At 39.8% G+C, this 103,936-nt stretch overlaps 5 protein-coding genes across 11 annotated transcripts; 4 read left to right on the top strand and 1 right to left on the bottom strand.

Annotated features, from left to right (window-relative positions):
* Positions 1–25,834: 25,834 nt before the first annotated feature.
* ctbp1 (C-terminal binding protein 1) lies at positions 25,835–57,632 on the bottom strand. 3 transcript variants are annotated; one of them, XM_028588866.1, is made up of 12 exons: positions 57,474–57,632; positions 55,970–56,003; positions 37,951–38,105; positions 35,911–36,055; positions 33,215–33,318; positions 32,700–32,802; positions 30,776–30,900; positions 29,468–29,557; positions 28,707–28,837; positions 28,253–28,380; positions 27,676–27,790; positions 25,835–26,452 (listed from the first exon to the last, which is right to left on the bottom strand). In XM_028588866.1, exons 3-12 carry the CDS (start codon positions 38,086–38,088, stop codon positions 26,257–26,259), a joined length of 1,275 nt encoding a protein of 424 aa, XP_028444667.1. In that variant the 5' UTR covers positions 38,089–38,105; positions 55,970–56,003; positions 57,474–57,632; the 3' UTR covers positions 25,835–26,256. The 3 variants fall into 3 exon arrangements, with proteins under 3 accessions (XP_028444667.1, XP_028444666.1, XP_028444668.1); XM_028588865.1 differs by lacking the exons at positions 55,970–56,003; positions 57,474–57,632 and adding an exon at positions 47,309–47,771; XM_028588867.1 differs by lacking the exons at positions 55,970–56,003; positions 57,474–57,632 and adding an exon at positions 47,309–47,771 and having other exon boundaries at positions 26,367–26,452; positions 27,643–27,790.
* On the top strand, positions 56,677–75,458 carry maea (macrophage erythroblast attacher, E3 ubiquitin ligase). 2 transcript variants are annotated; one of them, XM_028588863.1, is made up of 9 exons: positions 56,677–56,946; positions 64,970–65,152; positions 69,475–69,678; positions 69,976–70,098; positions 70,981–71,057; positions 71,169–71,277; positions 74,063–74,196; positions 74,580–74,775; positions 74,941–75,458. In XM_028588863.1, exons 1-9 carry the CDS (start codon positions 56,734–56,736, stop codon positions 75,034–75,036), a joined length of 1,335 nt encoding a protein of 444 aa, XP_028444664.1. In that variant the 5' UTR covers positions 56,677–56,733; the 3' UTR covers positions 75,037–75,458. The 2 variants fall into 2 exon arrangements, with proteins under 2 accessions (XP_028444664.1, XP_028444665.1); XM_028588864.1 differs by lacking the exon at positions 56,677–56,946 and adding an exon at positions 57,558–57,779 and having other exon boundaries at positions 74,941–75,036.
* Positions 75,459–78,406: 2,948 nt separating this feature from the next.
* On the top strand, positions 78,407–82,267 carry LOC114562301 (heterogeneous nuclear ribonucleoprotein A0). 2 transcript variants are annotated; one of them, XM_028588628.1, is made up of 3 exons: positions 78,407–79,549; positions 80,963–81,065; positions 82,167–82,267. In XM_028588628.1, the coding sequence occupies exon 1, from the start codon at positions 78,474–78,476 to the stop codon at positions 79,380–79,382; it is 909 nt and encodes a 302-aa protein (XP_028444429.1). In that variant the 5' UTR covers positions 78,407–78,473; the 3' UTR covers positions 79,383–79,549; positions 80,963–81,065; positions 82,167–82,267. The 2 variants fall into 2 exon arrangements, with proteins under 2 accessions (XP_028444429.1, XP_028444428.1); XM_028588627.1 differs by having other exon boundaries at positions 80,963–82,265.
* A 2,335-nt stretch (positions 82,268–84,602) lies between these two features.
* Positions 84,603–86,270, top strand: LOC114562303 (heterogeneous nuclear ribonucleoprotein A0). The gene has a single exon (XM_028588629.1). It carries the CDS (start codon positions 84,704–84,706, stop codon positions 85,607–85,609), a length of 906 nt encoding a protein of 301 aa, XP_028444430.1. The 5' UTR covers positions 84,603–84,703; the 3' UTR covers positions 85,610–86,270.
* Positions 86,271–88,920: 2,650 nt separating this feature from the next.
* klhl3 (kelch-like family member 3) lies at positions 88,921–103,465 on the top strand. Of its 3 annotated transcripts, none has more exons than XM_028589902.1 (15): positions 88,921–89,016; positions 90,773–90,907; positions 91,930–92,036; positions 92,175–92,296; positions 94,357–94,519; positions 94,788–94,897; positions 96,602–96,718; positions 96,884–97,033; positions 97,188–97,305; positions 98,660–98,857; positions 99,834–99,935; positions 100,085–100,213; positions 100,781–100,921; positions 101,551–101,694; positions 101,806–103,465. In XM_028589902.1, exons 1-15 carry the CDS (start codon positions 88,997–88,999, stop codon positions 101,832–101,834), a joined length of 1,785 nt encoding a protein of 594 aa, XP_028445703.1. In that variant the 5' UTR covers positions 88,921–88,996; the 3' UTR covers positions 101,835–103,465. The 3 variants fall into 3 exon arrangements, with proteins under 3 accessions (XP_028445703.1, XP_028445702.1, XP_028445704.1); XM_028589901.1 differs by having other exon boundaries at positions 88,922–89,016; positions 90,749–90,907; XM_028589903.1 differs by lacking the exons at positions 88,921–89,016; positions 90,773–90,907 and having other exon boundaries at positions 91,936–92,036; positions 92,159–92,296.
* Positions 103,466–103,936: the final 471 nt, after the last annotated feature.

Below are 103,936 nucleotides of genomic sequence, written 5' to 3'. Positions count from 1 at the left end.
GCCTATAAGAAATAAAAAGAAATGCAGAATACATATTGGCTTCATTATCCCGACACAATGACCAGTTATCTTGGACAAATCAAGGGGAAATAGTTGTTGAAAATAAGAATGTGCCTGGAAGTCATCTGTATGATCTGCTGAAAAGTGTCACAACCCATAATAATGTTCCAGAACACTCTAGACCAAAAGGGTGGAACATATTTTTAAAAAACGTTAGCTAGCTTAAATGTGCCACTCTCCGTAATCCCAAACACGAGGGTACGCTGTTCTATTGAGGCTTTTAAAACTGTTGCATCATCTGAAACTAATACACAAACGCCTATGATTGTTCCACGAACCCTCGCACTCCTAGAGCAATAAGAATGGCCCCTGTATTTACACATGGTACACCATCTGCTTTACGAGCAACTAGTACTCCTAGAACATTTAGTATTACACCACCCATTGCTAAGACTCGCTGGTCTAGTTTTTAATCTTTTATATTTTCTATTACACTACTTTATTTTTTTTTTTTTTTAAACATATTTTTATTATTTTCTATTTTACTTTTTTAAAAACCTATTTCTATTATTACACTACTTTATATTTTACTTTTTTTAAAACCTATTTCTATTATTACACTACTTTATATTTTACTTTTTTTTAAAAACCTATTTCTATTATTACACTACTTTATATTTTACTTTTTTAAAAACCTATTTCTATTATTACACTACTTTATATTTTACTTTTTTTAAAAACCTATTTCTATTATTACACTACTTTATATTTTACTTTTTTTTTTAAAACCTATTTCTATTATTACACTACTTTATATTTTACTTTTTTAAAAACCTATTTCTATTATTACACTGCTTTATATTTTACTTTTTTTTAAAAACCTATTTCTATTATTACACTACTTTATATTTTACTTTTTTTTAAAAACCTATTTTTATTTTGTTTTTATTCTATTGAGGGGGTGTTTTCTATTTGATGTGTTTTCATTCATTTTGTTTTTGTTTTTATTCTATTGAGGGTGTGTTTTCTATTTGAGGTGTGTTTTCTTTATTCAACTATATGAAAAGTCAGTGTTGTATGTAAACATGTGACATAAAATGAATGTGTTTTACATAAATTTTCTATTCATGTATTTGGCTTTATTCGACTACGTGAAAATGCTGTGTTGTATGTAAACATGTGACATTAAATGAATGTTTTACATTAATTTTATCTGTTGAATGCATTTTTTTTTCTGTATAATTTGTTTTAAAAAAAATAAATAAATAAAAAAAAAAATTAAGGCATTATAAGAATAGTATATTCCACATTCTTTATTTTTTGAAAAGAAACATCATTACACAATTTCTACCTATAGGTGGAACATGAACATTGTACACATTTAAATTTCTGATCGTGACACACAACGGGGTGTATACTGCTAACAAAATGGCTGACCATTGTATCGTTGCATACAAGATTAGTGCCATACATGCTCAATACTTTTGTATAAGGAATCTTTTTCTGAATATGACATAAAAAGAAGACGCAGTGCTGGCCACATGTTGTAGAATAATTATTTTGCACTTGGATTGCTGAATGGTACATCTCCACACAGTTCTTTAAGAGGAAATTGCCAATTTCCTGAAAAAAAAAGGTAGGTGGATGTCCAAAGCTATCAAAGAACAAACCATGCTTGTTCTCTGTAATGTAAATACCTAGCCAGTGTTCACCCGGCATATTACTGGGCTGTGTATTTACAACGAGCATGGCGGGTAATTTACAAACAACTGTTTTTGGGAGATGATCGCATGGTATTACTCCTAAGAAATTTGTGTCTCTATTCATTCTTTTTCTGAGGGGCGCTGGTGAGTTCTATTGTATTCATCTTTAGTAGTGATCCAATAGGACTTGCCGTCTGTTAGATATTTCGATTACAGAGTCAAAAACTGAATAGCAGATAAGGGTCACAGTCCTAGGAAGTGGATTTCTGAACCGAACTTCCAAGCGAACGTTACCGTTCTTAATCAGTGAAACATTTCCTGAGCCCCCACCGTCAGGTTCCAAATTAAAACAAAATAGAGTATAACCAGCCCCAAAATCCTCTCGTGTTATGGCTAGTGACCTGTCTTTTAAATGGCGTCCTGTTGATTCAACCAGTTGATAATATTCCCGTACATATTGCCCTCTTTGAAAAAGGGGCTGAAAAGGACGGGCTGGGTGAGGCTGTCCATCGGCATAAAGGCTAATAAATTCTGTATTATAGTTTCCAAAATTAAAGGGGTTATGGGCATACGAACCTGTGTATGCTTCATTATCTACGAAAGCTATGACTACAAATTTAGGAATCTGTCCTATGAATAGGTTTTCTTGGTTGCAAACACGTGTGCCTGTAGGTATTGAGAAGGTTTTTAGAGCTACTCTGTCAATAGCATATTTTGCATTAGTATGCTGTAGGGCCCTACTATGAGCTAGTCTAACAGTTGGTGCCACTGATATTTTCTTGACAAATAGACTAGCAGACATTATTTTCACAGCGAATTGGACATTTCCAGGGGTCATTAGTGCAAAGTCATCTTTTGAACGTATGAATTTCAGAGACATGTCCACACCATTTAGCAACAATTTTTCTTGAAAAAACAAATCTGCGTGTACTGGTGCTATTAATTCAACAATACGGCTTTCGGATGTGTATTCACCCCTTTGTGTCAACCCCAAATTATCGCCTGTGATAGAGGTCTCATCCATTTTGCCCGCTGTGTCCTTACAAAATAGCCCTGTGCTAAATTGCGTAGCCAATGTGTCCTTTCCATAATTCAGAAGACATTCTATAACGGATCGATAAGGATACGTATTTGAAGACTGTGTGATCAGTCTATCACCCAACATTATATCTACTTGTGAAAAAAAGACTGCATCCAGGATAGTTTATAAAACCTACATCGGCTGCGTTAGCCAACAATGTGCCATCAGGGTTTGTAATCCTTACACGTGTATACAAGTATGAATCGTTAAGGTCGAGATAATCCTCCCGCTAGCCGAAATGAAAAATTCAATAGGACCACCGTCCGTTAGAGCTGACATTGGTGGGATTTCTACAAATGTAGATTTTTCGATAGATGTTTGTGTGTACGGTACTGTAAACAGGTCCAATTCGGTCTTCACACACTCTTCGGACTGATTATGAATAAACGCCATGATTGATTCTGTAAAATTAAAATATGTCTTTTGTCAGGGACAGAGAGCGTCGTTTGGAGCTCTGCGCCTACTGACAGATGCTTTCTTTTGAGAATTCTTCGTTTTTGGTGGTGTTTTATGCTTTTTGTTCACAGTCCGGCTCGCCCACATCCTGGCGGGCTTCTTTTTAATGCTTTGCGTCTGTACACCATGAGCCCATTGCCCTGTTGTCTGGATGCCACGGCGTTCCTGACATTAGTCACAACATCGCCAATAAAACCACTTGCTGCTGTTTTCAGATGGGGTTTGGCTATATTAAACCCCTTTTTAAAAGTGGAACAGCCATTCGAAATAAATTTCTGAATATCCCCCCTAATCCATGCCCATATTGTGTGCTGGCGCCTATGAAACCCGGCAACTCTCCACCAGCTTGATTCATGTAATAGTGCATATATCTTCCATCATCGGCTGTGTACGCTTTCCTCATCATTTTAATGATGTTTCACAGGTCTAAAATGTAGTTTGACAATTACTTTTCCGTATGAGAAAGGGATGTGTTGGTTCTGATCGTCTCGTAGTTCTATCTGAATATCAGTAATAGTCGAGCGTGACAACGAGGTGTAGTGAGGACTGTCGTAACTCAGAGTGGGCATGCGTTTGCTCTCATCAGAGATATTTATACAACGGAGCAGGGGTACATGACTATCACCGACTAGCTGGTAGTCCACAATGTCACTATAAATAAATATATTATAACGACCCCCATGGATGTCGGCCGGGTGTGGAGCTGAACATTTTAAATGGGGGCCAATGTGTATTTCGAACACAGAGTCTGGTATGAACCCAAGAATTTCGGCCAGACGTCCCCTAAACACAATATTCCATCCGTCTCCTCCCGTGAAAACAATCTTATTAGTGATAGGGTTGTGGCTCATAGTTATGTGGGCTAGGGCTGTGTTAGCAGCACATTTCATATTATATTCATTAACAATGCTGGCGATTGTATTATAAGAACCAACTGTTAGCCTTGTCTTGTTGTACATTTTCGTTTTTCGTGTCGATGAAATCAATCTTGGCATCGTTCTCGGTGAAACTATTCCAGATCCTGGGGTATTGAATTTCAATAAGACCAACTTCATACGGTGTTTGTAATATGATCGGTTTAGCCAGTTTTGTTCTGAATTGCCAAATCTTATTATTTGGATAAACTAATTGTGAGGAATTACTAGGCAGCGTAACAAAAAATCCGTTCTTATTCATAGCTCCAACACCTTTCACTAACAAACCACAATGACTAATATTACAAGACTGACCCCTCTCTTTTATCTTGCATCAACTATGTCTTTTTCAGAGATCCATGAATTGAATTTCTCAGGCCATCCTAGCCATTTCACAAGTACAAGCTTTTTACGGCCTATTTCCTTTCGAGACAGCACTTTCTCAATTTTAAACACTTGGTTTTTGTCTACAATTACAGCCTGTAACTCTGCTTCGTAAAAGGTACCTGTCACCAGCTCCCCACTATTGTCTTTCAGTATGTAAACAGGAGGAGTTCTACCTATACATTTTGATATTGTAAAAAACTCATCTGTAAAGGTCTGTTGGTAACCTTTACGAAAAATGCCTCTGTGCTTTGATATCCTAACGGTGTCCCCCATCTGAAATTTAAACAGCACCGTTCCATGTGGTTTCAGTTTGTACAGAGTGTTAAAGACAGTTTTCTCATTGTCTTTACATACGGAGGACGGAGCCATTTTTATTGACCTATGGTATGCAGAGTTGTAAGCAGCAACCATATCTTGTACTACCTCAATATATCGGCGTGAGTTAACAGCCGTTAAATATCTCCACATTCTGGTTTTGAAAGTCCTATTGAAACGTTCAACAACACTTGCTTTTATTTCATTCGATGTGGAAAAATGGTGAATTTTATACTGTGTCATCAATTTTTGAAAAACCTTATTATAAAATTCTTTTCCAGCGTCTGTTTGGAGCTTCTGGGGTATGCGTCCTTGTTCCAATATTTCCTTAAAGGCACTTGTCACAATAGGACCCGATTTGTTTTTAAGACATATTACCCAGGCATATTTAGAAAACACATCAATACATGTCAATAAATAATGCACATTATCGTTTTCCGATGAATATTCAGACATATCGACCAAATCAGCTTGGAATTGCTTGTCGATACCATTAACAATCACTCTGTTTCTTGGGAAGTGTTTCAATGCAGGAGCGTGCAGTGTATACGCATCCTGCCTCAGCAGAAACTTTTTAACCGTGGGTATAGTTGGAGACAAGCCAGTGCATTCTTTGACGGAATCACGAAGCCGCTGCACTCCTCCCAACCCTCCTGGGTGGGACGGATCATAGTATATCTTGTGCATAACCTTCTCCATGATTCATTTAAAACACAAGTGAACCCATTAGAGTTATGTCATTCTTTTTATTTATTTATTTTTTTTAAAACACTCTCACACATCCATACATAGTACAGTTATGAAGACAGTGAAACTCATTCTATCATAGACAGCATATTGGCTAATACGGATACATCGCTTTTACTGATTATGAATATATTCAGTTTTTGCAAATCCTGCAAGACATCAGTATACTGTTTTTCTTGCACATACAAACTCACTGTATCTACAAGCATTGTATACATAGTAAGTAGGTGAAAACTTTCAGCATCTTAAAATTGCGTGTAATGTTGGCTATGACGTCACAAAATGTTTCCACTATACTCTCACGTGTCATTAACATTGATAATAACATCTGCAGCAGATCCTCCCAAGGAGGGGTATTATGTTGTCTTCTTACAATCACCATCAGTTTTTCTAACCTACTCACAACTGTACGATCTACATCAGCACTCTTACATTGGTATTTTTCAACGTCGTTCACATTATTAGCAATGGCATGATCTAAAATACCAGATAAATGCGATACGTGATATCGCTCACTGATATGGTTATACATTACACCTAAACAATTCCCCATATTTTCACACTGTTAGTTTTTTTTTTTGCATATAAATCGCGCCAATAGTCCCCAATCTCTCTAATTTCGCTATTTTGACAACGTCGTCCCCTATCATAGAGTCATACATAGCACTGATTTTAGTCGTAACATCTTCAGCCGTTTTCAACTCGTACAAAACTGTTTCGGATACTCCCCTGATTCTACCCTCATCAGCTGTGAGATGTTTCAAGGACAGAAAACGTTGCACTACACCAATGAATTTATCAGTAAGGAGTCTTTTCATAAGCTGTTCAAAGTGGACAGTGTAGAAGTGTTCTGGTAGCCCCTCTAAACAGGCATGCTGATTCTGGCTTGGATGATTGATCTGACAGCCCGAACAAAGCTCTTCCAAATACTTGTAAAGAACAATGTTAAGAAGATGTAGAGACCCTGTTTTAACGCTATCTATAAACAAAGATGACACCACCCCATCCGTCTGATCAGGCGCCTCTGTGTCCGAACAATCAGCAACACCTCCCTGTTGTAATGTAGCATATGTTGAGGGGGTTGTTTGATATGCACATGTCTGAGGGGGAAGTGCCCCAAACAATAGAGATGGTGGCAGGGGAGGTGTAGGTGGGGATGGTAGGAAGTGTTCCGGCGATAGAGGTGGCGATGATGACGATGATGAAAGGGATTGAGGAGATCCGGATGCCTTTAGGGGTGCAAATAGCCCAGGGGTGTTAGGAGGCGTACCTGTGGGGGTCGAATGAAACCACTCCAGATCCTCAAAAAAAAAAAAAAATAACACATTACAATCACAGTAGCAAAAAAAAAAAAAAAAAATCATTTTAACTATTTTGGGCAAATAATTAGCACCTTAAAAATAGACCCACCATTTTGCTAGTCTTTGTGTCTGATGATTTTAGGTCTATAGAGGTTCCGTGGCAGGGGTAGAGACTGTTGGTCAGTGTTCCCAAATATCAATCTTTTTCTTATGTTCTCATAAGAACTCCTTATTTTGTCTCTTCTGATGACATAGTCGATGGTATCAAACTGTTTCTTCAAAATCTCCCAGTCACACCATTGTATAAAGAACACATTTTTAAACCATTTGTTGTATTCATCGTTAGATACAGGATACGGTTTTAACTTCCATTCTTCATGACCACGGGCAGCAACTAACTTCTCCCTTTCACTGCACAAGCTAAGGAAAATAAAATCCTCTGTAGGTCTAGTGAAACGGTCTGCTTCCACACGATAGATACTGGAGCCATTGCGACTATCCCATTGAGACACATACACCAGCTCAGGTAAGCCCGGATTGTCAAGATCCGGACAGACGACATCACGAAAAAAGCCCCAGTCTTTCACAGAGATTGTACAGGCTGTTTTGGCATTGCTAGATAGTTCCACAGCAACACTAGTGTAAACAGCTAATGTCACGTATCCAGCATTGTAGCGAATTGAATAACTGTATCCGTTGACACCAACATATTCCAGATCAGATGTACATGACTCAGTCATGCTTGTAGGAAAAGATCTCCGAACGGAATCGCTTCTTTCTGGGAGCCTGACTCAAACTGCCTGTTGTTCCAGTATTAGGCTCTTCGCATCCCCATAACTCTTCACGGTGGGCTAGGCTCAAACCAAATGTAGTGGGTCCTATTCTAGATGTCTCACCTTCTTCAACAAAAGATGATCCAGATTGTTGTCCAAATGCGTGGAAAGACATGGCTGAAAAACAATTCCTCTTTGCTTGCACCTAGAAGAATTAAAAAGTGAAACTCCAGCTGGCCTTTTGTTGTGGAAAAAAAACGTGGAAACAAGCTAGCTACCAGAACAGCTAAAAATGGTGGATAAAAAAAAGTGAGCAGTCAGCCTTGAAACAAGGGGTTTTTAAACACCACAAACCACACCCTGTAGGGCGTTTTTACAACCCACCAATAGCAAACCCTTCTTAACAGCTAACCATTGGTCTATCAGACGTTTTAACACCTTTTTACAAAATGTAAATAATGCCTCACCCCCACATAAACCATGACGCCAGCTATACCTACGTCATCACATCCGCTAGATGCGTGCGCAGTTTCGACGATTAGATGCACTACCATATTCGGCCACTAGATGGCGCCCGCGAGTACCAGCAACGATTAGATGCAATACCACATTCGGCCACTAGATGGCGCCCGCGGTGTGACGACGTTCGACCGCGACGTCATTACGTTCGCGGTATGCGCGCGCAACTTCGACGATTAGATGCACTACCATATTCGGCCACTAGATGGCGCCCGCGAGTACCAGCAACTATTAGATGCAATACCACATTCGGCCAATAGATGGCGATCGCGAGTACCAACGGGCACCCGCGACGTTACATGCACGCTCATATGACCAGATTACAGGGTGGGTTTGCGCGTGCGTGTGATGACGTCACATGCACGCGCAAACCCGCCACTCTTATACTACTGTCGCCGCAACGTGTAGTTAACATTTTGAAATGCGTGTAAAAGCCTCGGAATCTGAACTGAAAACAACGTTTACAAGCAAACACATTGACAAAAAATAATGCCCATAACAGGTTTGAATATTAAGGGCTGTCTAATATTCGTAATATAACAAAGTTCGGAGTCAAAGCCCTAACCCTGGCCCGCTGCGTCGAGGAGTAAACCTCTATATATGGGCGCCCGCTCTACCAACTGAGCTATGCGGGCACCATGCTTATATTCATGTTTTGAAATCTTTCACTGAATTTGCATGGGTCACTTGTGTGGTGGCAGGTCTATTATCTATATCTAACCCAAAGGATACCATGCCTTTCTGGATGTATGATAAGGAACTTGTAAGTGCCAGTCACTTCATTTCTTTTTATGTATCCCTACATATACTTACATATAATATCTTCGCTTTGACAACAGCAGTTAAAACTAAAAGTCAAAAAGTGTTAAATTGGTAAAATCTACATTACCAATGAAGGCGACAGATTTAAAATATAACACCTGTAACAGTCATGCAATCAAAACTGTGCAGCTCACTAAAAGGAAGTTAAAATATTGAGTACTGTGGAGCTGCACTATCGGAATGTAGGAACTGGTAACACTAAACAGCTTGTTTTCAGGATCTTTATTAAACAATCCTTCTTAGATAAAGATGAAATGAAAATCACGTGTATTTTGAAGAACTAGACATTGTTCAAGGGAACATTTGTCCCTTAATCTGTTACCACATTATAAAAGCAGATTAAATACTTGATACTGAGGAAACCTGCAGCTGAAAAACAGGCCAGTGTGAGGATGGCTGTACGTTGTGATTGTTGGTAGAGAAATGAGTTGGACAGAAGTCTGTCCAGCTTCCAGACTTCGATACAGATGAGTTACTAATAGTTTGGAAATGAAGGGGCAGGGGAGGATATTAAATTATCACTGCAGTCAAAAGAAAACCTTGAGATCTCTGAAGACGTATACTTTTCACCCCGCAAAAAACATCCATCTTAAACTATAGTCTTCCTTGACTAAAGGTGAAAATGTGTGAGATAACTGCACTGGTTCCCAATGCACTTGGAATTTTTTTTTAAAAAAGTGGTGACTTTGTGAAATCTTGATAATATCACTCCAGAGGTATCAAGATAAAATCACTTGAAAATTGCTTAAACAAGCCAGTTTGCTTTAGTTAAGATTACCTCACCCCTTTGGCAGATTGTGCCTCCCTTACTTTTGGAGAAATACGATTTGAAGACTCAACATTACACTGAATGACCTCTTGAGATGGATAGTTTTTGCAGCTCAGGAGAAAGAGAAAACCTTTTTCATTGTCTTGTTCTTTTTCACAAGCCTGATTTACAGGCTGTTGAAGCAATTGGGACAGACACACACACACACACACACACACACACACACACACACACACACACGTGTGGGCAATGCTCTCAGAGTGACACGACTGCACTTATGAATAAAGAACAGAATGAATAAAAATGCAAGAACACATACAGAAACATTCAGTGAAAATGTGGTTTGGTATTTGACCAGATGTCTGCACAAAGAAGAATTTATAGTCTTTCTGTTTTTGTTATTATGTAAAGGAAGAATTGCACTGCAGAAAAAGTGTAGGCACATTCGCACACAATCATCAAGTCTCGTAAAAATACAGACATTTCTTTATGGCATTATTGCAGGACAAGGGACTTTTAATACACACAATATACACGCACACACCAAAAGAGGCTCTCACACACACTCCCACACCTTATCGGCTTACAGTAGGTCAGCTAGGAAGATCATCTTGTGTTTCTTGTGTCCCTCTCTGTTCAGGGATTTGCCATCCCTCTCTGAGGAACTGTTAGGTAATGCTGCTCCGCTGCCCAGAAATCCTGCGATTCTTAAGAACACAGCCATACACCAAATGCAGAAAAAACTATCAGGAGCACCTGCTGTTTCCATGAGCCTGGCTGACTAGGTGAATCCAGGTGAATCCTCCGATCCCTCACTCCGCTCACCCAATAAATCGCCTTCTTCCCTCCTTGGACAGGTTGAAGAGTGATTTTTGAGCTGTGAGACAATTCATACGCATACATGGATTGTGTCAAAGCAGGTGCAATTCAATATCACAGTCCCCAAAACTGCCAGGTGCAATGATATATAAGGGGTTTAGTGTTGGTGACATTTCTTGAGAAGGGTGGCCAGTTCCCCCATAATATTAAGCCTCGAACCTCTTCTGGCTCACCTAAGGGTCTGTTCGTTATTTATTTTAGGGGCCACCGGAGGAGTTTTGGGACCTTTAGTTAAAATAGACATGACCCTCCCCTCGCCAGTAAACATTTTTCTATGACCCTCCAAATGCACACTTCCTGCATTACTGCATTACTTCAAATACTAAGTTACTCCTCTAATAAACTAGTATTCACATGAAATAAAACAATGAAACTATTCAGTAAAGGACACTGGGTAACATTCAACACACAAACTGGTTGCTATGGACTGTCACTAGGCTTCCTCCACTTCGCCGTTTAAACAAAGTGGAATAAACGTAAGTCCAAATCTACACAAAGCCCACAATCAATTAGTAAGCTGACATCAAATGTATATACATGGCATTTAGGAAACCTTTATTGCAACCTTGACACGGTAAGATGTCCAGACTAGCAACATTCATTTTTGTTTTCTACGTCCTGCTGCTCCCATCGTCAGCCAGGAAATATTTTTTTTTACTAAAGCAGTATATGAAATCAGATGTATTACCTACCACCATTTAGTTGTTTTGTGTTATTTAGCTAAGATATTTATAAAATATCTGGTCATGCCAGACGTAATTATTCCACTCATTTTTTAAACAATGCCATTATCTGTTTCAGCCACCAAGGGAGCAGTGCTCCCCGTGCCCCACAGCCAAACTCATGGCTCAGAGCCATCTGGTAGCGAAGGAGGAACGAGACTAAGAGCTACATGGAAAAATATGCACCAAACAAGCCACTTTGAAATTTTGCTGTTTCATCTGGACTAAAACTTTTGGATGACCCTCCCCCCAACAAAGAATAAAAATGACCCTCCCCTATTTTCCTCCAGTGGTCCATTCCATAAATACCAAACGGTCCCTAACTGTGGCAAATATTTTCATACATTTTTAACCCCACCTTTATCCCCAAATAGGGGATATTATTCATGTGCAGTGATAGATCAAATGTATGTTAACACAAAATGAGTATTCTTGTGTTTATTGTTATATGTGTATTGTTAGTCAAACTTATGGAGGGTTGGTGGTATGTAACACTTGTGCTTAATATATTTTGTACCCCTAAAATCGCATGTGGCTCCAGCCTGGCCCCTCCATTTGAAGTGGCTGAATCATAGACTCTGCTTTTAGTGTCTGTGACATCACTTGAAGCTTTGACCACCATTTTTCAAGCTTGTTGCTCTTTGGTTTTGGTTATTTTCAAATTCAAAATTTGGGCAAAAGGGTGATGCCTGGGTGGAGTGAAGAACAAATCTTCATGGCTCAATATTGGCACAGTCTAGGCCCAAAATATTCCTGTGAATGATCTTAAAATGCACATTAAAATATTTCATTGTTTGTATTTGTTGTAGTCATATACTGTAGTTGCAGTGTGTGTGTGTATGCAAGTATTGCTCCTATAGATAGTTTTTTTAACTTTTGATTTGAAAAAAGGTGCTTTTTCCATCTACCTTTTCATTCATAGATCAACAAGGTTAGGTGTCAAAGGTTCGATCACAGATTTGAACACATGACCTTTAGAAAAAAGTTTCCCCTCGTAACTCCATAAATGCCCGCGACAATTGAGGTCATTTACTTTCTCATTCTAGTGTTGCCAAAGTCAGTTCTGGGCAGTTTCTTTTGTAACCTTTTTATGTATTACTGAGAAGTCTTTGTGCCAAAAAAATCATTACCCCTGTTTCATGTTGACATTTTAAGAAAGTTCGAGGGAAAATGGAATACCTAATGTAAGACTTAACAACTGTACTTGGAATCAGTTATTTTCCTCTTGTATCTGTAAAAACTTAAAGTGAGATAAGAATTACTATTTTTTAATGAGATTTCTGTAACACTCTAATCCGTTTCATTCTACCCCTGGTTTCCTGTTACGTCTTGACAGAGTAATAAGGTCCACACTTTTGTTTTTATAGGTGTGAGCAGTTACTGTACAATATTCTGTGTAAATTGCCTTACCAGCCGGTGTGTCTCTCGAGTTTCTCTTATAATGAAATAATGATGACGGATGTGAGAACTAGAAATCTGACAGCTGAGGTGTGTGTGTGTGTGTGTGTGTGTGTGTGTGTGTGTGTGTGTGTGTGTGTGTGTGTGTGGCAGCATTTGCAAACTCTCATTTGAATCTTCCCCCCCTGGAGTGTTCATTATCTGTATGATAGGAGGCCATACTATTACTCCTGTCTCTCCTCTCAAAGTGCCTAATAATCTGCACATGACTAAATGCTGCAAATAACCTTGTTATATTCTTCACTGTTTCATGTTACTAGATATAACTGGCTGACTGTGACGGAATATTAACCGTTTATAGCCCAACAGCATGTCTTTACAGCAGCATGGCTAACATTAACAACGGAAGCTAAAGTTACCCACAATCCGTCAGGTGTATCTCAACTACGGAGCTGATAGTAGCCCAAAATACACAACACTTGTCAAGTAGACAAGTATGGCTGGGCGATATGGACAAAATCAAATATCACAATATTTTTGCCCAAATACCTCGATCGATACCGCAACGACATTGTGTTGGCTATTGATGCTTTAACAAAATATTTAGGCCTGCGGAGCGTCCTAGTAGTTGGAAACCGGATCATAACTCAGAGGTTGTTGGTTTAATTACGTGCAAAGTCTGCTGTTTTTTCTTACAGATTGCATCAATATATTTAACCCCTTCCTTCTCTCTGAAAGATTTTGAGTTCGAGCTTCTACTACATGTAAGAATTGAACTTTAATCCACCTGATGATAAAACCTGAAGCGGTTTGTTTCAACATTCAAAATATCTAAATGACAAGTGGTTTGATATGGATATTCTAGATCTAGTTTTCCATTAGGATTGAAATAACACATATGACATTACTGTTACAGCACCATTGTCTGGACCTTCCCTGTCACAATAATTTGAAGCCTGTGTAATTGACATTCAACAGAATCAGACGCCAACCAGTAGGAATAAAAGCAGACTACAGAGGCTGATGAAAAAAGTCCCCAGACATAACTTGACTTGACATGTGTTGCTGTAACTTGGCATTAGTGGGATGGAAATAGTTGTAGTCATGGATGTGATTTTAATCTTTAAATTTAGGACACTGCTCAAAGTCAAGAACTCACAATGATGCCTCTAAAGTTTCAGTTGACGAAACCAAACCAGTGAACCCACCCCTTTTTCTCCGATGTTATATTCATCTTCGTTTTCAACAGAAAAGAAGACAGGGCCGGATTTACTAAAAGACTTGCATTATAAATGCACTCACAATCTATGTGTATTGAGCGTCGGATTTACTAAGGAACCAGAAATGTCTTAAGAAAGGAAAGAAAAGTTTAGTTGTAACACGTAGGGATGTTACAGTTCATTGATGGTCAAGTTCAATGAAACTCCCTGTCCACGTTTTGTGTTACAGTAATCAGATATTGTCTTTAATAATAATAGCCTAATTGTTTAATATTTGTTTCTAATAATCAGTTTTAGGTATGCAATGAGGGAAGAGGCCTTGCAAACACTTGCACACAAACCAAACACAGCATGTATTTGGGCCAGAATGTGTCAAACCTGTGCCTAAACAACCGTTTTTTAAATAAATTATTATTGATGGGTTAGAACATCGGTTGAACTTTTATGCTAACATATAAAACTTTAACACTTTATTTGTTGCAGTTGATTGTTCTTGAATTGAATTATAAAATACAGCTTTACAAAAAGAGTTCAAATGTAGCACTTGGTGTTGACATAGCTCACACTTATAATGACACAGCAGCTCCTTAACCCCTTTTGTGACCCTGAAAAGGAATAAGCAGGTCAAAAATGCAACAATATGATTTTAAATTGTATTCACCCTGCATGCCTTAAAGCATCTACATAGATAATTTAGCTGTAGAGGTATTGCAGTATAGTTCTCTAGTGTCTCTCTAAAAGCTTCCTGGATCAGCGTTCGGAAAACAGGCTGTTATTAATCTATGACAGGATGAAGCACTGCCATGTGATCTGAATTTATTCTCCACTTATTCCTAGTAGAAGAACTACGCTCGATTTGTTCAAACACAATACTGGACGCTTTTGCAGATGGTTAAATGTTTTTTGGAAAAATCCTGGTTTGGATTAAGTAGAACAAAGCTGGTGTTGTTTTACTTTGAGAAGACAAAGAACGTCAATGAAAACATGCTATTGTTTTGAGGCACGGGTTAAGTTACAAGTATGTAAAATGTCATGTTGAGTTTTATTACATCCCAGTCGCTGGCAGGATGTTTGCTATTATGAGTGGATAGGCTAAAGGTCGGACTCCAGTTAACGTATCTCACAAGAACTCTGCTCTGAGTTTCAGAGCTTTAGGTTTTATTTCTGTTTGATCTACAAACAGAATTACATTGGTTTTTAGACACAACTTTGACAAAACTGTCATAATAGTAGATGTGAGAGGAACACAGGGCAGAAAACCCCTCTAGTTGAAGAGGTTTTTGCCCAGTTGCATAAATCTTACTCCAATAGTTATTTTTTTCTCTATTCTTTTTGTGTTTCTTAGCGAAAGACAAACCCCACCTAGACTTTTATAATTTCCAGCATATTAGTTCAACTAGAATTTTATGCAACCATTCAGTTACATAGTTCAGATATCCTGATGGCATCAATTTTTGTTTATAGATAGATTCCTGGACAACCCTGGTGAAAATTGGTGCGGCCTATAGAAAGTCAGTTTCAAACAAAGTGCTTGTTGGATTGCGGGATTGCTCCCCCACACCGTTCTGACATAGGATTTGGTGGGCCTCATCAGACCATTATGGTAACTTTTCAAAACCAATAATCCTACAAGTGAGCCCACTTTATGCAGCGGTTGGCCGGGTGTGCTAAGAAAGTTAACAGGAGAGTGACTGAGGACTTGAGGAGAGACTGACCAAAAGTGTGCGCTGTTCTACCTTTTTGAACGATTATTGTGTCATGCCCCTCTCTATGATGGCAGGCAGTGGAGGATCCAACCTGGAGATCGTGCCTACCACATTTGCTGCAGTACAAATTAATGTATGCAGCTTTGTATTTGAAGAAATTTGAGAAAATTAAAGCTCAGATGGGCCAATCTGGAATATTGCTCCTTATGAGGTCACCTTATGAGGTCATAAGGAGCAAAGTTACCTCCCCTTTCTCTGCTCTGCCCGCCCAGATAATTTGGCCCACCCATGAGAGACATCATGGCTTTCAAACGAGCAAAGTGGCAGTTGGTCAAGGCCACACCCCCACCCTCCACCTTGCCCCCCCTCTCTCCTCTTCAATAGCTAGAGACACAGAAATGGCACATACTAAGGAAAGATCATTGTGGGACTGGCTCTAGTGGCTGTAATTCTGCACCAAAGCTGAATTTCAGGAAAGAGACTATACTAGAGATTATTGTGTAATTATAATTATGTTGTTCCAGAGAATAGAGGGAATGTGATATTAAGATGTATTAGTGTTTCTGTCATTCCGAATGGGCAAAATTCCAGAACCAACACAAGACAAAGGACATTGCAGTACGTAGAAAAGCTAATATTAAGGGAAGTAATGTTTCTAGTATTTTGTTTACCAGCTATCAATATTGTATATGTGTCTATGTGTACATGTATGTAGTCCTACATCTGTGTTTTTCTCCATGTGTGTGTTTATGTGAACCACATGGCATCTGTCAAGTGTCAGTGTCTCCCACATTACACACATGTGGGCAGAAAACACAACAACAGAAAACTCCAGAAACCTGGATGCAGAAACTGGGTCACTACCTTCATAGACTTTTTTGGGAAACGCACAAACAAACAAAACAACACGTTGGGGAAAATGACTAGGTGATAACGTGACCAGGACTGTAAAAGGAATGATTGAAAAAAGCTAATGCTTAGGATGGGTTACATGCAGAGATTGAATTTCACTACATTGTACTCTATGCTTGTATGTGACGAATAAAGTTTCTACTTTATTTTGGTAGAGAGGCCTTTACCTCTCCGTCTTAATCATTCTCCATCTTTTTCTCATTGTCATTCTTTTCTTCCTCTTCCTCTCCTCCTGTTTGTATCTTCAGCTGTCTTTCTCATAATCTTTTTCCGCTCATTCGATTCTTTGCGGTTTCCCCAGCAGTGCGGGCCCTATCCAGCGGTCTATTTATTTTTCATATAAACCATTTCACTGCCTCTTCCAACATTGTATGGGTCTAACAAAACCCATTGAGCCAGAGATAACAATATAATCTACTTCAACAGACCCAGTTCAGGAGTTAGAGCCAGTCTTTTTTTATATATTAAAACCACAAATATTGAATGAGGCATAGAGGCATCAAATCAACAAAACCCTGCATGTTTGACGCAATGGCCGATAGCTATAGTCAAAGAGTTTAAATCTCTTGAAGGAGCTTTCTGCTGTATCCCTGTATCATCCTCTTGGTAACAGTTGCTGTAAAAACCGGCCAGTGGGCAAACTAAAAGTGTGTATCTTCAAGCTAACTCCCATCCGTTGTTGACATTTAACAATCCATTTTAATAATTTAGCTTGGCTGTAAATGTCACAACACATTTTCTACATGTGTGACAGTGATGAATGAAAAAATTGATAAATTGAGACAATATAGCAGGCAAATTGGAAGTGCACCATTTTTGCTTGTCAATAACAAAATAATGCTGACCTGCCAAAGCGGCCAATGGAGTTGGCACCTTTCAGGCAGCATTTACAAGCATGTGTCTGGTGTTTATTAACCACCAGACATTTGTCTTGGCAGGGTGGAAGAGCCCTATGAAACAGTATGTGGACCCATGGAAACTGAAACCTGCACTAAAACAAATGTCAATGGAAATCCAGCATTTGGTGGTCCACTCATCTCCACAGGGTGCCTCACCCTCTGAATGTTAGGGTGGCCACTGTGTTCCCCAACAGGGGATAATATTTCTCTGTTATGCTTTATCTGGACTGTGCCCAGTGGAGGGTAGAGCAAAGCAGAATATAAAGCGAAGAGAGAAAATGTCAGGAGAAGAAACCACAGAGAGGAAAGGTGAGAAGAGCAGAGATGAAAAGAGAGATGCAAAGAGGAAGTGTGAAAATTCACCCATTTCCTCCACGTCCATCATCGACCAGTTTATCTGTTACAGCCTGGACCCACCTCATGCAAACACACACTTTCTTTTGTCACTTCAAACAGAGAGTGCACAAATTTGACAAAGAGTTAACATGTCACAAGGGATCCAAGTGTGTGGTCTCAAAGCTAAAGCTGCTTTTTCATTGTATGACTTTGTATGAAATTCGCAGCTGCATTCAGTAGGTTTACAGGTAAATTGGTAAACTGCCATTTTCCTTTGTTGTTCCTTTTAAAAAGCAATCAAGGCATCTCCATTGTTGTCACTTGTCCTAACCTTCCAGTCAAATACATGTATTTAAAAAAACAAAAGGAAAAAGTAGGTCGTAGAAATATGTAATTGTCCAATATACACAAACACCCAATATACTGATACATAGAAAAAAATAAAGAGACATTTTAGACTATAATCTGAAAAAAAATGGAAAAATGGTTATTAAACCATCATGCTTTTGACTTTTTTGATAGTAACAAGCTCAACAATAACAGCTTTTTACATATTTGTGTCAACCAAACTTCACATACAAATAGGCCTATTGGTGCTTGCAAGCATCTAGTATTTCAAGAGCAATGAAACAAACTGGAACAATCTGTAGAAACAAAGCCAGTGTATTTAATGTTGTAAGTGGAAATTTGAAGTGACAAAAATCACAGATTTTACCATCAGCCACTTTTTCCACCATCCATCAATTCCTCACAAGTTTGGGAAAGGCCTCTTGTGCTTTTGTAGGTCCATTGGCAAGAGCTGTTTCATTAAATCTTGCAGGATTTTGTTCCTTCATGCCTCATACTGTCTTGTCCAACTGCCAAAGCTTTAACAAGGAAAAAAGTATACAAAAAAGCAATGTCCCTCTTGAACCCTGTGAAACAGGATTGTGCTATAACATTGATTCATGTAAAATGCCTTGCCTAAGGGCAGCTTGATGGTATTTCCTGAAGGTGCAGAGAGTGTTGGTCATTCACCTGTTCTTTCCCCAAATTTTACTCCGTTTCGAACATCTCTTAAAGGCACAATGAGTAGGAGTTCCCTGAAAAACAATGTATAGACAAATATAATCCCTCTCAAATATCACTTGTTACCCACTAGAAGTGTGTGGTGGTGTCTGTATCTGCATAGACCCTGCCCTTTTCCTGCTTTGTCTTGTTTTTCTGTGTTTCGGGCGTCGAATTCTATAAAATCGTAGCTACCAGGTGCCAGATCGTAAGCACTCTCATCCAAGAGGAAGCTACGAAAATGGCAGCCACAGCGCCGAAAAAACACAAATACAGCGAGGTGAAATGCTAAGCGGATAAAGCTTGTTTCAAAACAAGAGTGAATCTGGGGTTGGCTTTCACCTGCTGACGAGCACTGTTGACCCTTGTTGAATGTTGTGTTTACAGACGGCAACCAACTAATTCTACTCATTCTGCCTATAAATATTTAAGCTTAGTCGATATTCATAAAGGAAGATGTGACACTAACGATTGAATTTAAGTCTGATGGTGGTTGCCACTAACACCTCTGCTCTTGAGGTTTTAGCAGACTAGGCTTGGGCCATCGCTTATATTTCAAATCATCCAATCCAATCGTGGTTACTCGAGAAAGCCGATATGTGATCTGATCTCCAGTCTGACAGGCTGGCTACATTGAACATTGGATGTAACATATTATGCATATGCGGACCGGCTTCGACTTTAATCAATTAAAATTGCAGACTGATCTCATGAAGTGGTGTATGTATGACACGCCAATTTGTATGCCATTATTGGCGTGTTATCAAGACGCATACTCGCTTTTTAGCGTGTTTATCACCACCTTTTGGCTTCCATTGACTTCTATTACCTTGCGATTGCGTGTGAATTGACGCCGTAGTGAGTAGTATGAAAGGCTGAAAATCAGCCTAGGGAGATTGGCGAGTGGAGGATGGGTAAAACACAGGATTTTCACCCAGAAGAGCGGGGATCGTGTCCCACGTGTGACGTTTCCTTTCCATGTTTTTTCTTTTCCTAAACCCAACCCGCGTGTGACGTTTCGTAACCCAACTGTAGCCTCGCGATAACAAGTAGCCTTGCGATAACAAGCCGTGTGGCTTTAGAAAGTGGCGTGTATGTTTACTCTGTGACGTTGCAGACTGCCGTCCTCTGTATACAGCGTAGACATACACATGGATAGCTCGAAATGCGTACAGATAGCCTAACACACCACTTGGAAAAGTGTCGTGTATGTTTACGCGAAGTCATGATGTCATGTTGAAAATGGCGACACCGGCTTGGCTGTCCTGCCGCTTGCTTAGCTGACGTCCTGACGTGCAGCGGTATGCGTATTGCTAGAGCAGAGCAGACGCTCGCAAAACAATGTCTGATTATTTAAATGAAATGAGCTGGTTTGACCATGGAGATGCAAGAAATATTGACTAGTCCAGAACACAGGACCTTCATCCAGTATTTACTTTCTTGCTTCCTCTCCAGACACATCTGACCAATAAGCGGAGTGAACGTTCTTGCGTGGTTTGTAATGACGCATTTTGGTACGCTTGAATTTTTCCAGGTGTGAAACCAAACCAAACCAAGGGGAAATCGCTCCAAGTTTACAAATTCATCAACTGATTCGGACCCAAAGTAAACAAACTGTAAGTGTGAAAACGCCCTGCAGATGCTTATTTCCTCCCGTAAAGTCCCAGCAGCCTTGTAAACATTTCTCTTCCCTTTTGCATAGTGCCCTTTGGAGGTCCCCATGCTGGCTGAATAAATTGTGCCCTCTGCCAGTTTTCTTTCTTTCGTCTTTTACTGCATCTGGTTCCCATCATGCTTCCTGAGGTTTAGATTAAACCATCTTGAGTTTCCAGCTGCTGGAGAGCCTGTTCCAGTGGCTGTAACTTTGAATGGATGAACCAGAGAGGGAGAGAGGAAGTGACAAAGAGAAAAGAGAGTGTGGATGGAGAGATTTGGGGGTATGTAGGGAGCAATAGAGAGATAGATAAAGAGATGAAGCAGAGGTCTTTCCATGTCGCATGTCAGAAGTCAGCTACAGTCTGTTCAGGTCTCACATGATTGGCAGCATCCAGCTAACAACCATTTCTGTTTCTTCAATAGACAAAAACATCTGAACTTTTAACTGTTAAATAGATTCTTGAATATTTATACTGTATCTTATTTCTACAGAAAAACCTACCTACATAGATTGGATGAAAACCTGAGTTCTCGTTTGCTCAGTCCTACAATTGATTCATGCTGAGATCTTTAAATCATTTGACAGAATCAGTACAGTGCTGGAGACGTTGGTCTTCTGGATAATCCATAGCACAAACAAAAGCAGTGTTTCTGCTAATAATTCAATTCCACATCTTGTTAGTTAATAATCAATATTATTCATCAGTGTTTTGACCGAGTCATGTTTGCTCAAGTCCCAAGTATGTCTCAAGTCATTTGGTCCAAGTCTCGAATAGATTTTTGGGAGTCAAGTCAAGTCACAGGTTATGTCAAGTCAAGTTGAGTCCTTAGTTAAGGCAATGTGAACCAGTCAATTCAGTTCTGATATTTGATTACCAGGCTAACATTAGTTAGCTAACGTTAGTTGTGAGTGAACAGATTGTATCAGGCTAATGTTAGATAACATCAGACCTTGTGTTAGGCACTTACCGATCAGAATGAGTCTTCGAATGACGAACAAAGTTTGAGGTTATAGTTGGCTGTCCGAAATTTTTGATGAGCAGGTCATGCATTCAGCAGTTTGCTTTTTCCTTGCCTGAAATTTTTATATCCAAAAGTGATTACTCGTGGCACAGACGCAGCCATTGTGGCGGTCCGACTAATGAGGTTTTATCAGGGGTCTTTGATGTTATGTGTTGCCATAGCAAGGACTTTAACTCCATAAATGTCCAATCATTACAGTCACCTACAGGGGAGCTTTTTGAGTCATCAAATTATGATTTACAGTTTGCGCTGCTTATGCTACATAGCATACTTGGTAGAGAGAAACGTGACAGCATAAAATTATATTATTTTATAGGCTATATAACAGTAACATTCAAACCTATGAATACACACAAGTCATTATGCCTCAAGTCAAATCTCGAGTCATTAACTTACAAGTCCAAGTCGAGTCTCAAGTAATTTTTTTTGTCAAGTTGCAAGTCATCAAAACTCAAGTCCACTCGAGTCCAAGTCTCAAGTCCACATCTCTGTTATTAATGTAGTGCTTATTGTATTAGCTGATTAAATGACTCCATGTTTGAGCAGTCAATAACTCAGTGTAGGCTGGGAACTGTTGCGACAAGTGTTGACAACCGCTGCACTAATGTGACACAGGTGCACTGTATATACTGTTATGTCTCGAGGAACACCCAAAAATGAATATAGATTTATTGCATAATATAAATTCAACTGGAAAACAGATGCAACAGCAGAGCCATCGCAGATTCAGTTGTTACAGCTGGTTTGCATGTCTTTCCCCTTAGTATTTCAGCTGTAATAGTGACATCTGTTGGAATCAACTAGTAACTTTATATTCACTGTTGATGGAGGCAAACTTCAAACTAATTGAGTAAAAAGACCACAGTGTATTGCTTTTACAAAAGAGAAACTTATTGTCCTAGATTTTTTAAGTTTGTCTAACCAGCTGCATTTGAGTAAAATAGTAGTTAGAAATGTGCCAACTGTTTTAAGCACTTGTCATGAAGAGTGTGAAACAAGACTGTTGCTATGCCCTTTTTATACTTTTTTTTAGTTCATACTGCATTGACAAAGGTGATAAAATTAAGCATATCAATGTCAATATGCATACTAAATTGATTTACACTGTTGTCTCTCAATGCAAACCACAGGAATAACTTTTTTCCTTATTGATTAGCCTGCCGATTATTTTCTAGATTAGCTGAATAATCAGTTGGTCTAAAAAACATCAGAAAATATTGAAAACTGCCAAAAGTGACACCCTCATATGTTTTTTTTTGTCCAACCAACAGTCCAAAGCCCAAAGATATTCAATTTACCGCAGTATAGGACAAAGGAAAGCAGCAAATTCTCACATTTGAGAAGCTAGAAATATCCGTTTTTCTGCATTTTAGCTCGAAAAAGGACTTGAACAATAAATAAATGATCTTATTAGTTGCTTCATTACATGTCAACGGCCTAATCAATTAATGGCTTTAACTCAACTATTCACAGCTAAAAAGTAGTTTAACAAATTGTGTTCAGTGGTGCAAAATTCAAAGCACAAAGAATAAAATCTTTTGAAAAACCTCTTTGTCAATTTTCCAAATTTTCAATTGGCAGTCACAGTCAGATTGTCCTCATGTCTTGTATCCTTTCCAGTTTCTGGTATACTAACTACCAAAATATACACAGTGTATGCTTTAAATAATTTGCACACAGCTTTCAAACTCTCATGTTTACCTGCCGCAGCTGCAAAAGTAACTTTGAAAAGACTTAAGTGCAGCATTTGGTGATTAATTTTCTTCTTATATGATCAATATCTGCTGGTTATGCTAACAGGAAGCTGTCGGTGAAGCTGTGTTGTTAGAAACTAAACTATCAAAACAAATTGAGGTTAGAGATAAGACACAAACTTCACCTTTCCACAGTTTATTTCCTTTTAAAATAATTCATACAAATGCATACAGTCACAAACATATCTTTGTCAGGTTGTCAGTTTTGATCAAAAATAATATTTACTGTAGAATATAGAATATGTATACTGTATATTGCTACGCCTACTACTTACTACCATAAAGGGGACCATGGTAGGCAACAGTAGACTGTGTGTTACTACCAGGGATGGAATTTCAAGGAGCACCTCGAAAAGCACCTAAAAAGCTAGTCTGTTTTTCACTTATGGCACCCATCGGTTTGAATGAGGAATGCTTACAGTTTATATCAGGGAGTATAAGCAAAGAGTTTCTCCCCCACATAACAACAGGCATCTGGTGTGAAACGATTAAGAGTAAAATTCAAACAATTGCAAGCATTTTGGGGCTGAAGTCTGACAGTGGTATTTAAATGTCACCTCAGTACCTTCTGTACTAAACAACCCTTCAGATTCTGGCCAGTAAGAGCTCAGAAATACTTGCCAATGGGTCGTGAAATTTCCATCCCTGATTGCTACTTTTACTACCTTCCCATGAAGAAGACCAGGTAGGCAACAGTGAACTGTTTTTACTACTCAGCTGCTGGTAGAAGGGGATCCTAAAAGCACCATCACTTAGCTGGCCTGCTAACATCAACAACATGTGAACTGGAATAAATATTCCCGATATTTTACTGTTACGTAACATCAGCATCTTGTTTACATGGTGGGAATGTAACCAGTAAAAGCATAGATAACTGGTTGAGTTTGCTAGCTTCGATTTGTAGATATCTCTAGATTTCTAGTTCTTCTAAGCTACTGTAGTTCTTAGTTGTTGTTTTTTTTACATAACGTTTAGTTGTGTATTTAGATGGCAGTCTTTGTAATGATGCCTTGTGGAGCGTACTAGTCACCACCCCTTCTCCCAGTGCTGCTTTTTTTTTAGACACAGATACAACCAAGTCACATTGACACAGGCAGGCAGAACACCATACAGTATGTACACATAGACACAGAGGCCACTGAGGGTGGTTAAACAGTATACTCAGGAAGGACCCATCATGAAATGTTAAAGGGATACTAATCAGTACGTTCTGACATGCTATCAGAAACGCCTATAGTTTGTTGAAAGTTTATCAAACTGACGAGCCATAGAGTATTTTCAAAAGTCTTAACAGGTCGATTTGGGAGTGGATTACAAAATATGAACATTTGGTTCAATCCCTACCTTCAAGAACACAACTGTTCCTCATCACTCAGTAACCATTAACTGTCCTTTACTCAGTAACCATTAACTGTCCTTTACTCAGTAACCATTAACTGTCCTTGACTGGATGTGATATCTGTACAAGTGAGTTTAACTTCACATAGGAACCAAAAAATGTTGTTTGCAGAAAGCAGAGCAGTTGAATAATTGATATATAGAGTTTGTTGATGCAGTTTTTCACAAGTCTGTTGGCTGTTGACAGATCCATAGCATAGCATAAAGCAACACACAATGTTGTGCATTGTCTGTAAACCTTGGTGTGCTACAGTTCATGCTCCATGACTTGGAAAATGAATGTGTGTTAATAGTGGAAGTACTGGATCGTTAAAGATGAAGACAACAAAGATAATACCTTTTTATGAGACTGTTTCTAAAACTGTAAGCTGCTACAAACTCTCAGTGCATTGCCTTGTCCACAACCTGCTCCCAACCACTCTATTTAGTAAATTCAAATGGTGACTAGGGATGAAGTCGTCCCAGCCAAGCATACCATTACACCACCTCCCTACAGCCTTCTTCTCCCGCAACCCCCTCGATTTGGGTCAAACATTTACATGAAGTCCCAAAAGCAAAATCACATGCCCCTTAAACATAACAAAGAAAAGCAAACATTAGATAAACTTTAACTCTTGTTAAAGTTATTTTTATCTAATGTAGCAGGACACGAAAAGGCAAGCGGGTCGAAAAACAAAAGCACTAAGTGGCATAAAAAGTAATAAAAAAAGAAAGAAAATATATACCAACTGCGGAAACTTAATTTCCTGAGATGGTGTGCAAAAAGCTGCCTCTTTTTTTGAGGGGGTTCTTAATTTGGGGACACATAAAACAGATGTTGTATTCTCAACCAGTTTGGCTACATAGAGACCCTTTTTTTTGTTAAGACTAGAATACAAATATCAGTATCTTCTTGGCGTAAGTCTAAAAACTGTACACAGACAGGTTACATTCATTTCATAACCTACTACTTTTGCTTGTACATCAAACTAAGGAAAGGACACAGAAAAAGAGAGAAAGACATTAAACCTGCCCCTTTAACTTTGGACGCACTACAGTCTAAGACAGCAGAATTGGATTCTGTATATTTTTTCTTCCCAAATCAACAGTTATTGTAACTCTTTTTTTTATTTTTTTTATTTTTTTATTACTTCTGGCAGAAACTTGACCATACTGTAGTTGTTATGTGAAGATCAACCTGTGGATCTTTACAGTCTTTATCAGGAATTCTGGTTGGAGCAGAGGACAACTGTCTTGCTCTTTGATTAGAGCATCTGACAGCTATCCACTCCTCTTCATCATCTTATTTATCATCATCATTAAGTTCTTCTTCTTTGGAGGGTGAACTGGCTGCTGGGAACCAATTTGCCAGGGGTTGTAAATTGATTGTTATTGGGACCTCAACCTGTCCGTCGGACACTCTGTGAACCTGTCTGATAACAACTTGTCACTGGGGAACTTATCACTTGGATCCCGGTTGCTGTGTGTGTGTGTGTGTGTGTGTGTGTGTGTGTGTGTGTGTGTGTGTGTGTGTCTGTGGCTACAGTTGGTCATTTGGATGCTGCTCTCTGTCGCCCTCTGGTGGCTTGACTGTATTTTGTCCGGGGGACGGGACATGAGGAGGGTGTGTGACAGCGGGCGGAAGGGTGTGTGTGATGGGCACGGCGCTGGGCACAATGCCTTCAACGGGTGGCGGGAGGCCACCAGCTGACAAGCTCACCGCTCCTGGGGGATACCTGAAGAGGGAGAGGGAGACAAGAGAGACGCAAAACTGAGTCATCAAAGTACAACTGAAACTAAAATTACAAATATGTGACCTTGTTTTGACCTGCGTAAACACATTGCAGTAGGCCTCCATTAAAATTCAACAAGCCGATTGATTTTTAACATCTATAGCTAAAAAGCTACACTAACAGAATACTTTGACATAGTATTGTAGCCCACTTTGGTATTGCACCTACATAAAGTTTGGGGGCTCAGAACAGACACATTTTTAAAAATGATTCAAATCAAAGCAGCAGAGGATAATAAATTAAGACTTGTGTTGCTAAGTATGGATCAAGCTCCATAAAAGTCTTTTTATAGTGTTACTACTTAATAAGTGTTGACGTCTTTAAGACTTTAAGCCCTCTGTTTTGCATCAAAGGGTTTCTATTGAAAGGTTATAGTCCCTAAGCCAAAATAGAGTTGTGGTTGTATTTTGTGTAACATTGGAAAGATGTTGGAAAGAGAAGCAGTCTATTTTTGCAGGAAAGATGGGATTGGATTGGTGTACCGTCATTTCATCCCCAGCATCAACAAAATACTGAAGTTAGGACTACAAATAATGATTATTTTCATTCTCAATTGATCTGCAGATTATTTTCTCAATTGATCAATTATTAAATCTCAGTAAATGGTGAAAAATGACCGTCACAAAGTTTCAGAGCCCAAGGTGACGCTTTCAGATTTTCCATTTATTATCATATGTAATATATATAAGATATAATGGCAAATCCTAACAGTGGAGAAGATATAAACGTTGAATAAAATGACAACCGATTATCACAATAGCTGCATATTAACGATTGAATTGACTAATTATTTCAGCTGTACTGACTAATGCCTTGATCAGCCCTCCGTTTGGCCCTACAGATCAGCTGAGGACATCCCTACTGACTAACAACAATGTGTTGTTGTAGCAGCTAATCTGATGAATGCATTATAACCTGGCTGAAATGTGGCCAAACAGAAAACCTGCTAGCACTCTCTTATGCTGTGTGGGTATTATAGCAGTAACACAACAGTAACATGCACTATATATCAGTAATTACATTTAGAAAACAATCTGCAGTCATTCTACATTTCTAATCATCACATAATGTATTTTCAAGACATTTAGACACTTTACCAGGGTTTGGGGGGAAAAAAATCAAACTGCACTGACCACTACAGGTTTCTTTATCCTGATGATTATTACCTATAAGCCCCGTTGAGCTCGGGGTGGACGGTAGCTGGGTCAACTCCTGCCCAGTGGTTGTTCTGGGAGAGGAACTCCTTATTCACACAGTTCTTTAGACTGTCTGGGACACGACCTGACAAATAGAGAAACGGAGAAAAAGAAAAAGAGAAATATGAAGTGTTAAAACAGAAATCTAGAGTCTAGTGTTGTACAATTCACTCTGGGGATCTTGTTAGTGTTACTGCTTTACATTTCAAAGCAGGTGTGATTTCAAATTTCTGCAGAGACACAAACGTTAGACAAGATTTAACAGGCCAATAGAAAAAAGACAGAGCCACTGGGGAAAAAGGAGAAAATGGGAAAGAAAGAAAGAAGAAGGAAAGGAGGAAAAACAGAAAGAGGCAGACTGTGAAAGGCCTTTAAATCTTTCCGTGCTAAAAGACTAGAAAGGATGCTCGACTGCAGCAGAACACCTTAAATATCTCTTTTTAGACTTGTTTTAATTTTTCAGCTGGGGTTTCCGTGTGTGTGTGTGTGTGTGTGTGTGTGTGTGTGTGTGTGTGTGTGTGTGTGTGTGTGTGTGTGTGTGTGCTACCTGTGATAGCCCTTCGGATCTCCCTGGCTGCCTCCTCTCTCATCTCCAGCGATGCCTGTTCGCTGTACCAGGCAGCATGTGGGGTGCAGATCAGATTGGGAGCATCCTTCAGCGGACCCTGACTGAAACTGACACATGTACACAGTGCAGTCAGTTACAGCTGCAACAAGATTATTTCATTTAGTGTTGACTAATTTTTCTAGATTATTTTGTTTATGTAATTCACAAAAACACTTTATTATGTATTCCCTAAACATAATTCCATCATAGTGTATATTATATAACACAGTATTTGAGTAATAGTAGTAAATAGTAGTGGAGTAATATTCCACAATACAGTATGCGCTGCCTCTGCTGATATACAGATAGATAGATAGATAGATAGATAGATAGATATAACAGATGACAACATTACTCTTTATGTGAAAAAAACATAAAATCAGTGGGTGATTACCTAAAAGGCTCTGTCTCATGAACATCCAGAGCAGCTCCACGTATCCTCCCCTCCTTCAGGGCCTGAGCCAAGGCCTTCTCATCCACCAGACCCCCCCTGGCCGTGTTCACCAGGAACGCCCCCTGGCGCATCTTTAACACACATAAACACACATTCAGTCAGTTTGAAATACACGATAATTAATATAATATTAATTGTTCTCCCCATTAGCTGATTGTCTTTAAAATGTATGACAAAATAAATTTACACACACACACACACACACACACACACACACACACACACACACACACACACACACACACCCCACACCCACAAAAGCTTAGAAAGCTGTTCTTTACTTTTCTCTACTCTCAGTGCAAAGATTCCTAGTGAAACCTAACCATAATAATAATCATTTTCTTTTCACTTGCCGCCCTCCAGCAAGGTCAGAAATAATTAAACGTATAGCCTGTGTCTTGGGATGAAAATTGGCTTTAGGCTGAGCCCTGGAGATGAAGGACACACAGATATTTCCTGAGTGTATCAGTCATCATATGAAGTGCATGCAGTAGAGAACCTCATTTATCTGTATGTAGGTAGTGTGCTTCCCTGGGTACCCACTTCTCTTTAATATGTATGGCTATGGGATGTAGTAGATGATGTAGGGATAAATAAATCATTCAAGTGTGTATATATGCTCAGCCATAAGTGTGTGTGTGTGTGTGTGTGTGTGTGTGTGTGTGTGTGTGTGTGCGTGTGTGCGCACGCAGTTGCTCCACCTGTTTGATGGTGAAGTCGTTAATCAGGTGGTGGTTGTGTTCGTTGAGGCTGCAGTGCAGAGAGACACAGTCAGAGTGGAAGAGCAGGTCCTAAAGAGAAACACAGGAAAAGGTGAATCCCAATCTTCTATTTACACTTCATATGGTTGCTCACTATTGCAGGAGCTGTAGAGAGAGCACCAAATCATGTTTCAGATCTTCCGTAAACCAATTCTGTTTTGCATTTTTTGTAAGTCAATAACCGGTCTTACTATATATCTTTATAACAAATACAAGTGTTATCATATGTTATTGTTTTTTTGTTTTTTTTTATTACTGACATTGTCACAGTTACTGTAAATGTGCACAAGAGGGCGTCATTCCTTGGCTACGTAGAGAAGGCACAGCAGCATAACAGTAAGTGCACATTTGTCATGGTGGAGGTTTTGTCTGTAAAGAGAAAACGTGCCAATAGATTTTGTTCCCCCAGTAAAATGAATATTTAGTCTAAATTGGTTTAAATTCCATGGTAGTGCTGTGCTGCTTAAATCCTAATGGGACTCTGGTATAAATGATACTTCAGTCGGTGGCAGTCAAATCTCGCTGTCATACTGGTGTTACGTGCAGAGACACTTAATAGAAATTGAAACCAGTAATAATGATAACTTCATTTCTATAACACCTTTTAAAACAAAGTTACAAAGTGCTTTACAATTAAATTAAATACAATTCAAAATAAAACAAGCTAACATAAGTCCAACAATAACATCAGACAAAGACATGACATACAATTTAATTTAGGGGGCTTTCACACCTGCCTCATTTAGTTCTGTTGAATCGCACTAGAGTTTGTTTTCCCTTAGTGCAGTTTGTTTTCACCATTTCTAATTAAAATGGATAACCTGAATTATTTTTAGGAAATAAACAGGGGAAATAAATAATAATAATAATAAATACGTCCTTTTATGTCCCCAGCACTACATTTCTGTAAGTCAGTCAGCTGTGGCAGTAAAAATCATAGAAATGATGACTCTACAAGTCGGACTTAAAGCTGTACAGGTAAGGAAGCTACTTCTGAGTTTATTTCTAAGTAAGAGTCTAAGTTTTTTTTTATTCTGTGTTCATACAAATATAACACACAAGTACTGGAAACTATTTGAAGGTTGCTGATTTCTCAAAAACAAAATGGCCCTACTCATACTCAGGTGTGTGTGTGTGTGTGTGTGTGTGTGTGTGTGTGTGTGTGTGTGTGTGTGTGTGTGTGTGTGTGTGTGTGTGTGTGTGTGTGTGTGTGTGTGTGTGTGTGTGTGTGTGTGTGCGCGCACGCACCTGTAGTGTGGTGACCCGTTGTAGTCCCAGGGATCTTTCTACACCGTCAGCCAAATAAGGGTCATAGAAGATCACATTGAAGCCGAAGGCCTTGGCTCGCAGGGCTACAGCCTGGCCTACTCGACCTAGAAATGCATGAATACACACAGTCATGAAGGCGCACAGACATTAATACACACACAGGAGCCTTTAGACAAATTGCATACACATAAATACACATTCAAAAACAATTTTTTTTTTTTTTAGGTTTGCCTTGTACAAAATGACAATTCTCTGGCTACAATACGTGTGCTCATTATTTTTGAAAAAGCTTCCAGACTGTACAGGGAAGAGATTTGCATTCGGCTTCTAGTTAATCCGCTTATATTTTATTGGCATTAACTCCTTAGGAAGCCAATTTAGCTGAGCTAAGGACAAAAATGAAAATGGAAAAGAGAGAAAAATCCTTTAATTAAAAACTTCAGTCTGACCAACCTCTATCAGACAAAATGAACAAAATAAAAACCTTTTTGGACGTGCGACCAGTACGGCTCTATGGATGTTGTATCGTTTGGTCAGTCCACCACTGAAGTCCAGCCTGAAATATCTGATCAACTATTAAATTGATTGTCATTGTCATGTTCCCCAAGAGGATGGATCCTAATGACTTTGATGATCCCCTGAGTTTTACTCTAGCGCCACCAGCTGATTCACTTTTTTTTTATGTCTATAACTATTAAATTCAGTACAGACATCTATCATCAATGTGTAAGCAGCATTTTACTCCTGTAGCTGCTTGAGGTGGAGCTAGTTTTAACTGCTTTTAATACAGTTAGCTAGTTTAGTCCAGTGGTTCCCAAACCTAGGAGTCGGAGTTTGGTCACTTTAATAATGCATTGTATTTTATAAGCTTCTCATATGTTTTTAATGTAAAAATCTTAATTTGAAAAATAACTAGTAACTACACCTGTCGATGATGTATTAAATGTAGTAAAAAGTACAATATTTTCCTCTGAAATGTAGTGGAGTAGAAGTATCATAAAATGGAAATACTCAATTAAACTACAGGTAGTAAATGTGCTTTTGAGTTACTGTCCACCACTGGGGCTAATTAGTAAATATGGGCATGCTAACAGGCTAAACTAAACATGGTAAACATTATACCGGCTAAGCATAAGCCTGTTCCTGTTGTGAGTACATTAGCCTGTTCGCGTTACCATTTAGCTCAAAGCACCGTTGTGTCTACATACAGCATTACAGAGCCGCTAGCCTGGCTGTAGACTCTTGTCTTGTTTTTACAACAGTATGCTAAGCAGGTGTCACTGCAGAGGCAAAGCAAGGCAGCTTTGTTTGTATAGCACAGCAACAGGGCAATTCAAAGTGCTTTACATAAAACATTAAAGAGCAGTTAAAAACAATTAGAAATATAAAACCCAAGAGTAAAGGTTACAACAATTATTCAAAGACAGGCAGCATCAAAAATAAATGCCCTTAGACCTCAGAGGGTTAAATCAAGGCTGAAGAAGCCTTGAACCCTCTGAGGTCTAATATTGACCTTTTTAGGATATTTGCATATGACTGATCCCCATGTGTTTCTTAGGTTATACAGTATATGATTTAAAATAGTAAATGTCTGAAATGAAATTTTTTAAGTATCGCTTTTTGAGTGGGAGTTTTGTCAAGCATTGTTTGGATGTGCCGGCTCGTCTTTCGTCCTGAGAGGGTTAAAAGAACTGAGAGTTGCAGCGGACCTGCAGTTTTCTGGGAGTTTGTTCCAGATATGTGGCGCATAAAAACTGAACGCTGCTTCCCCCTGTTTAGTTCTGACTCTGGGGACAGAAAGCAGACTGGTCCCAGACGACTTCAGAGATCTGGGTGATTCATAATGTAGCAGCAGATCAGAAATGTATTTTGGGCATTAAGTCATATGTGTGCCGTGACTTACCAAGCCCTATAAGTCCCAGTGTCTCTCCTCTGATCCTCGCGGCTCCTGACGCCACCTCTCGGATCTGCTCCACGCTTTGAACCCGCGTGCCCTCCCGGAGAGCCTGGCATGAATAACAAATCATTATTACATGCAACTGTCACACAGACAGCAAAAACATGACAATTTAGACACAGTCTAATCCAGTCTGCAGTTAATGACCAAAGTCTAAATCCCTTTGGATATTATGATCATGGTTATAAAGTATACGTCTAAATAAGTATTACTTATAACTGATTTGAGGAACAAATCATTTTACTGTACCTCTTCTTACATCAACGTCTTTCAAATACAGCAACATTCTAAAGAAAATGAAACGTTTCAATTTTGCTGATTTGTCATTAGATAATTATGAGTAATTGTCGAAGCTAAAATTGTAACAACTGAATGTACACCTCTAGCTAACACATTTAGAGTTAGTTCATTGAAATCCAAATTAATTTCAGTCCATTTATCAGCCACACAAGGACACAAACCTGGTGCAGCCAGGTGATGCGTCGGTACAAGGTGAGGATGTGGCACAGTGTGGAGTCCGCCGTCTCCTCCACCGAGGCTGCTGGCATATTGCACACAGCTATGCCTGTTGGACCGGAAAGCAGATAAGGATTAGTAATAGCACTTTTGGGCCATTTGATGAAGTTTGGGAAAAGCTATTTTGGTGGCGAAGTGCAAACTTAAGATGTTGTGTCAGCAACTTTTTCGACAAACACAACTTTCAAATTGCAGAGCCTCTTGGTGGAGGATGATAGGGGATGTTCTGGCTGTTGCAGGACAGACATGAGTTTTAATAAAAAATATTACTGACTTGTTGAAAACATGGAAGTACATAACAGAAAAACGTTTTGGGAGATTGGGTGAATTAGCTGTTGAGCATTGGTGGAATGTAACTAAGTACATTTACTTACTGTGCTTACGTACAATTTTGAGGTAGTTGTACTATACCTGAGTATTTCCATTTTATGCTACTCCTACTCTACTACACTTATATGACATCTTAACTTACTAGCTACTTTTCAGATTATTAATACAAAATATAAATCAGTTAATAAATGATTTACTTTATTTACTACGAGTACGATTTTGAATCCAGGGGTCCGTTCCAGAAAGCAGCTTTAGTGAGTTTGTTAACCCTGACATGAGGGAAACTCTGGGTTTTCTGTTTCAGAAAGAGAGGTAACTTAACCTCAGAGTAAGTTACTATGGTAACTGAGCCTGTGAACCTAACCTGGTCGGGAGCAGGTTTTCTTCAAGAAACCTTGAGTTTCTCTCAGTCTCCTCCCTCTGACACAGCGCTCTCTCATTTCCTCATTCATTCAGTCTGTATCAGGCGCATTTTAGCGCAGTTTATCTGCATGAATTAAATAGGATTGTTTCATCAACTCAGTTAAGTAACGTTATAGACTAAAGATTTTTTCTAAAACATTGCATGTCCTTTTGTCGACGATCCCATTGATGAACAAGCTGTATTACTTTGCAGGGAGTTAAACATTCGTCGGGAGATGATATTGAGGCCCCGACTAGATGTATTTTAATTTCCAGATAACTACCTATTTGAGCGGCATTGTTTTTCTTCCCAGTCTATCAGATATGTGCATAACCTTATCCGTTCTCATATCACTAACGTCACCCATCGTGGACATGCTTTAACATCCCAGCAGATTCTTTGTGTCGCATTACGTTTTTTGCAAACGGCAGTTTTTCTTTATTGGTGTGTATATGGATCATACTGTAATAGTAAAGTCACTGTATGCAGAGCCGTCAGAAAAGTGTGACTCGCTCTGAAACGTTTTTTAAACGTTTTTTGTAGTGTTCCCTGGACACAAACCAGTGAGAGCCATTAAAAAGAAGTAAATGATTATACATTATAGTTTTGTTAATGATCATGGTGCTGCAGCCTCAGAATGGGATTAGTATAAGTTTACTTTTTCGCCCGCATGATTGCACCCAAATGAAGTTATAGGTGTAATACAATTCCAGTTTTCACCAGTAATATTGTAAGTTAACTGTGATTAAATATGAAATTAATACACTGTTAATGCTTAGCATTGACTCGAGCAGCAATTTTCTCCCACACCAATTCTCTCTGTGTTGCAGCAGCAGCTGCTGTCTTGCCGACCCGTTTGTTTGTGGTTGTTACCATGGTGAATCGTAGAATCATGGCTCCATTCATGCTGCCTTTTTATAGTAGTGGTGCACGCGCATGAACATACTCCAAGTTGATTGAACCAACTCATATCAGCTTTTCTGGAACCGGAAACTCAGAGTTTCCCATCTCAGGGTAAATCAACTCAGAGATCAGGGTTAGACTCAGAGTTTGTTAAACCTCCTTCCTGGAACGGACCCCTGGACTTTTACTTGAATGAGTAAATATAGTAGAAAACAAAACTGTCTATTTTTTATAGCTTGTTTATGCATATACATGCAGTCACAACAGTTAGAACAGCAGACATGTTGCTTGTAAGTAAAATGTGTAACTAATAACATCAACAATGGCTCTTTTCCATTTAAGTGTGCCAGTTATCTAGCCGCTCCATGGTGTTTCAAGCCCCCAACGTCGACTTCAAGGCAGCGCTGCGACCGTGGACTTCAAGGCACCTAACCCTAACCCTAGCGCCGCCTGGAAGACGACGTTGGGGGCTTAAAACACCAAACACCTATCTAGCCCAGTTTGCACTCTAAACTTGACTCTGGCTCAAATAAGAAGCCGGCAGCCTGCTGTGAAAGGTGCTATCAGTAGCTCTGGGGCTAAATGGCGAGTAATTAAAAGTAATATGTGACTAAACATGCCATTTACATGAACTATGTTAGTAAAACAAGCATTCTGGTTTGAGCTAAATATATATATACATATATATGGTTGCCCTCCTCTAAAATAGTTCCAAACTTAAACATACAATATCTACATTGTGTTAATACTGGTGACCCATATTACTAACACTGTGTAGGCTAAAGCAGTAGCTATAGGGCACCGGAAGCAAATGATCGACAGAGATACATGGATGAATGGTGGCGTTAAAGGATGATCTTTATGTACTTATCACATATTGACATTGTAACAGTTAAGTAGAACGGTGCAGCACATGGCCAGTACAGAGTCTCACTTCCTGTGTGTGTGTGTGTGTGTGTGTGTGTGTGTGCGTGTGCGTGTGCGTGTGCGTGCGTGTGTTCTCACCCAGTTCCCCGGCAGATTTGATGTCAATGTTGTCATAGCCACTACCGATGCGGACAATGATGCGCAGAGCTTTAAACTTTTCTAGGTCTTCTCTCATCAGAGTAATGGTGTGGTACATCAGAGCTCCTACAGCTTCATTCAGCACCTGCACACAGACAATTTTTGTTATTTAAATCATAGATATATAGCAATATGTGCTTGTGTGTGTATGTGAAACATCTAAGTTTGTGCAGCCTTACTTATCCTGTGTTTTTGTAGAATAATAGGATTGTGCTTTGAGTGCAGAACAGTACACATGGACAAAATATAAAGATCGAGTCATAAGCAGTTGTTTGTGTAGGTGTGAGCAGAAGTTGAGTGCAGCTTCCTGGAAATTACTTTGAGTTCACAGTCACAGTGTTTCCATAAACTCAGTATTCTTCAAATTAGGTTTTTTTTTTCACCAGGAAATGCTGTTTATATCGTTCTCACATCCTGTTCTTTTAATATCCCTGCCAGCATGGAATGACCGCTTTCCCTGAATATTACCATGGAAACTAAATTTTCGGAACCACAGGAATCGAGAGAAGGTGTCTCTGCATCTAACAAAACTGCCTCATATCAACAGGAATCTTACTCACATGGGATCCTCACTGGCTCCTAATCAGGAGGACAGTTTGTTGTTTTAATTGAAATATGAAATATAATGACTCAAAAGCAGATCAAAAATTGATCATCTCATAGAATGGGAATATGTGACGTGTGTGGAAACCAGTTAAGTCATCTTTTAATTGGTTCTCAGTTAATCTTACCATCTTTTTCTAACGTCGCCAGCCCTCCTCCTTGTGTGTGTAAGAGAGGATGAAAATGACATGGGTTTCAATTACAATAAAGAAGCCCTTTTAATTACACAATGAGGTGGCTGTTTACTAGAGAACCAGAGAGAAAGATAGTGAGGGTGAGCCATCTGTTTCTTCCACGCTGTGGCCTACTGAGCACGCTCACAGAGAGAGTGTGCCTGGCAGACACCCAGAACGAGACGTAACCCTGCCAGACATACAAAGCTACTTACAATCCATAGTGGCTGTGGCAAGATCTGAGCCTGACCCACATTTTAAGTTTGCTCTCTTCTTTCATTTTCTTTCCTTATTTTTCTTTTTCTTAGTTATGGTGTTTTTTTTCTTTTGATTTATTTTTTTTTTAAATGTGATTTGCATTTCTGCAACTAGTACTAAAGTTTTGCACATCCTTAATGCACAGCCAATATTGTTTTAATAAGGTAACTTCTTATATATGGTATAGATGGTTAAGAAATATACAAGGGAAAAGAAGGGACTGGAGCACACAGATGGATTTGCAGCCCTTAATTGTGCAAACAGATTGTTTTGGTTGGTTGATGGTTAAATATACTTAGTAAAATCATGGAGCTTAACTTAAGCTGATATACAACCGTGTGTTGTATGTTGATTTGTAAACCAAGGCACATCCCAAAATGTACCCAGAGAGGAGCACGGGAGATTTATTACACGTCCGATATTTTAATATTTATTGGATGCATTTCTAAATTTACACATGATTGAAATATATAATTATTTTTAATTTTTTTACTTTTGTTATCAAGCTTTAGCCTTTTGCAGTAGTACATCTTTTTGAGTTGGCTTCAAAATGAAGCCTGAGTGGTTGCTATTGTTACATTTTTGTCAGCCTTGGATGTTATGTTTTTTTCTTTTACTAAGTCATGATATCACGTTGATTCAACTGTGATGAGCACTGCTGCTCATGTTAAAAACCCACTTCTACCATTGTTCATTTCATGCAAATTGATGTTGCTCTCTAAAATGTACAACATACTCACTTCCTTTTCCAGAGAATTTTTAGCAGCACCAGATGTTAAATAAAAAACATCTATCTATACTATCATCTATCAATTACAGCAAAGGTAAAAGCTTTATGGAACTGCTTGCTGCTTAGAATACATCAAGTTAACAATATTCCCGGGGCAGGTTATGATCTTACTTAACGTGCATACATGTGTGTACATGATCTAGTTAAGTGTGTTACCTTCTCGTGGATCTCCTGTGTAGACTGAGCGTCACAAAAGGCCACGGTTGCTACGTCTTTCAAGATGGGCATCTCCACAGTGCAGTCTCGCCCGTCCAGCAGCGCCACCAGCGGGCGCGGATGCATGGGCCCATTCATAATGGGTGGCCTGATGCCTACACAAAAAAGAAAGAAAAAGTGTCAGATGGGCAAAACAAAAGTGGCAATGAAGAAGATGGAAAATACAAATACAAGTATTGTCAGAGGCAGTGTAGAATTACATTTTTACACCTGCACAACAGCAATCTCCCACAGAGTAATTAGAAGTCTTGTATTGGGGGGAGGTAATTTAATCTTACAGGCATACATTAATTTGCGGGCTCATAACTTCCAGCATTTCTTGTCAGTTATGAAATCTAAAACTGAAGATGATATGCTGTTTCTCCTGGGTACAGATGATGTCCTGCTTCATCTGCATCCCATAATGTCTTTTGCTCCAGGCTGATACAGTTGCTATGACAACTGTGTAACAGAAAGCATGGAGGATAAAAAATCTCCAAGAACAACTGGTCGTTTTTCACAGCTGTTTTTCTCCTTATTACTTTTAAAAGGTTTTATTGCTCCAGTTTACTTATTACAAACTTTTTGATGAAGTTTGCAAACTCTTTGAAACAGGCAGTAATTAGGAACATGGATGAGGTGGGAAAAAACATGCCCGCGAAAAGTGCCCTCAAACGTTCAGGATATCCCTGTAGAATTAAGGATAGCAAAAAACACAATCCTAATGAGAAGCATACTTTTGTATTTCATCCTGTTCACATTGTTTTAATTACAGTCATATATTCATGGAAAATGTAATTGCTCGCCTCTGCGCAACACTGAAAGGGACTCTGGGAGCCACTTACTTTAGAAAAGTCAGACTTGACCAGAACATAACTGAGCATGCAGCCTGAAGCTTTAGATTATGTCTCAATTGTCTCTTATGTATCATATCTTGTTTGAAACTGAATGTTAAATTATGACAACATGCATATACATACATGATAGGTCGGTAGATATGGGTTAGGAGGTACAGCAGTTCATGAGATGGTAAGATACAGTATGTATCATGAGAGACAGCCAGTATGTTAAATATATAACTGAAATCTGTAGATAAAAGAGTGAACCGCTTTCACGTTTTATTAAATCATCTCTTCAGATTAAACCATTACCCTGAGAGTGCTGCCAGGCCTCAAGGGAGGATAAGTGGCATTTAACAAGGCAGATATGCCTGACGGCCCCACTAGTGGGCTGTTGTTGAGGTTTAACAAGAGCAGTGGTCCATGGGAGTTGCATTTATTAGTTTTCCTCCTATTTCCTCCCACTGCAATCTGCTTGGATCTCTTGGTTTATCTCTCCTTTCAGGTAACTGAAGGGTTAATCATTCCAGATCACCGACGGACATAGGCTGACAACAAAGACATCTGAAAGACAGACAGATGTCGATTTAAAGGGAAATCTAAGGCAGTGTATGCAATTGGGTCTCCTTGATGTGCAAAGAGTTATGCCTGTTATTGCTGATGCTGTATGTACCCATCACTCATCCCTGACTTTTTCTCCTTCTGAGACATGCAGGCTGACATCTCATATCAGCAACCCCGTCTGTCATTTCACTCAAAATATTCCCCCGTAAAAAGGAAATTGCGAGATGAATACACAATTGCAGTTTGAGACGGTTTTCCAGTTGCATGGGCTAACATCATGAGAAAGTAGCCAAATCATTAAACCAGTCATTTCAAAATCAGCATTCTACGGCCTCTGCATTCTTTTGAATGCCAAATATCCCTGAAAATCAGACTTGTAGACAGAAGCTTGGCAGCTCCAAACCCCCAAATTAAAAAACCTGAATTCCAAAACCTGGGCAGGGTAACTGAGAAACACTCCGCTATCATTAAGTAGCCCCTGAGCCATATAAATTAAAGGAAAACCCCCCTTCCAGAATCATACCCTTTCTACCAGCATATATCATATAGCATATCATACATCATATAGCATATTTATTTCTGACTTACAGTGCTTTCCAGTTGTGTTTTTGTCATGAAGCTTTGTACTTTATCGGTTTTCTTGTACTTCATCTATTGTATATTTCTACTTAATTTACTGAGTTCACGCTTCCCTGAATGCCCTTTCATAGTTTTCAGAAAAGAGGTGTTAACGTGATGCATTTACAATGATAAAAATGCACAGGGATTTTCTGTTTATTAAATCCCTTTTGCAAATGCAACATGACTTGTGTTTGACTGAGAAAGAGACATTTGAATCTGTCTCCTCTGCAATCGATCGATTTCTTCTTGTATGACTTTTAAGCATTGGTGCAAAATAGTTTAGCAAGACGCCACTACTTTCTGATTTTGGAGACCTGGCATCAGTGTTTTAAATAGCAGTTTTACAGCTGATCAAATAATTGTTGTTGCATGGACATGATGTCACATCATCTACATTTAGCCAGTTAATAGTCGCTGTTATTTTTAGGCAATTTTCCTTATATCTGCTCCGGTGGTGCAGCTCAGTGACCAGAAGGTGGGGACTGTGCTGTACTGGGCACCTCCCAGGACTGAATATAGATATATAAAGTATAACTTCTGCATGAATAACATGAATAACAAGCAGGGAGGTACTGAAAAAAATAGCATGCAATAAACTTCCCAGGACAGATGTAGATGGATGATCTTCCTCTTTCTCGTCGAAAGTAAAATCTAAAAAGATTTAGTTCAGACTTGCAAATGGGGTGATTTTTTTTTTTAAAGACTCTCAGTGGTTTTCTCTGTTTTTCAGTGAGTCAGTGTCCATGCATGGGGAAAAAATGCATACGGTGCTTACTGTACATCCATGTATGGTTCACGCTCCAGTGTGCGTAGTCAGGGGTTTGGCTATAATAGAAATGTATTCAGAATCTGGTAAAAGGGTTTATGTTATATAGTTTATATTTGAAACGTCAGTATTTAGATTTGATGTACTCTTTTTGGGTGAGAATACTTTTAAAATACCTCACTGCTAATTTACAATTATGAGCTATTTTTAAACCTGCATGCACATACTTCCTGCATATATCAGGCAGCAGTAGAGCAGAGCGTGGGAGAGTATACAAAGCGCCATGTGACTGTAACCATGGAGTATTGATACATACATTTAGAATTGTGAATTTAACACTGATATTTGCACCTAAATTAGTAGTTGTAGGTGGATGGGGTGGTTGCATGTTGTTTTAGTTGCCGAAATGTACAGGTTTGACCCTCATTAGCAACTCAGAAATGTATTTATATACTTATTATAAGCACCTGTATTGTATCTTTGTTAAGGGTAACAGTGTGAGCTAAATGTCTAAAATCCTGGTTTTGCTTACAGCCTTTTGTAGTACTGACAACTTGAACCTTAGTGTATGAAGATAAAAGCAGTCCCTGTGTGCTTCCACTATTAAAACAAAACTAAAGGATAATAAAGACTATTATTGTGCAGCACTCAGATGCTGCAGAGAAGCAAAGACAGCCCACAGCTTGGCACAATCCATCGCTCAATTTCTGTATTGTCTTCTTATCCTCATCGTCAGATTACAGCATGAAACCTGATCTGATGAAGCAGCCCCCACAGCACAGTAAGACCAATAAGGTGAAACTCAAATCCTGTTCATAATGCCTTATGTGAGCTGGCAAAACATTAGCTTTCCATAACAGGATTTGCCTGGAGGCCATTGCACTGACACATCAATACAAATTGGAATTGGAATTCAACAACAGCAAAAAGTACTCTCAGGCCTTCAACACAACCGTCATTGTAACTCAGATGTAATCATAAGTAGCACACTCGCCTGTAGGCACTCTACTGTACTTTGGCCTAAAGACCTTTTCTTTTTTAAAGCTTTCATTTAAGCAGAAAATAATGGGAATAAAGCGTGATTTAGTGATGTCATGTGTAATCAAGTAGGCAATGATGTTCACTTGCACAAAATAAGGAAATATGGCCGGTCTAATGAGTTGTGAAGCAGAGTGGCGTTTTTGGAAAGTAACAGAGATTCCAGACATTTCTCCGACTCACACTCGGTCAGAGTGAGGGAGGAAATAGCTCTCATTCTAGCACCAAGCATGACCTTGGGAGGACCAGCACTACTGACTGCTGAGTACTACTATCTAATAAAACACCCATCCATTCTGTCTCTGTCTCCCCACACATACACACACGTACACAACATCAGCACAACACTGTGTGTAACAATGCACGCTCTCTATTGCTAAATCAAATCAAATGGCCATTATCTCCCGGTCTCTTTTATTTAATATATTTTCTGTCTTTCTTGCCACATTAAACACTCATTACATTCTTCATTATAAGAAATAATTGCTTAGACTTTACCCTTCTGAGTTCCTAAAATCTAAAACCCTGTATTTGGTCAATATTTTGAGGCAATATAGCAGTAGTGATTTGCAGCCACGCCAACATAAAAAATGGGATGTAAAATAATTTGGTGAAAATTGTTCACGCAAATAAATGATCATCTGCATGGTAACAGCTCTGCTTTAGCAATATGTGCTTAAGGACCCTGGGACTCTAAATGACACCCACAATATGCAAACTACGTCCCTCAGGAAATTTGTAATCGGACCAATACATGCAGCCCGGCAGCCTGCATGTATCCAGCTGTCACTGACCAGCTCACGTGAACAGCTGGATTTTTTGTCCCAGAGGAACGAGACAATGTTTTCAGACTGTCAGTCAACAGAGACAATGTCAAAGATCTGCGATTTTCATGTGTTTTAAATGTGCAGGTCACTGGGAAGTCTGCCGGCCTTAAGAGAGAGTGATCTGCCAAAACAAGCTGTGAGTCGGTGATTTTGACCGACACTAAAGAACCACAACAAAAAAAGTGTGTGAAACCACCCACTGTAATAACAAGGGGTTTCATTTCCAGAGCATCTGGGGGTCTAGTTTGGTATAACAGACATTGAACTATAAAAAAAACTGTTGAGCTGAAACAATAAGTCAATTAATCAATTAGTCAACGTATTGTTTTCTCAATAACTAGCTTGAAGTCATTTGTCAAGCAAAAATTTCCAAGATCCCCTAGTTCATGACACACAGTCCTTTTGAAATATTACGATCAAAGCTTCCTGAATCAAATCTCTTTCAGTCCCCTTTTTGAGTTAACTGAAAGTGAACCTCTGCAACATGACACATTCACATTTCAGATACAGTGTTTGTATTTTTCGCTGTGCAGAAAAGAGGAGAGTGTTTGCTGTCGGCACCTGTGATCAGTCAGCCGCCTGCAAATGTAGCCACAGCACGGCTGATTTATAATGTCACTGGCTCTTGTGCCGTGCAGCAACATGGCGTGGTGAAAAAGCCCCTGTATCCTCGTCTGTCACCCTCTCAGCGTTGATCTCGCCATCCCTTCTTCTCTTTTGTCGATTCATTTTCAGATCCCCATCTCTCATTTCAGTCTTGTTTACCCAAGGCTTTCTTTATCTCCCTTTGCCATTTCCCTTCTTTTCTCCTGTCCCATCCATCTCTCTAGTGATAAGAAAAGCCACGTTTTTATGTCATTGCTGTATTTATGTGCTTAAAAACGCCTGAATGTCCCGGTTCAAAGTGTTCAGGTAGCATGATGTTTCTGATGTCTTTTGTTCTTTCTTTTTGTCTCTCTCCACCCACACTTCAGCACACACACACACACACACACACACACACAAACACACACAATACAAGGTCTTAATTTGCAGGTACTGTATCAGCAAACCAGTTCAAGGTTTGTCAGCTTTTTGTTCTCAGCACTAAAGACACAAGCAGCAAAACAGACAAGGAGATAAACAACTCAGGGTATACCAGCAACCATTTTTGGCAGCAGCGACCAACTCAGAGTCAAAGTTTGAATATGCAGATTTTAGTTCCAGGTGTACTGTTAATTCACCTCTTTGAATATTTACTGATCTCTCAGTTTTAAAGCAGTTCTTCTTAGATTTTTTGTTAGAAAGAAGGTGAATAGAGACCAGCTATGCTTTGAAAACACACTGTTCAAATGTATATCTATGTAACTACATAGGACTAGATCAATAAAGCTATACAGTTAGCAGCCGGCCCCCACACACCCCCACACTGAATCAGATACCATGAGAGTCACAGACAACATTGCAGGCTGGATATGCTGCAGCCTTTTCATGTGGTGAGAAAACACATAATTTCCGTTAAAAATACTATCTAATTTCATTAGATTTTGTAGTGATATATATATTTTTTCAACCTCTAAGCTTCTGATGGTGATACAAACTTAGCAACCTGAAAAGAGGAAAATAGCACTTCACCACTCTACATATCAAGTGTGATGGGTGTCACCAGTAGGCACTGCTAATTTGTGAGATGTGATGAACCAAAAAGGTTGAGAAGTAGTCTTAAACAAGACTTGCCCTACATGAACTACTACATTTAAATACAGGCTTTAACTGGATTATTGAATAGCCATCTGCCTGTTATAGTGGATTAACTGTTAATATGCTGAAGAAAGTCACAATCATTTTGAAGGCTCAATTGGATTGGGGTCAGTTACTCTGGAACAAATGTGGCCCATTAATGGATTATTAAGGCTATTAGGCATCTATTGTATTATAAATTAAGGGGTCCCAAACTGGCGTCCAAGGACCCACAGGGGGTCTTTAAGTCGGTTCCCCATCAAAATGAAATGTTTTTAATTTCACATACTTGTTCCATTTATTAGTCAGTATGGCTGTTTATTACTGTGAATATGAATAACTTATAATTGAGAGGATTGGGATGCCTAGATGAGATTTATTTTATACTCTACTCACTTATCTATATGTGATCACAGCAGCTCCACAGTCAGTCAGCAGTAGCAGATGTACATACTGTACACATTTAGTCTACCACATTTATATTCTTTTCAGATCTTTGATGAAAAAACAAGGTGCTGATTTTAAACAATGAGACTGTCACTGTTTAAAATGATAGATGAATAAAATATTACAGTAAAATCATTGTAGTGCAGACCAATGGATGTAAATTTATGTCTGATGACATCAATAGCAAAGATGTGCCAGCTTGCAGGCTGCTGTCTCTAAGCGCCTGCTACATGGATAACAGCTGAGCAAGTTGTCTCTAAACAGACTCCACTGACTATGCTGACATATAAATTAATAACAACTACAAATAACTGTCATGCTCCTCAATACATTTTCCTTTTTGAATAGTGTCCAAGTGTAACTAATAGTATTGGCTAACTATCAGTGCATATGCCATGCCTTAAAATACCCAGCCTCTCAGTAGCGGCTGGTAGATATTTTACTGCTGCTTCCATCGAAGCTCAAGCTTTTTCTTTGTGTGAATTAGATAAAATAGACTAAGCCTTTCAATGGTTGTCAGTGCGCGCACTCTCTGTGCCAAGCACTTAATGCTTAATAGATTTCTCAGTGCTGTCAATTATACCTGCTTAGGTGTCTTTTTTATTTTGTATTTTAAAATAGTCAGACTTATGAGTCTCAGCTTATTTTAAATGCTCAATTCAGAATGCTCATTTGTAATGGAGGTGTAGTTAAAATTAAAATGTGAGCAATGTTATATAAAAATTCTGTATTTACCGGTGTGCAAGTGTGTGCAATAGTAGGCACACATTTATAACAAAAGAAACTCTATTTAACATTCTCACAATAGACCTGTAGTGTTTTGGATATGTAAGGCTTATGAAAAGTTTTTTCTCTTAAAGACAAGACAACAAATAATTCACTGCACCATCATGCAGGTGTGTTTCATGACGTAAATTAATAGTACTTTCACTTTAGTGTGTGTGTGTGTGTGTGTGTGTGTGTGTTTTGTGTGTGTGTGATTGTGTGGGGGGGGGGGGGGTTGTGGGTTTCTCTAAATTGGTCATGTCACAACATGAGCAGTTTGCTTCAGTTCCTCCTTTGACATAATAAAGTGTTTACAGTATATGGAACCTTCTGTTGGAAACTGCCTGGAGCTATTAAGCACAATCACATTACTTGTTACCTGTTAATCACTTTGTAAAATCATCCAATATTAAATTCATACACAAGTCAAATTATGCAAACAAGTCTCCAACTGAGCACTTGGATTACATTTTAGTATTTTTTTTTTTTTTTTGCAAATACGATTTATATAAGCGATTAGGGGAGAGTGACTGGCGAGTGTTTGTGTCAGTCATCGAGGCCTTTCTAATCAGATTAGACATGAATCAACGCACCCATCAATCACCAGGGACAACAAGCTGATTTGAAATCAGCCCTGAAAGGTTCAGCGATCTCGGCTGTGTGCCGAAACTGATCCTATGACCAGATGAGTTTCACAATTATTGACCGGCAGTGATTTGTGCATGAGCATCTTAAAAAGGGCAATCCTCCCTGAACCATAATTCTTAGTCGTTATTCCTGTGACCTTGGATTCTTCTAGCTGTTAGGGCATAGTGTGGGCGGATGTGGGGATAGCTTTCAAAGCAAGTAAGTACAAGAAAAAAAGGGAAAAGAAAAAGATCAGAGCTGCAATATATTCTTTGATGTCATCAAGATACACGGCCCGCAGCCTGTTGATGACATCACAGATTACAATCCCTACAGTTTCTTTTGGGAGAAACAACTTCACAAACCCAGATTTAGGTGACCACAGATACAATGATTCATCTTTAGGTTTGATGATCATTTATCCTTACACCCTCCTCTTCCTGCTCCACACCCAACCCCCTTATTCCTTAGCAGCCCTACCTTGATTCCATTTTTCTTCCAGCCCCTATCATAAGTACAATCAGTCACCTGCGTGTGAATCCGGTTGTGTGCATGCATGTGTATACTTGTGTGTGTGTGTGTGTGTGTGTGTGTGTGTGTGTGTGTCAAGGCAATCACTCGCCGTAGAAGAAGCACAATGAAAGGGAAATATGTGTCATGTCCTTGCTAGCCCTCGAAGGAGAGACAGATCTATTTCTGTCGCCACAAATGGAGGTGTTCAAGCAGCCTTCAATAGCAGAGATTTGCCTCTTCTCTCACTCACTCACACACACACACACACACACACACACACACACACACACACACACACACACACACACACACACACACACACACACACACACACACACACACACACACACACACACACACTGGGAGCCAGAGAAAAGGCTAACCATTCAGAGAGAGGCTGAGCGATAAAAAAGATAATAGAGTGAGCGAGAATTAAGAAGAGGGAGGAGGAGGAGGAAACGGAAAAAGGGAGAGGAAGAGAGAGAAGGGGGAGGGGAAGAGGAAGGCAGAATAATGTACACTGAGTTCATAAATATTGGCACAGACACACACACACACAGTTCCCACATAAAAGCAGAGTTCTAGTTGTTTACCTAGAGGCATGCCTTTGTTGAGGAGATGTGAGCTTCCCATGGTGTGTTCCCCAGCTGGCCAGCACACAACAGAAACCTACAGTCTTCACACAGCAGACATGAACAGGAATCCAGTCAGCATATGGCGGCTGTGGCCAGCTACCTCGCTTCCCTTAGTCCTTCTCCCAGCCCCTTAGTGACAAGCATACACATGTGCTCCCCCTCTTCTCTCTCTCTCTCTCTCGCTCTCTCTCTCCCCCTCTTCTCTCTCTCTCTCTTTTCCCTCCCTTCTGTCCCCTTTGCTCGCCCGCTCTCTCTATCTGTCTTACCCCTCCCTCCTTCTCTCCCTGGCGTCTCTAGCTACCTCCCTCCCCTCCTTTTCTCACTTTCTACTACAGCAAATCTCTCTGTCTTTCTGTCTCTGCCTCTGTCTATGTCACTAAAAAGAAACGTGCACGCATACTGAATGCAAGCACTGCTGCATTTACGGGCGGACAAGAGAGTGTAAAAGAGATGGGGGGGGGGTAAGCAGGAATGGGGAGGAGCTTACGCTGGCCAAAATTCATCTTTTGTTTCCTGAAAGACGACAGGGATAAAAAAAGAAAAGAAAAATGAGTTATGCAATTACAAGTCTGTAGCAAGAGGGGGAAACTTGTTCTATTTGACCAAAGGAAAACACTTATAAAGCTTTATTGTAACAAGTGGGAACATGTTAAGACACTTTAGTCAGTGTGTGTTTCCCCAACCAAACTTAACTACTGGTTTCTAATTTTACTTTATGAGTTTACTTCTGCAATTATACATATTCAGATCTGAGATCCAAGTGTGTTGGTGTTCTTTCAGGACATTTAAACTTGAAAATAAACTTACTAACTGTAAACTTACTAAATTCACAATACTAAATAAAACATTGTATTGGAAGATTTTCATGAATCCACAATTTCTACAGGGGTAAATGTGCTGCATTTGCACCCTATTTTCATACAAATACTTGTACCAATGTCACGCATGAATACAGGTTTATTACTTTTTTTTATTATATTCTACACTGTAAATTGTAAAATCTACTTCTGATCATATTCTAGTTCGATGTTTAAATGCAACTCTGCAATTTATAGTACTTTGTGATATAATGAAAACCATGCAAAACTCTTATTCCTTGCTACAGAACTGGACAAAACTGTTGCTGACTATACTGATTATAATTTTGTGTGACAAACAACACGTGGAGTTCTTGATAAGTTTATCTTGTAAAAGAAATTGTCAGATGGAAAAAAAAAAAACATTCTCAGCAGGTACTTAAACTTTGAGTAAGACAATAGTCTAATAATAAATTAATTTTTATGATTACATACTATTTTTTTTTTACACTCAAGCTTGATATATGGTTCTGCGGAGGCTCCACGCAGAGCTTTTGCCGAAGCCTACGTAAGTGGCCTGAAGTTTATACTATGTGCGTCGATCTCTTTAAGAGAATAGCAGGGCCGGCATGTGTGTGCATGGGGAGTGGGTGGTAGAGCGAGTGAGAGAGTGGTGGTGATTAGCTTCGGAGCGAGTACCGATTTTGGAGGTGGAGACCTGTGTTTTCTGACCACGTTGTGAAAGTTAACCCTCTCCTTGATTTCATGTTGTTTATGGAGAAGGAGAACACGGAAATGAGTAGGGGGAAAAGCAACGCTACCAAGCCACGGCCAAGTGACGTCTAGTTACATTTTTTGAAAGGTGCATGTCAGGCTACGGTGTAGGGTCCGGCGTAGGGGACATGCCTCCACGTACCTATGTACTTAGCCACGGCGTCAATTTAATGCAGAGGCATAAATCGACCTTCACTCTCACACACCATCTCATTACTTCTGTGGTTTGCAACAGGTAGCCTGTTCTCTGTTTGATCCGAGAACCAAATTCATTTCTACAGATTCTTATTTCCCATAAAAAAATTATATTAAATGTAGATCACACAGCATAGTGTTGTCAATGATGTGTCATGGGTTTTGTCTTTTCCTATTATGCAACTAAATATGGAAGACAGTGTTTTTAATCAGATACTTTTAACCTTTGTACCATTAAATCACTTTAAACTCTCCATATCAACACCCATCACCTACTCAGATTTTTTCTATTGCTGCAGCACTGATGTTATTTTCATCTACACTTGGCCATTTGATAACCACAGTGATATAAGCACCCTCAGACGCCCCCCTAACTGCCAGGGCCTAACCTAGTTTAACAGGAATGATTGTTACATCACATCCTCACTATTGGCAAATGTCACAGACAGGCAATGGGCAAACTGTTTTCATCTTCAAAAGAAAATGAGCAACATGCTGCTCCTTGTTTTTTTGCTTTATTTAGACACTGGAGCAGGGCCGTTTGTTGAAATTCTGGCTCCTTTTAAAGAGTAGATAGCTTGAAGGCCCGGCTTTTTTCTTTGATAAAATAATCCATCTGGAATCTACAGCTGTTCGGTTCGTCACCATCTCGTACCTCAGTCACAATGGCACGGAGTCAGAGAGCAGAGACATCTGACGGGAATCATAATTTAATGATGTCCACACCAGATTGGGCAGACACGGTGGAAGAGGACATGACTCAATCATTCCTCATAATGAGAAGTAAACACTGAAACTAATATAACTGTGGAGTTAAAGCCAATCATGGTGTCCAAAAAAAACCAAACAATAATATTTTTGACCAGCTGCAGGTGACACCATATTGGGAGACAGTGAATGTTAAATAGCCTTAACACTATAATAATATTAATAATACTAAAAGCTGTGCCGTTTGTTCACAATTCCACCATTTTGTGTGTAATAATATACCAAATTCAGTTGTGTGTGTAAATTACTGCTGGCCCGACCCATGACACTATCTTAAGACGTACAAGCTTGGTCCGAGCACCTTTGTTTGTTTCCCATTTACCGAGCCAGGGCTGTGTTAAGAACATCAGATTTTTTTTCAGCGCACACACAGAACACAGCTAGGGGACTGTGAGGAGATATTTGCTGAATTTGACAAAAAGTGTATTGGATTCGAATCGTAGACTCCACCTTTTAATGCCCAATTCACACAGCAACTCTGAACAGTGGCAAATGGGAAGTTCCTAATCGGTTTCTGTGGAAGCAGTGGAGTGGGGGAAGTTTTAGATCCTGCTTATGTTTTGTAATGCAAACGTAGTACTTGAAGTCACTTTTTGACATGCAGCCGACATTGGCTGCTACTTTAAATAGACCTGAAGCTGTCCCTGGGTTTCAGACTTGAAAAACATTGTGGCTTGTTCCTCTTTTTTTCACCTCAACACTATTAACAGTCTGACAGAATCTGTTTCTGATTATATTTGAGGCAAGAAAAAGCCCATGTACTGAAGTGGAAATAATGTTTTAATCACAACAGCTACTTTAATAGTTTGCTATGGGATTTAGAAGCTTTGTAAGGGGGTAATGCATCGCATTTCGCTCCATATTGCAGAAAGTATCAGCCACTTTCTGTAAAGCAAGAAGCACTTAAGCTGCTTAATGTCTCGCCTTAATAAGCATGATGTATTACTCTACACTTAACACGTTATGCTAATGTAATAGCTAAACTAATAAATTTCTTAATTGACAACTATCTTCTCTATACTTGTCATCACGCCAGTGAGGTCATTAGATAATACCAGTTGAATGTATAACAAGGAATGGGTTAAGTGTGCAGGTCCAGCTTGAGTTCTTATACCAAATTCAAACTGACAACCTGGGGTCAACAATGTGAGAAGCTACAGACACATTTATCGTGTTGACGGGGCAAATTCACTCCAACCATATCTTACATGCAAGAGACAAAATGTTCCCCGGGAGATAGAGGAAACATGAAACATATTCAGTGCTTCTAAATAAGGATGGAGAGAAGGGAAGACAGTGCAGGGAGAGAATATATGGACTCATCTAGCTACAGAGAGAAAGAGGATAGAGAGGTAGATGGGAGAAAAAAGGAACAAGTAACGATCGGCAGGATATGTAATGCTGCTCATGAGGGAGAAGGAGGAATAGAAGAGAGAAAAAGTGAGGGGGGGGGGAGGAGAAGCAGACAGATTTAGAGATTTCACCTCAGTCTTTCATGTGTGCAAACTGAGCAGATATTCACACATATATTGTGTGAGGTTGGACATTAGCAGTTACACCCTTTCCTCTCCTTATCACTCCACATCTGTTATTTCTTCCTCTTCCTCTTTTTGAAATTTGTCTTCTCCATCTTATCTACCTTTTGCTCCTCGACCTCTCTCACTTCACCTCCCTTCTGTCTGCCTTTCCACTCCCTCTCTCCTCTACATCTCTTTACCTCCTGCTCTTCCATCTGCCCATCTTGCTCTCGGTCTTCAGTCCCTCACAATTTCTTCCTCGATCTCCTTCGCTCCCCATCACCCCCCACTCCTCATTCCCGCATCTCTTTCACTGTCTTTTTCCATCCCTGCCTTGATCATGATACATCTACACACCCCGCCACCCCCCCACCCCTTCTCTCTCTCTCTCTCTCTCTGTAGTCACTGCAGCGTGTCTAATGGTTCAGCTCCCTCGCAGCAGATCCACCAAGCGGAGGCCAGGCGAGCAGCAGCCCCGACTAACGCCTCCCCACCGCTGGCCTTATCAAGACTGACAGCCAGCTCGACCCAGAGCTATCGCTAACACACAAACACACATAATTACAAAGATACAAGACACAGAGAAATAAATGTACTCTCACATGAGCAGTTGCATGCAAAATATACTAAATACTGTGGTGCAGGTTCAAACGCAGATGCAAAAAAATGCAGCTGCAACCAAGCCAAACACACACACACACACACACAGAGCTACAGATGCAAACTTACGCTGTAACTCTAAATGTAGCTTTTAAGAAACACAGAGTGGCCATTGTACTAGCTGTAAACGTGTAAATGCAAGCACACACATACACACGCAGAGACACACACAGCAAATTGGATTTATGGATACTGACAGTGAGCTGCAGAACAATGTGGACGCCTCTACATAGGAGAGAGCAGATACCTGAGAAACTAGCAATCTAATCTACTATAGGAGGAGATGGGTACAACAGGCATGAAAAATCTAACTCATGCATAGAATAAAAGAGTGAAAGGAGGTGAAATAGGTAGGAGCAGCAGGACAGAAACAAAAGAGATGAATGGAGGAACTGGTCAAGTATTTTTCAAATCAAATCTGATTATTTTCAAAAACAAATTCTAAATATTAAATGTCAGAAAATGATGAAGAATGCCCATCAAAAGTTGTCTTCAGGTGTCTTGGTTTATCTGTCCAGTCATTCCCCCTCTCTCTCCACTCATTTCCTGCCATCTCTCCACTGTCATAATAAAAAGAAATTATACAGTGGGGGAAATAAGTATTTGACCCCTTGCTGATTTTGCAGGTTTGCCCACTTACAAAGAATGCAAAAATCTACAATTTTAATCATATGTACATTCTAACAGTGAAAGACAGAATCCCAAAGAAAATTCCAGAAAATCACATCATATGAATTTATTAAAATTGATAACCATCTGATGAGGAAAAACAAGTATTTGACCCCCTGGACAAACAGCAAGTATTCTGGCTCCTACAAGCCAGTTAGTCTTTCTTAAAGACACAGCCCCAATCCGAACCAATTATCTACATCAAATACACCTGCCTCACCTCGTTACCTGTATAAAAGACACCTGTCAACACCCAAACAACCAGCATCCAACATCACCACCATGGGCAAGACCAAAGAGCTTTCTACGGACATCAGGGACAAGATTGTTGATCTGCACAAGGCTGGGATGGGCTACAAGAGAATCGGAAAGCAACTTGGAGAAAAGATCAACTGTCGGTGCAGTTATCAGGAAATGGAAGAAGCACCACACCACCCGCCCAACCTCACTCGGTCTGGGCCTCCACACAAGATCTTGCCTCGTGGGGTGTCCCTGATCATGCGAACGGTGAGGAATCATCCCAAAACCACAAGGGGGAACTGATGAATCAACTGAAGGCAGCTGGGACCACAGTTACAAAAGAAACGGTTGGTAACACACTACACCGTCATGGATTGAAATCCTGCAGCGCACGCAAAGGTCCCCCTGTTCAAGAAGAAACATGTACAGGCCCGCATGAAGTTCGCCATTCACCACCTGGACGACTCAGAAGAAGCCTGGAAGAAGGTGATGTGGTCAGATGAGACCAAAATAGAACTTTTTGCCTCAACTCAACTCGTCGTGTTTGGAGGGCAAAGAACACCGAGTACAACCCAAAGAACACCATCCCCACCGTCAAGCATGGTGGTGGCAACATCATGCTTTGGGGGTGCTTTTCAGCCAAGGGGACGGGACAACTCCATCGTATTGAGGGGAGGATGGACGGGGCCATGTATCGTGGAATTCTGGACCGACATCTCCTTCCCTCAGTGAGAGAGCTGAAGATGGGTCGAGGATGGGTGTTTCAGCACGACAACGACCCCTAAGCACACTGCCAAAGCAACAAAAGAGTGGCTGAAGAAGAAGCACATCAAGGTTCTGGAGTGGCCTAGCCAGTCTCCAGACCTGAATCCGATTGAAAATCTTTGGAGGGAGCTTAAAATTCGAGTTGCCAGGCGACAACCTCGAACCTGAATGATTTGGAGGCTGTCTGCAGGGAGGAGGGCCAACATCCCTGCCGAAATGTGCACAAACCTTGTCACCAACTATAAAAACCGTTTGACATCTGTGCTGGCCAATAATGGCTTTTCTACAAAATATTAACATGGTGTTTGTCCAGGGGGTCAAATACTTGTTTTTCCTCATCAGATGGTTATCAATTTTAATAAATTCATATGATGTGATTTTCTGGAATTTTCTTTGGGATTCTGTCTTTCACTGTTAGAATGTACATATGATTAAAATTGTAGATTTTTGCATTCTTTGTAAGTGGGCAAACCTGCAAAATCAGCAAGGGGTCAAATACTTATTTCCCCCACTGTATATATATATATATATATATATATATATATATATATATATATATATATATAGTTGCCTATAATCAATTGTTATTCTGTATTATACCATGCATTTATTCTTTAAAAGTAACATAACCTTGTTTAAAGAGAAATCCTTGTATCGTACACTTATGATACAGGAACAAAGTAATTTACTCTAAAATCACAGTGAATTTGGCTCTAAATTCCTCACATCTTTAATTGATAATGTATGAGGAAGATTACCATAAAAGGAGTGCACAGCCCACCTTGGGTTCAGAGAATACAGTATACACTTCAATGCCTGCGTACTCCAATATAAAAAGTCAGTTTTAATAAAGATGTAATTTGAAGGGAAGACCATTTTATAAATGACTGCCATGTTTTGTTGTCAGTCCTTAAAAATGAAAGACTAATAGCTTTAATACATTTAGATAGATTTAATATATTGCACTAACATTCAACAACCACTCTGTGAAATCCATCATAATAGATGCAGAAATACACGTCTCCGCCAATTTATTCATCAATAAAAAATAATCCTCATGTCACACAAACTACAAAACAAACAAAAATGAACAATCATATTCATACAGTCACACCCAATCAAGCCTTCATGCTGTAAGTGTACACATGCATCAAGTTATTTCCACCGTTATTTGGCTTGGCACAGACTTACTGTATACATCTCTAAAAAAAAGAAAAGACATGCTGAGAAAAGACATGCTGTAAGCACAGCTACTGCTATCACACACACGTTTTTACACATAGACACTGACACACATTCACACATTCACACATTCTACACACAGAAAGCACTCGATAGGGGGCCAACAATACATGACAAACATTGCATCACCTTCCTTTCTGTGTGTCCACTGTTCCACTTTGTTCCTAAACTGGGTGGGGGTGGGGTGATGCAGTAGATAATGGGCCAATTGTAAGCGATTAGAGCTTGTACCAGCCAATCAGGAAAGCCCGGCACTGGACAGCGGCCAATGGCAATATGTTCACCAAGGCTTGGGGGGTTGGTTCTCACTCACACAGGAAAATACATGTGACCATATGGAACGGGTGTAGGGTGAATTCACTGGTTGTACTTATGGACTTAAACCTGTATTTTAAAATATCCTACACTAGAAATACTACAATATATGTCCTTATTTCTATGTATTGAAAATTATAACTACTATAGAGATTGACTAGAAGATTTACCTATCATAGGTTTTACACTTTTATTTCAGGTGACTACCTTGAACTACAGTTTGGACTTCAAATGGACAAATAATTCAGGATTCCTTAAAACCAATGTCCGATCTCCTCATCCCCACTAATGTCAGTTATCAATTATCAATTCATATTTAATTAATAAATTCATGGCTATCTCAAAAATGTTTATAAAAATTCTGAAAAATCACTAATCACAATTTCTTAGAGGCCAAGGCGACATCTTCAATTGCTAAGGTCTATTTTATGTTTATTTCTCAAATGACTTAAAGCGGTTAGTATTTTTGTGATTATTAGTTATCAAATTTGTTGTTGATTCATTTTCTGTTCGCTCAACTAAAAAACTAATTTTTTCAGCATTAGCCACCTGCCCTGTCATCCACTGTGTCTGTGTTTTTGCAGCTGATCTAACATATGTGCTGTATTAGATGACAGGAATCTTGTCTTAAAGTAAAGTTCTATATAAATTGAATGGTTGATAAGGCTTAAACTCACCTCTGCTTGAGGTGTATGCTCAAACACAGCAGCCCTAAGGAATACAAGAAAACATGATTATAATGCGGACTGATTAGTTTGTTCATAATTTACTGCAGTATTTGAAGTGGTTTTAGAGAATGTAAAGTTACTAGTGCAGCAACAAGTCTGGGACAAAATCACTAATATAAAGCTTCAAACTGGAAATAAATACGGTCCGACTTCTCAACTCGGGAAATGGAACCATACGAGCAGCACGTGAATGCAGCACAGCATACAGTCGTGACGTCGCCAAATATCACAAGAAGATGCATTTGTTAGTGTTCCTGAGCTCTCATTCACATCACATGATCTTCGTGAGCACATTTTATGAGCAGTTTTCCCAATTCCTAGGAATTTCATTTTTTTTTGCTGACAACCTCAAGTATCCATTGTCCACACGGTCTCATAAGCTGAGACACATTTAGCAATTTTACTCATTTCAATCCATATTTATAATTCCTAAGGGGCTATAAAATATGCAATATACCGATATGCAATACGTGAATTAATAAACATGTTCTTATCATCAACCTGCCATATGTTACTGCATATAGTCGTGTACCAAAAATTTCGCCAACTTTCCGAGTTGTTCCTGAGGAGGGGGAAATTCCTACATCTATTCACGTACATTTTCCCCGTTGTTAACTCGTTATTTCGACACCACGTGAATGCAGCATAAATCGCGTTGAATCAAGGAATACTCTCTGTTTGAAGCCACTTCAAATAAGAAAAGCATCTTAAAAATGTTCAACAATGCAACCCACACACCCGTACACAGAGTCAGTGCTGACACCGCCTCAGCAGATGGCGGTAGTGAGCACCAAGGCCATTCTGAGTTGATAGAAGAAAAAAAACACAAACAACCACAAGAAAACCACAAAACCAAGATGGCGGTGCAAGAGACAGCACCTCAACTGTCCATGGCTCTCAAAGTCCAAGAATATCCCACCCTGAAGGTAAACAAGAGCTAAAACGTCCATATATTAATAGCCTAACGATTCTAGCATGTCCAAAATGCACGATGTGTTTGACGCTATTTGGAAAATGGGGATTATTAGTTAATTTGATGGCGAGACCAGCGAAGTTGACAGGGAGGCTAACGTTAGCTGGACTAGCTTAGCCAGGTAGCAGCGTCTACTAACTACCTGTCTTTGAAATGCGATATCAAAGATCAAATAGTTCGATAACTAACAATAGCTGGTGGCTAGTTAGCTGGCTGTCTGTTGCCTTAATTAATTCTTATTTTTGGCGTCAAGTGTACTTAACGGTTTAGCAGTATAATTCAGTGAAAGGGTGATATAAACGTTAAAATAACCATAATTACTGACAGAACCTGACACAGCGTGATTGCCCATCCATTCAACAACCAGGCATGGCGTCAAAGAAATGGCTTGCAGGCAGTCATGATTGGCCTGCTAGCCAGTTTGCTGTGGTGACACCAGCAGAAGCAACCTTTTGTCGTCGCAAAAGATGAATAGCCTACCAGATAACGTAACGTCGAGCATGTAAATTTTTGCTGGCTTGAAGATCGGTTGAAATCACCGGGGGAGAACCCGTAACGCTACGGAGAATCAGTCCTGCGTGTTTTAGCGCAGTGTCATCAGATTGCTGCTGCTTCTCTGCACTTCAAAATGGCCAGCGAGAGAAATCACAGTCTGCCGCCGCACACACGCACTGAACCTCCATTCCACATAACGTTACTGCGACGCCACCACTGCTAAAAGACGAGCTGAAACAAGCCCGGGCTGCTCCTGTGTTCAAGAAAGCATCGTTGTTTAAAAGCACGTTTGTGAGTAGTAATGTATAGATTTTGTGTGGAAACTAATGTCATGATGCATATAACGTGTTGTTGGCGATGTTAAGCCGTCTCTGTGTTCAGAAAAGCATGGCTGTGGTTCAGGGATATGTCTGGCTTTGCTTGGATGCTGCAGTAAGGATGATGGGCACCATTTTAAGACAGGAGTGATGGTTATAATTGGCATCAAATGGGAGTCTACAGCTGTGAGAGAGCAGTTTTGGTTACATTTGGAGCTATATTGAGCAGAATTAAAATATCACAATGTTGCCTGACACAGACACTGAGGAATCTGCTAATCTGCATTACCAACAAATTATTCTGGTGTTGGGTATTATGTCCTTGTGGATGCATTTGGATATTTTCAGTCAGCTCAGTGTAAGCTTTACCACAAGCCAACATATATATATATATATATATATATATATATATATATATATATATATATATATATATATATATATATACAGTGGGGGAAATAAGTATTTGACCCCTTGCTGATTTTGCAGGTTTGCCCACTTACAAAGAATGCAAAAATCTACAATTTTAATCATATGTACATTCTAACAGTGAAAGACAGAATCCCAAAGAAAATTCCAGAAAATCACATCATATGAATTTATTAAAATTGATAACCATCTGATGAGGAAAAACAAGTATTTGACCCCCTGGACAAACAGCATGTTAATATTTTGTAGAAAAGCCATTATTGGCCAGCACAGATGTCAAACGGTTTTTATAGTTGGTGACAAGGTTTGTGCACATTTCGGCAGGGATGTTGGCCCTCCTCCCTGCAGACAGCCTCCAAATCATTCAGGTTCCGAGGTTGTCGCATGGCAACTCGAATTTTAAGCTCCCTCCAAAGATTTTCAATCGTTCAGGTCTGGAGACTGGCTAGGCCACTCCAGAACCTTGATGTGCTTCTTCTTCAGCCACTCTTTTGTTGCTTTGGCGGTGTGCTTAGGGTCGTTGTCGTGCTGAAACACCCATCCTCGACCCATCTTCAGCTCTCTCACTGAGGGAAGGAGATGTCGGTCCAGAATTCCATGATACATGGCCCCGTCCATCCTCCCCTCAATACGATGGAGTTGTCCCGTCCCCTTGGCTGAAAAGCACCCCCAAAGCATGATGTTGCCACCACCATGCTTGACGGTGGGGATGGTGTTCTTTGGGTTGTACTCGGTGTTCTTTGCCCTCCAAACACGACGAGTTGAGTTGAGGCCAAAAAGTTCTATTTTGGTCTCATCTGACCACATCACCTTCTTCCAGGCCTCTTCTGAGTCGTCCAGGTGGTGAATGGCGAACTTCATGCCGGCCTGTACATGTTTCTTCTTGAGCAGGGGGACCTTGCGTGCGCTGCAGGATTTCAATCCATGACGGCGTAGTGTGTTACCAACCGTTTCTTTTGTAACTGTGGTCCCAGCTGCCTTCAGTTGATTCATCAGTTCCCCCCTTGTGGTTTTGGGATGATTCCCCACCGTTCGCATGATCAGGGACACCCCACGAGGCAAGATCTTGTGTGGAGGCCCAGACCGAGGGAGGTTGGCGGTGGTGTGGTGCTTCTTCCATTTCCTGATAACTGCACCAACAGTTGATCTTTTCTCTCCAAGTTGCTTTCCGATTCTCTTGTAGCCCATCCCAGCCTTGTGCAGATCAACAATCTTGTCACTGATTTCCGTAGAAAGCTCTTTGGTCTTGCCCATGGTGGTGATGTTGGATGCTGGTTGTTTGGGTGTTGACAGGTGTCTTTTATACAGGTAACGAGGTGAGGCAGGTGTATTTGATGTAGATAATTGGTTTGGATTGGGGCTGTGTCTTAAAGAAAGGCTAACTGGCTTGTAGGAGCCAGAATACTTGCTGTTTGTCCAGGGGGTCAAATACTTGTTTTTCCTCATCAGATGGTTATCAATTTTAATAAATTCATATGATGTGATTTTCTGGAATTTTCTTTGGGATTCTGTCTTTCACTGTTAGAATGTACATATGATTACAATTGTAGATTTTTGCATTCTTTGTAAGTGGGCAAACCTGCAAAATCAGCAAGGGGTCAAATACTTATTTCCCCCACTGTGTATATATATATATATATATATATATATATATATATATACATACATACATACATACATACATACATACATACATACATACATACATACATACTAATTTACGCTTAAATGGCTAGGGTTTGTGACGAGGGGTTTGTTAAATGCTGAAAATTCAATTTTCAGGCCCATTATAGTGAAATGACATTGTAATGCTGCATATTTAAGTCTGTATTCAAGGTAAGACAAAATCATAATCTCATTGATATGCTAAACTTACCTAAGCCATTTAATGATTATAGTTATTCTAATTATCAATAATAGGTAAAGTGCACTGCCAGGAGTGGGCTTGTCTCTTGCAATGAGCTGCCTCACAACAAATCATGACAGGCAGCCACTCACACCATATCAGCCAAGCCGTTATAATAGCTGTCTGAAACATGTCTCACTGATTAACATGTCAACTGTCAAGTAAATTAAGGTTGTATGGAAAGCAGTAATACCATATAGCCTATATACGATCTAGTAGGCAGTCATAATCAAAAAGGGAATGTTTGTTTTTCTCAAAATGTGCAGGAGGCTCATCAGAGAAACCAATTATGTCCACTTCTTTATAAGAGGGTTTTCTCTCTACATCTGCAAAAAAATCTAAAGCTAGGCTATATTGTGATGTAGTACATTTTTTTGAAATTGTTTTTGAGAAACTGTTTGTAGCCTAGATAAAATATCCACATTTAAATGCTCATCACATTCTGCACATTGATTTGCTACATTTCTTGCCTTATACAGCCATAAATATTAAGTACATAGCCATTTCGATAGAGAGCGTAACAAAAGCAGTTGACATAATCTCTATGGTCTGTAGTTCTACTACATTATGCTGCTCAACCTTGCTTGTTTGCATACACTGGGAATTCTATGCATATTTTATGAATTGATTCTCTACATCTCATCCAAGCATAATCATCACCATCTATTGTATCTGGCTGCTGAAGCCTTCATTTCATTTCAATTTCAAAATTAATGTGGCCAAGTGTGTCACTAAAATTCTTTATTTGCTGAACAAACACTGACCAGTTTAATGTGCCAGTGGCAAACCCTGATCTCTATGTAGCCCTCAGGAAAAACTGCTGACATAAAGCCAATGCTTTTTCTGTCTTTTCCCTCTCATAGTGGCCATACACATACCTGAACAGAATAAGCCCCTTGTTTCTGTCGACAGGACACTAATGAATATTTACTAGTCAATGTTTACTATTTATTGGAGCATATAAAACTGTTCTGTGGTACAATTAAATATCTGAATCATTGGGTCTCATTCTGAGCTTTAATTTGGCAAAATTAGAGTTGATGGATACTAGAGCTGTCAGTCTTCCTCTATAATACAATTCAAATTCCATTTGTTATTTTTTTAAATATTTGAATAATATTCAAATATTAAATGCATATTAAATATGTACTACACTACTCGGTAGGGGTGGGCGATATATTGTCTACAATAATATCGTCATTATTGTGTTAATGATTTGCAAATTGACATTATCGAGTATTTAAATTACTTACAAAAAAACACTTCAAAACACGCATTGGAACGCTACACATTCACTAATGTCAGCAAAGATGGTGGCGCGCGATTGTGCAGTGGCTACTAGCTCTCCTGTCGGTAGGGCTGTCACCTCTTAGTCGATTAGTTGACTAATCGGTCGTTTTGGTCTTAGTCGACTAAGATTTCTTTAGTCGATTAGTCATTTATGCTTATTCATACTTAATTACTTATTTCCAAAAAACTTCTGAGCACATTTATGGTAAACACAAGATTTAAAGTGGTGCTTTTGCAGGATTAATTGTGGAGAAACTCAGTTTTACAGACGGTTAATTAACTAAATTTATATTTTGCTTTTCTAGTCTTAACCACCTCTCAAAGCGCACAGCTCTGTCAATTAAATCAACTAATCGATTAGTCGACAAAATCGTATAAGTGTTAGTCGACTAAGAATTTCTTTAGTCGAGGACAGCCCTACCTGTCGGTGTATATTTAAAGTACAGCCACACTGAACTAATCAATATAGGACTACGATACAACACAGCCGTTACGAGAGCCTTCCAGGCGGCTCATAACATCCCGGAGGACATAGCCAGACCGGGCGCTCCGTGGATTGTTGTCGGCAGCTAGCACGCCGAGCTAGCTACCGGCAAGATTGAGACAAGAACTCCGGCAAGACCAGAGGCAGAGGACTGCATTTTTGTGCATTATGAATGGAGTACCGACTGCAGAATCGTTGCCCAGCACTGCTCACTTGACCTGGAAGCCCTGTCGGTAATATACAGGCCATTTTATTTACCACGAAAACCGCACACTGCCGTCTACATAGCCCCCGATGCTAACGTTGGCACAAGTTTGGCTCACTGCTAACCATAGTGAACAAACTGCAGCGTGGGGGGATATTGTAGCAGGGGACTTAAACAAGGCGTCCTTAAAGTCTGTACTCCCCAGCTTTTTTCCAGCATGTAGATTGTGCTACTAGAGGGAAGAACACACTAGACCATGTATACTCTAACATCAAGAAAGCATACAGAACTGCTCCTCTCCCTCACTTGGGCCAGTCACATCACATCCAACTACTCCTGATCCCAGCATAAATCCCAGTCAGAAGGACTATAAAGCCAAGTAGGAGGACTATCAAAACGTGGCCTTCCAATAAGGACATTTTGTGTGCAATATGTTACAGAACAGAGCCCTTTGTTTATTGTTATGATTTCATCTTGCTTGTATGCTGCACAATTTACATTACAGCAGAGGTGAACAACTGAATGTTTACTCAGAGTTCAATGTTCCTACAGTAGTTCAGTTAGTATTTTGTATGTTTTTGAATTGTTTTTACTTGAATACTTACATTTTAAAGAAAATAAATAAGAACCGTTTTCATTCAACATTGTGCCCATTATTATCATCATTGACTAAGTAACTCAGACTTTTAAAAAAGCATTTTTAAAGAATATCGTCTAATTATTGTTATCGTCAAAATCGCCAAAATATAGAGATATTATTTTTTGTCCATATCACCCACCCCTACTACTCAGGCTTGCATATTGTCAATGCCACTACAAGCATGTGGTGGTTCTTGCACGTTTTGTCCACTAGAGGGACTTCCAACATCAGCCTGACCTTGAAGGGGACCTACGTCATGACACATTGCATTTCTGGCACGCCGCTCTCTGTTTCCTTTATTTTCCACCACGCACACAGTGACAAAATCAACAGAGAACTCTGTAATGAAAACATGATCTAACAAGTGTATTGAAGCAGCTCCGTTGTAAAGGTTAACGTTGCTTGGTTAGCACAACATCATGTTAGAAAGCACAACCGAAACGATTTGTTATAAACTAAGTAACAATATTGTTAGCCACAATGCTAACGGCATTAATAACTAAGCCAAACTGTGCTGCCACTACTATTTTAGTGATTTAAAAGCAACCTGTTTCTTGCAGATTGTCACATTACTGAGAATACAGCTGTTAGAATATATAATAATATATATATAATATATAATCATAATATATGAAGTCAAAGCGAACTCTGACAGCTGTAGGGCAGCTAACATTACCTTTAGCTGTCTCCATGAAGCTCCCCAATAAGGTCCTATAACTCACGACGCAGTTAGGAAACCAGAACGAGCTAACTATTGATAACATAAGCATTTTTGGCTCAGTAGTTGTCTATTTTAAAGTCATGTTAAAACTATTTCCCATCCTTGTTCCGATTTCCAGCCGCTGCCTGTCACTCCCCCCTATACTAACATTACTCTGTACCTAACGTTGGCTCACAATGCCTTGTGTTTCTCACTCCCGTAACTTATTGTTCATCAGATGTGTCATGAGAAGAGGGAGATTAGCTTACGTCAGCCAACCTATTTATAAAAAAAACATCACATTTGAGTAGTAATTTCAGCATTCGAATAGTATTGAATTTTTTAAATTTTTTTCATTGGTTTTACCATCCAGTGTACAAGAGTACTGTCTGCGTTTATGTCGCAGACAGTACTCTTGTACACTGGATGGTAAAAGCCGTGGACACCCATGCACTGAGTAACTAGCTAAAAAAACTTTTTTACTTTTCACTGCTCCATCCATCTCTCGCTGTATTTCCTCTTCACTGACAAAGTACTTCTGCATCAGTTGCCAACTGCAGTGTTTCTAGCTAAATTCTTAGTCGACTAACACTCATTCAATTGTATTGACTAATCGATTAGTTGATTTAATCAACAGATCTGTAAATCTGAGTTTCTACGAAAAGAGTCATGCAAAAGCACCACTTTAATTCTTGTGTTTACCAGAGATGTGCTCGTACGTTTCTTGGAAATAAGTCATTCAGCATGAAAAAAGCATAAAACATGCCTAATCAACTAAAGAAATCTAAATTGACTAAGACCAAAACGACCGATTAGTCAACTAATCAACTAAGAGGGAGCAGCCCTAGTTTCTAGCTCCATCTTTAGTATCAGATCAGTGTGCTTGGTACCTCAACAGCGGGTAACGAAAAAACGGGACAGAATCGAGCGGTTCTATTGGTGCCATCCATCCACAACTTTTGACAATGGAAATGCAAAAATAAACATTCTAATGTGTAACGGACTCAACTGAACCAGACTGCTTGGTGGAAACAATGCTATAATAGATCATGGCCTTTAGATTTTTAGAAAAACACTTTAAACAGGAATTTGTTTAGGTAGATCATGTTGATTCAAGTTGGTACAGTACAAATAAGAGATATACTAGAGCTATAAATCCTTACTAACATAATACCGTGTGAAATTAAATGTAGCAGTGATAGAATATTCTGTAGATAGCAGTAGCCAGAAAGACAGGAGTGTTGCAGTCTGAAAAAGTAGGGACCAGTTAGACTCAGTCTGACAGAATACAGTTTTTGTTTTGTAGAGGATCCATTATAGCTTAATTATCTAACAACTTTCTACCTTTCATAAAATACAAACCATGATCAGCTAGAGGTCCTTTTTATATGCATTTGTTTACTAATGACATTTTGTAACATTGTAGTGAGTGACCTGCTTGCTCTTTGACACTGCAAAACCTGAATGCCTGATACACAGAGGTAAATAGCCAATGGCATTGTCGTTGCAGGTGCCGTACGAGACTCTGAACAAGCGTTTTAGGGCGGCTCAGAAGAACATCGACCGGGAGACAAGTCACGTGACAATGGTTGTTGCAGAGCTGGAAAAGACGCTGAGCAGCTTCCCAGTGGTCGACTCAGTGGTGTCACTGCTGGATGGTGTGGTGGAGAAACTCAGCGCCCTGAAGAGGAAGGTGAGGGATTTAGATGTGCACATACACAAATTTTCACACAGCAATGTAATCGCTGTCGACTTTTAAGAATTGTGTGTGTGTGTGTGTGTGTGTGTGTGTGTGTGTGTGTGTGTGTGTGTGTGTGTGTGTGTGTGTGTGTGTGTGTGTGTGTGTGTCGTGATTAGCTTTGGAGCGAGTAGCGACTCTAGAGGCATAGTGAGAGAAACAAAGTGTCTCCCCTGTGCTTTAGGGCTGTTGGAACGAATTCCGAAAGTCGGATATAATTTAGTAATAGGTTTTCTTTTTTGTGTGTGTGTAAATAGGTTGGCTAACGTTAGCTAATCTCCCTCTTCTCATGTTAAGTCTGAACAATAAGTTACGGGAGTGAGAAACACAAGGCATTGTGAGCCAACGTTAGATACCGAGTAACGTTAGTACAGGGGGGAGTGACAGGCTGCGGCTGGAAATCGGAACAAGGATGGGAAATAGTTTTTAACATGACTTTAAAATCAACATCCACCGAGCCAAAATGCTTATGTTATCAATAGTTAGCTCATTCTGCTTTCCTAACTGCGTCGTGAGTTATAGGAGCTTAGCGGGGAGCTTCATGGAGACAGCTAAAGGTAATGTTAGCTGCTCTACAGCTGTCAGAGTTCGCTTTAACTTCATATATTACCTTCTAACAGCTGTATTCTCAGTAATGTGACAATCTGCAAGAAACAGGTTGCTTTTAAATCACTAAAATAGTAGTGGCAGCGCCGTTTGGTTTAGTTATCAATGCCGTTAGCATCGTGGCTAACAATATTGTTACTTAGTTTATAACAAATCATTTCGGTTGTGCTTTCTAACATGTCATTGAGCTAACCGAGCATCGTTAGCCTCTACAACAGAGCCGCTTCAATACACTTGTTAGATCATGTATCTTTACAGAGTTCACTGTTGATTTGTGTTCGTCATTGTGCTCGTGGTGGAAAATAATGTAAACGGAAAGCAGTGTGCCAGAAATGCAATGCCCCATGATGTAGATCCCTTTCAAGGCCAGGCTGATGTTGGAAGTCCCTCTAGTGGACAGAATGTGTAACAACCACCACATGTTTATAGTGGCATAAGCTTGAGTAGTGTACATATTTAACAGGCTGCATTTGAGCATTAAATATTCGAATATAAAAAAAAAAAAAAAAAATGAAATTTGAATGGTGTTATAGAGGAAGACTGACAGCTGACCACTGTGGGAAATCTATAGCAGGAAAAGTTAACCCTCCTTGATTCCATCTTGTTTATGGAGAACCAGGAAATGAGTCGGATGTGTAGTTACATTTTTAGAGAGGTGCACGCCGTAGGGTTCCGGCGTAGGTCAGTGTCTCCACGTACCTATGTACGTAGCCATGGCGTAGATTTTACGCAGAAGCATAAATCACGCTTATGGCCATGTAGTTTTCCCCTTAGGATTTTTTCCAAGGGGATGGTGACTCTTCCCCAAAAAGTTGTTGAGGTTTGGGGGGGCCTTTCCATGTAGGTACATTTTATTCAAGGATTGGAATCTCAAACTTCAGGAGGGCCATCTCCGCAACCAAAGCAGAATAATTTAAAATTTTGGTGTTGAAAGTTTTGTCATCAGCTGTGTTTTTAGACCATTCTGTACAGTGTACACTGAAATGCAAAGAAAACCCCAAAACAGCAATAGCTTCCTCACCTTCCCTTTTAGTTTAATTATGGTATAATTTCTTTGGAATGAAAAACACTTTTGACTAATACAGGCAGTTACTCTCTGTGCTTTATCACAGTTATTTTGCCTGTGACTCTCTTGGCTTTTATAGCGTGTTTTGTGTTTTTATTTCTAACTTGTTAACTAATTTATAAATAGAGGTGTTACCTCCATTATTTTAGCTTTTAGTGATTACATTAACATAGCTGGAAAGTGCAGCTATGTTTGTGGAAGGTTTATTACAACAATCATGCCTGAGTGTTTACTCTGTTGATACTACACTTCAGGTTCAGGTTCACTACACAGGTTTTTCAATTGTAACCACTTTGAAGGTCATTTTCAAAATCTGGCCTTGGGTGGATGGAGATACAACATAAAAATAAAATCTATTATCCATTTAAATTTCAAATTTGTCCTACTCTTCCCTTAAAAAGTACAAGCACTGGTATTGACCCTGGTACTTACACCACCAGTAGTATCTTATCTCCCTTCAGCTAGAGCCTGTTAAAAGCCACATTACTCACCCCTGTTAGCAAAAGCACTTTATTGTGACTGTGGTTTCTTTATAATGGCATAACCGTTGCCTTGGTTGAATGTGTTTGTGAGCCACCGCTCAGAAATGCTGCCTGGCTGGTTCTTCTATCAAGCCTTTCTAAAACTACAGACAACAAGTGATCAAAACACACTTTGCGGTTCTTTTTTACCAACATGTTGTCCAGCAGGTACTTTGTGGCATAAGCCAATAAACCATAAGCCCTGAATTCATTGTATTGAAGGCTAGGTCACACTAGACACTACACTGGTGTGCTAGGGGTGTGGGAGTAATTTCCCTCCCAAATATGTTGGGCCAAATCTGGTCTGACTGGTGTAGAGAAAAGTAGTCTAAAAGTCAAGATTGTAATCTGAAAGTAAGAGTTAAGTTTGAGTCCTAAATAAAGGGAAATACCGAGAGAAGACCAAGCAATGCAATTCTATTTTGAAATCTAATCTAAAACGTTAGTGTGCATGTACCAGTGCACATAGGAATGCAATCATGTACTGGACGATGTAGTCACTGTTTACTTACTTCCATGTCACTTCAGAAAAAAAATTCTAATATGAACGTGACATGCAACAATGAAAATAAACAGTGTCCCTTGCCTTTTATGTTAATGACTTACCCAACTTACCTCTGTCACCTAAGAGTTTATCTACAGAACAGGAAGCAGCAGTTTAGTCTGGCCTGTCCTCGATGATGTGAAAAGTCTTGCAGTCTGGCATAGGACTGGGCGATAAAACGATAACGATATGTATCGCGATAGACACATAATCAATATCAATCGAAAATGCGTTCGATAAAACGTTCGATAACTTGTTTTTCTTCATCAGAAGAAACCAGAGGTTGTGAATCAAGTTTGGTTGCATGAACAAAGGCCCTCACTCTCTGGCAACCTAGCAACGTGGGGAGTGACACTCTAACAGCCAATCATGTAACAGTATCATGTTTGGTTGCGCCACATCGCTGTCTCGTGTTCTTCAATAACAAAACCGGCGTGGAGTGGAAAGTGAGTGCCGCAGCGAGCAAGGAAATTGTTGATAAAACAGGAAAAGTCAGTATGGCAGTTTTGGGGATTTTATAAGTCTGACCCTAGACAGACCAATGTCGTCACACCGTCATCCAGAAAATAAAAATAGTTCTTCTCAGGTTTCTTATATTTAGCTAACACTTTGCACTATTTTATGACACTTTATTAAGCATTTCTTACTTATTCTTTAATTTTGCACCTTAATGTTAAGAGATAATTGTTAAGTGTTCATTGTGATTTTAGACCTATGTTTACATTTTAATTATTTGAGTGTTTTCCATGGTTGTGTTGACATTTCTGCTTTTATAACTGAGGGGATTATAATCAGAGCAGGGTTAAGTTTAAAATAAAAATGTTTAAATTTAATATATTTTTCTCCTGGTCCTTATTTTAAATAGGTCATAAAAAATATCAATAATTATCGATATCGACCGATTTGAAAAACTTATATTGTGATACAATTTTCAACCATATCGCCCAGCCCTAGTCTGGCATCACTGTGATTATAATATCGGTTTGCAGTTATCAGCCGTGCAAAAGGTTTATAAGAAGTTCTGTGTTTTTTTTCCTGTTTTAAAAATCTTTATTACATATTATAATTTGATTCGGTCACTGTATCACATAAATAAGAAAATGGGGGCTCTTTCTTTTAAAGTGCTCATATTATGCTTTTTGGCTATTTCCTTTTCCTTTATTGTGTTATATATCTTTTTTGTGCACATTATAGGTTTACAAAGTGACAAGCTAGCAGTGCTTACTGCGCATGTGCGACTCCCAACAAAGATGGTACAGAAGTGTGAAAAGAGGAGCTTCAGCAATGTGCAGTACAACAAATCTATGGTGTTTTCTGAAAATTAAACCACATTAACCTATTCTGGTACAACCTCTAAATACAATTATGAACCTGAAAATGAGCATAATATGAGCACTTTAAGGAAATAATGGATATTAGCCCATCAATATGAACTTGTATTTTTGTTTTACGTGATGCATATTGAGCTTTTTGCAAATATCCTGATTAGTCTCTCTCTCTCTCTCTGTCTGTCTCTGTCTGTCTCTCTCTCTCTGTGTAGGCTGCGGAGTCCATCCAAGCAGAAGATGAGAGTGCCAAACTGTGTAAGCGTCGCATCGAGCACTTGAAGGAGCACAGCAGCGACCAGCCGGCCTCAGTCAACCTGTGGAAGAAGAAACGCATGGATCGAATGATGGTGGAGCATTTGCTGCGCTGCGGCTACTACAACACAGCTGTTAAACTGGCCAGACAGAGCGGTATAGAGGTAACTGTCTGGAGACTCAGGAGCTCTTTGAGTTCATATAGTAATTTGCAACTGAGAATATGCGATAAAACTCAGTGACCATGTTAAACTGTCAGTTTAACTTAATAGACATGTATTGTGTATGTGTGTGTTGAGACTTGTGTCATTCTGATACCTGAAACTGGGCTTTTTAATTAGTTAATCCATCAGTTGTTTTACCAGTTGTTTCTGAATCAAATCTTTTGTTGAACACTGTGCTTATCTTTTTTCCTGATGCCTTTCTTCTCTATAAATGCATCCACTCTCCTGTATTTTTAGGATCTGGTCAACATTGAGATGTTCCTCACAGCTAAGGAGGTGGAGGAGTCTCTGGAGAGGCAGGAGACGGCCACTTGCCTAGCCTGGTGCCATGACAATAAGTCCCGCCTCCGCAAGATGAAGGTAGCTCATTTAAAAGAGTCAGATTTTACTTCACAAATCCAAGTTAAGGCCTGACAAATACTTAAAAGCCACACCATGACAAACAAACACACAATAACTGCATAGGTGTAAGTCAGGCATATCAAGCAAGCAGAATTATATGGACAAATGCTAATTGGTTTTGTATGTCGCAAATTTCTGCACTTTCTAAACAAGAATCCGCAATGTAAAGCTGTTTGTGCTCAGAAACAGACCTGTTAAGATGTAATTAGTCTTCCTGAGCGTTTTGCCCTTCTGGCTGTGGCAGCAAGTTAAAGTGTTAATCCTAAAATTGTCCTATTAAACCAGAAAGTACTCCGTAGAGCGTAGACCTCAGCCAAGACATAGTAAGTTTCCGGGTTAGCTGATAGTTTATGGAGTGCAAGGTTGTCTCTCAAAGGGCAGAATATTTATATGGTTAGTCAAAGTTTGAAATGCTGACTCTACGAAAAATGTCTTTGATTTTCTTTTGAGCATTTAATAATAATAATAATAATAATAATAATACATTTTATTTAAAGCGCCTTTCATGACACCCAAGGTCACTTCACAAACAAAAAAGGTTGTTAAAATGATCATGAGTCATCTCATTTGTGAAATTTGGTCTGGTTTAGCTCCAGCTCAATGCCAAATGCAGATACATTTTAGTTCCAACTGTTATTTATAACCGCTCCCAGCCAAAGTGGTAGGATATGTGTTTTTTTTTTCTGTTCCAAAAAAACATTTTGAAAGGCATCTTGAGAATCTACCAGTGCTTCTTGTAGGAAAGGGATCAGTTTTCTCTCTGCTCTCAAGGTTCATGAGAAATTGGCAGCACTTCAGTGGTTTAAACTTACTGGAATCGTTTGTCTGTTTCTTTGGCAGAGTTGTCTTGAGTTCAGTCTGAGAATCCAGGAGTTCATTGAGCTCATTAGACAAAACAAACGCATGGATGCAGTCAGGTAACACTAACTGTTATACCTTGAAAACTTGCACCAACTTCAGCTTTTTCCTTATTTTAACCATTATTATATCACCCACTGATCTTGTTTGTGTCTCTCTGTGTATATCAGACATGCAAGGAAGCATTTTAGCCAAGCGGAGGGTGGACAGTTGGACGAGGTTCGGCAGGTGATGGGCATGCTGGCCTTCCCATCCGATACACATATCTCCCCGTACAAGGTAAAACCTAGTCTTTACTAGTAGAAATATGTACATGTATGAGATGTTGTGTGGTCAGGCACAGTATGTGCAATATTATGGTATACTCATCTGAGCTTCTACCATTTTAAAAGTAATTCACGCAAAACTTGGTGGTGATGGAGCAGTGGATATGACACATGCCTTTGGTGTGGGAGATCTGGGTTCACTTCCCATTGTGATACATCAACCAATGTGTCCCTGAGCAAACTTGCTCCAGAGGCGTGCAACCTCTGACATATATAGCAATTGTAAGTCGCTAAAGTCAGCTAAATGACATGTAATGTAAAAAACTTCACACATGGGAATGCCAATTCCATAAATCGGGGGTCATCAACTACATTTTTCCAAGGGCCGGAATTTTTCTAAGCAGACACTCCAGGGGCTGGACTTTCAAATAAAGCAAACAAAATGTATTCATACCTAATACGCCTATTCTTGTTCGATATTTTCACTTTCTAACTGAATTAATGTTTATTTTTTACATGTATTAGTGTGAGAAAACTCCTTAAAAACATGGCAACTCCATAATGATAACTGGCTCTTTAACTACAAAATGATGTCAGACTATGAGGAAGTTCACTGAGGAGTGATGGTTAAAGTATGTGATTATGTAAACGTCGTTGTAGTATACAGTGTCCTGATTGCTGGAAAATGCCTGCAGAAAGAAAGGCCTGTTGTCAGGTAAAAATGTCACTTTCAAAGAGGCTGAGGAGAAAAGTTGATGTGGAAAACCCAAGCTTTAATGATGAATGGACTGATAAGCAGGTTATGCATTTGTCATGTATGCCTCACAAAACAATACAACCAGCATCATCATCAACAATGAAGAACGCCAACATAACGATTGCGTCATTCACGTGCATGTTAAGTAGCCACATGCATCAGGTTTTTTTACCGCTACAGCGGAGAGGATGGTTTGTTCAGCAGTTAAGTTTAAAAGAATTTGTCCAAATTTCAAGATTCGTGGCAAACTAAGACAAACATTTAGTCTACAAACCAACAGCTTTTGTTTTAGCTTGTTTGTAAAACTTTGCTATTTGCAGAGTAGAGCTGTTAGTGTAAAACAGTGCGGTGGACAAGAGTGGACTGCCCAGACGGAGCAGATTGAAATATCGCTTCTTACGTGTTTATGCCTGTAGATTGTTGATAAGTATTGACTTTTTACTCGCAAAGGTTTTATTTTAGCCTACTTAGAGTAATGAGCTTAGCGTTTAGTTCATCTGCGCCAGCAGCCATTGGTAATCCTCTCTGTATCGTTCCCAGTCAGGTAGTGCGTGTTGTAACGCACACACCTCTCGGCTAAGGTGTGTGTGTGTGTGTGTGTGTGTGTGTGTGTGTGTGTGTGTGTGTGTGTGTGTGTGTGTGTGTGTGTGTGTGTGTGTGTGTGTGTGTGTGTGTGTGTGTGTGTGTGTGTGTGTGTGTGTGTGTGTGTGTGTGTGTGTGTGTGTGTGTGTGTGTGTGTGTGTGTGTGTGTGTGTGTGTGTGTGTGTGTGTGTGTGTGTGTGTGTGGAGCGAGATCATCGCTTTACAGAATCCCGACATGTGTATAGAGATGCAAATACAGGGGGCTGGGTTTGTGCTCTACCTGTGTAATGTTACCTGCTGTAAATGCTTGAAATGCTAAATACCAGAACGCATTTTTTCCTCTTCACATTTTCTGAATTCATGATTTTTCTGCGGGCTGGACTGAAAGCTTTGGCGGGCCGGATGTGGCCCGCGGGCCGCTAGTTGACAATGGCTGCCATAGATGATAGAGCTAAACTCATCCCACTTATGTCGTTTTCAGTGGGTACACACCGTATCGTGTTTACATTCTGTGCTCATCTTAATAAATCATGAACCTAACCGATACTTGTTCACTGACATCAAACTTTTCATTATTAATAAGAGCACAACACGAATGATTTTCAAGTGTGGCACTTTATGGAGTGGTAAAGCAACAGACCGGCCACTAGAGGGCCTCTGTTGCCTTCTAAAACAAATGAACTCTTTTCTCTCTTCAGCTACTTGTCCTTAAGTAGCTGCTTTTACTAGCAGTGTTGTTATTTTTAAACTTCCACTTAGAAATCCTGTGAGAAACAGAATTGTACCATGGCACCAAAAAAGCATTTGGTGTTTTCTGCAAGCAAAAGAGATGGACCAAGCCAAACTAGTGTGTCAGCATTTTTGCCAACTTCTTGTGCCAGTATGACAGAAGCAGGAAGATAATCTCTGTCTTCTGCCAACATGTTTGTTGGGCTTCACATGTATAGCTTTAAATTATCATCAGTTTTATTTATTTATTTAGTTATTTTTTAATCTTTGGAATGTGACCTCATGTCCCTTTTTACAAATTACACACATGTGAAAACAGTCACATATGAACAAAACCAGGCTCAATAATAATGTTGCCACCATAGCTGACAGCCCATTAAAAGGATTAACTTGCATCTGTAACTTAGTTTAGAAAATGCACTTACATTACACTTGTAGGACGCCTTCGTAGTGAAAACACTTTGGGAAGCAGAGAAACAACCTCTCAAGGGCAACACACAACAGCATGTGCATCACTATTAGCTCCTGGGATTGGAACATCCCTGCTACAGACCACTGATTACAGGGCTGTCTGGTGTGTGTGTTGCAGTTTACATCGTTGGTTGGTTGGTTCGGAAATGAAATAACACGTTGGAGAAGAGGAGAAAGTACTGGGTCTGAAGTTTGTCTTGATTGAGCTGTTAGTGTAAAACTCTCTCTCTCCTGTTTCTTGTTATTTCTGTTCCATCAGGATCTTTTGGATCCAGCCCGCTGGAAGATGCTGATCCAGCAGTTCCGATATGACAACTACAGACTGCACCAGCTGGGAAACAACTCTGTCTTCACTATCACCCTGCAGGCCGGTCTGTCTGCCATCAAGACACCGTATCCTACCTATTTTATTTCCAATAACAAATTGCTTGTGCCCTTTTGATTTCATCTCCGCAGCCAATCTTTCTAAGTTTTTGTTGATTTTATTTTTATTGTGAATGAAACTAAATGGTGAATACTGACTTAAGATTTAAACAAAAAACAAAATGGAGTGTTCCTGTATCTCAGTGGCATGTGTAGGTGGCTACAGTTAAAGTAGATCAAATGAGGTCTTGACACATCACTTTTCCCCCCTTTGCCCTTGTTGTGTAATGAAAGTTGAAACACTACATAAAAAGCTTCATAACTTAGCCTAATTATTAAGCCTAAAAACCTTTTGTGTGTATTATTCTTTCCACTGATGTCTCCATTTCCCTTAACCTCTGTGCCCGTTCCAGTCAGTGCTACAAGGAGGACGGTACCTCGAAGAACCCAGACTGCCCAGTGTGCAGTAAATCCCTTAACAAGTTGGCCCAACCGCTACCCATGGCCCACTGCGCCAACTCCAGACTAGTCTGTAAGATCTCTGGGGAGGTCATGAATGAAAACAACCCTCCAATGATGCTGCCTAATGGATATGTATATGGCTACAATGTGAGTACACTGCAAGATGAACTACATCCAAAAGTACAGAGATAATGAGCTAAAGTTATTTCTGTCTGTTAAAATGCTTTAAAATGCTGTGTGGAAGCAAGAAAAATCATATAAATGTTTGTTTATCCGTCTAATTTATTATCCTGTGCTTATTCTCTCTTCTAGTCCCTTCTGTCCATCCGCCAAGATGACAAAGTGGTGTGTCCCAGAACCAAAGAAGTCTTCAACTTCTCTCAGGCTGAGAAGGTCTACATCATGTGATCACTCAGAGTATCAACATGATCAAATATGGCCGGTCGTTCATTACCTATGTGCCGGCCTACTCAGAGCCACCTGTGGAGCTGTGATCCAGTGCCCTTTCCCCCCACAGACACACCCAACATTTCCCACAATCCCCCCTCCCAATATATGATCGGCTGAAGTTTGCCAGTTTCCTTTCCTTCTCCCATTCTATCACACAAACGGAGATCCTCTCCTTTCAGACAGTTTTTCTGATGTGGCTACAGAACAAGAAGTTGATTGATCTGATCCATTCAAGCACATGGACTCTCAACATTGTCATTTTTTTTTAAAGGCCCTCGCTTTAGTTTAGAGACTAAAGAAAAGGACTGAGGGGGTGAAAAACTGCTAGGTAGATATTTGATTTTATTACAACAAATAAAAACTTGTTGAGGTTACTTTGACTTTTCACTAGTGGTGTTCCTTTGTTACTAAAATAACATGTGGCAGGACTGTGTTAACTCGCTCCATTAACTGGACTAACTCAAGATTTGGGCCTTTTTCAAAACCAACATGGCTGGCCTCCTATGTGGTAGCATCTCATTCTGTGATGCATGCTGTTGACATCCTTTGTCGTCCAGCAAAGTTTTTTGGTGGGTTGTTGGGGGGGTGGGGGGGGGGGGGATATGTTAAATGCCTCCTTTTAAACTGCCTACCTTTTTGCATTTCATCCCCCCTTGGTTGTGAAACCGGAGCTTGATTTGGGCCACAGTAGGCTCCTTTTCAAGTGTAAATATTAGATAGGAATTGATCATCCTCATGTATAAATTCAGTGGTTTTGGGGACAAGTAACGACAACGAAGATTAACCTTTGACGATGATTGCTGTGTGAACTGAACAAGTCTCTTCTTGGGTGTTGTAAACCTGATATAGCCCACAGTATACATACTCAAGTTAACTGGTTGTTCAGTAAAAGCTTCTCATTTCTGAGGAATCTATTTCACAAACGTAATATTGATTATGGTGTATTTTCTACCATAATGAAATTTACGCAATATTTAAACAAGACAACCATCTCTGATGTGCTTTTTTTATTAAACAAATTGTCTTCCTTTTTGTGTGTGAGGTTTGCCATTTTTAGAACTCTAACCTTTTTTTCTTTAGCTAAAAGAGAGTACTTTTTAGTGAACTTAGGATATGTGTTCTGTTTATAGTTGAAGCTAGTTATTTTAACATTGCCCAAATAGTTTAAATTTATAACTATTTTTCCAACAATGAACAAGATAATAAAGAGAGAGACTGATGACTTTTTTTCAGTCTTGTGCTCTGTGTATGTTGAAGCTGCCCGCGGCACCAACTCTCTACAGGGTTTACGTAGCATAAAGGTACACCAACTGCTTCTACATTACATGTAGTTTCATGCACATACCTGCCTTTATTTGAAAAATGTGTTCAGAGGCACGATCGAAACCTTGAATAAGCTGTTGGTTGAACAATCCTGCCTTTTCTTGCATACTCAAAACTTTTGGTCCTCTGAAAAAAAGGACTCCTCCTCTATGACTTTACAAATCTACTGTAAAGGATGGATGGACTGGGAATGTGATCAGAACAGATGTACGCAAATCTTGACTTCAGTTAAAACTAATGCACAACCCTAGACACCCACACTAAGCAATCCAAAAATGCAGTTTTATGTTAAACTGGATCATTCTTGCATACAATCATTTCTTCCATTTGTTTATTGACGAACCAAAAGTTGCCTCGTTTGTGTCCATAAATGATTGGAACTGTATATGTAAAGACACAGACTGTCCTGTGTATTGTGTTGGTAGAAATAGATGAAGGGATTGTTTCATGAGCAGTATGCCTCATAAAGATCTTAGTGAACTTTGATTTCAGTGTTTCATTATTTGTAATGTCTACTTTGCTCTGTGAGTTCAAACATCAGCATTACCATAAACCCTGGTAGGTGTGGTGAGATTAACGATTCAATGCAATTCTGTTGACATGGAAATGCAACCAAGTGTTGTGTCTTTCACATGAAACTACATCTCCATGGTCTGAAGAGGTCAGCGTTCTGTGTGGGCATTTTTTCGTCTAGCAGTAAAAAGCATGCTTACAGATGGTAATACACGGTAGTGTTGATCACTTATCTGTATGCCCAATACAAGTTTCCAGAGCCTCATGCAACATCTTAAAATACTGTTTAGTTTGACCCAACAGTCCAAAACCACAAAATATTCCAATTACAGTGCTAATTAACAGAGCATAGCTACAAATCCTCAAATTTGGGAAGCTGGAACCAGTTTGTTACTTAAACTTTTGGTTGGTTATCAACAAAAAAAAATTACAATTGTCTTTTGACTATTTTATTAAAAAGACTATTCAACTAGTGATTTTTTTTTATTTTTTTTAATGAGAATAGATCTAATTTTAAACACAAAAGTGGTGTAATGATGAATTCACAGATGTTTTTGTTATTTTGCCTTTTAACTCACTGCTATAAACCTCTACTTCAATTTCTGAATGAAACCACTTCTTGCACTAACCAAGCTGATGTTGCTGATAATTATGATGAAATTAACTCTTTGTGAGATATACTGATATCAGCACCCATGTCTCAATGCCTTATATACAATCCTAAATGCACTGTCTTAGCTTTTAAACTTTATTCACACAGGAGACGGTACTATTTAAATGTATTTTGGGCTGAAAATGTGGTTTTGGCTTGATACCCATGTAGGCTAACGTTACTCATGACCACATAGTAATTTGTTTTGTTAATTAAGATTTGTAAGCGTTATTTCTGGACCAAATCAGAAGAAAGCAGTATGCAGAAAGAAAGTCGCTGATCTTGCCATTCCAAAATGTAGCTTTAATTTATCATTATTGATGTATAAATATCAGAACGACTGCATTTGATCGATGCATTTTTTTAATGACACTGAAACCGTCCTGCAACGATACCGCGACTCATAGCTAATACTACAACGTATTTTTTTTATGTATTGTCTTTAGTATTTCATACTTATATTTTATATCTAAATTCACTTTTCATACGGTCGTTTTATACGTTTTAAACATAACAGCAGATGTCTTTTGTCCCACAATACAAAGAGTAGCGGACCGGAAGAGGTGTTACCGATTTCTTATGCTAATCTGTCGTCACAGCGCCAATTTTTTTCTAGGATGGCGAAGGCGTGACCCGCCCTACTGTCCTTCTGATTGGCTGGTTCTCGTTGCCTTTGTTGGTTGGGTTGGTTAGGTTTAGGCACGAGGACTGGGATTGGTTTGGATCAGGGTAAGAATGTCAGAGTAAACCAATCAGAGGCAACATACGGCAGCGTAGGGCGGGACATTGCTTCACCATCCTGGACAAAAAAACTCGCGTCGGGTATATATACAGCTGCGTTCATCCCCATACCACCATTTTGAGATTAGCGCACATTGAGTGACAAACAGCCTGTCGTTAATTGAAAATGTCTGACCAGCTTTGCAAACTTTTTGTCGGGGGCCTAAACGTGGACACCGACGACGATGGCCTGCGCAAGCATTTTGAGCAGTACGGATCGCTTACCGACTGCGTTGTTGTCGTGAACAAGCAGCTACAGCGATCCCGCTGTTTCGGCTTTGTAACCTACTCCTCGCCTGAGGAGGCCGATGCAGCAATGGCGGCTAGGCCTCACACAGTCGACGGAAACTCGGTCGAGGTGAAGCGTGCCGTTGCGAGAGAAGACGCCAACAAGCCAGAGGCCCTCGCAAAGGTGAAGAAAATCTTCGTTGGCGGTCTGAAAGACGATATCGAAGAGGAACATCTGAGCGACTACTTCTCTCAGTACGGCCAAATCGAGAAGGCCGAAGTCATCTCGGAGAAGGAGACCGGAAAGAAGAGGGGCTTCGGCTTTGTTTACTTCACCGATCACGACGCAGCCGACAAAGCAGTTGTAGTGAAGTTTCATACCGTCAATGGACACAAAGTTGAGGTGAAGAAAGCCCTGACCAAGCAGGAAATGCAGGCGGCCAACAGAACCGGCATGGCGCCGAGAGGCAGAGGTAGAGGAGGCATGAGGGGAAATCAAAATGGCTACGGCAGCAGGGAGTACGGCGGAAACTACAACTACGGAAATGGCGGAGGCTACAACGGTGGCGGCGGCGGTGGCGGCTACGGAGGTTACGGCGGACCTTATGGGGGTGGTTACGGAGAGCAGACAAGTGGCTACGGCGGTGGAAACGGCTACAACGAGTTTGGCAGCGGGTATGGCCAGCATTCTTCTGGTTACGGCCCCATGAAAGTGCCACCCTTCGGCGGTCAAAGGAGCGCTGCTCCCTACACCAGAGGCGGCGGCGGTGGGGGCTACCCCAGGGGGGGCTACGGCGGCGGCTACTAAATGAGTCTACACAAATTAACCACCCCCACCCCTGCCATAAATTACCTCCAGCCAGGATTTGGACGCCAAAATCAAATTCAGTAACGGGGCGTCTGCCGTGAAATCCAACAATGGCAGAGATACGGACACAGAGACCCCCTAACCTTCAGACCTCAAACCCCAAACAGGTAGGAAGGTCACTTCCCAACAAACCTGATAATAACGAGCAGCTGTTGCCGTTCAACTAGGACACGTTAAAAATGAAGAATAAAACATACAGTGATCCCTTTTTTTATTATGTACCCACGCCAACGCGTGTAGTTGTGGTTTAGAGTTGAATATTTTTTATTTGCGTTCACTCGTTGTTTTGCAAATTTCGATGTAGGATTGTTTTGCTGATTATCCTAATATTTTGCATTTTAAGCAATTAGATTTTGTTTCCTGGAGTAAAATTCGTGTGATTTTTTTTCAATGTATGAGGATGAGAAAGCATGTTTTGTGGTTTCATAGCTTGTCATATAACACCAACTTGTATGATTATCTACTTGAGTCATTCAGCAAAGGCGGGAACGTGATACTGCAGGATCCAGTTTCCTTGTTTCCTCCCCCATACTGTACCCAAACTCTCCTTACGCATAGTAATAGTTTCAGTCTAAATATTGTTCATTTTTCATTCCCTGTAGCAATATCTAATGTATATTGTATACTTTCATGTCTGGAGAACAAAACCTACTGTTAAACACTTTGGTATGCTTATGTATGTTCATTTTAAATAAAACGTTATACCACTTAGCTTAGTTTATTTTACTTATTTAACCAGGCTTCCTCAAGTTTATCCACAGGTTTTATAAGTGACATCATTTTGCTTTAGTTACATGGCATCTTTCCCACAGTTTATTCCCTTACACTCAGGTGGGTGAAATGGTTAAAGAATGGTTACCCACAGCCAATGCATGTAGGCTTTGTAGGGTTTGACCTTGTTTTTTTTAAATTATGTGGTTTTTAGACATTGCTAATATGACTTTTAAATATAATATATTTTTCCTTTTTGACATATTTGAATACATATCAACTTGTGGGCATGAGGGCTCTGATATTTATCTGATTATTCCTACTTCCTATTAGGTGTTCTTACTCGTATTCCAGTATGCTATCCCAGCCATAATAGCCGTAGCAGTTTGTTTATAGGATACATCAGGACCCTGTTGATTACCTGGGGTCGATTGTGATAGGAGTCTGAAATATCTCTTTAGGATATCCACATCCAGCAAACTAGGTATGTAAATCAACCTGTCTTCACTCTGTGTTGGTCAACCATGTATGGAATATCTTTATGAGATGGTGCTCAAGTGTGCCTTTTAGTTTAATTTTAAACTGACACTTTAATCATAGCTCAATGCGTCTTATATAGCTAATATTAAATACAAACAAAATGGGGAGGGGTTACTTAATTTGGTCTTAATTAACTTAAAGTGGGTGGAAGGGGACCCAAATTTTGTTCCACCAATAAATGAAATAATGGAACGAGTAAATTGGTGTCTCTTCCAGAAAACCTTGCTCTGTCTAGGTTCTCACTCTGTTTCTCTCCCCATCTCCTCCAGGTTGCTACGGTAACCTGGGAACGAGGACATCACCCTGAAAACGATGGGGTGTGTTTCTCCACGACTGGGGGACCGGAGAGTGGTTGTGCCGTCTCCCCCTCAGGTGAAGTCAGTTTTCACAAGGATTCCCCAGTGTGGTCTAAATGCATTTTGAAGAGCCTAACATGGGTTTTATTCTAAACCGTTTTATTGAGGATTTGGTAGGTTATAAAGTTTAGGGGAATTTTGATAACGCAGTGTCCCAGTGCAATTGTAAATGTTCTCTTCCCAGTGACCAACCAGCACTGACTATTAATAATGGATCTACAAAGTGCTATATTGGAGTGATTGTGTCCTTGATTAAAAAGACTTACAGGCAAGTATTATTAAACTAAGTCATAAACATTTTATGCAATTTTTAAGTGTTCTATTCTTTTAATCCCCCTTTGACCTCCAGATTTATTAGGACATCTTACTCTGATGCTGATGATGACCTGGGAGAATTTGCACTTTGGGCACTGTGGGATTCAAAATAAAATGTTTGATTACACTGTTGGTTTTTTTTATATATAAAGTCTAAAGTTTTATTTAAAATTGAATAACAGGTTGTTTGTGTGTGAGTTTGGCACTAACGTAGTCTTCCAAATACCTGAACTTTTTCTTTCTGTGGAAAACCATATTTTGCATGTGCCCCCAACGTAACCTAACAGCTTTGAGGTTTAACATGCTTTGTCTGCAGATGTTTCAAGACCAGGATCAATGGTGGAAAGTCTCATGCTTGCACAACCCCATGTGTCTTACAGTAACTTAATCAGGAAGTAGTGCTTTTTTTTTTTGAATGAGCTGAAGTAACTCTAAAGCTCAACATTGAACTGCATGATGAACAAACACATCTGACAGATTAACCTTGACTTTCTTCCTGGATTTAGCATTGGTGCCTTGATTGTGAGAACAGCCACTGCAATTGGAGAAAATTTGAATGTACACTTCATGTCTTTGCTGGAAGGATATGAAAAAACAAGCCAACCCTCAACATATACCAAAAGTACCCCTTTGTTTAATAAAATTGGAGGAAGGGCATTTTTAAATCCTGTCTGATGTACTGACTATTCAGGAGCACCAGTGGCACCTAACTCGCTACGTCATGTGTGACAAACCTGTTTAAGTGATTCTGTCGTGGGGAGTGGAGTGAAAATTTTACTTTTGTTCTCTTACCTTTTTATAGGATACTGTTGCTTGACGATTTCTGATCATCCCATAGGAAAAGGAAGCCTGTTATGTTGGCTGTGCTTTTTATAAATCTACAATAAATTATATATTTTTATACACTGAGACTTGTTATGTTACTTATTTACATTGAGTATAATTTGGTTGCGTGTTTCCCCTAGTGATACCTGTCATGAAGGAGTTGAAATAAGGTTTTGAATTGGTGGTCACACTGATTGGACAGATGACAGTTGCAGAGATGAAGTTTTTGTTTTGAGTGAAACCAAAGGATTTGTAACCATAAGTTTGTGATGGGTGTCCCCTCTATGTATACATGCACAAGTATTTTGACAATTTTAAAGGAGCCCCGTGGAGTTTACATGTAAACAAACAAGTTAGGTTTACATTCAGTGTTGGTCACCAAAAAGCACTGTCTAACATGTGTTTAAGTGCATTTCAAAGCTGATATTTTAGTATTTTAAATCCTGCATTGTTCACTGGCTCACCTGTAGGTCAGTGGTACAGTGTAAAATCATTAGCGGGAGTGGATATCAACTGGGACACACATGCTCCATATAGGGCTGCACAATTAATCGCAATTTCATCAAAATTGCAATATGGACTAGTGCAATATCCAAATCGCACGGGGGTTTGTTAAAGGCAAAATACGTGTCAAACCATTAAGTATTGTGGTGCTACAGAGTAGTCCCGGCCTAGAAATTGTATCCTACAGACTAAAGAAAAAACTTTTGGTACAGATCCTCTCAAAAATCACCAAAATGATCATTCCCTCTAATATCGTGCATCATATTGCAATCGCAATATCAGTCAAAATAATCGCAATTAGATATTTTCCTCACATTGTGTAGCCCTAGCTCCATAGCCTGCTAGAAGTCTGAAACTCCACAGGGTACCCTTTAAGATTGTAGAATTTGAGTTGGGAGTCAAACACGTTAAAATATAAGGAGCTGAGTGTGGTGCTAGTGCTACATTACAAAACATGACCTGGTTTAAAAGTCCGACAGCTCCCCAAACCTGACACTGCAGCTTTCCTGGTGACAAATCTAGTTAATCTGCAGAGAAACAGCTATAACAGCTAGTACTGGCTCAAAACATGGGCGTGTTGCAACATGCTGTGGATTCTTTTCAACTATGTTGGAGAAGCACATTGAATAGTCTTTTTCCAGCAGCTTCGGGGGAAAATGGCTGAGACAAGTTTCACTTACTGTGAAAAGACTGACTTCAGCTAACCTAAACTGTTCACAGCCCTTTGAGGCCAAAATCACCTAAGTGGGTCAGCACTATTTATCGTTTTTTATGTTGCCTTAGTGTGTTGGTGCTTCCTTTTTATATTTTTGCAATGGGTTCAATACTAGTGTGACCAGTTCTCCCTGTGTAAAATAAAAACGGAAGAGGATGTTACGTTATTGAAGCACTGTAAACATTTTGTTTATCTGTCCTGGAAGAGGGATCCCTCCTTTGTCACTCTTCCTGAGGTTTCCTCCTAGGGGAATTTAGATTTCTCTTAATCAGTCTATGGACAGAGGATGTTGTATGCTGTACAAGTTGTAAAGCCCCTTGAAGGAAATTTGTAATATATAAATAAGATTGACTTGACTTATCAAAGCTATCTCAGAGCTAATTTAACTGTAGTTTAAACTTTATTTTACAACTTAAAAGCACAAATCTGAGATGTTAAGCACTGATCATTCAACTCACAATGAAGGCCATATTTGAAAAATGTTAACAGCCATAGAGTAACATGTTAGACATTTAAGTAGTATACAGTAAATCATTTATATTTTGTAAGAAGAGCAAAGATCACCAAAGTGGGTCAGCAGTTCTTCAAAGAAACCAAAACTGTCTGCATAATTTGTTGTTGGCTCAGTGTTTGTTCTTCCTTGTATATTTTTGCTGTCACACTGTCTCTCTGTCCTGAAGCAATACATAAATAGCCATTATGTTAGTTAGATTATGCCATTTTCTAGGCAACACACCAGACCATATATTAGAAAATTTGCATGCCCTTCAAATTGCATTTTAAATAATTATTAATAGTTAATATATAATCCCTACTTTCAATTCTAAAATTATTTTCATTTTCCTCATATAGTAAAATTACTACATTAAAAAATTACTATCTAAGAGCATCGGTGCTTTATTAACCTTAAAGAGTTATATTTAAGTAGGCATCATATATGCTGTGTTCGGTGGTTATACAGTACCAGTGATATAAGAATAGGTAATAAATCGGGACATGGCTTTATTAATGTGCTTTGTATTGTACTAAAACGAAACGAACGACCACAAACGGTTGAAATCCACACTTTCCTTACTCCTCAGCAATTTAATCTAAGATTCCCGACAGCACTCGAAGGCAGCAACAACGTGAAACGCTTGTGAGCCAATGAGACTGGTGATTTTTTTCAAGGTGACCAATCAGCGACGGTAACGTCTTACGGTGGCAAGAGAGCCAAACGGCCCGCCCTGACGTTGCTCATTGAAGAAGACGAAGAGGGACGGTCTCTGCTTACCATCCTCAGAAGAAATTTAATCATGGCCACCAAACTTTGCAAGCTTTTTGTCGGAGGCCTCAACGTGGAGACCACAGAAGATGGCGTCCGCAAGTATTTTGAACAGTTTGGCACGCTCAACGACTGCGTTGTGGTCATGAACCAGCAGCTCGGCCGGTCCCGCTGTTTCGGCTTTATCACCTACTCAACACCGGAGGAGGCCGACGCTGCAATGGCGGCTAAGCCACATGTCGTCGAAGGCCACGACGTGGAATTGAAACGGGCCATAGCACGAGAGGATGCTAATAACCCTGACATCCTCGCCAACGTGAAGAAAATTTTTGTCGGCGGTGTGAAAGACCACATCGAGGCGGACAACCTGACCGAGTACTTCTCCCAGTTCGGCGTGGTGGAGAAGGCCGAGATCATCTCTGACAAGCAGACCGGCAGGAAGAGGGGCTTCGGCTTTGTCTTCTTCGAGGACACCGACTCCGCCACCAAAGCGGTGCTGACAAAGTACCACGTCATCAATGGGAACAAGGTGGAGGTGAAGAAAGCTCTGACCAAGCAGGAGATGTCCACCGGTGGCCGCGGAAGAGGTCGAGGAAGGGGGATGCAAAGCTATGGCGGCGGAAGAGGAGGTGGTGGCTACGGAGGCGGCTACGGCAGCAATTACGGAGGCGGCTATGGCGGGGGTTACAACGGCGGCGGCGGTGGAGGATACGGAGGAGGATACGGGGGGTACGGGGGATACGACGAGGGAGGATATGACAACCAGATGGGGGGTGGATACAGTAACGGTGACTTTGGGGATGGCTACGGACAGCAGCACTCTAGTTATGGTGCAGTGAAGGGCACCTACAACGCTCACAGGAGCGCGCCTCCTTACAACAGAGGCGGCGGTGGCGGCTACGGTCGGGGTGGTGGTGGATTCAGTGGTGGGTATTAGGGGCTCCCTCAAGTTTTGTGATGTCCATGGGGGAAATTCTGATTACAGCGAACTTGAATTTACACACACACACACAAACATGTCCGGGTGAGGGGGGGGGTCTTTGAGTTCAGATAAGGGAGCAGTGCCCATCACCACACGGAATGAATGAGACTGTCCTCTGGACCTTGGCTCCCCCATCCGGTCCCCATCTGTCATCTTATTCCACACATTATGGACTTTACTACTAAGAATTGTGAATTTATTGAATTGTACTTTTGTTATGTTGGGAAAAGACTTGCTTTGAACCATTTGTAAAGCCGTAACGTTAATCAATGTCAGTCACTGCTTCCCAGCTCAGAATTGAGTTTGTTTGTCTTGCAAACTAGCCAGATGTGTGTTATTTTTGCATCATGAACTCAGGGTTTTAAGTAATGTTGGTGGCAGTGTCGGGCAGCATGGGACTCGATTGCTTGAGTTTCTTGATTTAAAACACTTTCGTGACAAAGTATTTTTTGGAGAAATGTCACGGACTGTTTTGTTATCTGTAAATTTTTTTTTTTTTTTCCACCCGTCCCATTACAGGTTTTTGTTTAGATTAAAACAGTTTTCAAATCCATGTGTTCAGTTCACCCCTGTTTGATTCTGCTTTTATTAAAGTTTTTAATGTTTTGAAAATCTATCTAATCTCGCAGTCTTAATTCAGATCGTGTGGGTTGCATTTCAGCAGATAATGCATTAAAATAACCACTGTGGTATTTGGAGCTTGATGCATTTCATCACCAACACTTGGATAATTTGCCTTTGTAACCTTATGAATTGATTTCACAAAGCTACCGCCAGGAGGGAGTGTTTGCCAGCACATGTATGCATTTTCAGTTCATCGGCCATTTTATTTACTTGGAGAATGATTGTGTGCATTTAGCCGACTTGCTCCTCTGATACCAGGTTTTTGGAGAATAATTTACATGCAACCTTCAATACAATGAGCGAATTATCCAATCCACATGGATGCAGTCTGAAATGTATTTTTTATAAAGCTTATTACCCAGTTGCATTTTGTAAACTGGTTTCAGTGAAGGTGAGGGAAAAATGTTTTTATTTTTTTCAGTTTCACCGGAGGACAGTTTTCAGAATTATTTTTTTTTTTTTACCTTCATAAACCCACCTGCACGCAGTCAATATTTTTTAAGAAAGCCTCACTACATTTGATTCATATCACTAACGAAATATATAATCTTTCCAAATTTCATTTAATAGATTTTTGTTGGTGTGTGTATATATGCCAGCAAGACAATAGGTGCACTGGCAGCAGAAAAAAGTGATCTTTCATTCTGACCCTGTTTCTCAGTACAGAAAGAAGGCTCCTCTCTGGAGCAAGTCTTTCTGTTAAAGAGAAACTCAAGTGTATATTAATATAAATGCTGATAGATTATGGATGTTAGGGCTTCATTTATTAATCAGACTAAACACTTCTGCTGCAGCATGTCATCACGCTCCTGTCTGATTTAAGCAAGGCAAAGCACCTTTCTATAGCACAATTCAAAGTGCTGTACATAATGCATGCACATCTTTCTTTTTTTTCATTGTAGTATCAAACCCTGTTGATGTAACTGAGACCAGACTACAGTTGCTGCTCCAGGATCTTGTGAAAATTTGCCATTGGGCCCTTATTTTCACAGATGATTTCAATTAATCTGAAAAATAATTAGCAAATTCTTTGATAATTAAAATAATCATTAGTTTCAGCCCTATTTAATTTGAAACTAGAAAAAAATCTAATTTACAATAAAAGGAAAATATCCCATCTTCCCATGGTCATTGGGATAAAAGAACTTGACTGAAAGTGTCCCTTATGTGCAGGAATTTAAGATCTTTTTTTTGGTGTATTTATTTTTATTGTTTTAGGAATTTAAGATCTTGTGAATAAGCTGTATAAACATATTTATATGTATGGGTTATTTCTTTGTTTCTATATTGCAATTCCAGATTATTATTTTTCATCCCTGGAGGGAAATTCAAAAACACAAACAAAGAATAGTGAAGGGAATCAATCAAATATCAACATCAAAAACACAATCAAATATCAAAAACACGTACAAGTACTAATATAAGTAAAAGAAGTAAACAAAAAAGTATGCCTTTTAAACGTGCATACAGTGGGCAGATAGGATGTGCATTGGGTGTGCAAAATGGAGGTTGTTATAAATGATATGTACAAAAAGATATTAATTGCACTTTGCCAAAGTTAAAAAGATTGTAAAGAATTAAAAATGTGAGTCCAGTTACAGTAAGTGAGTGAGTACAGGGACCCCAGCAGCCTCCCAGTCCACGGATGTCCATCCTGCAACAGAGGGGATGAATTAAAAGGTTTGATGCCACCGGAAGCAACGACCTTGTGTGCTTCTCGGTGGAACACCTTGGGGTATGAGTCTCTGGCTGAAGATGCTCTCCTTTCTTAACCAGCATGTTGTGGTCGTGGAGGGGGTGGAAGACGTTCAGGATGCTTACCAACTTGGACAGCAACCTCTTACTCACACAACCTCCAGTGTATATTGTTGTAGCCTGTATAACTTCCAATAAAGATAATGATCAAAAATTAAATATATAAATGAAATTCTTTCTTTTGAACAGAATCTGACATACCAAAATACAAACTATGGAAGCCCATTTCTGCCAATGTGATGAAAAAAAAGCCTGTAAGTAGAGATGTTCCGATATCGATACCGTCTAAAACGCTGGTAGCGGTAGCTGAAAGTACTGGAGTTTATGCACCGATCCGATATCACATAATAAAGCCCTAAAGAAAATCTACGTTAAAGTAGTTCATTTATGTTCTTTTTCCGTTATAAACTGGAAAATAAAAGAAAGTTCTGTGGCATTCATTGTTTGTGTTTGTTCATGTTTCACAAAGACTTTAACCTGAGCCAGACCGACAACAAAGATAGAAATCATATCATATCCATACAGGGATAGTAGTATACAGTTATTAAAACATAATAATATATAACACACTGGTATCGGATCAGTACTCGGTATCGGCCCGATACACAAATTCAGGTATCAGAATCGGAATCGGGAAGCCAAAAATGGTATCGGGCCATCTCTGCCTGTAAGTCATAGTATAAAGTATCTTAAAAGAATGAGTTTGTATCTCAAAATAGTTCTCCAAACATAGGCTACTAAATCATTATTTGGAGATACTAACTCATTCTTTTTGAGAAATGTTCTCATTATTTTGAGAAAGTTTCTCTTTATGGCGGAAATCGGCTTTCATACTAAACTGCATGTGTATGCATTAGATGTGTATGTGTCCATTTTTTAAAGTACGGAGTGATTCATCTCCGTAATACACAATCTTTGCGCAGCTGCACAGCGCTGCCTGCTGTTGTATCTGACTCCGTGAGGATGGACGGTGTGTCGTTAGGGTGAGTTGGCTCAGCGATAGGGATTATTCTGCAAAGCTGTGATTCACGCTGCTTCTACATCTGTCGGATAACATTTTAACCCCACATGATCTACCGGCCACAAACCCAACACAGAATAGTTCAAGAGCTTTCTCCTAGCACACAAACTCAAGCTAGCCTTGTTGACTAGTTAGCTTCGGTAAGTTAGCTGGCATCGTTGGCTAACGTTACACAGCTGATGCAGTTAAATTGCTAACCAAACAAGTTAACATGTAGACATTTAAACTGACATCAAGTCGCATCTTATAGACAGTGAACGGAATGTGTAGACTGGCTTGAATTCAGCAACGATTTAATGTCAGTTAACAGAAGCTATCATAAGCTTATGTTAGCAATGAAGTTAAATGATTAGCAATGCTAAGAGCTAGCCAGCCTGCCAACTTGACGCTCAACAAACTCAAAACAAACATCTTTTTCTTTTTTTTTTCTTTTTTAAAATATTTGGATAAAAAGAGACAAGCTTTCTGTTAACCGTCAGAGTCATGATTGCACACCGATTAGTTTACGGGCTGTTATGAATTGACATAACAATCGTGTGGCTTGTTATTGCTGCATCATAATATCTTCACAATGTTAATTGAGTTGTGGTCTCTGGACAAAAGACGGGTCGGTCATTGAGAGAGTCAAGATAACACACAGTACTGTACATACTTCAGTACATGCATCAAGTTTCTCACTAACAGTGTGAAACATTAAACCAAGCAAATGTCCCGTTAGATTAGTTCGGTGCGATGTCACTCTTTTTTTGTTTTCTCCCAGCAGGTGCGAGTGCAGGTCACCGTTTGGTTTAAAGTTAAATTAAAAACTTAATTCACATGTTGTCAAAGGTTTTCTCTGGGCTTAGGATTCCACATGGCTTGATAAAACAGCAGATTCTCTTCTGCTTTATTTAACTTGGGGTAACAGGATAGTTTAGATTTTTCCTTGTTTTTTGTGTACCTGACCTGTCTGAAGAGGGCTAAAGGCTGGCAATATTCTCAATTTTTATTATTGTCAACAAATCCAATGAAAAGACTAAAACCAGCAATAAATGTGTCCTAGTCATTAACATTTTCTGTGTAGCCTCTGTGACATGTACATCATAGTTCTCCAAAAACACATCAGTGTAACCACATAGTTGGACTTGGTGACTTGGTTTGTGTCTTTTCATGGAGTTTCAGGGTGTCCTTTAAGTCCCTTTGACTTAAGAATAAGATTGAAGGTTGTGTGTCAAGGTATAGTGTCATACAATTAGCCTACCTTGAATACAACGGTATTTTACGTGAACTCTACACTAGATTGAAACAAATTCAAAAGATGTATAAAATCCTGACTGTGGACTCACTGTTGTGCAACAGCATCTGAGTTCAGTGACAACCAAAGCAGATTACCATGGATTATTAAAGGAGGATGGGTCTATGGCATCATACAAGCATTTGCAGTGAGAAATGCTAAGAGACCCTCATATCATTCAACTGGAGAATAACCAAGGCAGAGACACATTGCACATTCACTAAACAGCCTTATCCTCTGTGGTGTAGCACAATATTGACAACAGTGGCAAAACAAGTATGTTTAAAGAACTCAATTTGATTAATTTGACCACTGTTGTCCAGTATTGTGTCCCTGTCCCATTGTCTACTTATAACCCTAGAGATGAACCAGAAAGTAGCCCGTCTAACTGTTGGGTTGGCTTCTATCTCTACTGATCCAGACACTGCCTCTCATGTCTTACCAGTCTGGTGGCCACACCAGCCTCGCCACGTCCAAACTGCAACACAGATTCAGAGGAGGACACGGTGAATGGAGGGATGCACACCTTCAACCAGACGCACATGAGGAAGGCTTTCCAGCTGATGAACGACCTGAGGAGGTGTGTTGCTGACAGTGTTGTTGGTCCCTACGGAAAGAATGAAGCCAGTATAGTTTACATATGGCCATTTTAGTGTGGCATGCCATTTATTTGGTATGTGAGTGAAGAGGCTTTGTGATTTAGATAAAATGTGTATTTACACAAGATTCATCAAAATTAGCTCCATCCACCAACCAATTGCTGGTAAAATATGCAAGTTGCTGGTAGAATTGCTTCACTCACCAGCCAAAAAACAGTGGTAATCTATTGAGTGCCTGGTAAAATGTGAACATTCACTAGCCATTTGGCTGGTGGACAAAAAAGTTAATTTTGAACCCTGCTTGTCTGAAAATGTAAGCACAGGAGTGAACTACTTCTGCAACTACTGGCCATCTCTACCTTTCATTTGTTCTAGTTATATATTTGTGCTTGCTTTAGATTTCCTTTTGGCTTCAGTTTAATAGAAAACTTTACATCTCAAAGATGGGTTTCGTGTCTGACCTTCAGAATCAAAAAGTAAATGCTTAAACAGTGTAGATACCTAGGAAGGAATATATCCCAGTTTGTGTGCTAACAAGATTCTGAACAGACTAGGATGCAATGCAGCTGCAGACATTTTTCCAGTTAAGCTTATTCTAGCCTTGCATCCTTGCTGTCTTAAGGCAATTGCTACAGTTTTCACTTAAAACGCTGAAAAACAACACATGCAATGTAATGAAGCTCATAAGTTGATTAGATAGATAGATTGATTGATTGATTGATTTATTTCACAATAAAAAAAGGGAAATACAAGACTGCAATCACCCAGTCCTACATATAATAACATTGTCGAGGATAAAAACACAAGAAAGCTTTAAAGCTCTTTTCATTTGTGGTCAGACGAGACTGGTTACGATTTGTACTATGCCAGTCTTGCCTTGCCTAGCCGTGCTGTCCATACTTAGCTTTAAAGATGCTTTCTTTTCCTGGCTCCTGTATGCATATTTTCAGCAGTTCTCAGAAACACTTTTTCTCTCTCACTCTGTTTCCTACATGCACTTCAGTAAAAAGATGCTGTGTGACATCCAGCTGGTGGCGGGGAGCGTAGAAGTGCCGGCTCACAGGGTGGTCCTGGCGTCCTGTAGCCCCTACTTCTATGCCATGTTCACAGGTACACACACACACACACACACACACACACACACACACACACACACACACACACACACACACACACACACAGTTGTTTGCTTGGCATCTTATCTGATGTGTTTGTACTGGCATGTGCTTAAGTGTGTGTATTTTGTAGGTGATATGAGTGAGAGCAAGGCCCATCAGGTGGAGATCAGAGAGGTGGATGGACAGACCCTGAGAAAGCTGGTCGACTACATCTACACAGCTGAGATAGAGGTCACAGAGGAGAACGTCCAGGTGAGAGAGTGTGTTAGTGTTTATGAAGAGCAGTGAAAACCGTGTTTCCTGTTTTGTTTTGTTTTGTTTTTTTTCCCCGTTATGGTGGCTTTTAACTTGTTTCCAACTCTGGTTTTGCTTTAAAACGTTGATGTCATATATCAGCAGCAGCACCAGAACTTTTTCATTATTTGTAGAGCACCTTTCAAAACAGACTTCTGCTTCAGTAAATTGCATAAATGTATTATTATTTCAGGCAATAAAGTGGAAATTGTTCCCCTAATGCCTAATCGCTTTAACTGTTTTGGTTTTTCCGTTCAATTTCAGACTGGCCAACCTGCCTGTGGGGGCAGGTGTTTATTACAAGAGGTGTAAGAGCTGGTAATGGTTGTAAACTGTGCTTTGCTGTGAGAGCACTGGATTAAGGCCTTGTTTGTCTCAGTGGCATTCACTCTTGGTAGCTGCATGGCTCTGGGACTGGGTTGAATAAATGCAGCAGGATCAAGCTGCAGGCGGGAAACTTCCTCTGATTATTAGCACAGGAAGTGTGCATGGAGAGAGGCAGGAAATCCTCCCACTGTTAGCAGCGTGCCTGCCTGATTGGCTCACTCTTGAATGTGTGACGTGTGTGTTTTGACTATTGGTTAATATTCAGTTTGTGTGATTGTGTGTTTTTTACTGTACAATACTCACTGTGTGTGTGTGTGTGTGTGTGCTAGGCTGTCAGAGCTGCGGTAAGCAGAGTTTCAGTGGTCCTGATGCTCCCTTTTAGAAGACATAAGGCTCCAGGGCAGCTGTGCACAGACAACAGAGGAGACAGTAACACTACACACTCAGAGGATGGAATGTGTGTGTAGACAGAGAGGTGTAGAGGCAGACAAACTGTCTCACTTAAGTATTTCTGTTGGGATGTAGCAAAGTGTTGTCAGGTAACATCATGCTTTTACCAGCACACTGCCTGCCTGTCTTGTTAACTGACAGCATAACAGACTTGTAGGTTGCGTTCTGACATCGTCTGGTGAGGCGCTGCATTGGCCTATTAATATATGTGCATGCCATGCACCCATTCCTGGTCTGTTATTTTGTAACATTAATGCTGTTTCTGTTGTTTACCTCACAATCACAGCAACAAAAGCTGAAAATATCTCTGTTAACTTCCCTAATCCTGTCTGTGAGTATTATAATCTGCTGTCTAGTGTTTTCGTGGTTGTTAGGCCCTTAAACTCATTTGATCTGTTACTCAAACTGGCCTCCCTTGATTGTATTTCATTGTCTCGCCTTCATCAACACAGCCGCCTTGCATTGTTTTATGGCTGATCATATCTCACACAATATTTAATCTTGCATCATATGTCAATATTATTTATTTTATTTTTTTGCCTTGCCTTTTTTTCTTGCTGGCAAATGAAATTGAATTTGGTGTGTTGTGCTGCAGCAAACGCATATCAGTGTCCTCATTGTGACTCCAACCCTTCATTACACTGTTGACCAGTTGCAGATGATGGTGTTTTTAGGTCTTGTAAATGAAAAAAGCAGCTTGAAAAGTGGTTGTTCAGCCAATACACGTTGCAGAGATCAAAGCCAAATCTAGGGCTTTGTTTTGTTTGCAAACTCACTTCTTTCCTTGCGCAGACAATCCATAAATGCTTTAATTAAAAAAAAGAAAAAAAATTTGCTTGCAAAAGACAAATTACCAAGGCGATATGTACAGAGCTTAATGGCCAGCTTGCTGGACTGACTGGTATCGGCTTGGCAGGTTGATTGAGTAGCTGGTTAATTAATGAATAAAGCAACTGACTGACCAGTATCATTGTTGAAGTAATACGTTGTTTGCTCTAAGAATAGATATCCATTACCTAACTGAGTTACAGCTACCAAATGTTCCTAAATGTTGGCTGTAGGCTGTGGATGGTAAATAATTGGGCTCTTCCATGTTATTTAAAACACATTTATTGGCATGCTTAAATCCGTAAGATGACCCAGAATGTGGATGCCCAAGTCACATAGTTCCCATAGTTTTTCCACCAATTAAAACCAGTTGAAGTTTCAAATTGACTTTATATTGTGTATCCTCATTGCAGGTTCTGCTGCCAGCAGCCAGCCTCCTCCAGCTGATGGATGTTCGTCAGGTTTGTTGTGAGTTCCTGCAGTCTCAGCTTCACCCCACCAACTGTTTGGGTATCAGAGCCTTCGCTGACGTGCACACATGCACACAGCTTCTCGACCAGTCCCACGCCTACGCCGGTAAGTTTCTCTATGTGAACACCACACATCTTTGCCACTGTGTTGTGTGTTAGGTGGTGGTACTTTTATGTAACCGTTTCACCAGCCCAAAAGACTGCTGAAGGCTTTGGAAAGATGCTACATGTCATGTTCTAAATGAGGGTGTTAGATGTTGAAAATCACACTAGACATCTTGAAAGACATGTTAAAATTTGAGCTTTGACCAATATTTAATTTTTGGTGTGTGTGTGTGTGTGTGAGTGTAACCCTGCATGTTTGTGTCTCTCAGAGCAGCATTTCACTGAGGTGGTGCAGGGAGAGGAGTTCCTGGGCCTTTCTCTGCAGCAGGTGTGCAGCCTCATTTCCAGCGACAAACTCACTGTTTCCACAGAGGAAAAGGTCAGACACGCACACTTCAGCCCTTTTAGTAGAAGCAGTTTGTCCCTTTTCCTTGTGGGTGAAAAGATATGTGAGAATTACATTTATAACGTCCACCAGGAAAGGGACAAGTTAGAGAAATTCTAGGTGTAGTGGGAGCTGAGAAAGATATGACATTCTCCTCTCGTTCCGCTATCTCTATCTGTTTTGCAAGGGCACTGTGGCTGCATCCAAGCTTAGCGCTGCCTAAGACGATTGTGATTGGTTTAAAAAAATATATATATATATATATATACAAATTAACTTACAGCATTTCTTTTTCCCCCTATCCAAGAAGGCTAAGCGGTGTAGCCAGACTATACTCCAGCACTTACACAGCGCAGTGGAGATAGGTCTGGCTATGCAAGACTAAAGTGAAAGAGACTAAGAGGGAGCCACACTGTCATACTGTTCAGTGTTACACTGGCTTCCACAATCAGTTACAATTGAATGATCTGCTACAATTTATTCCATCTTTTTGCATTAATGTTAGTAGAAGTGGAAAAGATCAACTTTTGTTGAAAGTTTTTGTATCCATTGACTAATTTCTCTGAAGATGTTAAGAACTTGGGAAACTTCCTGTTATTTCATCTTGGGAGCTTTCACACATTATTCAAATATAGTTACCCTCACTGCTAATCTTGTAGTCACAGCAGATAAATTAACATTTAACACCACATGTTTAATGCATTACATACATGTGGTGGTTCTTTTAACTTCCTTATTTAATTAGCTGAAGTGATTGTATTAATGATGATATTGCATTTTAATAAGATGTAACTGCCAGTGATAGTGGCATTGCAGCCATTTTGCCACTGCTTTGTAGACACATAATGTAGTTGACACAATGTCCTGTATCTACGACCCAAAATTACAACTCGGAGGCTTAAATTAATGTTTTTTTTCCACTCGGATGCACCTATTTACAGTATGCATGGTATGTTTACTCAGCATAAGGCTGTGGTATAGTCAAAAAATAAGTGGTATCTGTGTTTTGTGCAACACACACACACAAAAATAATACAGTCTCCATCCTACATGTTCTTGAAGAAGAAGAAAGTGTCGGGAGTAGTCAAGTAACGGGCCTCTTTCCCTCAACTACCATCGTTGTTGTCCCTTTGTGCATAAAAGGAGCGGCACTCATTCCCTCGTTTGCCTTTCATGGAGCAGCTCCACAGGCTAACAGGAGACGATCAAGTGTGAATGTGTGTAAATCAGTGAATTTGAAGCAGTAGATTTTTGATAAAAAAACATGAGGATCAAAGGTCTGCCACCTCTGTTATGTTGACGTCCTGCTGGGAGCAAGTGCAAGCAATCGATTATGGTAATTCACTATGAAAGAACTTGGTATCTACAGCTAGAATAATGCAATTCACACAATTGGTTAAATCATCAAAATTGTCGAGCACGGGAGATCATTGAACAGTGTCTGAAAACCCTCTCTCTCCAAACCTTTCACACCAGTTTAGGCTTTGCATCCCCAATAAACCAACATTTACACAAACACACACACAATTTTTTCAGGGGGATGTGCAAAAGTTCAAAGTAGGCTTGACTTGTACAAGAAATCTTAATCAGTTTTAACAATTCCCTCCCTGTCTGCATTTCTGTCTCTCTATTGCTGCCTTATCCTGTCATGTTCTGTTCCTCGCTGCTGTCTGACTCCGCTCTCCATCTCTCTCGTAGGTGTTTGAGGCGATGATATCCTGGATCAAGCATGATAAGCCAGCTCGTCTGGAGTACATGCCCAAACTTATGGAGCATGTCAGACTTCCACTACTGTCCAGGGATTACCTGGTACAGGTAAAAACAATTCTCTGCTCTTTCTCTACATTCTTCACCATTACCTTCTGCAATAATGCATGTCATCCATTACATGCATACATTAAATATGTTACTAGTCGTGGAAAAAGGTTGGCCCCTGAATGTTGTGAATGAAATTTGCCTGAAATGTGGTCCCTGTTTCAGATTGTCGAGGAAGAGGCTTTGATAAAGAACAACAACACCTGTAAAGATTTTCTCATAGAAGCAATGAAGTATCACCTGCTGCCAGCTGACCAGCGGCACCTCATCAAGACAGACAGGACCCGACCACGGACTCCTATCAGCATCCCAAAGGTACAGTCACATGCCTCTCAGCAAGACAGAATCCCTAGTACAAGATCCATGTGGATCTACCTTGTAGAAAGCAGCTGCATCACATGTGTATTTTCTTTTATAAAGACACTTTACTGTAAGTCAAATGGCTGACACTGACTTTGTGCTTGTACAGGTGATGATTGTGGTGGGCGGTCAGGCTCCTAAGGCGATCCGCAGTGTTGAGTGTTACGACTTCCAGGAAGATCGATGGTACCAAGTAGCCGACCTGCCTTCAAGACGCTGCCGGGCAGGTCAGTTAGTGTTTTCTAAGACTGTATGTGACTCTGACTCTGTAGTTTAGTCTGACAATTGTACTGTTTTCCACCTGTCGTAACCCCTGGTTGGACATACATTCTAAATGTGTCAACAGTTTCTCAGACATAGGCAGTCCCTGTGTTTTTTATATGTACAGTAGTTGGGTACAGGGGGTGGACACAATAACAGGAACACTTGACAGTATAATACAACAACAGCACAAATCCAACTTCAAACATTTTGATTAATTGTCAGCGCACAAAGCCTCTCTTACAATGAGTTTCACAAAGGTACTATTTATTATCACATAATCAAATGAAAATATAAGGCAGTTTTCAAGCAGTGATTGTAAGTAAATATAAAACATTATATCAATAGAATTCAACAACTTAAAATGGTAGTTCCGATTTTTTTTTTAAGTGGGGTTGTGAATCTGAACTAACCCTTTAAAACGCCAAAGTCACACAATAACACAAACCAACCAACCGACTGAGGCAGCAGACCAGCAACTGGTGTTGTGCGAGGTCAAATTACTGTTTTTGCCAAAGGAGTCGGATGGCTTTGAAGAGAGCATAGACAACAGCTTCAGCTCCCCGTAGGAAAGGGCCGTCTGACTGCAAGGTCAATATTCTAAATATAGCGTACACTTAAACTGATATAGATTTTTTTTTAGGTGGGCCTTTTTTTTTTTAGGTGATTTAATGTACTGATTAATGTACTGCTGTGGAAGGCTGCCCTGTTCCACAGCAGTACATTGCTTAGCTTCCGTGCTGGTGCTCCTGCGTGCTTATTCAAACTGCCAGCGTGCCGATCACCATCTACTGTAGGTAATACACTGACTATGGAGAAGTACCTCGTGCAAGCCCACTTCAAAAAATCCAAGCTATTTTCTAATACTAATGTTAAGGCACCATTCTGATAAGATTTCATTTATGTATCAATAAAATTTTAATGCCCGATTGTCCTTGAATGCATCAGCGATGCGATGTGCCTGCTTTCCAAACAACAGTAACACAACTTTGATGTAAAAGAAGATGAAGTGTGATGGTTCAACTGTGTCACACAAGATTCAAGTCTCTGCACGTTGATTCTTATACTGAAATAAGTTGAAACTGTTGAGTGTCTGAAAGGTAGATAACTATTTTGAAAACTTGAGCTATACATACATACATAAGCTATATAAACAATATGCTAGTGGGCTTAAACATACACTACCACTAGTACGGTCCTTTTTAAGTGTCAACAGTGAGCAGCTTCAGTAAAAAAATAATTACATCCTTAACCAAGTTCATGCAGGCCAAATTTTCACCTTATACCATGTTCCCATTTTCATTGTGTCTGTGTGTCCAGGTGTGGTTTCTATGGCAGGCCGGGTGTATGCAGTCGGAGGCTTCAACAGTTCCCTGCGGGAGCGAACGGTGGACGTGTACGACGGAGTGAGAGACCAGTGGAGTGCTGTGGCGAGCATGCAGGAGCGACGCAGTACACTGGGAGCTGCTGTGCTGGGCGATTTACTGTACGCCGTTGGGGGCTTTAATGGCAGTATAGGTACACACACACAGACACACACACACACACGCACACTAAAGGGCTGTACAGTTGCAACTAAAGTAGTTATTAGTAGCAGGTTTATACTTTTATTTCTTGTCCACTGTAAATAAACATGGTTCCTCCTGTGCAGGTCTGGAAAATGCATTTATAAAGGTTTGAGTCTTGAAAAGTTTGAAGAAGTCTGAGAAAATGCTTGAAAGTTTTTTAACACCAGTCATTTCTTGAGAATTGAGAAATCACTTGTCCAATCATTCTGATGGTTAAAAATAATAAGTTGTATATTTCTGTTATTTTGTGCGAGACTGAAACTGTGAAACCTGTGAACCTTGATTGCATCGGGTTAATTATTTAGGCTGAAAATACAGTAGTTTTATTATGAGATACTGGTGTCTATCAGTATCTCAATCTATTAATAGTACATAGAGCAACTCTATTAAATTTCACTTTCATTTTTCACTCCCCACATTACTATTACAAATGATTGATTATGAAGTCCTCTAACACACACTGAAACACCTCAGTCCTCACACAGCTTCAAACAAGCTGGGGAAAATATAGTTATGTTTATGAGATTGTATGGTGGTGTCTAATTGCAGAAGGAACGTTGTATGTGTGTATATATACAAATTCAGTTAAGAAATGTGTGGAAAAAAATAACAGGTGATGATGAAAAGGTAAGACTTGCTTGTCAGAGGGCAAAGTGCTGATTTAGTTACCGTGTCCAGTTTTTACAAACTCATTTTCCCATCTGACTTAGCATCATTATCTGGTTGAGCAGATTATAATTGCTTGCAGTAGCACCACTGCCTCCTAAAGTCTTAACAGTAAACACTTCCTTTCTCTTAACACGTCTACTAGCTGGATGAAAAAAATATTTACACGTACAGACTGATCAACGCCCACACAGTTTTATTCTGACCTATTCATGTCGTTCCCTAATCGGTTTGCCTTTTTGTTCTTTTCTCTCCTTCAGGTTTGTCAACAGTTGAAGCCTACAATTATAAAACCAACGAGTGGATGTATGTTGCCTCCATGAACACCAGACGCAGCAGTGTGGGTGTAGGGGTGGTTGATGGTAAGGTGTGGGTGGGTGTGTGTGTGTGTGTGTGTGTGTGTGTGGTGTGGTATGTGTTGCGTGGTGTGTGAGAGAGACCTGGGTTACATCATACGTCATTTCAAAGAAAAGCTAAAATTCTGATTGTGTGTGTATCTCTGCGTCTGCAGGTAAGTTGTATGCAGTAGGAGGTTATGATGGAGCATCCCGTCAGTGTCTCAGTACAGTGGAAGAATACGACCCTGTCGCTGATCAGTGGTGCTACGTAGCTGACATGGGCACACGGCGCAGTGGAGCAGGTACACACTCACATACGCTATATTCTTTTATATACTTACTCTGCTGTACCGTTCCTTTTCATTACCGTTTAACTTATTTTATTATTTTATTTTACATTCTATTTTTATCTGTATTAATACATACTGTGTGTATATGTTTATACTTATATTGTTTATATTCTTTTCATCCTTCTTATATTTAGAGAATGTGTGACATGCACCAACAACACCATGACAAATTCCTGTAAAAAAACGTACTTGCCAATAAAGCCCTTTCTGATTCTAAACTTCATACAGACTCCACACAGGGAGCAGCAACACGATACAGCTTTCCCCCTAGATGAAGTTTTTTTATATTATTGTTGCATTTATTTATTATTGCAAAATTGTTATTTATGTCCTATGTAGCAACAGCACCACCCAGTGGTCTGCAATTGTCCAGTTAATAATCCTAGAAAGAACACAACTATTACAAGTTATTACACTGTGCTCACCTCAAAAACATGAAGAAAAGTTCCACTCTCTTGTTTGTAAAAAATAGTAATCAAAAATCTAAATTCTGCCATTGTTTCTTTATTTTTTGTCCAGGGGTAGGTGTGTTGAAAGGTCAGCTGTATGCAGCAGGAGGACATGACGGTCCTCTGGTGAGAAAAAGCGTTGAGGTGTACGACCCACAGACCAACACCTGGAGACTGGTCTGTGACATGAACATGTGCCGACGAAACGCAGGTCAGATAACGACCACAGACGGACAGTTTTTGCACATCGGTAGTTACTGTCAGTGCTAGAAATCGCAAGTCGCTTTGGATAAAAGCGTAAGCTAAATGACGTGTACGTAATGTAATGCAAACGAGCAGGATTGGGGGAAAAAAACAAACCGCTTGAGTTCTTTTCTCCTGTGGTTTCATGACCTTTCCAACACTTTTATGATCACCTGTAAATATCTAGTCCGCCGCCGTTCTCTAGGCGACAACAGCTCATTGATTTAATCAGAATCGTTTATAAGCTTACTTTTAGGTTACAAATGTGGCGTCTCGGAACAAAACCCATCAAACCCTGAACAAAATCATGAAGCTACAGTTGATTTTCCTGTTTTGTAAATAAAAACCTTCAGCTGAATAATGTGTAAAAATCTCAAGTTGGTTCAAAACATGTAGAGCACCTATGGGATGTTTGCAGAATGGTGGCTGAAAACCTAAATTTAGGCAAAACATTACCCTGCTTACCATGGGCTCGATTTACTGTACATGATAAAAACCTCAATCCTGAATTATAAATATCAGGACAGCCATAAACCTAATGATTCAAAATAGATAAAATGTTAAATGTGATTCGTAAAAAACAACTCTCTCCTCAAGGTATTTGTGCCATTAACGGGCTGCTGTACGTGATTGGAGGAGACGACGGCTCCTGTAACCTGTCCTCTGTAGAGTTTTACAACCCTGCCACAGACAAGTGGAGCCTTATTCCCACAAACATGAGCAATGGACGCAGCTATGCAGGTAAGTCTGATCATGCTAAACACAGGAAACAAATATGACCGAGTCTTCACAGTTTACCTGTTCCTGTAGCAGTTTCTCTCGCTAACTGTTTTCATTTTCTCCCTCCTATAGGAGTGGCAGTGATTGACAAGCCATTATGACCAGGGGCCTCCCACAGCATCAGCTCTGCATCGGCCGCCAGTTTTGCAGAGACTCGCACTGACGTCTGAAGCTCAACAGGCAGCCGGAGAAGTAACGCCTGAGATAAACACTGTCCAAATGGATAGGACGCCTTCAATCCTCAGTTGACTTTATCAACTATCCATCTTAAGAAGTCATTTTTTGGGACTGAACCACAACCTGATTTTGTCGCTATGTCCATTTCTATAAGTGAGAGCCTGAATTTTAAAGGAAACTGTTAGGACACCGGATAAGAAACAATATCCACAGGTTAGTGGGGTTATAAGAACTTTGTCTTAGTGAGTTTTCAATTGCCAAGCCCACGGAACAAGTGGCTGTATCAGCTGACATGAGACACTGATCGTCAAATCACTTTGATGGGCCAAACGGAGCCAAGTGCTTCAGATGCTCAGTGGTGTCATGGTGGCGTTCATGTGATGGACTGTGAAACTGAAAACCGCTGTTTGCAGGCAGACTGACCACCTACAGCGTTTAACAATGTTACTGCAATTATCAGGACTTTGCAACACTGACCTGCGAGTAGCTGTTGCAGGAGCATTTTTTCAAAATCCTAAAAAACCTGGGCTGCCATGGAAGACTTTTTTTATTTTATTATGAGACTTGCCACAATTCCTAGAATATAAATCAGCTAATGGCAACTTGATTTTGAAAAAGAAATCGTTTGATTCCTGCGCCGAGCGTCAGCAGGTCCAGCTGTTGTGTGGTCAGAAAAAAGGCCACAGCTGCCAGAGTGTAATTGTTCTCAACCCGGAGGCCTGGACCTAGAGAGCTACAAGATAAAGAATGTAGAAAACCTCTTATATGCAAATCAGTTATTGTATTTAATATTTTTGAGATTGTTTTTAAAGAGGTTCAAAACCACTTGCTGTGGCTTTAGACCCGGGCCAGTTGATCTGATTCGACACAGTAGAACTTGAGTCTGTTGTCGACACACTACTGATGCACTGATCGCTTGCACTGACTGATACAGACCTACAGGCTGGCTGTCTGACTCACCGATCGGCCTGCCGGACGTCTGCCCGACATTCTGACTGACCTGCTGTCAGACAGACAGCTGCTGAGCTGTCTGTCTCCATTACTGATCGTAGTCATGGAAGCATTTAAATTCACCACTTCAAGGCCAATAATTGTATCAGAAATTGTAAAAAAAAAAAGAAATGTGCCAGTTATGCTGATCAGAAAATGCTGGAGTCACATAGTGTTTTTATCGTAAGTAACAAACTAAAATGATGAATTGTTATTGTTCGTTGTCTAAGGGAGAGTGTCAAAATGCACTGTAAACATTCTAATGTAAAAGATAAGGGTGTAAGATTGTCTATTTATTGTTTTGGGACATTCGATTACATAGCAGCCACGTTACACTTGTTGTTCTCTCATATTCATTCAGACGATGATGGGTGTATTTTAAATGATGTTATTTAGCTGACTGAATGGTGCCATAGCTTTTGGAGAAAAGAGATTTATGAAGCTGCTTTTATGAAAGGAGTTCTCACCCAAACCTTTCACTTCTGCCTGCAATATTCCAGAAATTACTGATTCTGTCATTTCAAAGCCTTCTGACAAAAAAGTGTATAAAATACTTGAAAGACCATACCGTTGTTTTTGTATGTTTAGTCAATTTATAAGTCATGTGTACTACATTAATCCCACTTCGTACATTTCTGAATGTGTTTCCAGAAAGTTAGATTAAGTATAAAATGACTTCAAACTCGCTCAACAATTTTGTTAAGGGAATCTCCATGCATGGACTTGGAGCTCACAGTTATAGTAAAGTGCAACAGCAAAACATTTTGAAGTGCGTCACGATGAAGACCAATTTACGGTGAAACATTAGTTACTAAGAAGTTCTTAACTGTGTTCTCCAAATTACCAGAGCACCAATCCAAATGTTTGAGAGTAATCATTTTGCAATAATGCAGGGGAACTCCATGGATTGTTTGGTGCGTTCCTACATTAGAGACCCTCAATTGTTACTCTAGTAACTAATAATACATTGAGATTTCAGACCCTTAACAATCATTATCATTGATGATGATGTGTTGTATCAAAGGTGAAAAGATAT

This window comes from Perca flavescens, chromosome 10, assembly GCF_004354835.1.
Source record: "Perca flavescens isolate YP-PL-M2 chromosome 10, PFLA_1.0, whole genome shotgun sequence".
Lineage (NCBI taxonomy): Eukaryota > Metazoa > Chordata > Actinopteri > Perciformes > Percidae > Perca > Perca flavescens.
This window is presented reverse-complemented; position numbering and strand designations above follow the sequence as displayed.

Excerpts from the sequence above, each read along its gene's own strand:
- ctbp1 (XM_028588865.1), bottom strand. The coding sequence starts at position 47,348 with ATGGGAAGCTCACATCTCCTCAACAAAGGCATGCCTCTAG. Across the intron at positions 28,381-28,706 it reads CATGAGACAGAGCCTTTTAG|TTTCAGTCAGGGTCCGCTGA; the intron begins GTAATCACCCAC and ends TACATGTGTCAG. Across the intron at positions 26,453-27,675 it reads GAGCTCAACGGGGCTTATAG|GTATCCCCCAGGAGCGGTGA; the intron begins GTAATAATCATC and ends CTCCCTCTTCAG.
- LOC114562303 (XM_028588629.1), top strand. The coding sequence starts at position 84,704 with ATGGCCACCAAACTTTGCAAGCTTTTTGTCGGAGGCCTCAACGTGGAG.
- maea (XM_028588863.1), top strand. The coding sequence starts at position 56,734 with ATGTTCAACAATGCAACCCACACACCCGTACACAGAGTCAGTGCTGAC. Across the intron at positions 70,099-70,980 it reads CCCGCCTCCGCAAGATGAAG|AGTTGTCTTGAGTTCAGTCT; the intron begins GTAGCTCATTTA and ends TTTCTTTGGCAG. Across the intron at positions 71,278-74,062 it reads CACATATCTCCCCGTACAAG|GATCTTTTGGATCCAGCCCG; the intron begins GTAAAACCTAGT and ends CTGTTCCATCAG.
- LOC114562301 (XM_028588628.1), top strand. The coding sequence starts at position 78,474 with ATGTCTGACCAGCTTTGCAAACTTTTTGTCGGGGGCCTAAACGTGGAC.
- klhl3 (XM_028589901.1), top strand. The coding sequence starts at position 88,997 with ATGGACGGTGTGTCGTTAGG. Across the intron at positions 92,037-92,174 it reads CTTCTATGCCATGTTCACAG|GTGATATGAGTGAGAGCAAG; the intron begins GTACACACACAC and ends TGTATTTTGTAG. Across the intron at positions 97,034-97,187 it reads CTCCTATCAGCATCCCAAAG|GTGATGATTGTGGTGGGCGG; the intron begins GTACAGTCACAT and ends GTGCTTGTACAG.